The sequence below is a fragment of the Staurois parvus genome, unplaced genomic scaffold, assembly GCF_062004578.1.
Source record: "Staurois parvus isolate SC_StPar_1 unplaced genomic scaffold, SC_StPar_1.0 ptg000957l, whole genome shotgun sequence".
In the NCBI taxonomy this organism is placed as follows: Eukaryota; Metazoa; Chordata; class Amphibia; order Anura; family Ranidae; genus Staurois; species Staurois parvus.
The window spans coordinates 173,942-318,120 of record NW_028318753.1 but is presented as its reverse complement, the minus strand read 5'-3'; the positions used below and the strand labels follow the sequence as shown (position 1 = coordinate 318,120).

Genomic DNA, 144,179 nt, shown 5'->3' with positions numbered 1-144,179 from the left:
TAGCCACATACAGGAGCCTGAAATCCAATGACCACTTTGAAAGCCTAAAGGTGCGTAACTTCTTCATTTCACTTCTTCACTACCTATCACAGTGCAAATTTTTGGTTAAGGTGATTTGCGAGGGGCTGAATTTGTGGAGCCGGTCAATTTCAGGGTCAACCCGAGGATGACCGAGTCTAATGTCGTTGAAATGCATAAAACACATTATACTCTCATATCTATGCCTGGCCATGGCAGCAGAGAACACGGCATATGATGAATCGGGTCTGCGGACCAATACAACCGCAATTCATTTATTTTCATAATGCCCATGTTGAGGGTTAGGCCCCCAAAAAAATGTAAATTCGGAAACCGTAATGAGTTTCCATGCAACTGGTCTGACAAGGTTTGTATCTGGATTGACGGCGATAAATTGTTGTGCATATAAATTGCTTTGATCCACAATCAACGCATACAGATATCCCAGATATCCCGTGAAAAACAGCTCCAAAAATCAAGTGGAGGAGTTAGATTTGCTGTTTCCACCTGAATTCCAAGTTGGGCAGCAGTGAATGGGGGAAGTACTGGTGCTGATTTTGCGAACACTATGGTTTGTGTGTAATGTATCAAGTGACAGTAACCTACTGACACTGCACTTGCTGGGGGAGGGGGGGGGTAAGCGTAGGGGCTAAATGCAGGTGTTGGCAGGTGCCGGGGCTGAGTTTTTGGGGACGCTATACTAATGTGAACGCTGGTATAGTGCTGATCTGATCAAAGATATTGATCCGTTCAGACACTATACTAGCAATGGAGGTTTATTGTGTATGAGCATGTTCCTGGCCAGGGGCGGACTGACAACTCATGGGGCCCCCGGGCAATAGGGGATCATGGGGCCCCTGTGTCCTTGCCCAAACTCAAAAAAGCCTATGAAAAAGGTACCAGGGGCATCTCACGGGGCCCCCTACTGACCCCAGGCCCTCGGGCAGTGCCCGAGTTTCCGAATGGTCAGTCCACTCCTGTTTCTTGCAATCAAGGGGTTAAATGTGATTACTGGTGTACTGATGGGCAATTTGACGCTATCTGGGAGGGGCGTGAAAACCACGGGAGCGCGAATCACGTATATATACGTGATTTTGCGTATCTGTGCCACCCTGTAGCAGTATTTCCGCTATAGGGCGGTCAGGAAGCGGTTACAGAAGCGGTGTGCTATATGGTGCTGCGTTACTTTGACAATTGCGCGGTCATGAAACGCAGCACCCAAATGAAATTTACGTCCTTTTTTCCCCACAAATTGAGCTTTCTTTCAGTTGTATTTGATTGCCTGTGCGTTTTTTATTTTGTGCGCTATAAAGAAAAAAGGCCAACACTTTTGAGAAAAAAAGCTATATTTTGGACTTTTTGCTATTTAACATATCCAGTAAAAAAAATAAAAAATCTAATTTCATCATAAATTTAGGCCAAAATGTATTCTGCTCCATGTCTTTGCTAAACAAATATCCCAATACTTGTAAATTAATTGTTTTACGTGAAAGTTATAGCGTTTACAAATGGCGGTATATATACTGGGATTTTTTTTATACTAATAATGGCAGCGACCAGTGACTTATAGAGGTACTGTGAGAATGCAGTGGGCATTCTGACACTGGGGAGGGGGGGGGGGGGGAACTGACTTGGTGTCACTGACATCCCCAGTGATACCAATACAGTAATCAGTGCAAAAAAAAGCATTGACACTGTACTAATGGCACTGTGCAGGAATAGGTTAACATTTGGGAGCAATCAAAGGGTTAACTGTGTGATGGGAGTCTTTCTCTGATCAGTGTGCCCAAACAATGCAGCCCTCCTCCCTGTCTGTGTCTGTAGTCACCGAGCTCTAGTGGGTAATCATGCGCCCCCCTACCCGAAAATGCAAAACCACTTACAGTCATGGCCGAAATTGTTGGCACCCTTGATATTTCTCCAGGAAATCATGTATTTCTCACGAAACGTATTGCATTAACACATGTTTTGCTATACACATGTTTATTCCCTTTGTGTGTATTGGGACAAAACAAAAAAAGGGAGGAAAGAAAGCAAATTCGACATAATGTCACACAAACCTCCAAAAATGGGCTGGACAAAAGTATTGGCACCCTTTCACAACTGCGGATAAATAAGAATGTTACAAGCATGTGATGCTCCTGTAAACTCACCTGGGGCAAGTAACAGGTGTGGGCAATATAGAAATCACACCTGAAAGCAGATAAAAAGGAGAGACGTTCACTTAACCTTTGCATTGTGTGTCTGTCTGTGCCACACTAAGCATGGACAACAGAAAGAGGAGACGAGAACTGTCTGAGGACCTGAGAACCAAAATTGTGGCAAAATATCAACAATCTCAAGGTTACAAGTCCATCTCCAGAGAACTAGATTTGCCTTTGTCCACAGTGCGCAACATTATCAAGAAGTTTGCAACCCATGGCACTGTAGCTAATCTCCCTGGTCGTGGACGGATGAGGAAAATTGATGAAAGATTGCAACGCAGAATAGTCCGGATGGTGGATAAGCAGCCCCAAACATGTTCCAAAGACATTCAAGCTGTCCTGCAGGCTCAGGGAGCATCAGTGTCAGCGCGAACTATCCGTCGACATTTAAATGAAATGAAACGCTATGGCAGGAGACCCAGGAGGACCCCACTGCTGACACAGAGACATAAAAAAGCAAGACTACAGTTTGCCAAAATGTACTTGAGTAAGCCAAAAGCCTTCTGGGAAAACGTCTTGTGGACAGATGAGACCAAGATAGAGCTTTTCGGTAAAGCACATCATTCTACTGTTTACCGAAAACGGAATGAGGCCTACAAAGAACAAAACACAGTACCTACGGTAAAATATGGTGGAGGTTCAATGATGTTTTGGGGTTGTTTTGCTGCCTCTGGCACTGGGTGCCTTGACTGTGTGCAAGGCATCATGAAATCTGAGGATTACCAAAGGATTTTGGGTCGCACTGTAGGGCCCAGTGTCAGAAAGCTGGGTTTGCGTCCAAGATCCTGGGTCTTCCAGCAGGACAATGACCCCAAACATACGTCAAAAAGCACTCAGAAATGGATGGCAAAGAAGCGCTGGAGAGTTCTGAAGTGGCCAGCAATGAGCCCAGATCTAAATCCCATTGAACACCTGTGGAGAGATCTTAAAATTGCTGTTGGGAAAAGGTGTCCTTCCAATAAGAGAGACCTGGAGCTGTTTGCAAAGGAAGAGTGGTCCAAAATTCCGGGTGAGAGGTGTCAGAAGCTTATTGATGGTTATAGGAAGCGACTGATTTCAGTTATGTTTTCCAAAGGGTGTGCAACCAAATATTAAGTTAAGGGTGCCAATACTTTTGTCCAGCCCATTTTTGGGGTTTTGTGTGACATTATGTCATATTTGCTTTTCTGCCTCTGTTTTATATTTGTTCCAATACATACAAAGGGAATAAACATGTGTATAGCAAAACATGTGTTAATGCAATACCTTTTTTGTGTGAAATACTTGATTTTCATGAAAAATATCAAGGGTGCCAACAATTTCGGCCATGACTGTATATATACGTGATTTTGCTGTGAGGAATACAGCACCGGCACCTGGAGGGAAGAGCCGGCGGAAGGATCTATAGGACGCCATGAATGATAGAGAGAGAGAGAGACCAGCAGGCCCTTTAGTGGTGCCTGCTCTAAAGGGTCTGTTGGCTGAAAAGTGATATCTAGTTGTAGGTGGAGCCAGGTGCAGTGAGTCCACACTGGCTTCTTATTTATCCTACAGACACCAATAGCACGATTGTTAACAAACAAGAGAAAATGTCCAATCGTTTTTTTTTTATTATGGAAAGAAGCATAGACACCACTGGACAGATTCAGGTTTCTAATCTGATGGTTATATATATTTTTTTTAACTACTTAAGAGTTTTTTTTTTAAATTAAAGTGTTACTAAACCCACAACAGTACAATCAGTCTGTAGATGCAGTAAAGCATGCTTGTTATACTCACTGTGGAAACTAAGGGGTTAATCCTCTGCATTGTGTGAAACAGCTTTTTGATTCTGCCTTCTCTGATCCTCCTCTTCTTCTACTGTCCCCAATCCATCTGCTGATAGTACAGAGCTCTAAGAGTCACTCTGCGCTTGTTTAGTTCAGAGAGTGTAGCACCCTCCTAGTTAGCTAGGGGGAGCTGGCTGATTAATTTCTAGATAGAAGGCTGAATAGCAGCCTGGGTGATAGTCATCAGGGTCAAAGCTGAGAGGCTCTGCAGGTAAGTTCCCTGATACCTCCTTCTGCTCTAGAATCATGGAGAAGATTCTAGAAGCAGTGGGTGGGGGTGAGGAGGGGCTGGTATCCACACTTAAAGGACCCTGGCCAATCCCCAAGCAGGAGGTTTTGTATGGGGCTAGGGCAGCCTTTAAGTGTGGCTGAGCCCAGGAGGGAACCCAGTGGGAAGGGGCCTAAATACAGGCTGGGACCTGGAAAGCCTCACCAGGAGGGATGACTACCTATGAAAGCAAGAAAAAAGCCAGCCCAGCAGAAGACCTAAAGGTAGCCACCTACCTGAACAAGCTCACAGGAAAGAGACTGAGTGAATAATTCTACACCCCCTGAGCCAGTTAAAGAGAAAAGAGCATTATGGTGGGAAACCTGACCTTACCTGGGACTGTTTAACTTAAAGTGGCAGGCACTGGATGTCCTTGCCCAGGGATTCCTCCCGACAGCTCGGTAAAGAAGAGGATTTATCTGGGGTCTGAGGTGGAACACCAGGAGAGGCTGGAGAGCTCTCCCCGAAGATTTTGGCTTGTATATAGTTGCCAGGAAGTTGTCCTCAGTTTACTGTTCCTTGGGCATCCCATGCATCCCGCAACCCCATCCAGGTTTATTACCCTGATAAATTCCAAAAAAACAAGTTCAAAAACTGTTTACTGTCTCTGGAATTCAAGTCTGTGGAAAATGCGTGTTGCCTGGCAGGACTATAGGAGGACCCAAATCTCTAGCAACTCCTAAGGGGATAGTGCTACAAGTGTATTGCTGGGGAGTTGTTTTTTTTTTTATTTGGGAGGTTGCATGTGATCAGCACAGGGCCAATCAGCACTGTCTGTACAGAGGGTCAGGGGTCATGCATCATCATAGGACATCATAGGAGGAGAATGAGAATTCCTCCTACAAGCTTTAACCAGTGCTCTGCTGGACACTGATAGAAGTCACAAGACTGCTATATACTGCTGATGAGAAAAGGTATTTAGCAGTTTATATTTACTACAATAATTGAATTTCCATGTTGTGTGTACTGTGGGAGACCGGATATAGTGAATGCAGGGTCCAGGGAGACCAGATATAGTGAATGCAGGGTCCAGGGAGAGCGGATATAGTGAATGCAGGGTCCGGGGAGAGCGGATATAGTGAATGCAGGGTCCGGGGAGACCGGATATAGTGAATGCAGGGTCCGGGGAGAGCGGATATAGTGAATGCAGGGTCCAGGGAGACCAGATATAGTGATTGCAGGGTCCAGGGAGACCAGATATAGTGAATGCAGGGTCCTGGGAGACCGGATATAGTGAATGCAGGGTCCAGGGAGACCAGATATAGTGATTGCAGGGTCCAGGGAGACCAGATATAGTGAATGCAGGGTCCAGGGAGACCAGATATAGTGATTGCAGGGTCCAGGGAGACCAGATATAGTGAATGCAGGGTCCAGGGAGACCGGATATAGCGAATGCAGGGTCCGGGGAGACCGGATATAGTGAATGCAGGGTCCGGGGAGAGCGGATATAGCGAATGCAGGGTCCGGGGAGACCAGATATAGTGAATGCAGGGTCCGGGGAGACCAGATATAGTGAATGCAGGGTCCGGGGAGAGCAGATATAGTGAATGCAGGGTCCGGGGAGACAGATATAGTGAATGCAGGGTCTGGGGAGACAGATATAGTGAATGCAGGGTCTGGGGAGACAGATATAGTGAATGCAGGGTCCGGGGAGACAGATATAGTGAATGTCGGGTCCAGGCAGACTAGATATAGTGAATGCAGGGTCCGGGGAGACAGATATAGTGAATGTCGGGTCCAGGCAGACTAGATATAGTGAATGCAGGGACCGGGGAGACCACATATAGTGAATGCAGGGTCCTGGGTTTAGTTACACTTAAATAGAAAAAAAAAAAAAAGGAGGTTTGCTTTAACTGACACATCCTTAATCTGTGATCAAGGGATCATTTACACTTGCAGTTGGGGGGTTGGGGTGGTAAAAACACTCTAAGCTTTTACCGACCCCCTCAAACTGCAAAGGCAGCTGTACACATGCTGAAAAAATGATCCCCCCTAGTCAAGTGAATGGTGCTGTGCCACAATCACTCTATAACCACAAGGTGGGTCAACATTTTGAAGGTTTAAACAGGTGGTGAGGAGTCAACAGCCTCTGAAAAGCAATTCACCACAGGGTTGCTTTTCAGAAGAGTGGAAGGCTCTGCTGCTAGTGTAAACCTTATGTGTAAAGCCTACGTGAAATGGAGGAAGTGCCATTTAACAATAATGTTGGTACTGAATGAAGCTGCTGAACAGTGTCTTGAAAAATCAGAAGCTCCAATTTAGACGGCACAGTCTGCAGCCACTGCTGTGGTAAGAAGCAAGGCCCAGCTTTCATTTTACCTGCTAGGAATTGCTGGTAAGAGCTGCAGACAGCAGTGCTGGAAGAGGAGAAGGATGGCCTTTAGGGCCAAGAAGGTCCCCTAGGAAGCCTGGTGGGCAAATCTGGTCTACAAAATAACCATCGACTCCGAATAGGAAATTCCTCGATAATGCCTTCCAAAACATAAACTCAAAGTCAGAAAATGTGACTTGTCATGAAGTGGAAGGTGAACACTGGGCATCGAATAAACGGATTAGGACACTCAGACGTTGTGTTTTGTTAAAGATACATTTTAATGTGTGGATGGTCTTGGGTGACATTACAGCATCTTTGTCACATGTGTAGACAGAATGTTGGAAGTGGGTAGAAATTGAAGTTACAAAGTAGGTTTTGAAAAATTCCTTTAGGCTCTCCAGTTCTATATCTAAAATATCCACGGGGTCGCCAGCAGCTGACACAACTCTTTGCAGTCACACTCGTAATTCGTTTATTACAGAATGAAATCAACATGAGCATTCATAGGCTCAAACCTGCCGAATGTATTCCTTTTTATTTATGGGAATGTTCTTTAAATGTTCAGCCTGAAATATTTAATATTTTGTGGTGGGCGGACTGACAACTCATGGGGCCCCCGGGCAATAAGGGATCATGGGGCCCCTGTGTCCTTACCCAAACTCAAAAAAGCCTATGAAAAAGGTACCAGGGGCATCTCATGGGGCCCCCTACTGACCCCGGGCCCTCGGGCAGTGCCCGAGTTTCCAAATGGTCAGTCCACCCCTGGATATTACCTATTGCTTGAAAACAATTTTTAAATCTGATAACTTTCCTCTCCCCATGTACTCTCCTCGCTTTGATTTAATTTTCCTGCTTCTCCCCCACTGTCAGTAACATCTACAGGGATCTTTGCCCTAGCAAGCCCATGACTCTCCTCTGAAGGTTGGAAAGGTGCAATGTCCTCTTCTGACTCTTCGCTGGAGTCGCTGGTCTCATGCGGCTGGAAGGGATGCCATTTTCTTTCTTCCACACTGAAATAAAATGGAGGAATATGTGACTTTTTTTTACAAATATAACATAAGAGGACCATTTTTGTTGTGTTGCATTATATTTCAGTGCAGAATCCTCCTCCCATCTTCTCCATAACACAGGAGGGGGTACTGTAGTCCATGTAGAGAAGTAGAAACAGTGTAACTGATAAGAGTGCAGCAAAAGCAAAGAGTATGAGGAGTGATCTGCTGACAAGATTTCTGGCAGGATCAACTGGTAATTTTTTTATTGTGCACTTTTGATGGTATATTTAAAAATAAAAACAAAACGGTTTCAGCTGTGAGCTTTAACAGGTGGTTAAGGACTTATCTCTTCTATGGGGCCCTCAAAGTGCACCATTTCCTGAACCCCCCCGATCTCTCTTGTGACTAACGACCCCAGAAGCAAAGTGTATTACATCATTGCAGGGTCACAGCTGCCATTCCTTGGCTAGTGTAGCCAAGGATGCAGCTATTCAAGCATGACCTGTGTTTGAATAGCTGCAATGGAGGGCAGGGGAGACAAAGGGAGTCTAATAGATCTTCAATGTCTCCATAAAGAAGACCTGTAACCAGGGGCGGACTGATCATTTGGAAACTTGGGCACTGCCCGAGGGCCCGGGGTCAGTAGAGGGCCCCATGAGATGCCCCTGGTACCTTTTTCATAGGCTTTTTTGAGTTTGGGCAAGGACACAGGGGCCCCAATATCCCCTATTGCCTGGGGGCCCCATGAGTTGTCAGTCCGCCCCTGCCTGTAACCTGTCTGTGCTATCACATCGGGGGCTTGTTAGCCCCCTTGTGATATCAATAAAGTTAAAAAAAATTGATAAAAATAATTTAAAAACATTTTTAAATTCCATCACCTGCATACACACCCCATATCAAAAGATCAACATAGGGCGAGCATTTGTATGTAAACATCAATTGCACCACACATGTGAGGTATCATTGCGAACATCACAGTGAGAACAATTGTTCTAGGACCATAGTAAACAGCTAGCTTTAAACTGATGACCATGTAGTCTGTGGAGACTTTTGTGTACTGTAGATCTTTGCGATTTCACAGCAAAGTGCAATTTTAAGGCTTCACATATTTGGTATCTACAATATTTACTTAACACAACCCCATCTTTTATATTCTACCATAAATTGGGTATGTTAATGTGTTTATTTGCACTAAAATCAAGCAGCTGCTGTACTTGCAGTGTTCTATGAGGAAAGTGGCAGGGTCTGCATCCCTTTAGATGGGATTTCCCTTTGAGAGTATCTCACCAAAAAGTTTTTTTTGCAGGGGATGCCCAAAATCTGACTTGTATCGTAGAGCAGACTTTTGGATAAATCAGTGAGCCAATCACACAAGCAGGAAATTACATTTCTGGGGAGCGTTCTGTACACCATCTGTGTACAGAATGTCTCCAGTTAGCCATGGCATTTTACAAAAAATTGCAGCGCTGCAGATTGTAAAGAAAAGATAGTTTTTAATAACATTCAGTCACAATATGACTTTTATAGCTATTTTACATGCTTTTTTTTATTTTCTATTTTTTCCCACAAAAGTGGAATTGCCATTTAACCTAGCTCCTAAAGCTGGCCATAGATGGTTAGAAAATCAAATTAGTTAGGAAATCGTTTGAAAATAGAAGCAGATTCACCTATCACTGTACCGAAAAAAGTCCACCTATATTTTAGATTATTTTCAGCATTAAAGCATCATTTCTTGTTTGATCCAGGCTAAACGTTTGACAGCCTTATGTGTGTCACGCTTTGAACTTTTTTCAATCAATTTTACTTACACTTAGAAAATTGTTTGTTTGAAAAAAATTATCTTATTTTTTATAACGAATTGGATATTGATAGTAAAACTGAGCGCACTAACCATTAGAAAATCTAACGATTGTTCGGTTCTCTGATTTTGTGCTCTATGGTCTTCCCATTTATGGCTGGCTTAACACTTATCCATGCTGACATTGTAGATAGTTCATGCTCTCTGGGTTGAGATTAACTGAATAGACAGACAAATGAGATAGATAGATAGATAGATAGATAGATAGATAGATAGATAGATAGATAGATAGATAGATAGATAGATAAACTAGAGATAGATAGATAGATAGATAGATAGATAGATAGATAATAGATAGATAGATAGATAGATAGATAGATAGATAGATAGATAGATAGATAGATAGAAAGATAGATAGATAGATAGATAGATAGATAGAGATAGATAAATAGATAGATAGATAGATAGATAGATAGATAGATAGATAGATGATAGATAGATAGATAGATAGATAGATAGATAGATAGATAGATAATAGATAGATAGATAGATAGATAGATAGATAGAAAGATAGATAGATGTCCCCTTTTATTTTACTGGAATCATATATGTACTATAACCAAGGTTCATATGGGCAGGGCTTTTTTTCCTCAAAAAATAGGTGCAGGAACTCCCCCCTTCTGAGTCACTTTATGTTTTTGCCCCCTACTCAGCTCCCAGTATGGCTCCTTTTAGAGACTACAGACCCATGTATTATTTTGTGGTGCTTAATATTTTGTAAGGAATTTGTTATTGATAACCAGAAAAACAGATCCCCTGCCACCAGCAACAATTGGCCCCCCAAGCAACAATAGATTCTTCCAGCAAAAATGGACCCCAAAACAGAACACCACCCCATCAACAATAGACCCCCAAAAGCTACACCAGATCTCCCGTCAGCCAACATCAGCAGACTCTACAGCGGCCAGCAACAATAGACCCCTCCCTCAGCAGTAGATCCCTTCCAGCAATAATTGACCCATCCCAACAATAGATCCCCCACCAGCAACAATAGACCGCCCCAGGAGCAATAGGCCACCACACAAAAAGAGATCCCCTTCAGTGACAATAGATCCCCAGCAGCCAGCAAAATAGATCCTACAGCACCCCTTGCCGTTATATACGTTCAGTGCTGGAGGTGCCGAAACTGCATTCATCCACGTTCCTACTGAAAAAAAGCCCTGCATATGGGTGTTTCCATCAGGGGCGTATTTACCACAGGGCAAACAAGGCATTTGCCTAGGGCGGCATTTTTCAGGGGGGCAGCGCCGCCCCCCTGAAAGAAGGAATGGAATAAGGGACACATGCAGCATGGGGACCTGGTGGGATCTGAGAGAGGCTGCGGGCTGCTTGATGGTGTATGCAGAGCCTGACTCTTATTTCCGGGGATGTCCGGAGCTGTGAAGGTGAGTGTGTTATCTCTCGCCGGGGTGGGTGGAGATTGCCACTGTATAGGGGCACTGGTAGTGGAAGGCTCTCTCGAGTGGGTGTGTGTGTGTGTGGGGGGGGGGATTTTTGTGTTGCCTAGGGCAGCATGAAACCTAAATACACCATTGGTTTCCATTTAGGGGTTTCAGTTGAATTAAATACATACATTAGGTAATGTCTTCCCTCCAAGTCTTGTTCATTCATTCTTGAGCCAAAGCACCAACGTTTTGGGAACTTCCGCTCCATTCTTAGAGTTGTTTCGTTGATCTAAAAATGGAAAACATTAAGGACAAGTTTCTGAGGTGCAGTTGGTTGAACTCAATGGACTTGTGTCTTTTTACAACCTCGCTAACCCTATGTAACTGATATGCAACTGTTGGCTGAATTCAATGGAGTTGGATGGTTTTTCAACCTGACTAACTATATGGAACTCTGACAGACATTATTGAATAATAATTTTTAAAAAAAGACAAAAAAAACCCTAAAAAAACCAGAGGACAGGAAAACGTACGACCATCTGTCCGCCAACTGAAGCTCCGCAGAGGATGGGTGATGCAACAGGACAATGACCCAAAGCATACAAGTAATTCAACAAAACAATGGCTGCAACAGCACAGAATACACCTTCTGAAATGGCCCAGTCAAAGTCCTGACCTCAACCAGATTGAAATGCTGTGGCATGACCTTAAGAGAGCGATTCACACCAGACATCCCAAGAATATTGCTACACTGAAACAGTTTTGTAAAGAGGAGTGGTCCAAAATGACTCCAGATCGTTGTGCAGGTCTGATCTGCAACTACAGGAAACGTTTGGTTGAGGTTATTGCTGCCAAAGGAGGGTCAACCGGTTATTAAGTCCAAAGGTTCACATACTTTTTCCTCCCTGCACTGTGAATGTTTACATGTTATGTGCAATTAAACCATGGCAACATCTAATGTTTGTGTAGTATTATGTTCAGCAGACTGTGTTCTTCTATTGTTGTGACTTAGATGACGTTCAGAGCACATTTTATGCCCAATTCATGCAAAACTCCACATAATCCCAAGGGGTTCACATACTTTTTCTTGCAACTGTAGATAATGGAATTCACACAGCTTTTACTTTCTGACTGCTTATCATATTTCTTGAGGTGCTAAAATACCAGGATAGTACAGACATCCCCAAATGACCCCTTTTTGGAAAGTAGACACCCTAAGCTATTTGCTGAGAGGCATTTTGAGTCCATGGAAGATTTATTTTTTTTCCAGAAGTTTTTGGAAAATAAAAACATTCATGCAAAACTCCACGTAATCCCAAGGGGTTCCCATATTTTTTCTTGCAACTGTATATATATATATATATATATATATATATACTGTATATACATATACACATTATATATGACATAGAAGAGAACAATTTAGAAATGTAGGGCTGGAGTGCTGTCACTCAATTACTATACTTCCTCTACAATAGTATCAACTTCTCCTACGTTTGTTATTTTGATCCAATGTCTAATTCTTGACATTTAGAAATGACTTTGTGTTTTGCAAAAGGTACTCAGAGTCTGCCAAAGTGACCTTTGATCCAAGTTCAAGTTTCCCAATGACATGCCATCTAAGTCCTCATGCACATTTGATGTTTTGATAATGCTGGTAACGCTATGTAAAGTCATGTTAAAAATGGGAGTTTTTCGGCTTTTTTAACCATTTTTGCATTAGCGTTTAGCGACATTTTCTCACGTTTTTCCACGTTTGCGTTTTCTTAGCATTTTTCATCAAAAGATTTTTTTTTTTTTGGTCAAAAAAACATCCGAAATGCTGGTTTTCAGCGTTTTACCACATTTTGCAGCATTAGAGCATTTTTTACAGCTAAAAAACTCCCATTAGCTCTGGATTTTTTTTCCAGCCAAAAAACATCCCAGCCATAAAACTTTGATTACAGTCTATGTGTGTATGCACACATAGGGTAACATGCTGGGGGGCGTACTAACTGTAGAAAAAAATGTCAAAAGCCAAAAACAGTCGCTGTAAAAACGTCCAGTTTGCATGAGGACTAGCAGTGTGCATTGTTGAGAGTCACTCAAGCCGATGCCTCACCTGTGCCTTCCATAATTCCTCCTTCTCCTTCACCATGACTGCGTGTGTGGCTCCCATCATGGCAATGAGCAAGTTGAACATCAGAAGAAAGGCAATCACACAAAATGAGCCATACAGTAGAATGTACATTCCAGGGAGGTCCACAGCATAGTTGGCAGGGCCATTGAGGATGTTCATGAAGAGTTCATAGGTGCTTTCTAAGGAGATGGTGAATGGGTAGAAAGCGCCAAGAGCTGTTTGGTCTACTGGCAAAAATATGATGTACAGAGCTGGAGAAAGGGAAAAAAACTATTAGAAATCAAGGGAATTAATCCCTGTGCTACAGCAGAGATAGGGTGAGGCCAGAGAGCAAAAGAGCATGCTTAGAGTTGCTGTTGAAAATAGCCAGAAGATCAAAGGTTGAACACAGGGGCGGACTGACAACTCATGGGGCCCCTGGGCAATAGGGGATCATTGGGCCCCTGTGTCCTTGCCCAAACTCAAAAAAGCCTATGAAAAAGGTACCAGGGGCATCTCATGGGGCCCCCTACTGACCCCGGGCCCTCGGGCAGTGCCCGAGTTTCCAAATGGTCAGTCCGCCCCTGGTTGAACAGGATTTACTGAAATTGGAGGGGCACACAGAATTTCACGTTTGCTCTTTGTTCTATCATGCATGCTGAAATAGCAGATGTGGTAATGCACGTGGTCAGAATAGCACCAATTGCAGAGCTCCCGCTGTACACAGGACGATGTCTTTTGTCACACTGACTTATAAAGGTTGGTGTTCCCTGTGACTGTGTGTGCAGCCTTCTGCTGCCATCTGTTGGTGTGTTACAAAATTAGTCTCTAAACTTTTTGATACCACCATAGCCCCCTCCGTATTTCCATCACCCCTCCATACGACCCCTTCCCCCATCTCCATAACCCCCTATTATCCCAAAAACCCCTCCTTATCTCAATAACTCTTCATCATCTCCATAACTTCTACCCCTCTTCCCTTTCATCACTCCTCCTTCAGCAAAAGCAAAAAACACAGGAAGTTATCAGCTCACAAGTATTTGTTGAACAGATATAACAAAATACTTTCAATTGTATATTTAACAGACCAAAAGGAAGCAAATAAGAGAGTTTCTTTGATGGTATTTTTATGCTTTAGGGGGGACAGGCTCAACTGGTAATGACAGTGGTAACCAGGGCTGCTGTTTGAAACCATGGGGCCCCATACAGTCAATTTGACACCCCCCCCCAAAAAAAAACAAAAACAGTTTACTAGGCTTTGGTTATGAATGAACACAGTGAGTGATCTGTACTGAGCACTCATTGTGTTCATCCAGGAAAGAAAGGGGCTGGTAAAATGTGACATATTTACCAGACCTTTCCACCATTCTCCATTTTGAAGTATCCTATTGTGTGCTTGCAGCTGCTGGTAGGCAGGAGGGGCGGATAGCTGGCAGCACTGTAGGGGCACACAGGGGGCTTGAGCAGCATGGGGAAATGTATGATGCACAGGGAGGGTAATAAGGTGCGACAGGGGGGCAATTGCTGGAACCAATCCCCTGTATGGCTCTCTTTGCAGCAGCTGAAAGCCAGTGGGAGGGAGAGGAGAAGAAGCTGCTGCAGAGAGAGCTATACAGGGGATCGGTTCCAGTAGTTGCACCCCCACAGTGCCAATCACCCTCCCTGCCCACATCCGATTCACCCTGCTAGCCTGGGCCCCATACAGGAGTACTGCTGGTACCCCCTTATCCACGGCCCTGGTGGTAACCAGGGGCGGACTGACTGTTTGGAAACTCGGGTACTGCCCGAGGGCCCAGGGTCAGTAGGGGGCCCCATGAGATGCCCCTTGTACCTTTTTCATAGGCTTTTTTGAGTGTGGGCAAGGACACAGGGGCCCCATGATCCCCTATTGCCTGGGGGCCCCATGAGTTGTCAGTCCGCCCCTGGTGGTAACCATTCATGATACGGGTACATTCAGGATCCATCTAGCAAGCATTTACAAACATTTCATCTATAAAATGACGATGCTGAATTATTTCTTTTCTACATACCTGTGCTGTAACCAATCACCACTACAGCCATAAGCCAAATAAACTTCAAGACATCAGTTGAACCGATCTGTAATATTAAATAGAATATACAAATGTAGACAGTTAAAGTGGAACTAAATTTAAAAAAAAAAAACAAATTTGTTAGCAGAGATTTATTTTTGGCATTCCTAAAGATGTTGGAAAGGAGCCAGGCGCCAGGACGATCGATACAAGTCGGCCACAATTTGCATTGATGCTGTGCATACTTGATCCTATGGCAAATGCTTAAGAGAACCAATTGGCTTCAAAATGGGTCATTCCCCGTACCGAAGCAAATGCAAAAAAAAAAAGAGGTGGGATGCTTGCGACCTTAGATGCTTGGTTGTAACTAATGTTGTTTTTAACATTTTTTTCACTCAAACTTTATTTATGTAGCACCCTCCTAGGTAGGTTGCTAGGATGTATGTAGTCTAGTTTAGTATAGTGTGGTCTTCTGCTTAATAGGACGCTACAATTGTTAAGTGAGAGATCCTGTGTGGCTCACAGTGGTGCTGCTTCTGTGGTTGGTTCCTCTGTATCCTGGAGATTTTGGAAGGGAGTTCCAGCCAAGGAGCTCATGCTGCCCAGAGGCCGTGCGTGGGCGACCCAAGGGCCAGAATGCTTCAAAGAGGGGGATGTCCACAGATCCTGTCTGGTATCATGGAGGAAGGTGACCTGCAGTAAGGGCCTTCAGGATAGACTGTTCTATATGGATGCTGGGATGTGTGCTGTTTAAAGCCCTTTGGGACCTGCATACTCAGCTGCTGGGTATAAGCTATATAAGCTATATAACCGGCTGGTGTCCAGAAGAACAACTGTCCACTAATTCTGCATATCTAAAGAGGGACTTACTGTACAGTTCCACTTTGACAAAGCTGTCCTCATACTTGTTTCGAAGGCCATACCTTCTTCATCAGAGCTGGCCTTCGAAACGCGTCAGTTAAACTGAGTGTCTACCCCCACGATGGGACTCACGCTGGCTCCTTATCTTTGAAGTCCCTGTGAGGACGTACATGCCTGATTTTATTCGCTGTTTGTGAGTACTTTTTCTTATTAATAAATTTTTGTTTATTGAGGTAATGCGCAAGGTCTGTGCGCTTCTCATTTTTGTTTCGCTTTGTAGTGTTGGTCGGGCTTCCCCAGCCTTGTTTGGAGCTGCACAACCTTTGATGCACTGGTGGTCGCTTTTTTCAAGTTCTGGTTCCATCTATTTGCCACCCGCCTGGGTCCTAGAGCGCAGAAGAAATCGTGTTTGGTCCGATGTCTTTTGTCAACCTGACTTATGAAGGTTGGTACTCCCTGTGACTGTGTGTGCAGCCTTCTGCTGCCATCTGTTGGTGTGTTACAAAATTAGTCTCTAAACTTTTTGATACCACCACAGCCCCCTCCGTATTTCCAGCACCCTTCCATATGACCCCTTCCCCCATCTCCATAACCCCTTATTATCCCAAAATCCCCTCATCTCAATATCTTACTATATCCCTTCCCTATCCCAGTTAAAAAAAAACAAAACAAAAAAAAAAAAACTACAACCCCTTGACTGATCATTGGAGTAATGAGCGGAAGTTGTGTGTACCTGACTATAGGAAATGCAGTGTGCTTGGCTGTAGGGGAAAGCCTGGGCAAGATACAAACGGCTCCTAGGGGGGTAGCAGTACATGTATACCGCAAGTCCCCTATGTGATCAAAATGTTGTTGTGACAGGTTCTCTTAAATGAGATATCAGGGATCTTTTAGAGCTCTGATGTCTCGCCTGTCCTCCATTGAAGTCATTGAAGCACAGATTGTGCTCTATTAGCTTCTTCCCCAGAAGTGACAGCAGAAACCAGAAGTGATGTTATACAAATCACATCTGGGATCTTACTAAGTAGTGGAGATCAATGGATGTACTGTACATTCACTGGTCTCCCTCATCTCTACCAAGAGACACCCCACATGTGGGTCCTGTAAAAGTCATCCTTCCCCATTTTATCAAAGCTAAATAAAAAATAATAATAATTAGGCCTGGAGTAAGGCGTTATATGATCTGTAGAATCATTATTTCCATTTTACCTTTTGGATTATGATGGTGAATGGTCCCATCATCTGGAATCCGCGTGCAAAGTACATGAGATAGCACCAACCAAGCACCAGCGCCACAGACATAGGGACTACCTCGCCATCCATACTCGTCAGCCTCAAAATCAGCACCGCAAAGATCATACAAGAGAAGGAAATCCTGCAAATTCGACACAAAATATTATAAGTTGGGCCACATTCCATGTGCATGTGATAGTGAGGACTTTGTAACTAAACCTAAGGGCTAAAATATCATATATTGCAGCTTGCCTGTCCTTAGATGTGGTAGCCTCATTACTTTTTATTTTTTTTAAAACATATTTCCAAAAGGTTTAGCCATGGTTTTCATATTGGATTTAGCTGTGATTGCACAGCCTCTAGATATATGCTACAGTCCTGTATAAAAAAAGAGGCTGAAAACAAATAAAAACCCAACGTGGTCAAGAATGTCACACATTTCTAACCTCATCAGATGGAATGGATCCTTCCACAATATATGCCTGATGAAGCACATCACACCAAATTTCATAGCCTGTGAGATCTGAAAAGAGAGAAGACAAGAAAATCTCTGATTCATGTGGTTCGCCAAGAGCTCCCCACCCTATACTGAGCCTATATGTTTGTTTTGGCCCTTTCTTCTCCTTCCCCTCTAGCATTCCCTCTGTGCCATTTCCTCTACTTCCTCTCCAGTCTCCATGTGCCATTTCCTCTACTTCATCTCCAGTGTCCATGTGCCATTTCCTCTACTTCTTCTCTAGTGTCCATGTGCCATTTCCTCTACTTCCTTTCCAGTGCCCATGTGCCATTTCCTCTACTTCCTCTCCAGTGTCCATGTGCCATTTCATCTACTTCCTCACTAGTGTCCATGGGCCATTTCCTCTACTTCCTCTCCAGTCTCCATGTGCTATTTCCTCTACTTCCTCTCTAGTTTCCATGTGCCATTTCCTCGACTTCCTCTCCAGTCTCCATGTGCTATTTCCTCTACTTCCTCTCCAGTCTCCATGTGCTATTTCCTCTACTTCCTCTCCAGTGTCCATGTGCCATTTCCTCTACTTCCTCTCCAGTCTCCATGTGCTATTTCCTCTACTTCCTCTCCAGTCTCCATGTGCTATTTCCTCTACTTCCTCTCCAGTGTCCATGTGCCATTTCCTCTACTTCCTCTCCAGTCTCCATGTGCTATTTCCTCTACTTCCTCTCCAGTGTCCATGTGCCTATTCTTCCCCTCCATTATCCCGCCTGTACCATTGCCTCACCTTCCATTCCGGTGTCCCCTAAAAGCCATTGCATCTCCATCACCTCCAATACCCCCTCCTCCACCCCCCAGTACAATTGCCTTTCCTTTCCCACCAGCATTCTTCTGTATCTTTGCTTCTCCTTCCCATTCACCATCCCTCCTGCACCATTGCTTCTCCTTCCCATTCACCATCCCTCCTGCACCATTGCTTCTCCTCGACCTCCAGTGTTCCCACTGTATCATTGCCTTTTCTTCCCTTTCAAAACCCCCCCTGTACCATTGCTTCTCCTTCCATTCCAGGATCCCCACTGCCTTTGCCCCTCCTTCCTTCTGGTGCCCCCACCTGTATCATCACCTCTCCTAACTCTTTAGCATCCCCCTGTACCATTCCACTCCAGAATCCCTCTGTATCTTTTCTTTCCCCTCCAGTGCCCCACATACCATCACCTCTCCTTCCCCTCCAGTGCTCCCCCTGTACCTTCACCTCCCCTTCCACTCCCTTGTCCCCTCACTGTACCTCTCCTTACCATTATTACCATTTCTTATCACCTCTCCTTACCATCACCTCTTCTTTCACTCCAGAATCCCTCTATACCTTTGTCTCTCCTTCCCTTCCAGTTTTCCTTCTGCACCTTCACCTCTCCTTTCCCTCCAGCATTTCCCTGGCCTCCACCATTGTCTCTACTACCACTTCAACATCTTTCTATAATTTTCTTCTCCATTCCTTCAAGTGCCCCCCCCCCGCCCGGATTGCCCCTCCTTCTACACTTCCATCATCCCCCCGCACCATCATCTCTCCATCTCCTCCAATGCCTCTCCTTTACCATTACCTCTCCTTCCCCTCGAGTGCTCGAGTGAATTCTGAAATCTCACCTCAATCAGCAAAATGGCACATGCTCCAATCACTGATATGATCTCACCAACCAGCCTCAGGAAGTCTGCGGAGGTGATATAAGATTCCTGTGTTGTGCAAGAAAATTGGGTAATTGTAAGAAAAAGCAGCCGATGCAAGTAAGTGTATCTGTATTCAGCAATTCACAAGAATATAGTACAATCCAAGACCAACTTCAGGTGTGAATGAGCACTCATAGGTTGGATCAGCTACTGACTCTTGACCTTTCCATAGCTCCCTGTGTTTCTACTCTATTTCACAAGGCTGACCCAAAGGTGTCCTCATGTTGTAGCTGAACTTTGCAATGATACATCTATTCCAATTACGGAATTAGGACACCGTGATTTTGCTTTGACGTTCGGAGCAGAACTACAGCCAGTAGGGATGGATAAGGGTGACTGGTATTGCACTGGAGGAACTTTTATGGTAGCTTTGATAGTTGTTTTTAGAAATTAGTGAATCAGTTTGCATCAGGACCCAAGCAAATTGGCTTGTTTACTGTGCATCAATGTGTAGCACTACCCATTCAGGGGCCACTGGATTTGTTTTGGGTCCCCCCATGCTTTGCACAGCCAGGCAGCAGGTATTCTCCCCACTTTGCACACTTGGAATCAGTAAACAGTCCTTGAGCTTTTTTTGTTGTTGTTGTTTTTATTAAGGAGTTAAGAACTTGGATGGGGTCTAGGGGTATATGGGAAGCCAAAAGGAACTGTAAACTTGAGTACAAAATTCATAGCAACAAATTCTGTACAAAAATGTACACCGAAAATAGCAATAGACTCAGTTAAGGAGTTCTGAAGTCCCCTTGTTGTACCTCCTCAGACCCCAGATGATTCTTCCAGGTATCCCTGGGCATAGGGTCCCAAGTACTGTCAATTAAGCAGTCCCGGATGAGAAATAGTAAGGTAAGGACCTGGCCACCCTCTCCCCTTATCTGACCCAGGGATTTTAGGAGTATTCACACTGTCCTGTCTTGTTAGCTTGGTGGGTTGGTGGCTGCCTTCAGGCCTTATGATGGGCTGGCTCCTTCCCTGCTGCACAGGTTATCCTCCCAAGGAGACAATGGGTCAGAGGGGATCCTCCCTTCCAGTGACCTGTCTGTAGGTAAGCCCTCTCCCTGGGACCCCTCCCAGGCTCTACACTCCACCCTTCCTCTCAGTCCATCTTCCACCCGACACTGCCCCTTGCCCTCCAGGCTCTGTGATATTTAAGCGTTGTCTTTGGTCACCATAACCAGCCTCCTGCAAACGGATTGGCCAAGGTCCCTCAAACATGCAGATATGTGCCTCCTCCCCATCTTCACTCCTATTTGAGAAAGTTCTCAGTTTCTGGAAAGGTGGGAAGACTCCAGAAGCCCTTACCTGTAGAGTCCCCTAGCCTGTCATAAGGTGAATTCACTCTACCTCACTCCCAGGCTGAGTCATCCCAGGCTGCTACCCAGCCTCTATCTAAAAAAAGAAAACAACAAAGCCTATCTAGCTAACTTTACAAATGTGTTGATAAGGATGCATAATTTCCTTTAGGATCGCACCTAATAACGTAGCACAACACAGGGATTGGCCATTCATTGTCTGTAGTCCAGAATGTCACCCAAGGAGAACTAGACCATTCTCTCTTTGAGTCTGGACTTCCCCTCTAGGGGGAGCCCATTGTCACCCTACACTTAGTAGACTGCCTTGTGCTTCTATGGACCAACCTTGTAACACCCTATTAAAGTGTAGATAAACCACGGCAAAGTACTTCTCTTATTTGCTACCACTGGGATTCGTTATACCTTCAAGATATGTTCAAAAAGTGCAAAAAATACCTGTTAATCCTGCCTTAAATCCTTTTGGGCAGATACCTTTCTCTGGTGTACTGTTAGGCGACTACAGAACACCTTGCCATGTTATAAAAATAGGGAAAGAAGGGGATGTTCTGTATCCTTCCTAAGATGGCTATGCTGCTCCTTCAGAAATACAGTGAACATTGTCCCCTTAGAACATGAACTTTTACTGGAAGGTTCGCTAAGGGAAAGTACAGGAAAAAAATGTCAGAAAAAAGAAATAGAATGAAGCCACTACAAGAACTGGTAAACTGCATTATTTTACATTTGTGTCATTGGGTTTAGATACAGTACAAAACATTATAAACCTTCCTATCTGCACCTTGTGTTTTTCACCTTTATAATACGTGCATTGATCATGTAGTTTCATGGTGTCATTTGTTGCCCTGTACACACAGCCTATAGTAGAGTAAATCTTCACATTCCGGTGTCAGAAGTTTCTGCTTGTGTACAAGCATGAGACATGCAGCTTGGCACTGCACAGGTTAATGCATGACTTCTGTCTGTAGTGTGAAAACTGACATTTCCTGTGAAGAAACTACATATCCCACAATCCCTGGGTCTAATGCTCTGCAGGTTAGAGCTGTTCAGTAGTCAGCTCTGACACAAATACAAACAGGCAAATATTACAATGCAGTCTTTCATCATTTTATCAGTCCCACATTTGTGATGCAACATGGAAATGGCAAGGTATATACTGGACACTGTATTACCCGGAAGAAGAAGTTATCTGTTCTTTTGATGAATAAGGACAAGCTAGGTGAATGAATGCTTGGAGAGTTGATCAGCCATGACACCACAAATTGCAGTCACAATCAGGGGCGGACTGACAACTCAAACAGGCATCCAGCGGACAGGTGATTATAAAAGGGCGTTACTTAACCCCTTCACTCCTGAGGGTAAAACAAATCTAAATGCCTAAGCGCAATTCTGCAACTTTGACATGTGTTAGTAAAACCGTACATACCATCACAACCAGGGGCGGACTGACAACTCATGGGGCCCCCGGGCTATAGGGGATCATGGGGCCCCTGTGTCCTTGCCCAAACTCAAAAAAGCCTATGAAAAAGGTACCAGGGGAATCTCATGGGGCCCCCTACTGACCCCGGGCCCTCTGGCATTGCCCGAGTTTCCAAATGGTCAGTCCGCCCTTGGTCACAATATATTAGTGCATCATTACATTTTCCTAAACACCTCTATTTTTTTTCAGAATGATGTCAGCAGCATCTCCTGTATTTCAGTAATGGTTTTGTATAATGAATATTCACATTGCCCATCTATTTGATTGATTTTTGCTTTGTAGACAGAAAATGCAGACAGAATTATCTGACTTGTCTCACCTGTAGGGTTTTCTGGACAAACAGGGTGATGTCCATTGGATTGGTGTTGTTGTCTTCTCGTGGTTTGATAGGTCGGTTGGCGAAGCAGAGGGACACACAGATCATATATGTCAGATAAATTATGGCTAAGATCCATATATATGGGCGCCCGGTTCTCTGCCACTTCTTCTGTAACAGCTCTTTTATAGGGGAGATGTTTAATATTTTGTTAGCCTAGAAATGAAAACAGATTTCTTATAGGTTGGATCACTGCAAAAAATTGAGCTGTTGACTTATTGGTAAAAGGAGCCCAACCTGATCACGGGGCACAGTTGGACCAGGAGCCTCTCCTGTCTTTGCATCATCAAGCCATCATTTGCACTATGCAGGACCAAATGTATTAAAATATCATTTTTATTACTCACCTGGCTTTTTTTTGATGATGCAATCAACTCCAGTATGGATTGTCCTTCCCTTGTATCGATCTCCGACATGTCATACATCACGGTAGTAACTGGGCCAAATGTCCATTGGGTTTTTCGTTTCTTGTGAATCAGGTGCTGGAACATCTGCCAGAAAAATTGTATTGGCCATTAAAACCCAACTCCAGCAAGAGTCTCTGATTTTTTTGCTGTCTTCATGTATAATGGGAAGATTTACCCTCATGTACTATTAGGAGATCATTTTAATTTAGGGCTGAAGGCTAACAGCCTAAGACATCTGGTTGCCACCGTGTATCCCAAGTCTCCCAACCTGAAGGCACAAATCCATTGATGACATCTACATCAAGTCCATTCAACTCAAAAATGAAGATTTGCTATGTTATAGGGATATCTATAAATGTTAATTCTGTCTAAGCAGTGCCCTACAATATTGATGTTTTTTTCCCACCTCCTGAAAGACAGCAGCGCCCTTCTTGATGAGGGTGCCTAGGCTCTCCAGTGCCTACAACAATATATTTACATATCTGCTGTGTGAGAGCTAAGGCACTGCTGCCACTGAATGCTAGTCTCAATAGTTTGGAGTGATATTTGAAGATGTCACTGCTGTGCTGCTTCCTGTTCTCTTTGATGGAGAGGAAGCTGGACCTGACGGCCTGCAGTGCAAGGACCCCCCCTGCTCCTGCTTAATTTATTTTGTAAATTAGTGTTTCTTTACCCTTATGCTACTTCTTGAATATTCCCAAACTAGTCAATCATCAGATCAGCAATCATTAAGATGGGGCAACTCTGACACAAGGAAACAAAGCCCTGCCCATCTGCCAAAAGCCACCTACACACATCAACCCATTACAGAACAAGGCATAGTAAGAGAGTAATGGGGAAAGATCTAGTGCATGTAGTCCCTAGGCAATACTGGTGACTTTTCCCTCTCTCTGTCCTTTTTTGGGCACAACTTCCACAATACAGGTCCTCTTTAACTCTGTTTTACAACAGAGCATTTACCCACCACCACATTTCCTTCAACAGCGGCCAACTTCAGCGGGGTGAGTCCCTGTCTGTTGGTTATCTCATTCAGAGGCTTCTCATGAGGTTTGCGATCCTGGGACAACAGGAAGTCAAACATTTGGCATGAAAGACTTGCATTGGGTTGTAGAACGAGAATGTGCAGAACTGTGTTACCTGTTGATATCATAAACACAAAGGGTAAATGATTTAAACAAAAATAATATACGTTCATGAAATTATTTGCATGCGACCTGTTGAAACAAAAATCAAGTTCAAAAATGTTTTCTTGAATTTTTCTTAAATTTCTCTAGCAGGTCCATGTCACAAACTATGGAGGGTTGCTGGTCTTGAAGTTTGACTGAAGTGCTCTCCTCTCCGGAGGAGAGGTCCAAGTTTTGATAATGGGAGATAAGGATGGCACCAAGAGAGCCTGGAGATCCAGATCCTGTGAGTAGAACATGCCTCAAAATGAGCCCATGCTCCCAGAACGTTCAGGGATTTTTTTTGCCCCTTTTGATGCCATTGGAGTCCAGGGATAATGAACAAGTGCCGGAGTGTGAAGAGTGGGCTACTAGTGATATCTATGCTGGCTGATGTGCCCTGGAGGTTAGGAGCGAAGTCAGCGTCTGGCTATCTTACTCCACTTCTCACTAGCGCCCTCCCTTAATACATTTTTCAACAACTGAGGCATTCAAACCAGAAGACTGAGTAAATACTATGAATCAATGGTCATCATAACCCTAAGGAGGTGTCACCGTGGTGCAATCCATTCATATTGTATTGAGTTGTGTCATCACATCAACATTGCTCTCTGTATAGGATCGCCCCTGGGTAAGAGAAGAGTCAAGGAGGAAGAAGACCCAGCGCAACACATGATTGGCCTATATACATTTGAAAAAGATGTATAAAATAGAATATATATGCTGAGGGCTTTAACACAGGGAGTGTGATGAGTAGGACGTGATCCTAGTCCAAACCCATGAGAGCGAGCCCTCCTGGAAGCTGTCACCTGTGCTGGATACAAGGGTTGTCTATACATTCGGCTGTGGGGCAAGGAATTCCTCGGCTGCAAATGATTGGTCCAGTACAGTGAGGGCATCCTAGAAGGCTCGCTCACAGTGAGGGCATCCTAGAAGGCTCGCTCACATGGGTTTGGACTAGGATCCAAACACGTCCTAGCTCATCACTGGTGATGAGTGACTCATAAAGCATAGACTGAGGAAATAACAGCACAAGGGTCAAGAAGTAAATTTGCAGTGACCTTGTGAGATGTTTTCTGAATTCTTACTGCAGTTGATTACACAATACATGAATTATGGCAAATTGAATTCACTTTCTGATGTTAATGAAGTTGCAGTTTGCTGGATGGTATCTCAGTGATTATCCAACATGTTATCGTCCAGTAGGTTTGTTAAAGCTCCGGGGTCCCCCCACCTGTGATCTCTTTTCCCGTCCTGGAGCCCCCCTTTTTGTATATGTTAACATTTTTTTTTATGTATCTTGTTTGGATAGCTCCAGCCTAGTTAAGAGGCACACTGACTTCTTCCTCTTCGGATCTTCATACAGCAGTGGATGGTCCTCAGTGAAGCAGAAAGCAGCACCCAAGTGATGGATTCAGCACAGCTCTCTGCATAAACACACAGTGAGTGCAGACCATCGTGGTCATGACTCCTCAGGGGCGGGTCCCTGATGCCCCGCAATCACAGTATACCCTGCATTATGCTGCATGTCACTCAACCCAGAAGACTGAGGACATCTTGTGGTGCAGAAGCTTTACTGCAAGGGCCAGCACCAGAAAAGAGTGTTGCAGCTGGGATTTTTCTTAATATTGTTAGAATACCATAATATATGAAAATAGCCCAGAGATGAGCTTTAAAAACAATATACTCACCCCAACAATCCTGGGCCCGCATATCAGCTCCATTATCTAGAAGTAGTTTGACAATTTCCACATCACCTACACAAGCAGCAAAGGTCAGGATATGTTCACCTGAAAACCACATTAGACAAAAATTATAATTCAGCAGTTTTTGGCTGCCCAATGGACCAACTGATCACACATTTGACAAAAATTTTAATTTTTATGCTTCCTTTTGGTCTATTAATTATACCATTGATAAAGTTTTGTTATATCTCTTCGATACAAAAAATACCCATTGATCCTGTTAGAAATCCAGAGAGCATAGCTTTATATGCACATTGAAGTGATATCATAAGTAACGGTAGCATCCTTGCCCAGTTCATCTCTATGTAATTATGTATGTAATGGAGATAAGGGGGGGGAGTTCTGTAATTCTAATACTTCCTGTCCACTGCTGCTCCATAGACACAGTACAGTGAGCGAGTGTCATCACGCTAGGACAGGAAATCTGCTACTGGCAGGATCACCATGTAATAAGAAAGCATTGCAAGCCTAATCCAGCCACCAACTTCATAGCAATAGTAAGCTGCAATAAATGATTTTTGCTTTTGGGTTTAGATACACTTTAAAATGAAATCACAGGTTTGTTGAGGAAAGTAAATGTAAACCCTAAATGGATGATATTTCATTTCCTAAAGCACTGTGTATCATAAACAATTGCTATTCCTTTTAATAAAATATCATCTCAGTGCTGATCTCCTCCAGTCCCTCTCAGTCACTTCCTCTCTACATGCACTTGCTCCAGCCACCCCCTGAACCCCATTGCCCAGGACCAGTTTCCTACTTGGAACCAATGCCAGAACACATCTGCGCAATGTGTGTCCTCATGGTTGATTGTAGCCTCCGGTAGGGTCATATGTGTGAGAGTGACAACGCAGGAGCACAATTGACAGACAGGTTTGGAAAGTAGTCATTCCTTAGCAGGAAGTGCCCGGGCAAGGACTGTCATGGTGGGATCATCAGGTATTCTTATACTGAAAGCTTCTGATTTTCCAAAGATTGAAAGTGACTTATAAAATTAAATCTACCTACTCTACGTACTGTTATGTATATACAGTATATACTGTATTTATATATATATATATATATATATATATATACATATACATATACATACATACACACACACACACTGAAGATACACTCACTGGCCACCTTATTAGATGCACCTTGCTAGTGCCAAAAAAAGATCTCCCACACCATTACACCACCACCACCAGCCTGAACCGTTGATACAAGGCAGGATGGATCCACCACACCATGATACCACCACCACCAGCCTGAACCGTTGATACAAGGAAGGATGGATCCACCACACCATGACACCACCACCACCAGCCTGAACCGTTGATACAAGGCAGGATGGATCCACCACACCATGACACCACCAACCTGAACTGTTGATACAAGGCAGGATGGATCCACCACACTATGACACCACCACCACCAGCCTGAACCGTTGATACAAGGCAGGATGGATCCACCACACCATGATACCACCACCACTAGCCTGAACCATTGATACTTGGCAGAATGGATCCACCACACTATGATACCACCACCACCAGCCTGAACCGTTGATACAAGGCTGGATGGATCCACCACACCATGACACCACCACTACCAGCCTGAACCGTTGATACAAGGCAGGATGGATCCACCACACCATGACACCACCACTACCAGCCTGAACCGTTGATACAAGGCAGGATGGTTCCACCACACCATGACACCACCAGCCTGAACTGTTGATACAAGGCAGGATGGTTCCACCACACCATGACACCATCAGCCTGAACCGTTGATACAAGGCAGGATGGTTCCACCACACCATGACACCACCACCACCAGCTTGAACCATTGATACAAGGCAGGATGGACCCATGCTTTCATGAATGACGCCAAATTCTGACCCTCCCATCTGAATATCGCAGCTAAAATCGATTGCCCATTCTCCTCTGACCTCTGACATTTTCCTCCACACAACTGCCGCTCACTGGATATTTTCTCTTTTTTTGACCATTCTCTGTAAACTCTAGAGATGGTTGTGCTTGAAAATCCCAGTAGATCAGCAGTTTTTGAAATACTCAGACCAGCCCGTCTGGCAACGACAACCAAGCCACGTTCTATGCCACTTACATCCCCTTTCTTCCCCATTCTGATGCTCGGTTTGAACTTCAGCAAGCCGTCTTTACCAAGTCTAGATGCCTAAATGTATTGAGTTGCTGCCATGTGATTGGCTGATTAGCAATTTGTGTTACCAAGAAATTTAACATTTGTACCTAATAAAGTAAGTGTATATAAAAGTTTGAAAACAGCTGTAGTAAAGAGTTACCCTTTAAAGGTGAGTACTGAAAATATTTGATCACCTGATGAGAAACCCACCAAAATAAAACAGGTTTTTAGGGTTCAGCGCAAAGAAACTTCCGGTAGCTTTTGGAAATCTGACATCTGCGCCTCTGTGGATCAGAGCCCTAACTAGGTGCATATTTTGGTTGACGGCAGCGATGTGTAAGGCAGTCTGACCTGAAGAGGAAATTGAAGAAATCAAGCATTAATACTAAAAATAACAATAATAATGTGTACTATTAATAAAAATGATGATTATAACATATATACACGATATTGCCTAAAGTATTGGGCTGCCTGCTTTTACACACAAACTTTAATGTCCTCCCAGTCTTAGTCCGTAGGGTTCAATATTGAGTTGGCCCCGCCCTTTGCAGCTATAACAGCTTCAACTCTTCTGGGAAGGCCGTCCACAAGGTTTAGGAGGGTGTCTATGGGAAGGTTGGACCATTCTTCCAGAAGCACATTTGTCAGGTCAGGCACTGATGTCGGGGGAGGAGGCCTGGCTCGCAGTCTCCTCTCTAATTCATCCCAAAGGTGTTCTATGGGGTTGAGGTCAGGACTCTGTGCAGGCCAGACAAGTTCCTCCACCCCAGACTGGCTCCTCCATGTCTTTATGGACCTTGCTTTGTGCACTGGTGTGCAGTCAGTTTGGAACAGGAAGGGGTCATCCCCAAACTCTTCCCACAAAGTTGGGACCATGAAATTGTCCTGAATGTCTTGGTATGCTGACGCCTTAAGAGTTCCCTTCACTGGAACTAGGGGGCCAAGCCCAACCCCTGAAAAACGACCCCACACCATGATCCCTCCTCCACCAAACTTTACACTTGGAAAATTCAGTCAGGCAAGTACCGTTCTCCTGGCCACCCCCAATCCCAGACACGTCCATCGGATTGCCAGACAGAGAAGCGTGATTGGTCACTCCAGAGAACACGTCTCCACTGCTCTAGAGTCCAGTGGCGGCATGCTTTACACAACTGAATCAGACGCTTTGCATTGCACTTGGTGATGTACGGATTGGATGCAGCTGCTCGGCCACGGAAACCAGTTCCATGAAGCTCTCTATGCACTGTTGTTGTGCTCATGTGAATCATGGGCATCTGGAGTGTGTGTTACTGCTGCTGCACCCACCCACATACATCTACAGGACCAGTCTACAGAATCTTATTTAACCACAAGACCAGGTCTCCCACCAGTTGGCTTACCGCGATAAAAGTCAGATGTCATAGGCTGGTTAATCAGTTCAGGCGCCTCGTCTAGCAGAACCTCCACAGCCTCCAGGTTCTCGTACTGGATGGCCACATGTAGAGCCGTCTCTCCCTTGGCACCTGTGTGAGAAAATCGATATACTCATATATTCTGAAATATACATAACCAGGATTCTTTAAAGGAGAAGAACAGCCAAAGCTCTTTGGGCTGTACTTCTCCTGTGGATCCCAGGAGTGCAGTTTGTTCTGCACTCCTGTGACCCGTTTTAAGCCGATCACAGCTGGGGCCCATTGTCGGCTGACGTCACTCAGCTGGACCAGGCTGGAGAAAGATCATGACTTCAGAGCCTGAGCCAGCTGCTCTCTCCCCCTCCACAGCCCAGCGCTCCATTGAGCGAGGGGGGGGGGGCGGAGCAGAGCAGACGGAGCGCCGGGGGGGGGCATGGCAGACTTTTTGTTTAGAGTGACTGTGAGAACTCAGATCAGTGGTCATGTGTCAGTGACCATGAAAATGCTCCATTTGCTTTCATCTCCGTAAAGATGCAGCCATCTTTGTTCAGACATCACCCAAGGTCGCCTTTACTTCTTGGACTGGGATAGTGGCTCAGAGAGGTGACGCAATCATGTAAATCCTAGTGTCTGCCAATTCTTGCTTGTGTTTACAAAGGTCTGACACAGATCAGCCCCTGCTGTAGCTTCTCACCTTTTGACTTCCTTTAAGCTGGGGGAGAGGAGACTGAGAAAATGCTTCCTCCTGCCTGCAGCACAGGGGTGATATCATCTCTGCCTAGTTAAAGCCATTAAATGCTTTGGCATCAATGGAAGTATACAATGCTTCATACTTAGATTGTAAGCTCCAAGGAGCAGGGCCCTCCTAACCCTCTGGTATTGAACTGTATTGTTGCTGTATTGTTTCCCATTATATTGTAAAGCGCTGAGCAAACTGTTGGCGCGATATAAATCCTGTATTATAATAATAATTATTGAGAGGGAGAAATAGTGCCAATTGTTGGTATCAGGGGAAGCAATATTTCTTTAGCACTGGTGTCATTGGGAGGAATGGTGCTCCATTGTTGGTGTCAGTCTGAGGAATAGCCCCTTGTAGCAGAAGGAGGAATAGTGCCAATCGATATCAGGGGAAACGAATAGTACCCCATCATTGGTGTCAGAAGGAATGGTGCCTGATTGTTGGTGTCCAACCCACATGGAAGAAAATATATTTGAAATATATTTGAAATATTCTTCCCAAATATATTGACATATATTTGAAATACTACAATTTTGGCCATATTCAATATATTTAAAAATATACTTCAGTAAATATACAGTATATATACTGTATGTTGAAATGTGTTTTTATTACAAAATATATGAAAAATATTTTTAAAAATACATTTTCAAATATACTGTATGTCTTTAAAAATACAAATCTACATTTTTCTGGAATGCATTTACAAATATATATATATATATATATATATATATATATATACTGCATGTTGAAATGTGTTTTTTATATGTTACAAAATATATGAAAAACATTTTTAAAAATATATATTTTTAACTATATTGTTCAGATTTTTATTTTACATATAAAAAAAGTAATTTTAACATATATTTTTACATATATTTGTAAATGCATTCCAAAAATGTAGATTTGTATTTTTAAAGACATACAGTATATTTCAAATGTATTTTTAAAAATATTTTTTACATATATTTTGAAATATAAAGGCATTTCAACATACATTATATATATATATATATATATATATATGTATTTAATATGCCCAAAATTGTAGTATCTCAAATATATGTCAATATATTTGGGAAGAATATTTTTAAAATATATTTCAAATATATTTTTCTTCCATATGGGTAGAAACAGATAAAAGTGAGCAAAGGGCCGCATCTGGCCCTTGGGCTGCAGTTTGGAGACCACTGGTCTAGGGGAAAACAAAGATATACTTACCTAATCCACCAATCCTTCGAGTGCAAAACTGGTCTCCGCCGCTCCTGCCTCCGCCCCCTCTTGCACGCTTGTGAATGGGCTGTTTCTGACGTTATCACGCCCATAGACCAGCTCTGGATGTGAGGACTGCAAGAACAGTCCACTGCTGGGTGTGGGGGAGCGCTGTTTTCCAGAGGATCAGAGAATTGGGTAAGTACAGCGTTTCCCTGGGCCCCTGGACAAAATGAACACTTAAAACATACAGCATTGGTACAGCCCCACTGCATTGTGAAATAAAAGTTTTGACCGAAGTTCTTCTTTAACTCAATGTTTATGTGTCTGGAGTTCAGCGTTAAGCCAAGCCTCCTATGTCATCTGCTCTGTATGAACGTATCACTCACCCCTTTGGAATGGGTCACACTTTTCATCTTCCAGAAGCTCTTTCAGTTGTTGGATATCATTTTCTTTTGCGGCCCGAAGAAGTGGAATGTCATGAATCCTAAACAAAAAAGTACCAAAAAAAAAAACAACCACAAAGTACTTCTAAAGTGTGATTTTGGGTTCTATATATAATATGAAATATAAGAGGTTTTTATATATTAAATAAATATATATAAACATTTTGGGGTTTATCAGAACATACAGGGGTTGGACAAAAGTGACATGTTTGGTGTTGAAAGTGGAAGTGATGTAATGTTCTTTTGCTTTTGCTGTGCGATGAGACACCCAACTAAGAGGTAGGAAGCCTCACTTTCGTCATTCACTGCGTGAGCTGCTAGTGATACGGAGTCATGTGTCAGAGCTTACTGAGCTTCAAAGATGGAAAAATTGTTGGGGCCGCTTAGCTGGTGCCTCTGTGACTGACGTTGACAATTTATCAGCCATGTCGCCAGGTACAGAATCAAAGGTGATGACGGCAGATATAGTTTCCGAGAAAACGTCGTCTGCATAAGCGTAAGCGCGGTCCACATGGTCAACTGACCGAAAGAGACAAAAGGACATTGCGCAGGATTGTGACCCGAGATATGGAAACAACTGCTGCAAAATTGACTGCAGAGCTCAATCTCAGTCTTCACAACACTGTCTTCATGAGACGAAGATTGAGCTCTGCAGCACCACCCCATGCATGCACCCCTGCTGTGTATTCCGGGCTGCATGAGCCCATTGTTGAACCCTGGTCCAGAGCATGGCGGGTGCCATGGGTTGAGGGGAGGAAGATCAACATCTGTTTGCTGGTCTGCTCTTACTGCTAAGAACCTGAAAGCGGCCAGTATGGCTGGGGAAGAAGTTAATGGAGCTTGATCAGCACTCTATTTGTTTCAATGGAGGGCAGGAGAGACATCAAGGGTCTTTTAAACCCCTGATGTCTCTGAACGAGAACCAGTCACCAAAAAAAGAATCACATAACAAAGGTTAGTAACAAAAAAAAAAAGTAAAAAAAAAAAAGTGTAAAAATGTAAAGTTACATCCAAGCACTTAAAGTAGTTGTAAATCTCAGACATGAAATATTACCAAAGCATTTCCCTCTATAGGTGTGTGCTTGTCTCAGTCCAGAACATTAAGTGTCATTTCTGTCTGCTGCCTCATTCCTCTGCTATCAGCATAAGTCACTTCTGATGCATTTTCCTGACACCAAGAGAAAAAAAGGTGACAGGAGAGGGCATAGCCTGTGATTGACATCCTCCTCTGTGTTCCTTTGTGCTGTGTGAAGAGGGTGTGTCCCTTTCCTCCAATCAGCTATCAGAGCTCTGTTCACTTATGTAACTTCAGCTCCCCGCCCCCTGCTTTTCAGAGCTACATCCAAGCACTTAAAGTGGTTGTAAATCTCAGACATGAAATATTAACAAAGCATTTCCCTCTATAGGTGTGTGCTTGTCTCAGTCCAGAACACTAAGTGGCATTTTTGTCTGCTGCCTCATTCCTCTGCTATCAGCATGAGTCACTTCTGATGCATTTTCCTGACACCAAGAGAAAAAAAGGTGACAGGAGAGGGCATAGCCTGTGATTGACATGCTCTGCTGTGTTCCTGTGTGAAGGAGGTGTGTGTCCCTTTCCTCCAATCAGCTCTCAGAGCTTATGTAACCTCAGCTCCCCGCTCCCTGCTTTTCAGAGCTACATCCAAGCGCTTAAAGTGGTTGTAAATCTCAGACATGAAATATTAACAAAGCATTTCCCTCTATAGGTGTGTGCTTGTCTCAGTCCAGAACACTAAGTGGCATTTTTATCTGCTGCCTCTTTCCTCTGCTATCAGCATGAGTCACTTCTGATGCATTTTCCTGACACCAAGAGAAAAAAAGGTGACAGGAGAGGGCATAGCCTGTGATTGACATCCTCCACTGTTTTCCTGTGTTCTGTGTGAAGGAGGGGTGTGTCCCTTTCCTCCAATCAGCTCTCAGAGCTCTCCTCGCTTATGTAACCTCAGCTCCCCGCTCCCTGCTTTTCACAGCTGAGAGATCCTGTGTAAATTCTGTACTTTGAACGGATAAAATATGGAAGTAAATAAACAGGTACAACTTATGTAGGAGGATTTGTTTCATCTCTGTATATCACCTGAGGCCAGTCACTTCACTGGGTTACATATACCTGTTTACATCCACCTTAAGATCTCCCCCCAAATTTTTGGCCCCTCATACCCATATACACACATGTATGAAAGTAAATGCATGCTCCGTGGACGTCTACGCATGAAAACATCTATAGTGCTACACATGTTCCATTTCGCCGCACACAGAGAGCAATAAATCTAGGCCCATTATACACAGTTAAAACTGATGATCTGTAGAGGCTTTTAAAGTGTGGAAAATATAGGGTACCAGAGTTTTGCATTGGCACATGTAATTTCAAGGTTTGACATGTGTGGGCATCTGTATACTCGTCGCAACCTCATTGTTTATATTTTATCAAAAAATTGGATAATAGATGGCATTTATGTGCCCTGGCAGCGAAAGGGTCAAAGTGACAGTGTCCTCTGATAGCCCCTCCCGCTCACTAATAAGTGTTCCTAACTGCTGCAAGAGCCCACCTTGGGTAAGGTCCCGTGTGGAAGCTTACCCAATTTGATGACTGCACTGCCTCCTTCCAACATCATAGTATCATGACCTGGCAATTGGCCACTCCAGACTGAGCACTCTCACATGGTGGGTAGTCCACATGCTCCACCATACGTGGAAGCCCTGCTAGGTAAGGGCAGTAATTCAGCTTGGAAGCAGTGAGGGTCTTGAGATTTGTCAGTAGACCTTGCTTGGTCTGAATGGGCAAAGTGACAATTTCCCTGTAGGCATGACAAGTAGAATGGTACGATACAGATCTTGCTGGGAAAATCCACTCCAAAATCAAACCTCTCCTGGATGTCAGCTCAAATCTAAAACCTCTCCCCCGTAATTCAAGCCAAACCTTATACTGATACAGTATTATATAGGAAGTTGAGTCTTCTATGGTGAGCCTGGGAATATTCCCATAACCGTACCTCTTCCATTGGACCAGCTCTGTTTTCTCCTCATCCAACTGAAGACGGTTGATAGTCCATGTCCTGATGTCCTGCGTGATCCTACGTAGCATCTCCAATGTTTCATCCGGTGTAGACCATTTGAAGCGGCATTATATGTTGGCATCTAGAGAAATAAATAGCAAAAGACATGGAAACAGACGTTCAAGCTGTTTACTCCTTGTACCTGTCCGACATCTCACCTGAATATCTCCAGCCCCCAGCCTCACCAGACCAGTTCCTCTGCTGAGATTCAACCTAGCCTCAACCGGGTCATGTTTTGAAGCCTCAACCTTTCCTGTGTCTGGAATGTAAACCACAGTGCATTCTATTCAACTGTAAAACAAAGATAAGGATCTAAAATGGAATTGAAGAACTATTTGCATCTTAAAGGGAAACTAAATGATATCTTTATGGTCCACAAATAATCCATACACATCCACTACCTAAAGCAGAAGTCCATGCTTTCCCAAACTAAGCTTAGACCTGCTCCCACCTCCCTAATAACTCATTTTCTAACTACATTGTGCATGGAAGATGTCCGTACTTACCTATTCTGAGGACTCTCTGGTCTGGTCATATGAATGTCTCTCAGCAATGGCTTCAGGGGAGAGGAGGGACAACTGACAATGGATGTCCCATAGTAAGAAAAGGTGTTGGAAGTATTATGGGAGCAGGTTTAAAATGGTCGTAAACCTCAGACACTCTAATCTTCTTTGCAATCTGTCAATAACAGGACAAGGAAACCATATATAAAAATAGCCTGCTAGGTCCAGGAAAGTGTAGAGCTTGAGTCAGAAAATTTTACAGATTTGAAAAAGTGAGCAATACCACAACAAAATGATTTTGTAGCATGTGTCTTGGTTTTTAATAACACCACATTATCAATAGAGATGGGCTAATTGTTTAGCCCAAACCTAGGTTCAGACCAAACTGTTTGCCCAGTCAGTCCCCTGTTCGGCAGAAGTCGAACATCATATATAGAAGCAGTATTTCTACTGCTATCATATTTGAAAACTTTCTGCTGTCAATGGTTGCTAAGGAAGTTGCAGGTGCTGGCACCCATTGTGTCCCTAGCAACCAATGATGTCATCAAGTCCATTAACTTACATGGCCAGGATTCCCTGGGGGTGGGAACAGCAGTGACAATGCTGCCGAAATATGGTCACGGATGACGTTTGGTCGATGATGTCACCACTAACCCTGCTTCTTCCTTTTATATAGCTGATGACAACTCAGGGAAATGTCATTCAGCAAGCAGTAGCATCGGGTTTGGTCGTGTGCACTGCGACCAATGGATGTTTTCATTTCATGGGCAGTTTGATGATGGACTTACATTGTGGCACTTTTGGGATTTTTATTTTAAAATAAATAACTTGTCAAACATTTAAGTTTTTTTTCTTCTAGATTAATTTGTTTGCTTTGTGAATGAGTAGAAGCACTACATTCCCCCTACTGATTCACATTGAAAAGGCAGTATCTCTATAAATTGGTAATCCCCAAATGATATAGACAGTGTTACATATACAATAATAAGGGGGAGTCACACTGAATAACAAAATAATAATTAAAAATATATATAATAAAAACTTACATAATAAAAAAATAATAATTGTGAGAAAGTCAGAATTAGGGAGTTAAAACACTAACCCTATATAAATTACTAATCCCCGAATGATATAAGTATTACATATACTAATAAATGGGGGGGGGGGTCGTGCTTAATAACAAAATAATAATAATATTAATAAAATAAAAATCTTAAATAATCATTTAAAAAATAAAATTAATAAATATATAATAAATATATTTAAATAAACAATACATTTAAATTAATAAAAACAAAATGAATAAATAATGAAAACATTTTATTTTTTTATTTTTTTGTTATTCAGCATGACCCCCTTTATTTATTAGTATATATAATACTATCAATATCATTTTGGATTAGTCATTTACATATATTAGAGAGGTATTTTATTCTTCAAGCTTTTTTTGACATTTCTGACATCCTGTTTTCGGTTATATAAGCCGCAGTGCCTTTGATTGGAATATGAGTAAATACTTTGATATCAATACAATTAGTCATTATAAGAAATAATCTTATAGTTTATTGTACATTGAGAGAGAGTTACCTTGTCATTTACAACCTGCAGCAGATGGCCAGTGGCGGAACCTGTGCTTCTTGCTGGACTATTCCAGTAAATCTAATTAGCTGACCTAGCATCAGGCTACATTTAACTACACTGCTGAAAGCAATTAAAATAACAGTTTGAAAACCCATCAGATCTCAATGGAGACAAATCTCCTGCTATGTCTCTGTAGAGATATGGACGGGGTAATGTGTTAGGAATGTGTTAGGAACGTAAGGATGCCCCATCGTTTGATGGAAATGAAAATGATCGACCTACAGAGGACTGAATACAACGACACCCTGAAAATCAAACTGAAAAAATGATGCAGCAGGCGAGTCCATTTTGCTGAAATGTCATTGCAGCAACTCAGAATGGTCCTCAGTAGTTTGTATGGCCCCCACGTGCTTGTATGCATGCCTGACAATGTCGGGGGAGGCTCCTAATGAGATGACAGATGGTGTCCTAGGGGATTTCCTCCCAGATCTGGACCAGGGCATCACTGAGCTCCTGGACAGTCTAAGGTGCAACCTGGTGGTGTCGGATGGACCGAAACATGATATCCCAGAGGTGTTCTATTGAATTTAGGTCAGGCGAGCCTGGGGGCCATTCAATGGTATCAATTCCTTCATCCTCCAGGAACTGCCAGCAAACTCTCGCCACATGATGCCAGGCACTGTTGTGCACCAGGAGGAACCCAGGACCCACTGCACCAGTGTAGGGTCTGACAGTGGGTCCAAGAATTTCATCCCAATACCTAATTGCAGTCAAGGTGCCATTGTCTAGCCTGTAGAGGTCTGTTCGTCCCTCCATGGATATGCATCCCCAACCATCACTAACCCACCATCAAAACTGTCATGCTGAACGATGTTACACGCAGCATAACATTCTCCACGCCTTCTCCAGACCCTTTCACGTCTGTCACATGTGCTCAGGGTGAACCTGCTCTCATCTGTGAAAAGCACAGGGCGCCAGTGGTGGACCTGCCAGTTCTGGTGTTCAATGGCATATGTCAATCGAGCTCTATGGTGCTGGGCAGTGAGCACAGGGCCCACTAGAGGATGTTGGGCCTTCAGGCCACCCTCATGAAGTCTGTGTCTGATTATTTGGTCAGAGACATTCACACCAGTGGCCTGCTGGAGGTCATTTTGTAGGGCTCTGGCAGTGCTCATCCTGTTCCTCCTTGCACAACGGAGCAGATACAGGTCCTGCTGATGGGTTAAGGACCTTCTACGGCCCTGTCCAGCTCTCCTAGAGTGTCTCTTGGAATCTCCTCCATGTTCCTGAGACTGTGCTGGGAGACACAGCAAACCTTCTGGCAATGGCATGTATTGATGTGCCATCCTGGAGGAGTTGAATTGCCTATGCAACCTCTGTAGAGTTCAGATATCGCCTCATGCTTCCAGTAGTGACATTGACCCTAGCTGAATGCAAAAAACAGTGAAAAAAAGTCATAAAACATGAGTAGCGAAAAAAATGTCAGTGGCCTCCACCTGTAAATCCCTTCCTGTTTTGGGGGTCATCTCATTGTTGCCCATCTAGTGCACCTGTTAATTTCATTAACACCAAAGAGGCTGAAACTAATTAACAACCCCCTCTGCTACTTAATTGGCCAGATCAATATCCCAGGAGTTTCATTGACTTGATACTATACTCTGATTAAAAAGTGTTCCTTTAATTTTTTTGAGCAGTGTAGTTTAACCTGACAGGTGTTGGGCAATCCTTAGTTTTATTGTTTTTTTTGTCTGTGAGAAAAGTGATTTTTTTTTTTGCAAAACAAGAGGTTGGTTTTATGTAGTTGAAATAAAGATTATTGGGTTCAAAAACACTTGTCTGAGCAGTCCATATACCAGGTGAAATGATTAAAAAGATACAAGTACACTGCTTCAAGTTGGTCCATCTATAATCTAGCCCCCAAATCTACTCAGGAAGGTGCTAGTCTGCACCTGCAAGATACTTCAAAAAGGAAGGTGGGTGACCGCATTCTGATGTATGGAGAATCCAAAATGTTTCTTAGAACTAATCCATCAATGAAAATACATCACAGTAAATGTAATTCCTCGCCTTGAGAGTCTGTGATGTATTTTTATTGATGGATTGCTTCTTCCAATAGTTTTTATTAAGGATGTTTTGAGACAAGAAACAAAATGCAAAAACATACAGACGAATATCACATGGTAATGCATTATCAAACAATGTCAAGAACCAGCTTGTCCCAGTCACATAAAACGTAGGCAACATGTAAGTGAAAATCCACAACAAAATAGGCAAATAGAGCATTAGCCATCAAAAAGTATAGAGAGCAAAGGTTAAAAGTATCTGAATGCAAAAGACAATGTAGTATTAAGATGTCACAACATAGTATTGTAAATCTACTTCAGATATGATATTCCAAAAAGACAATAGGGTTGGGTACGACAGGACCATATGGTATTGCGTATACCCAAAAGTGAGGTACCATGCTCCCATATATGATCATGGCTAGGGAGGGCCCTAGAACCAGCACTTAGGCATCCACATGAGAGATATGACAAAAGGTGAAGATAATGAGAAGAAGAGAAGAGAGGAAAAGAGTAGAGAAAGAAAAAATGATAAAAGAACGGGTCCCACAGGTCAGTAAATAACACTGCCTTAGCATTTTTGGGTGTATTCGTCCCCATTATTGAGTAGTGAAGGTTAAATATCCTGATCCAGAATCGTTGGACCTTCGGACAGGACCACCAGGCATGAAGCATATTTCCCTCCTGCCTGCATCCATGAAAACATAGGGGGCGAGGCACCAGGGTAGATTTTAGCTACCCTTGCTGGTTCAAGGTGCCATCAGGACAACACTTTGCAGTTTGCCTCCACCAAAGAAGTATTAAGAATTCCCATGTGCACCATGGTCAACCAGGGATTCCACTCATCCTAGTTTGCCTCCACCAAAGAAGTGTTAAGAATTCCCATGTGCACCATGGTCAACCAGGGATTCCACACATCCTAGTTTGTCTCCACCAAAGAAGTGTTAATAATTCTCATGTGCACCATGGTCAACCAGGGATTCCACTCATCCTAGTTTGCCTCCACCAAAGAAGTGTTAAGAATTCTCATGTGCACCATGGTCAACCAGTGATTCCACTCATCCTAGTTTGCCTCCACCAAAGAAGTGTTAAGAATTCTCATGTGCTCCATGGTCAACCAGTGATTCCACTCATCCTAGTTTGCCTCCACCAAAGAAGTGTTAAGAATTCTCATGTGCACCATGGTCAACCAGTGATTCCACTCATCCTCCTTTATAACCTCACTCAAGTCCATCTCCCAAGCTGTCTGATAGGAGAGTTTGTTACCTGGGTTCGAGGATAGGGAGTATAACTCTGAAGTACCGCCTCGTGTCCCAGGACCCCAAAGACACTTATCTTCATAGAAAGTCCTAGTAGCTGTATCCAGTTTTATTCTGTGTATCCAAGAAAGAATCCAGGACTTTTTTTTATAGCAATCCACTGAGCTGGCCAGAACCAACTCTTGAGGGAGTCTATTCCACATTTTCACAGCTCTTACTATGAAGAAACCTTTCCGTGTTTGGAGATTACATTTATTTTCCTCCAGACTTAAAGAGTGCCCAAATGTAATTCATCTTACTACGCTATGAGGATTCTTTTTGCATTTTGAATGGGGTTGTCCTCCACAAGGATAATTCTTTTAAGTGGTTAAACCCAAAAACATGAATGACACAGTTTCTGAGGCTAATTTAATGCAGATAAGGCACTCTGTGAGTTTAATTACCACCTTAATAAACCACAGGACCTGTGTAATTAATATGTGTTCAGTTTTAAAGGGATGAGGTGGCAACCCTAGGGATGAGGGGGGGGGTGAGAGAGAGGGGGGGATGAGAAAGAAAGATAGTGATAGAGGGATGAGAGAGAGGGTTGATCAGGGCCGTGAATAAGGGGGTACCACCAGTCCTCCTGTAGAGGGCCCAGGCGAGCAGGGGGGCCAGGCGGCTGGGTGAATCAGATGTAGGCAGGGAGGGTGAACGGAACAGCGGAGGTGTGATTACTGGAACCGATCCCCTGTACAGCTCTTTCTGCAGCAGCTGAAAGCTGGCTTGTTCTCTTCTCCCTCCCGTCAGCTTTCAGCTGCTGCAGAGAGAGCCATACAGGGGATCGGTTCCAGTAATTGCCCCCCTGCTGCACCCATCACCCTCCTTGTGCACCATATGTTTACCTCAGCTGCCCTGGCCCCCCCCTGTGTGCCCCCACCCCCACAGTGCTGCTGGCTACCCTCCTTTCCTTCCTTCCAACTGGCAGCTACAGGCAATAGGACAATAGGATCCTTCAGGATGCAGAGTGGGGGAAGGTTCCAGTATATATGTCACATTTACCAGCCCCTTCCTTTCCTGAATGAACACAGTGAGCGATCAGTATCGATCACTCACTGTGTTTGTTCATAACTGAAGTATAGTAAACTGGGGGGGGGGGGAAGCCTGTCAGGTTGGCTATATGAGGCCCCGTGGTTTCTAGCAGCAGCCCTGGGGATGAGTAAGAGAGAGGGGGGGGGGTGAGAGAGAAGGGATGAGAAAGAGAGAGGGGACGAGAAAGAGAGAGGGGGGGATGGGACAGAAGGAGGGGGGGGGAATGAGAGAGAAAAAGAGGGGATGAGAAAGACATGAGGGGAAATCACTGCCACTGTGTGATTTCTGCACCGCCCAAGCCCACTGCACCCTTCTCACAGAGTGATATGCTCTACCACCTTGTGTGGAGAAGATTCACTTCTCCGGGTTTCTTTTACCAGGTCAATCAACCCTCATGGTCTCCAACTCAAACAGAGAAAACCCGGAAGAGGATTGAGATACCTCTCTGCTGGCAAACAAACACCAAGAGTAAGCAGTCCTAATCTTGTCCATCTTTTTTTACCATCCTTTTGATCATAGACTTTAAGGTGTTGATTTACTAAAACTGGAGCCCTCAGAATCTGTTGCAGCTTCACATGGTAACCAATCAGCTTCTCACTTCAGCTTATTCAATTAAGCTTTGGCAATAAAACCTGTAAGCTGATTGGTTTCTGTGCAGAGCTGCACCAGATTTTTCACTCTCCAGTTTTAGTAAATCAACCCCCAAGGTTCTATTGCAGCCTTTCTCAACCAGGGTTCCCATGCACCCTGGGGTGCCTTAAGGTTTCTTCAAGGGTGCCTTGGCAAAATGTGCAGAGATTGCCCAAAACATGTCTAAATGCCAGCGGGTGGAACAAGCCGGCCTTTTAGTTACACAAAGTCACAGGTTTTCATTGTGCACCATTACGACCTTCTAGCCGCCGGCGTCCTGACAACCAATGACATCATCAGTTGATAAGGAGGATGTCAGCTGTCTGCACAGAATCCTAGTTTGACCCTCCCCCGCCCCTCTCCATCAGTTCTGGGGTCACATTAGCTCAGTGATGGAAAAAAACTGAGGGAGAGGAGAAACACTGGAATACTAGTCAGTACCAGTGTGCAAAAGTGTAATTGCTTTGGAAGAATAAATCACCTCTAATGTTGGGTGTCCTACGTGTGTGGATGTTGCTGCGTTCTTTAAAACCTAGAATGGTTTTTCACATTTTAGAATGGGGTGCCTCAAGACTATCTAAAATTTTAAAGGGTGCCTTGACTGAAAAAAGGTTGAGAAACACTGTTCTATTGAACCTTTTTGGCCAACCCATCCGTCTGTGGGTGATATACCAAGCCCTAACACAGGTCTTCTGTTATATCTCATCGTGATTCTAACAACATCTACTGCACAAGTCCTGAAGAAGGAGGAGGCCTTTCCCCCCAAATCCATTGGTTGTATTTGATGCTCTTAACCAATAAATGTTTCCAAAAGACCAGCCACACATGAATCAAGGTTTTCCTACTGAACCAACTGAACTTTGATCCATCTTTGGCCAGCTTTAGGCTTTAATGAGAATTTTGAAGGGTGGCTAAGGGATTTAGAACATCACTGATATGCATCAACTCTCAACAAGTGTAATGAAAACATATATATAAAGTTTTTTAGATGACCAATAGCTTGTCTTGGTCACTTGGTCATCCTTTCTCTGCATGTCATCAAGGAACGGAGACAGGAAGGGGTTAAAAGGCAGATAACTGGATCCATTGATAAAAGTGTGAAGATAATTAGTGAGGGGGAAACCCTTTATTTGAAGTCTCCCCCTCTAGTGCATTGTGTTTGTGGTTACACTTGAACATTCCTCCCAAAGTAACTCGTCTGGCAGGTTTCAATCTATTCTCTCTGTAAAAAAATGCTTGCAGGAAAAACAGGGTCTGGCCAAGTCATATACAAGGGGCAGGGGAAAAAAGTCACAGCAAGATTTCTGCCAAAAACTAGGGGAAAAGGATTGCATTTAAGTCACGGGATGGCAACAAAAAGTTGCAAAATGTTGACCGCCAACAGGACCAACAAGGTAGGTGAATCTCTTAATTTCCTCTCTGTTCTTGAAATGAACCGTCTTGTGTCATAAGGTATCTGATTGCTTGTCAGAGTATTTCCGATTTAATTCCAGTTCATGGAATAATAACTAAAAAAAAGAAAAAATCCTTTTGCAGTTTAATGAAATGCATATCCAAAATCAATCAACGATCTGCTGATTATTAACAAGTAACGTAAGGAAGTACCTTTGAGTAGATGTTTAATGTACTTGAGTTTACCGAAATCACAAGAAGGGGTGAGCATTGACTGGGGGAAAGGGCAGCCCAGAGCCAACCCACAAACTATTGACATGCTTAGGCAAGTTTATGGTGTCAGGTGATGATATAATGTCATGTTGTGACTTGCTACAGTTTTAATTGCATGCTAGAAACCGAATGAACTTTTAGTTTTTTTAGTTTTGGATACAGTGGATATACAAATCATGGGAAATCATGGGACCCCATAGCAAAACTCAAATGGGGCCCCCCCAACTAAAGCTGGCCGATTTGCATCCAAGAATTTTCAGTTCAAGAATATTTGTTTGATTTTCTAATCATTAGTGGGGTCAAATCAATGTTCATTTGTGACAGCGGGAAAATTCGAAGGGGCAGGAAGGAAAACTTTTCTTGATCAAACAAATTTTCAGCCAGGGTATGTGGCGATCGTTTAAAAATTGCATTCATTTTAAAATCAAATGTTAAAAGCAAAAGACAATTTTCTAATGACATTCATCCATTCATGGAATGTGCAAAGAATTTTCATATGACTTTTCTTACAAATATTCTTGTCCGAAAACCTACACGAGTATGGCCAGCTTAAGAACCGATTCACATGTGCGGTGTGGATCGAAGCTCAGGTTTCACAGATAATTGATACAGTAGTTGTTCAGCCGTTCAGGTCAGGTTTACATCAGGTTCAGGACAGGTTCAGGTCAGGAGTTTAACCTGTTCACACATGTGCAGTTTAGAAACAGTTCCCATAGAAGTCAATAGCCTGTAATCCGCACCTGAACCGGACCACACTGCTTAAAAATCGGACAGGACTCTTTTTCAATCCTCACTGAATCCGCACTGCCAGTGCACTGGACATATGTGAACAGGCACCATAGGAAGCAATGTTATTTCACGTCATGCAGATTGGAAGCAGCTCAAACCGCCTCCAATCCACTTATATGTGAATCGGCACTCAGACAACTGTCACAGAACAGGTGTCTCCATTGGAAGATTGACCATCACCTCTTGCTCTGGTGACACCTCTAACATTTTAGATTTCCCCTCACTCTTTGTCTCGGTGAAAATGGTTATAATGGTCACAAGGACAAATAAAAGAGAAAAGGAGAGAAGCGCCTCTAAGTGCAATAAGTCTTTTTATTCAAGTCTAAATGTAGAAACACTCACATGTGTGAAGTAATCAGAAGCTTAAAAACCGTGGTTAACAATAGTTAACGGTGGGGTGGTAACCCGGGTGAAGAGCCGCCATCTTACTGCGATGTGGGGAGGTCAGCTCTCGGCTGGAACAGCGTGGTGGCTGGAGGGGAACAGCGGTGAGGCCGGCCGGCGTGCACGTCCTCCCTCAGAGCCGGATGGAAAGCACGCTGCAATGCAGCGGCGGCGTGGCCGTGATGACGTCAGATCCCAGGGTGCACTGCGACACGTTTCGGAGCATGCGCTGGCCGTGGAAGGCGGAACTGCGCTCCTTTTTCAAGCAGGGGGAGGTGGATGAACAGGGGTGAATATATAGGGAACGTGAGTCTAATTGATCAATTAACCAATTAACCAGTGATTGACCATTGCTGTAAGGTGAATAGTGTAAAGTCATGGATGTTAAATGGGGGGGGGTCAAGGAAACCAAATGGAAAAAAAGAGAGGATGTAATAAATAAGAAAAAAGAAAGAAAAATGATGAAATTAAAAAAATTATGAAAAAAATGAAAAAAAAGAAAGAAAAAAATGAAAAAAATGAATGAAATGAAAAATGACATTAATAAAAGATTTTTGAACAGTTGAAAATCGAAGAAGCTATGTGAAAAAAGTTGATGGGAGTAATAAGAATACAGAATAAAAAAATACAGAATAATAGTGTTTGCGCTGTTACAACCCTTCCTCATTTTTTCTGAACCAGGACAAATAAAAGCAGGCGCCCGTGTGCACCTGAGCTTTGGATCGATTTTGACAATCACCCACTGTGGCGGGATTTCATTGATCACTTCCAATAAAACAAATATCCAAAAGTGTGACAGAGAACTAAGCAAAATTCAGATTGATTAAATGACTGCTTTTAATTGATTGTTTACCATTTTAATTGATAGATCACTTTTTCAATATTTTTAGTCAATTGCTAAATGTTGCTTAAGCTGGCCATAGAAGGGTCACTTTTTTCCCTCAACCGGTGGGTTGAACAAAAAACACAATCAGGTTCCTAACCCCTGTACCTCGCTTTACTATTTTGTCCCATTGAGACTTCCCTTGGTTTCCTGTCCTATAGCCATAAGAAGAAATCCTCCCAAAGCGAGCAAAATCTCTGTTGCCACCACGGTTAGCACAACTATCTTCCCAATTGTAAGATTTGTCCTCTATTCCTGTTCTGGTGACAACTTAAAATTTTGGATTTTCTATCATTTGGTGCTATTGGTCACCAGGGAAAATATAGAGTGTGAATTGCGCTAACGAGGACACAGACAGCAATAAAAACCAGACATAGGTTTTACTTCCTCTCTAGTCTATCCAAAAACTTAAAAATGTTGGCTTTATTTCTACATTAAGATGGAAAGGGCTGCCTCTCTAGGTGAGCCTGCTCTCTGCTTGTACATTGCTATATATGTTACCCATAGTTGGGAGGTCAAATAGAGTAAAGCTGGGCAGACATGATTAGATTTCTGTTCAAACACTCCTACAGAAATGTTCATCAGTACATTTTTTTTTGTTATCGAATCAGCTAGTTTTGTTGAAAAGTCTTTTAAACTTCATCCAAACTTGCAACAGTATTTGAATGGAATCCTTGACGTATTAACAGGTTTCGTTACAATACATAAGATTTTTCCCTGAGGAAAACCTTAGTTTAAGAAAAAAATTCCATCAAAATATTCTTGTCACTACAGTTGATTTGACCCCACCATCGAATCGAACCCACTAACCATTAGAAAATCTAACAAACTTTCCATATTCTACTGGTGTGGCCAGCTTTAGGGACCACCTTTATCAAAGGTTCCTTGATGCGCTAGTGTAGTTATCACATGTATTTGCAAATGTAAGCATCTAAAACCTCAGTTTTTAACCTCAGTAGCTGGAAAAGACAGGTTTGATCGTGTCCTGGTGATTCCTTTTGTATTACTTTATGTATTGCCCTGTCCATGTCTACCTTTCCCTTTATGCTGTCTAGATTGGCTGCCATTTTTGCTTTGTTAATTGGTGGCTACATTAAGTAGAAAGCATTTTGGTTACATTGTCTTATTTTCCTAGTCCTTCAGCAACTGGCTCAATGTTCTAACCCAACAGGTGGCTCTCTACATTCATTAAAAGGAATCCAAAGAAAAGCCCAGAAGCCAAGAGGACAGACATTGATTCAAAAAGTCTCCAGGAATTAGTCTACTGTACATTTCTTAGTGGAACCTCTTCCCGCAGCCTACAGGGTGAGAGGGGAGGTGTGTAAGGTGCCCATCGTCTCCAAGGTGGACTCTTTGTTCTCTTCGTTGGATGGAGCACAGTGTCAATGCATCTATGGGATTGAACTGTTCAAAGATTAAAAAGGATTTTGGGTCTTGAGAGTCAAGATGGTCTTATGTTGGGAAGAGAGGCAAGAGGAAAGCCCATGTGGGATCAATTTACGGCAGCGAAAAAGGTATTTATTTATTCAATTAAAGTGGAATTCCAGGCTTTTCTTAAAACTATTCTCACCCCTTTTCATACTGAGTACACTGTGAAAGAAAAATGTGTATACTTACTTATTCTCAGGTCACCCTGGTCTGGTCACGTGATTGGCTTCCCAGTGCTTCAGAGGAGAGGGTGAGTACTGACAATGGATGACCATTGGGTGATGTCACTACTCAGGCATTCCAGCCATTGTTGGAGAGCTTTCTCCTCTCCCCTGTTGCTGGCACTGGCTGACATGGAGAGATTGCATGACTGGATTGAAGCTGCCTTAGAATAGATTGTTATATGCATCTTTCTTCCACAAGGTAGTTAGTATCGGTGTTATAAGTGTAGTGGGAGCCTGGAATTCCTCTTTACTGTAACATAAGATTCCTTCCACTTTGTCATTAGAAAAATGTCTAGGCTATATTGCTTCCCCTTTACTCTAGAAATACAAGTTCCTCGTCTGTCATTCTGACCATCAGGTGCATACCTGGGCTATTGGATGCTTGAAACAACATTTTATTCTGCCCTTCCCCCCCAAAAAAACATTTAAAAACTAGTTCAATCTCTGCTAAGTCAGGCAAAAGCCAGTTCCTCCTGAGATTGCTAGGAGTTCCTTGAACAATGATCCATGACAAATTGATTTCCCAGCTACACTGGCCACCAAAGTTAAGGGTCAATTTTTGGAAAAATAAACCTTTATTGCCACTGTCCTAACAGTTCCAAGCCTAATGTTCACTTCATCAGTGTCCAATCTGAAAGGTCTTCCCTAGGGACAATTTTCCACTGACCACCAGTGTAAGGGCTTACATCTACACTACCTCAAAGCACTTATTACTCCACTTTCTCGGCACATGCCACTTCCCAGTGGACTGTCCTTTTGCATCCTCATCTCCAATGCAGGGCTATGCACTGGTCTTGATGATAACAGGACCTTAGACCACCAGAACATTGTAGTGCAGTGTTTCTCAACCTTCTTTCAGTCAAGGCACCCTTTAAAATTATGGCTAGTCCCGAGGCACCCTTTAAGATAATGAATAGTCTTGAGGCACCCTTTAAAGGGTGCATCGAGACTGTCCATAATTTTAAAGGGTGCCTCAAGACTATCCATTATCTTAAAGGGTGCATCGGGACTGTCCATAATTTTAAGATAATGGATAGTCTTGAGGCACCCTTTAATATAATGGACAGTCTTGAGGCATCCTTTAAGATAATGGACAGTCTTGAGGCACCCTTTAAAATTATGAACAGTCCCAAGGCACCCTTTAAGATAATGGACAGTCTTGAGGCACCCTTTAAGATAATGGACAGTCTTGAGGCACCCTTTAAGATAATGGACAGTCTTGAGGCACCCTTTAAAATTATGGACAGTCCCGATGCACCCTTTAAAATAATGGCACACAATTCTAAAATGTGAAAAACTATTCTAACAGCTTTATATAACGCAGCAACATCCACACATGTAGAACACCCACCATTAGAGGTGATTTATTCTTCCAAAGCAAATACACGTTTGCACACTGGTACTGACTAGTATTCCGATGTTTCTCCTCTCCCTCAGTTTTTCTCCATCACTGAGCTAATGTGACCCCAGCACTGATGGAGAGGGGCAGGGGAGGGTCAAACTAGGATACTGTGCAGGCAGCTCAAATTGGATCTGGTTAGGGTTGCCACCTCATCCCTTTAAAACCGAACACATATTAATTACACAGGTTCCGGGGCAAATTTAATGAGGATAAGGCACTAGGTGAGTTTAATTAGCACCGTAATCAGCCCCAGAACCTGTGTAATGACTATGTGTTCAGTTTTAAAGGGATGAGGTGGCAACCCTAGATCTGGTACCCTCCCACAGTAGCTTTTATTTCTAGACACTAAGGTAAGGGAGGTAATTTCCCACTGAACACCAATGCTAGGGGGCAGTTTTACAATGACCACCAATATAAGGGGTTACATCTACAGTGACCACTAAAGCAACAGGACAATTTTCCACTGGCCACCAATGCTAGGAGGCAATTTTCCACTGGCCACCAATGCTAGGAGGCAATTTTCCACTGGCCACCAATGGTAGGAGGCAATTTTCCACTGGCCACCAATGCTAGGAGGCAATTTTCCACTGGCCACCAATGCTAAGAGGCAATTTTCCACTGGCCACCAATGCTAGGAGGCAACTTTACAATGACCACCAATGTAAGTGGTCAATTCTATACTGACCACTAATGTTAGGATATACCACATTTTTTACTGTTTGCATTTCTTTTTATGTTACATATACTCATTTCTAAACGCGTACTGAAAATATTTTGTTGTACATATCCGGGAGGACTGTTTAACAGATCTGCCTGGGGTGTCCAATACTGTCTAGATGGACCACATTCTTTAGTTTTCTGTTTAACACCTCAAGCCAGACTTTGAAATCGTGTGACTTACAGTGAAGTCGCACAATTTCAAAGTCGGGGGACATGCCGATTTGAGGTGCGATTTGCATAGACATATGTGTCAGATGTTTATGCAAATCGCACCTCAAATCGGCATGTCCCCCGACTTTGTAATCGCACCAAAAGTAGTGCATGCAGTTGCACAATTTCAAAGTTGGGGGACACACCGATTTCGAGGGCGGTTTGCAAGACATCTGACACAGGTGTCTATGCAAATCGCACCAAAATGATGTATGCACTACTTTAGAGATCGGTGTGGCTCCAACCAAGTTGGAGGGGGGGGTCTGGTGTTGGTCAGTGTCTGGCTCTCTCCATGGGTGGGGGGGGGTCTAGTGTTGGTCGGTGTCAGGCTGTCTTTGCCGGAGAGGGGTGGGGCATCCAATTTCCGTGTTGCCTAGGGCAGTACAAAACCTAAATACGCCACTGGTCATATGGCATGCAAATTGCATGCCAAGTTGCACCCGATGTGACCGTGGTGTTAGGCTACATGTACACGACCCTGACCGCAGGCCGTGGGAAATCACAAATAGCGGCAATCGGGGTACTGCGATTTTGCCGCGTTTTGCCTTTTCCCATGGATGGCGGTCATAACGTTCCTATCCTGAACACGATTCTTCTGCGTTCAGGAGAGGGAGGTAAACCTCACAAACATGGCAGCACCCTTCTAAAAGCCTGTGTACATGGACACCTAGGCTTTTATGGAGTTGAGTTTAGGAGGTTTGGCAAAAAAATGCCAAAAGCTCCTAAACTGGAGTTTAGCAGCTGCTCGTGTACATGAGCCCTAAAACTTCCTACAACTTACAGATCATGACAATGTATCATAAGTTCCAATTAAATAAAAAAAATGTTTAGCTGGGTTTCACCAAGACCCGAGAATTCTGCACACGGGACATTTGGAAAACTCTTCTGAACGATGGAAACTGACTGCTGGAAAACGTAGGTTAAAAAAACATCAGTTTAGCCGCGTTTGCATACCGTGTTTATTTGCGTTTAGAAGCGTTTTTAAAAGATAACCTCAGGAGACCTTCCAAAATGTCCAGAATGAACTGAGAAACAGTAACAAATGAACAATTTCAGACATTTTTAGAGAAATAGAGAGAGCAGAAGCAGAGAGAGCAGTATGTGTTGAGATGACCTGTCTTTTCTGGTTGTATTCACAATGGATCCCATCATGAGCATAATGCATCGCGTTCTGCCATTTTTTCCTTCACGCGAAACCTGGAACTGACTGCGCTGGTGTACCGGGTCCATTTGAATACATGGAAAACGCTTTGCATGCCTTTCTGATGATGAAAAAAGGCTCTGGACAGCATCTGGACATGGAACAGTTAAAACGCTTCTAAACGCAAATGCGTATAAACACGGTTAACCGCATTTACACGCATTTACAAGTGTTTGAAATGCCGGTAAAATCTACTCCTGAACACAAGTTTAGTGCGTTCAAAAATGTCTGTAAACTCAACTGCCTGTAAAGGACGATGTGTACATGGACACATAGGAGAACATTAGGGAGAGTTCAGGGGCTGCTGAAAAAAACAGCACGTTCTACCATTTTTTCCTTCACGCGAAACCTGGAACTGACTGCGCTGGTGTACCGGGTCCATTTGAATACAGGAAAAACGCTTTGCATGTATTTCTGATGATGAAAAAAGGCTCCGGACAGCATCTGGATATGGAACAGTTAAAAAACGCTTATAAACGCAAACGCGTATAAACACGGTTAACTGCGTTTACAAGCGTTTGCCATTTGAAACGCCAGTAAAATCTACTCCTGAACGCAATTTTGGTGCGTTCAAAAAAACAGCTGTAAACTCAACTGCCTGTAAATGAAGATGTGTACATGGACACAGAAAAACATTAGGGAGAGTTCAGGGGCTGCTGAAAAAAATGCTCAACCGCTCCTGAGCGTCAGTTTAGCAGCTGCAGTGTACAAGAGCCCTAAGGCTTCATGCACACGGGGCTTTTTAATAACGCTGGTAACGTTAGCTGTGTAAAGTTGCGTTAAAAACCTGAGTTTTTCAGCGTTTTTGCATTAGCGTTTAGCTGCGTTTTGCAGCATTTTTTAGCATTCATGTTATTTAGCTTTTTTACCGCGGTTTACCGCGTTTTGCCATGTTTTTCAGCATTAGAGCGTTTTTACAGCTAAAAAACTCCTCTAGAAACCCACTAGTCCTGGGGTTTTTTTCCAGCTAAAGAACGTCCCTGCCAAAAAACGTTGATTCCAGTCTATGTGTGTATGGACACATAGGATAACATGCCGGGGATGGACACATAGGATAACATGCTGGGGATGGGCATATAGGATAACATGCCGGGGATGGACACATAGGATAACATGCCGGGGATGGACACATAGGAGAACATGCCGGGGATGGACACATAGGATAACATGCCGGGGATGGACACATAGGATGACATGCCGGGGATGGACACGTAGGATGACATGCCGGGGATGGACACATATGATAACATGCCGGGGATGGACACGTAGGATAACATGCCGGGGATGGACACGTAGGATAACATGCTGGGGATGGACACGTAGGATAACACGCCGGGGATGGACACGTAGAATAACACGCCGGGGATGGACACATAGGATAACATGCCGGGGATGGACACATAGGATAACACGCCGGGGATGGACACGTAGGATAACACGCCGGGGATGGACACATAGGATAACATGCCGGGGATGGACACATAGGATAACATGCTGGGGATGGACACGTAGGATAACACGCCGGGGATGGACACGTTACCTGTGTAAAGTTGCGTTAAAAACCTGAGTTTTTCAGCGTTTTTGCATTAGCGTTTAGCTGCGTTTTGCAGCATTTTTTGGCATTCACGTTATTTAGCTTTTTTACCGCGGTTTACCGTGTTTTGCCATGTTTTTCAGCATTAGAGCATTTTTACAGCTAAAAAACTCCTCTAGAAACCCACTAGTCCTGGGGTTTTTTTCCAGCTAAAGAACGTCCCTGCCAAAAAACGTTGATTCCAGTCTATGTGTGTATGGACACATAGGATAACATGCCGGGGATGGACACATAGGAGAACATGCTGGGGATGGACACGTAGGATAACACGCCGGGGATGGACACGTAGGATAACACGCCGGGGATGGACACATAGGATAACACGCCGGGGATGGACACATAGGATAACACGCCGGGGATGGACACGTAGGATAACATGCCGGGGATGGGCACATAGGATAACATGCTGGGGATGGACACGTAGGATAACACGCCGGGGATGGACACATAGGATAACATGCTGGGGATGGACACATAGGATAACACGCCGGGGATGGACACGTAGGATAACACGCCGGGGATGGACACATAGGATAACACGCCGGGGATGGACACGTAGGATAACATTGCCGGGGATGGACACATAGGATAACACGCCGGGGATGGACACGTAGGATAACACGCCGGGGATGGGCACATAGGATAACATGCCGGGGATGGACACATAGGATAACACGCCGGGGATGGGCACATAGGATAACATGCCGGGGATGGACACATAGGATAACATGCTGGGGATGGGCATATAGGATAACATGCCGGGGATGGACACATAGGATAACATGCCGGGGATGGACACATAGGATAACATGCCGGGGATGGACACATAGGATAACATGCCGGGGATGGACACATAGGATAACATGCCGGGGATGGACACATAGGATAACATGCCGGGGATGGACACATAGGAGAACATGCCGGGGATGGACACATAGGAGAACATGCCGGGGATGGACACATAGGATAACATGCCGGGGATGGACACATAGGATGACATGCCGGGGATGGACACATAGGATGACATGCTGGGGGGTTTGCTGGCTGTAGAAAAAAAATGTCAAAAGCCAAAAACAGCCGCTGTAAAAACGTCCCGTGTGGTTCCTCGGGGGTAAACAAACATTGAGAGACTAAAATGTTTAAAATATTATAACCCAATAAGAAAGTTGACTGCTACTGCGGACATTTCCTTTCTATACTTTTTACTATTATTATTATTTCAGGTACTTATATAGCGCCGTCAATTTACGCAGCACTTTGCTATACTAATGACCCTTTAGCGATCATAGGTATCCTGTGCATACATATAACACTCTCTGTTCTTGTAGGATTCAGGAGCTGCCCCTCCTTAAATATGCGCAGAAGAATCAGACACGGGCTCTAAAGAAACTGCTGGCTTTGGAGACCACCGACCCACTAATACGAGGTAAGTACTTCACTCTGGTTATTTAGTAAGACCACAAAAGTTGCACCCATAGCAATCTACTAAGAGCAATAATTCACAGCTAGGTGTATTATTATATTATTATTATTATTATACAGGATTTATATAACGCCAACAGTTTGCACTTTACAATATAACGGAAGACAATACAGCAACAATACAGATCAATACAAGAGGGATAGGAGGGTCCTGATTATTATTATTATACAGTATTTATAAAGCGCCAATAGTTCGCTCAGCGCTGTACATTACAAAGGGGGACAGAACATGTGACAGAACAATACCAATACAATGCAAAACATGAGGGGATCGAGGGCCCTGCTCCTTGGAGCTTACAATCTAGGAGGGAGGGGATGGTGGCACAGGAGGAGATAGCTGTGGGGGATGGAGTGGTAGGACGAGTGGAGGAGGTCGGCAAGTTAGCAGGGGGTGGGGTAGGCTTCCCTGAAGAGATGGGTTTTCAGGGTGCGCCTAAAGGTAGAGTAGAGTAGGTGATAATCTGATGGGTTGGGGCAGGGAGTTCCAGAGGATGGGTGACACCCTGGAGAAGTCCTGGAGGCGGGCATGGGAGGAGGAGACCAGGGAACTAGAGATCCTGGGAGCTTACAATCTAGGAGTACAGTATGTGTGTGATCACATCAGTGAAAACGGATTTCAAAGGCTGAGTTTACACTTACCCATTCTCTGAAATGCGATCTGCAGTGTACAACTTACCCACATGGAAGAAAAATATATTTTAAAATATATTATAAAAATATTATTCTTCCCAAATATATTGACAAATATTTGAAATACTACAATTTTGGCCATATTCAATATATTTAAAAACATATTTCAATAAATATATATATACTGTATGTTGAATGCATTTTTATTACTAAATATATGAAACATATTTTTAAAAATACATTTTATATTGATTGTATGTCTTTGAAGATACATTCAATCTACAATTTTGGAATGCAGTTACAAATATATGTAAAAATATATGTTAAAATGACTTTTTTATATGTTAAAAACAATCTGAAGAATATATTTAAAAAAAAATATATATTCTTTTAAAATATTGTTCATATATTTTGTAATAAATTAAAAAATCACATTTCAAAATGCAGTATATATATATATATATATATATATATATATATATATATATATATATATAAACATATATTTAGAAATATTTAAAAATATATACATATATTTTTATATGTATATATTTTTATATTTTATATTGTATATTTGTATATTTTAATATAAATATATTTTTATATATTTTAAACTTATTTTTTTAAATATTTTTCATATATTTAGTAATAAAAACGCATTTCAACATACAGTATTTATATATCTATCTATCTATGTATATATATATATATATTTTTTTTTTTTTTTTTTTTTTTAAATATATTGAATATGGCCAAAGTTGTAGTATTTCAAATATATGACAATGTGTGGCAAATGCAGCAAAATGCGCCTATAAATATTGCACTAGCCTTGCCACCCAAAAAGGAACAGGGCGACCAAAGCACATAGATTAGCCCCTTGAAGTGAATGGGCTGCCCTATGCCTGACACGAAAAATCACATGATAATCGCTCAACAAAAATTTTGAGTATGAACGCTTGTTCCCTCTACATGATATGGGAATAGGACCTCATGTATTGAAAATTAAAGATTGGTTGCCATACATAGCTTTTCCAGGTTCTGTCTCCTCCAGACTTGATACAGTATGTTTCCCTCACTGCCTCACAATGATGGACTTTCTTTTAGGTGCCCTTGGAGAGACTGCGCTACATCTCGCCGCACTCCACAATAACCTGGAGTCTGTGAAGATTCTGCTGGAACACACGCCAGGACTCGTCAACCAGCCCATGACTTCCGACCTCTACAAAGGTAATTAAAGGAACCGTTACAGGTACATTTAAGTCAGAATTTAAAAATTAAAACCTTGAACTGAACACTTGAAGCATTCCCTACTGGAACTGTAGCTGTCTTTTTTTTATCCCGACATTGCTGTACTGCACAGGTTGACTATGCTGCCTTTTTGCCTGTAGTTTGGTGATCCTGGAACATGCCTGCTGGGGATGATGGATCACCATCATCATTGTTGCCTCTTATCCACAGTCTGATGTTAAAAACATGAGGTGTGTGTTTATTATGCAAGGGACTATACAAGATTTTAAATAATGACCCTATCATGGTTTTACATAGAATTCTTTCTTTATTATGGTTAGAACAAACAAAAGCTGTACTGTACAGATTTTTTACATTTTTTTTTACAATCAATTCAAAATTGCACATTGTTATTATTTAGTCTTCTATTTAAAAAGTAGTGGTAACTTTACTCCTTAACTACTGCTGCAAAAAGCATAATGGTTAAAGGATCACTCCACTTTTGTAAAAAAACATAAAAAAATAGCAAATTAAAAAAAAAAGTGTATTATATTATACTTTTAAAAACATTAAAGAGACACTTTTTAATCAGAGTATAGCATCAAGTCATTGAAACTCCTTGGATATTGATCTGGTCAGGTAAGTAGCAGAGGGGGTTGTTAATCAGTTTCAGCTACTATTGGGTCAATGAAAATAACAACAGGTGCACTAGATGGGCAACAATGAGACGACCCCCAAAACAGGAATTGTTTTACAGGTGGAGGTCAGTGACATTTTTTTCCCTACTCGTCTTTTATGCCTAGTTTTGCATTTGCTAGGGTCAGTGTTACTACTGGTAGCATGAGGCGATACGTGGACTCTACAGAGGTTGCACAGGCAGTCCAACTCCTCCAGAATGGCACATCAATACGTGCCATTGCCAGAAGGTTTGCTGTGTCTCCCAGCACAGTCTCAAGAGCATGGAGGAGATTCCAGGAGACAGGCAGTTACTCTAGGAGAGCTGGACAGGGCCGTAGAAGGTCCTTAACCCATCAGCAGGACCGGTATCTGCTCCTTTGTGCAAGGAGGAACAGGATGAGCACTGCCAGAGCCCTACAAAATGACCTCCAGCAGGCCACTGGTGTGAATGTCTCTGACCAAACAATCAGAAACAGATTTCATGAGGGTGGCCTGAGGGCCCGACGTCCTCTAGTGGGCCCTGTGCTCACTGCCCGGCACCATAGAGCTCGATTGGCATTTGCCATTGAACACCAGAATTGGCAGGTCCACCACTGGCTCCCTGTGCTTTTCACAGATGAGAACAGGTTCACCCTGAGCACATGTGACAGATGTGAAAGGGTCTGGAGAAGGCGTGGAGAACGTTCTGCTGCCTGTAACATGGTTCAGCATGACCGTTTTGGTGGTGGGTCAGTGATGGTCTGGGGAGGCATATCCATGGAGGGACGCACAGACCTCTACAGGCTAGACAATGGCACCCTGACTGCCATTAGGTATCGGGATGAAATCCTTGGACCCATTGTCAGACCCTACACTGGTGCAGTGGGTCCTGGGTTCCTCCTGGTGCATGACAATGCCTGGCCTCATGTGGGGAGAGTATGCAGGCAGTTCCTGGAGGATGAAGGAATTGATACCATTGAATGGCCCCCACGCTCCCCTGAACTAAATCCAATAGAACCCCTCTGGGATGTCATTTTTCGGTCCATCCGACGCTGCCAGGTTACACCTCAGACTGTCCAGGAGCTCTGTGAGGCCCTGGTCCAGATCTGAGAGGAAATCCCCCAGGACACCATCCGTCGTCTCATTACGAGCCCCCCCCCCCGACGTTGTCAGGCATGCATACAAGCACATGGGGGCCACACAAACTACTGAGGACCATTCTGAGTTGCTGCAATGACATTTCAGCCAAATGGACTCGCCTGCTGCATCATTTTTTCACTTTGATTTTCGGGGTGTCTTTGAATTCAGTCCTCTGTAGGTCGATCATTTTCATTTCCATCAAACGATGGGCCGTCCTTACATTCCTCACACATTACCCCGTCCATGTCAGTATAGAGATACAGCATTATATTTCCCATTGAGATCTGATGTGTTTTCAAAGTGTCCCTTTAATGTTTTGAGCAGTATATATATACACACACACACCATATATGCATAGCGTATACAATTGCTACATAAGCTATATTGTAGTTGAATGCTATTAAAAATTTCCTTTCCTTTTCAATCTGCAATGCTTTAAAATTCAATAAAATCCAATACAACCACCTCCATGAATGTCATTTCCTGCTTGTGTGATTGGCTCACTGATTTTCCCAGAAGTCTTCAAATTTTAGACCCCCTGCAATAGGAATTTCAGTTTTGGTGATACCCCCTAGAGGTTAAATACTTCTAAAGAGATGCAGACCCTGCAACTTTCCTCACTGAGCGTGCACCAAGTGGTCATACAGAACAAGACCCTCCCATTCAAAATCAGTCTTACAAGAACATAGTGGAAAAAACAGCTTTTATTCAGAACAGTAAAAATTAGGAATCTGCTACAAAGTTTGTTGAAATTCCTTCAATGTACTGTTTATTGATCACCTAGAATAGATTTTTTTTTTTTCAACAAAAGTGAAGTTATTGCCCAGGGGGGCAGGATATTATGCCCAGGGGGGCAAGAAGGTCTGCCTAATCATGTGACCACAGTGACTGCTTTTAGGCCCAATTGGGAGTTCCAGGACCAGCATCCTTAACACCTTCCCACCCAGCCTATAGCAGATTGATGGCCGGGTGTGACACTCGCCATTGTGCCTGAATGAGCTGCTCAAATGGCTGCGGGGCTGCGCAGCGCACAATCTGTCACTGGATCTGTCCACGGGACACAGCCAATGACATATCACTACACGTTACCAGTGTCATCAATCACAGCAGATCACATGTCGATTGTATATAATGGATGGCTTCCCGTCCTGCCATCCATTGTATACAATTATGTTGTTAGCTGTGACTGGTCAAGGCAGTCACATGATACAGGCAGGGCCAATCAAAGCCCATCCGTATCATGTGATCAGCTTTGCCCAATCACAGCTAATCACAACAAAAGACTGAATGAATCAGTTTCATTCAGTAACAATGATTGCAAATATCAATGAAATACATTGGTATTAGCAATCATCATGTGTTAAAAAAAAATCCTGATCACTTGCCCAGAGCAGTTCAATGTTACTATGAGAAAATTGTATTGCTTTGGTCACAGTGGGCTGAAAAATAAAATAGTAAAAAAAAGAAAACATTTAATAATTAAAAAAAAAATAGAAACATTTGAAAAAAAATACAAATTAAATTATTATTATTATTATTATCATTATTTTCACCAAAGAAATGTAGCAGAATCAGGGGCGGACTGACCATTTGGAAACTCGGGCACTGCCCGAGGGCCCGGCGTCAGTAGGGGGCCCCATGAGATGCCCCTGGTACCTTTTTCATAGGCTTTCTGGAGTTTGGGCAAGGACACAGGGGCCCCATGATCCCCTATTGCCCGGGGGCCCCATGACTTGTCAGTCCGCCCCTGAGCAGAATACATTTTGACCTAAATTTATGAAATGTTATTTATTTGCAAAATTTTATAACAGAAACGAAGAAAAGTGCGTTTTTTATTTCAAAAGTTTCAGGTGTTTTTTGTTTTATTTAGCAAAAAATAAAAAACTCAGTGGTGATTAACCACTTCATGTCCGGACACTTTTACCCCCTTCCTGTCCAGGCCAATTTTCAGCTTTCAGTGCTGTCACACTTTGAATGACAATTGCGCGGTCATGCAACACTTTTCCCATATGAATTTTTTAGCATTTGTTTGAGACAGATAAAACTTTATTTTAAGTAGACTACTGTATAGGGGCTTTCCCACCTCAAGGGAATGCTGTGACTCTTTCACCTTAATGGGGTTAGCCAGGAATGTAAAGTGCTGTAAAAGAGAAAACCTGGGAGTGGGAACTGTACCCAACTGTACATGTCTGATTGGACCATGAAGTAATGGACTACAATGCCTTGTGTACAAGTAAAGAACAATTCCAAAAAGAAGCAGACTGATCCTTCATTCCAGTGCCCTATACCTGGGGGAACAAGAAGAAGAAGAACTTAGGCAGGAAACTATCAATGGTGGGAAGAAGGAGTGGCAGTGGTGACGGGTCTTCTGTCTGAATCATATGGGTAGTCAGCCTCCGACAGACCTGGCCTGGAACCACTGCACTGGGGCACCCTCACCTGTATTGAATTCATGTAGACCCTTGCTAAAGACCTTCTGGCCATACAGCCAAAGCCCAGGGAAGGTTTCCAGTCTACATGTTCCTTGATTTAGGCATCCTTAATGTTAAGATCAAAGACTGTGGGGAGGTCACTGGGGTGTCCCATCAACCGTTTGCTATGGGGCCCCACGATCTGCAGTTATGCCTCTGTACCTAACATATTTCTGGGACAGGACATGAAGGAAAATTTCTCTAATGGGGAACACAGATAGCACAATGAAGCTAAGTTTTAAGCCTTCCCCGGTTCTCCAAAATTAGGGAAAAAAGTGTTGGCTGACGATTTTAATTAATTATCCTGCAAGGTAGTCCACCAAACTTTCACTGACAGATCTGATGAATATGTTATCAGTCCTTTTTTTTGACAGCTTTCCCCTTTCTTGTACCTTGGCAGGTCAGACAGCACTGCACATCGCTGTAATGCGTCAGAATGTGGCAGTTGCACAAGAGTTGATACGGAATGGTGCCAACGTGTCCTTGCACCGGGCAGTTGGAACGTACTTCCAGCTCAAACCCAACTCCTTCTACTATGGTAAGTAAGTGCTTGCTTTCCTGTTTTCTGCTCCAAATTGATATTTTATATACATGTAAGTCCTAACAATGAACTCCTTTTAATTGCTCCCTTTTGATCTATTAAATATGACAATTAACAAGTTGCAGACTTTGGGCGTGCTACACATGCTCAACAAAACTTGCCCATTGTACACAGGGCATGTGTAGCACACCCAGTCTCTCTGCCCTGTTTCTGGAAACCCCCCTCCAATAGCCAGCATTACAGTATACTGAAAGGAAAAAGTCGGCAGCTTTAGCTGTCAAAAAAGTAGTATGAATCAGTGTTAAACAACCTATCTTCAGACTGCAATTATACAAAGATACCCAAAAACGTACTGTTACATTTGTATCTTTCTGTACCAGGGGCGGACTGACAACTCATGGGGCCCCCGGGCAATAGGGGATCATGGGGCCCCTGTGTCCTTGCCCAAACTCAAAAAAGCCTATGAAAAAGGTACCAGGGGCATCTCATGGGGCCCACTACTGACCCGGGGCCCTCGGGCAGTGCCCGAGTTTCCAAATGGTCAGTCCGCCCCTGTTTTGTACATTCATCTGCAATCCAAAGGGATGAATTTAGATCTGCAAATGATGTCATTAAAAGCTACCTGACAAGTAGAAAAAAGTTTTTTTTTTTTAAATAAAATATTCCTCTGTTTAACCCCTTATTAACCCTTAGTTTACGCTAATGAGCCTTAATTAACTCCTTAGTCTCCTTCTCTCTTCAACTATTATTTTCCTGCTGATTTTTTGTTTCTATTTTATTAACTATTAATATTTAAACTTTTTTGCCTGTGTTTTGTTCATAAATATTTGTACATATTAAAAATATATTTTAAAAAAGCACAAAATTGAAAAAGAAAACCTAATTTAATTTGTAAATAACTTTGCACTGTTTTGTAGCAGAATCATAATTTTTTTTCATTTGAAAGAGGACAAATTACAGATAACAACGCACAGTAGTACTATTTATTTGGCACTGGACCCAAAATTTTTAACTGGTTTTTAAAAGGTGGACAACGTCATTACTCGAGCCTGGGGGCTTGGTCTTAGCAGTTCACCCCAAAGCAGGGACCCCATAAGAGAGGGGGTTCAACTGAATTGAGCAATCCAAGTGTCAATAAAAGTGGCAAATGGAAATTATAAGTCCAGCATCTTTAACTGGTTGATGACAAGAAAAGCAAAGGACAGCCAATGTGTTTTAGGGTCACAAAATGTCCCTTCATCAGGGTTTTGTAGAACAGCAGAATATTATATGAACTCAGAGGTGCTCCAATGTAGATCAAGGCCCCTTTTCCATTTTGGTTTGAACATGGCTACTGATTGTCTTGCCTACTATCCCATGCCTGGCAACCAATCTGCATAGGAGCACTTTCAGGTCCATATAATATTGTGCTGTTCTACATTTCCCCCAAAAAGAGGAATTTTGTGACCTCCAAAACATGTCCTTTGCTTTTCTTGCTATCATTAGTAGAACAGTTAAAGATTTTGGACTCTCCAGATATCCATTAGTTTCTTTCATTGACTGACTACCCTTGGATCTAAAGAATTCCAGGTATGGATATTTTTTATGTAGGACCTTCATATACTGTATAGGCATAGCTACGTTGGACCTTCATGGAACTACATAGCTATGTATATACCATACCTGGCTGATCCCCTGGAAGCTTGAAATCTCTGTAGCAGTCGCCACTACTCCAGTGATCTCCAATAGGTTCCATGCCCTGCTGCATTGTGAACACGGGACATGAGGTTGCTTGCTCAGCACTGGCACCATTCACAAAATGCTTTTTTTGCCAATGAATGCAAAAATTCTCTGATTGGGTAAGGTGGAGGTCAATAAATGCTTTGCAATTATTAAGATGCAAAGCATTCTCTGAATGACACTCATGCGATCTCCTGTGTTCTCCAGGCAGTCGTTTGGTACAAGACCCAGAATCCAGTGGAGATAATTGGAGTAGGGGTGCCTACTACAGTGATTTCCAGCTTCTAGAAGGCTGGAACTGGCCAGGGAATATACCATACATGATTACATTTTCCAAGCTGGATGAATGTAACTGTAAAAATATCATACTTGGATTTCACCTTTAACAAAAAAAAAAAAAACCTGACAGAGTTTGTGACCCTTCTCCATCCAGATGAAAAATGAATTTTGACTCTACGTGTAACTCAATCTCGTTAGCAACTTGCTGAATAAAGCAATGCATTGGCCTATATCTGAGGCTTTTGAACTGGTAATGAGTCGGCATATTTTGTATGATAAAAATAAGACAAAAATATTTTACAGAGAGAGAGATATGAGTCAGCAGTATAGCGATTGCTGATTTGGCGGAGTCACAGAATATTTAAGATTCCATTCTGGTTCTGCATATTGTTGAAGCATGCGACATTCTATGATGTATTAATCAGTGGAAATGCAGGGGAACGCAGTTCCAGCACCTCTAGCACAGAATGTATGTACTGTGAAAAGGGGGTCAGGGTGTGCTGGAGGGTCTATTGATGCTGGCTACTTAGGATCTATTGTAGCTGGGGGGGTCTATTGTTGCTTGGGTTATCTATTGTTGCTCTGGGGATCTTATGTTGTTGGGGGGGGGTCTACTGGTTAGGGGGAGGGTCTATTGATGCAGGCTGCTGGGGAATCAGTTGTTGCCAGCAGGGGTCTATTGTTCCTGGGGGTGAATTTTGTTCCTGGGAGGAGGCTGTATTATTGCTGGGAAGGATCCATTGTTGCTGAGGGGATCTGTTGCTGCAGGGGAAGTCTGTTATCCTGACCATTTGGAAACTCGGGCACTGCCCAAGGGCCTGAGGTCAGTAGGGGGAAACACAGGGGCGGACTGACAACTCATGGGGCCCCCGGGCAATAGGGGATCATGGGGCCCCTGTGTCCTTGCCCAAACTCAAAAAAGCCTATGAAAAAGGTACAAGGGGCATCTCATGGGGCCCCCTACTGACCCCAAGCAGTGCCTGAGTTTCCAAATGGTCAGTCCGCCCCTGGGGCCCCATGAGATGCCCCTGGTACCTTTTTCATAGGCTTTTTTTAGTTTGGGCAAGGACACAGGGGCCCCATGATCCCCTATTGCCCGGGGGCCCCATGAGTTGTCAGTCCACCCCTGCTGTTATCATTAACCAATTCCATACAAATGATTTAAAACCACAAAATAGCTTTGTATTCTCTAAAAAGAGGCAGTACTAGGGGGTGGATATGGGGAAGAGACAAGGGATGGTGCTCAGAGGATTGGGGACGGAGGGTGACTCAGGGGCAGGGGCGGACTGACAACTCATGGGGTCCTCGGGCAATAAGAGGTCATGGGGCCCCTGTGTCCTTGCCCACACTCAAACCACACCCAAAAAAAGCCTATGAAAGATACCAGTGGCATCTAATGGGGCCCCCTACTGACCCCACGTCCTCGGACAGTGCCCGAGTGCCTGAATAGTCAGTCCGCCCCTGCTCAGGGGAAGGGGGAGTACCTGCACCTATTCTCTAAGAAAAAAAGCCCTGGTATCAATAATTTTGGAAATTTAGAAAACAAAATAGGCTATAAAAGCTGCTCAGCCATCAGAAAGTGTAGCCACCATCTAGAAAAAAACCTGAAAAATGAACAATGTGGGCAGATTTCATTGTATGGGGTTATTTTCCAAATAAACTCGCTTCTACTGCACTGAAATCTTTAGCTATAGTGGCTGCATTAGTGTAAAACATAAGAAGTTAATTAAAACAGATAAAAATTAAAAACAGATAAAAATTAAAATTGGAGTTGGTACCGCTCCCTGTCCTTTTTACATGTTTCTGTGTTGTAAATGTAATGGTATATATGGGGAGAAAATTGTTTCTGTATCTAAACCCAACAACAAAAATGTAATACATTGCAGCTTACCATTCCTTAGATGCGATGGTTGAATTATTTTTCTTCTTTCAGGCTTTTTTTCCTTAAAATGTTCACCTGGTAATCCTGCCAGTAACAAACTTCCTGTTTTAGGGTGATAACATTGCCAACGAACTGTATCTATGGAGGAGCAGCGTTGTCACCCTAAAATATATCCGCTCACAAGATTTCTGGCAGGACCAACTGTGTTGTTTTTTGGGGGTATTTTTGCACTTACGAAACAATAGCAAAACACTTTCAATAGATAGACTAAATAAGAGGATAAAATTGAAGTTTATTTTTAGGGTTTACATACTCTTTAACCCCCTCAAGTCCGGACACTTTCACCCCCTTCCTGCCCAGGCCAATTTTCAGCTTTCAGCGCTATCACAGTTTGAATGACAATTGCGCGGTCATGCAACACTGTACCCATATGAATTTTTTAGCATTTTTTATTTGAGACAGATAAAACTTTATTTTGGTGGTATTTATTCACCGCTGGGATTTTTACTTTTTTGCTACATAAATGAAAAAGTCCAAGAATTTAAAAAAAAAAAAAAGTTTTTTTCTTATACAATTTTGCAAATAAATAATCTTTCTTCATAAAGCTTGGCCAAAATTTATTCAGTTATCTTTTTAGTAAAAAAAAAAATAACCCAAGTTTATAACCAAAAATTATAATTTTTCTAAATTTAATTTTTTTTTATATTATTATTTGTTTTTTTTTACATATTGTCGCCCTAGCAGTACAGTGTCACCATGGTGACACTGTGCTACTTTTGGGGGGTTATGAAGATTTTTTTTTCTGTACACTGATTGCTTTTACACCCATAAAGGCTGTAAAAGCAATCATTTCTCCTTCTCTCTGGCTGCATTCTTGCAGCCATTGAGAAATACTGTGTGAGCTGTGATTGGTCACAGCTTGTCACATGGTACAAGGCTGTTGTGAATAGCGTTGTAACATGTGACCTCTGTGATTATTCACAGATTTCACACGTAGTAAGCAATGTCAGAAGTGACATCTTGCTTACTACTCTTCATGTGATCACTGACTGGCCAATCAGTGATCACATGATCGGGACCTCGCACAGAGGTCCCGTAAAATGATCGGTGTTCCACTGTGTCCGGAGGACACAGTGGGCACAGGATCGCGGTGCTGCACACTCTCAGGGAGCGCGCGCAAGAAGGGGGCGGGGAGGCCGTTTATAAACGGCCACCCGCTCCTGCACTGCTCCCGCCTGGCCGTTTATATACATGGGCCAGACGGGAAGTGGTTAAAAGATGTGGCAATTTAATTCCGGGAACACCCACAGCATAGCACTATGATAGTCACACAGCCATTTGCACTTGAGCCTGTTCTGACACGCACTCGCCTGGGTCGCAGACCAGTTGACTCAGTCTTTACAGAGTAGTAGAAAAAATAACACGTGTGTGCGTTGTGTTTGTATGACAGGAAACTGGAACAGCGGATTAACATCACATTTTGAGTAAAAATTGGTAAAAGTGCAAGAGAGACTTTAGCTGTTATAACAGGCTAATATTGAACATTCTATGAAGAAATCAAGTGTTTTTGAATGGCATAGGTTGTATAAAGAGGGGTGGGAAGAAGTCCACGTTGACTCAAGAAGTTGGAAGCCAAAAACGCAAAGGGCGGATGCAATTGTGGACAGAGTGCAAACCCTTGTATGCTCAGATCGAATGAGTGCGTGAATGATGGCAGAAGAATTGAACATGAACAGGGAAACAGTGCGGCAGATTCTAACAGAGGATTTGGGAATGAGAAAGATATCTGCAAAGATGGTGCCTCGAATCTTGACAGAAGATAAGAAAGAACGTTGTCTTCAAAGTTCATCTGATCTTGAAGAATGCAGAGGTGTTTGGTAGGGTTATTTCCTGTGATAAAACCAGGTGTTTCCAGTATGATCCAGAAATAAAATGCCAGAACATCCAGTCGAAAACAAAGAATTCACCTCACCTGAAGAAATCACACGTTTCATTCTCAGTACAAAACCATGCTGGTGTGTTTTTTAGATCACAAGGGGATAGTTCACTACAAGTTCATAGAACATGGTACAATGGTCAACCAATATTATCACTTGGAAATTCTAAAAAGGTTACAGGAATATATTTTGAGGAAAAAAACAGAATTCTGGCCTGACAAGTGGATTCTCCACCACGACAATGCTCCTGCACATGGTGAGTTAAGTGTTTGTAAGTTCCTGGCAAAAGAATCATTCCACAACTTGACCAACCTATGTATTCCCCTGACTTAGCACCCTGCAACTTTTGGCTGTTTCCAAGGGGCCTTAAGAAGACACAGATTTGATGACATTTCGAACATCCAACATGCCACGACATAGATACTGGAAAACAAATTCCAGGAATGTTTCTGGTAGTAGCACAGTCGTCTAGAAAATCTTCACAAGGGGACTACTTTGAAGGTGACAACAGCCGCTAGTGTATAGATATACAAACATTTTTTCTTTCTTTACACAGTCCATTCCATGAATTAAATTGTCAGACCTCATAAATCGAACCTGATCAAACCTAAAATATTTTAAGGTAACTAAAGTAAACTAGTACAAGCACCTTACCGTTACCTATGCTAGTTTTAAATTCATGTGTAGTTCCATCCGATACTAGGCCCAGGCATTATGTGGGACCTGCACAAGTCAAGGTGTAGCCTATACTGTTGCCTGCACACAAATTAAGGCTTAGCCTATACATGGAACCTGCATAAGTGTCAGGACCAGGACCTGAACCAACAACCTTTGCTTCCTCTGGCAGTGGCTCTCCTTGCTGATCCACCTGAGATGCTGGACAGCTCCCTGTGTGATCCTTTGGCCTTGTCTTCTGTTTCTGGTGAACCTTGAACTCTTTGCTCCTCCCATGAACTTCCTGATTTAAGTCATGTCTCTGCACTTCCTGTTTGCCAGATTATTGTACCCTCTCCAGATGGTATCTTGCTCCTTTGTGCACCTGCAGCAGCACTTATCTCCACTATCACTGATTACCAACCCAAACCAAGCTGCAACAACTTAACTTGTTATTGACCTTTGCCTTGTTTACTGACTATGCTTCTACTTAATGGCAACCTGCTATATCTGCTACTGGACTCCAGCTTTCTCCCCTCTTGTTAGGGCAATCCTAAGGACCACAACCCGGTGATAACAGGCAGCAAAACCCATCTCCATCATCAGAAGCTCTGGTGAATACTGGTTAGTGCTTAGACACCACACCTTGGGTGAGCACACGTCATTCGCCAGGGTGACCTGCTTGCTTTCTTTTCCTGCTGATCATTTGGGAGCCTTTCTACTGCTATAGTTACTGGTCACAGAGCATGACACCTAACCATGATAATAAGTCAAGGTTTATCAATACATGTGGGGTCTGTACAAGTCAACGTTTAGACTCTACATGGGTTGCACAAGTCAAGGTTTATCCTATACATGGAGCATGCACAAGTCAAGGTTTAGCCTATACATGGAGCATGCACAAGTCAAGGTTTAGCCTATACATGGAGAATGCACAAGTCAAGGTTTAGCCTATACATGGAGCTTGCACAAGTCAAGGTTTAGCCTATACATGGAGCATGCACAAGTCAAAGTTTAGCCTATACATGGAGCATGCACAAGTCAAAGTTTAGCCTATACATGGAGCATGCACAAGTCAAGGATTACCCTATATATGAAGCTTGAACAAGTCAAAGTTTAGCCTATACATGGGGCTTGCACAAGTCACGGTTTATCCTACACATGGAGCATGCACAAGTCAAGGTTTACCCTATACATGAAGCTTGCAAAAGTCAAGGTTTACCCTATACATGAAGCTTGCAGAAGTCAAGGTTTACCCTATACATGAAGCTTGCAGAAGTCAAGGTTTACCCTATACATAAAGCTTGCACAAGTCAAAGTTTAGCCTACACATGGGGCCTACACAAGTCAAAGTTTAGCCTATACATGGAGCCTACACAAGTCTAGGTTCATCCTCTACATGGGGCATGTAAAAGTCAACATTTGGCCTATACATGGGGCATGTACAAGTCAACATTTGGCCTATACATGGGGCATGTACAAGTCAAAGTTTGGCCTATACACAGAGCCTGCAGACAAGTCAACATTTAGCCTATAAATGGAACTGGAACAACTCAAGGTTTAGCCAAGCACTTCCTAACACTAAGCCATACTCCTGTCATTTAACTGTCAACTACCAGATTCTGTGCTGCCCACCAAAGCGCTGACATTTCACAGTTGAACAGCAAGGGAGAGACTTGGTGTCACTAAAGTACAGGGTTGGACCAATATAGTTGTGTATTCATTAAAAAAAGTTAAGTTAGATGTAAACCCTGTTTTAATAACTTATTTTGCTACAACACTTTTATTAAAATACTGATTTCACCTCAATTTATCCTTTGTAACATCTCAAGTGCTGCTTCTTCTTTCCAGCCACTTCATGCATCTCAGTGATGGCCGCATGACATTTCTCAGGGCAGGTTTCCTAGTGGTGCCAACAGTGGATCATACCTGTGTAATGTGTGTCGAAACTGCCACACAGACTTTCAGTGGAGACTAATAGGGACAATGCAGGAAGAAAATTAGAAAACTGGAGCACAGTGCTATCACCCTATGGCATGAAGGACCCGAACAAGGACCTTCATGGCAGGAGCAATTATTATTTTCATGAAATCAGCACAATTAACATTTGTATTAAAAAATTTGAAATATCAAAAATATTTCAGAATTTCCATTAATTTAGTAAAACCTATATGAGATGTTTGTGTTTGGGTTTACCTCTACCCAGGGGTGGACTGACCATTTGGAAACTCGGGGCACTGCCCAAGGGCCCGGGGTCAGTAGGGGGCCCCATGAGATGCCCCTGGTACCTTTTTCATAGGCTTTTTTGAGTTTGGGCAAGGACACAGGGGCCCCATGATCCCCTATTGCCCGGGGCCCCATGAGTTGTCAGTCCGCCCCTGCCTCTACCCTAACAAACCCAGCAATATTATAAAGTGTGAAAAGTAAAGAGTTCTTTATTATTATATGACAGGAGAACACGTTCTTTCCTTTGCTGCCTGTGTGGGGAATACAGATCTGGTCCGAGTCTTACTGCAACATGGAGCCGATGCAGAGGCCAAAGATTCCCATGGTGAGGTTACTCTGCTGTACAAATTATTTTATTCTGTAATTACCAATACATCTTTCTGTTCTTGGGTCCTTAAAGCAGAACCAGTACCATCGATTTAACAGTTTCCTAAAACAGTTCCATTTAAGGCATGCCGTGAATGAGAACTGTCACCGCTGCTTTTGCTGTCAACCAAACTGTCGAGCCATCAAATGGTTGGTGTCATAACTGGTTACATGTGCAGCACCATCAAACATAGGCTAAGATGGCAGCTTCCTTGGCTGTAAATTATGGAGGGTGTAACGTAACCGGACCCGGACTGCACTTGGGTATTTCCGTTAGACTCCCCCTTCCCTGTCCGAACACAGATCCACGGACACCACCGCTGGTCATACAAGACGAGACAGCACCAGACTTGTATGAAAAACAGGAAATAGACTGCTTTATTTTAACACAGATACAAGATATATACACAGGGCGGGGAAATACACACCCAGACAGGAAACACATCAGCAGGCTGTCCCATCAGGGGGAAGGGCTGCCGGAAACATTACATCCCATAATACTTTGCTCTCAAGCAAGACACACAATAGAATAAAGGGATGCACCACTTGGCAGTGAACAATGACCAATACACAAACATTACATCCCATAATAGTTTGCTAGAACAATGGGATGCAGCCGCATGGCAGAGAACAATGAACAACCCCCACACCAATATTAGAACATTTCACCCTGTACCCCTAACAGGCACAGGGTAACTTACACATAATGGGATATGGAGAGCTGAGACAGGGGTCTCCCCACCTCTCTAAAGGGGGCTGTGTTCCATGGGCCCCCCACCCATAGTCACTCCCGTCACAGAACCAGAAATCAGCGGTACTCTCAGTTGCCAGCTGGAGTGCAGGCTAGAACTGACTATCCTCGGGAATGGATCAGATTCTGGGTTTATGATCTTGCTACAAAGCACCCCATACAAGCACTTGTAGCAGATCAATATACTGAAAAAAGCAATGCTTTATCATGTCCTTATATTAAAAAGTGACATTGTGAGTGATCTCATGACGTTTCCTCTGTTGCAGCTCTGTCCAGGCTCTCCTTGCAGCAGTAGATCCCTGCTATAGGGATCTATTGCTGGCTGATTGCAGCTGCACACAGGGTCCAGACAAGGTCCCCAGTATCAAGATCAAGTAAATATACAGCATACATGTATATATTTGAGAAGGGGGGTCCCATTGAAAAATTGTATTCCTTCACCAGATTAATCCCAACAATGATGATGGATAACATGGATAACATCTACGGTTACTGCTTGAAACACTCATGTACAATAAATAAATGTCATTAGGAGTTTTAGCAATCACAATCCTGTGAAAAAGACACACCTCTTTTACAATTTAGCCACACCCAGTTTTTGCTACTTTTTTTCCATCACCCTATGACCTGTTCTTCCAGGTTGACAATAAATTATTAGTTTATCTTTTCTAGACAGCTTGGAAAGGATTCATCGCTTTTCTTTTTTAATTTTTTTTTATCAAGCGAGAAAAAGATAAATAACTACTAAAGCAGGAAATGTGGGAAACCTAAAGATAAACTTCAAGATTGTTTAGTTATGCTCCCTCCCCCCCCGTTCGGCACCACCATCTTTGTTATTCTGGAGAGCACACAGATGTGTCAAAGGGCTTTGCCTGGCCTTCAGGTTCTAGTGGAGCCCTGCAGCACGTCCGTGCACGAGTGGGAGACATGCCCAGCTTTGGGACTTTCATAAGAGCCCCATCTTTGCCCATGTGCGGGAAACTCACATGTGTGAAGATATGCTGCAAGGCCCTGTTGGGACGTGAAGCCCTGCGGCACATCTGCACAGGCGTAGGTAACTCCAAGCTTTGGGACTCCCATACAAGTCCCAACCTGCACATGCACAGATGTGCTGCAGGGGTCTGCCTGGATCCAAAGCCTGCATTATTATTATTATTATAATACAGTATTTATATAGCGCCAAAGGGTTTGCTCAGCGCTGTACAGTAGCAAGAGGAACAGAACATGAGAAAAGACAGAAACAATACAATACACGAGGGGTTCGAGGGCCCTGCTCTTTCGAGCTTACAGTCTAGGAGGGAGGGGAAGGTGGTACAGGAGGAGATTGCTGTGGGGATTGGAGTGGTGGGAGGAGTGGAGGAGGTTAGTTGTTAGGTGAGGTCAGGTGTTAGGTGAGGTTGGGGTAGGCTTCCCTGAAGAGGAGGGTTTTCAGGGTGCACCTGAAGGTGAGGAGGGTAGGTGACAGTCTGATGGATTGGGGTAGGGAGTTCCAGAGGATGGGGGAAGTCCTAGAGAAGTCCTGCAATCGGGTGTGGGAGGAGGAGACCAGGGAGCTCGTAGGAGGTCTTGTGAGGAGCGGAGGGCACGGGTAGGGTAGTATTTGGGTATCAGGTCGGTTATGTGTAGTTTGGGGCATTGTGAATGGCTTTGTAGGTCCAGAGTTAGCAGTTTGAATTTGATGTGTTGGGCAATCGGGAGCCAGTGAAGGGATTGGCAGAGGGGGGAGGTGGATGTGGAGCGGTTGGTGAGGTGGATGAGTCTGGCCGCTGAGTTCAGGATCGATGCGGGCGGAGAGTAAGGTGGTGGAGAGGTAAATTTGGGTGTTGTCAGCATAGAGGTGGTAATTGAAGCCGTAGGAGTGAATACGTTTGCCAAGGGAGGAGGTATAGATGGAGAAGAGGAGGGGCCCGAGGACAGAGCCTTGGGGGACCCCGACAGAGAGGGGGAGGGAGGGGGAGGTGGCAGTGTTGTAGGTGACGCTGAAGGAGCGTTGGGAAAGGTAGGAGGAGAACAAGGAGAGAGCAGCGTCCCTGATACCAAGGGAGTGCAGTTTGGCAAGGAGGAGAGGGTGGTCAACAGTGTCGAGGGCTGCGGAGAGGTCAAGGAGCAGGAGGATAGAATAGTGGCCATTACATCTGCAGTGAATCCAATGGGGGGGATAGTTAACATGAACGTCATTCTCACAAGAAGACAAATAGAAAACAAATATTAGGTTAAAAAAAAATAAAATAATGTTAATTTAGGGCAAATATTTGTACCATTCATTATCCAATCCTAGTTTTCTGATTTTTATCCCTCTCTTGCAGGGAACACCATCCTCCATATTCTGGCCTTGCAGTCCAACAAAATGTCTGCTTGTCAGATGTATGACTTCATCTTGGGCCATCACAAGGAGAAGTTTGGACCCGGCTTAGAAGAGATCACCAACAATGATGGGCTGACCCCCCTGAAGATGGCGGCAGTGGAAGGTAACACCGTGGTACGTGTATGGAAGATTCCTGCATTGCGGAGACATTCATTGTTATTGTATTATAGGGTTGCCGAAATGATAGAGTGAATGCATGGCCAACAGCAAAGTATATCCCTTATGGGGGAGGCTTGTAGAAGACCTCTGTCATTAAAAAGTATTTATACTACACAAGAGCAGTAGTGTTTTTGGTTTTGTGCTGCCCTAGGCAAAGATAAAAATCGGGTGCCCCATCATCTAAATTTTTCCCACCCCCTCCTGTTTAAGATCCACCCCTTTAGGACAGGACAGGAGGGGGCCAGGAGACAGAAGAGGGGCAGCATGACAGATGAGGCAGCAGGACTTGGGGGGCAGCGTTACAGAAGGGGGGCAGCATGACAGGAGGGGGGCAGCATGATGGGGGCCACAGGAGGGGTAGGTGGGACGCAGTGTGTTGCAGCGGGACAGGTGGGGGGGGTAGTGGAAAAAAAGGGGAGCAACAGGACAGGAGGTGACAACATGAAGGGAGACAGCAGAACAGGTGGGGGGCAACGTGATGGGGGGGCAGCAAGACAGGAGTGGGGAAGCACCATGGTGTCAGGATCTAAGCAGTAGCTAAGCCCATCTCCACCAGCTGCTAAGCCCATCTCCACCCTACCCTCATCCTCTTCTTCCTCCTCCTCCACAGGCCCTCTGCTGGCACCCCCTGGCCTCCCCACCCCACACAGTCCGGCACACACTGCAGATCCTAACCGGAGCCTGCCTGACAGCAGGCCCTGGCCCCCGACCACACCCTGTGCACATCAGGGATCCTCCCACCACTCCGCCCTCCTCGGCAGCCAGTCCACTTACTTGTGTGTAAGCTGTTCCCCCTGATGGCGGCCCTGCCGCTCACACCCATATGTGTCCCTTCTGCATTGGTGCGTCGCCTTCTGATGCAAAATGATGCAAATGCAAACGCCTTGTTTGCCACGCGGTACATATGCCCCTGCGCAAGAGGTGGATATAATCACAAATGTAAATATAGTAATGAGCTGCACAGCATATTTTATGGCGGCCTGCTTATATTTCACATCACTGGGCATGGAGATACCATTCGTAGTTGGAAGAAAAGAGCTTACCCCCATAATGTGAGAAGAAATCGTAATAAAAAAAAAATCTTACAGTTATAAAATATTGCTATTTTAAGGATTTATCCAAAAAACAAAAGTCCTTTGGGTTTTTTTTTTTCAAATAAAGTTGACCTCCAGCCTTCCCCTACAGAATGAAGCCTGACCCTGACCAATTCTTAACTGTGTGTATTTTCACTTATGAAAATCTGTCTCCTCTACAGCAATAAATCTGATGTAGTTGGTGACCAAGGATTATAGGAGGTTTCAAGTACACAGAAAAAAACCCTTTCCATAGACTGTGCATTGTGAGAGGCAGCATAATTGGGGCTAAGGCTATTTGCACACAGGACGCCTAGCCCCTGTGCATCCTATGCTGGAATTTCAATGAGCTTGGGAGGCAGGGCTGTGGATAATGGGTACCACCAGTCCTCCTGTAGGGGGCCCAGGCCAGCAGGAGGGCCCAGGCAGCTGGGTGAATCAAATATTGGCAGAAAGGGTGATTGGCACAGGATGAGGGGGGGGGGCAATTGCTGGAACCGATCCCCTGTATGGCTCTCTTGTCCCCCCCTCCCCCCCCCACAGCACCCATCACCCTCCCTGTGCACCATACATTTCCCCCTGTTGCCCAGGTCCCCCTGTGAGCCCCCACCCCCCAGAGAGCTGCTGGATTCCCCCCTTTCCTTCCCACCGGCAGCTGCAAGCACACAATGGGATCCTTCAGGATAGAGATTGGGGGAAGGGTCCAGTAAATATTTCACATTAACCATCCCCGTCCTTTCCTAAATGAACACTATGGGTGATCAGTACCGTTTACTCGCTGTGTTCATTCATAAATGAAGCCTAGTAAACTGTGGGGTTTTTTTTAGGGGAAGAGGGTCCTGTCAGGTTGGTTGTATGGGGTCCCATGGTTTCTAACAGCAGCCCTGTCAGGAGGCATAGGTTTAGCGTCTTGCCCCACTACCTGCATCCTGCCAAAGTCTAGACAGTCTAAAATATGCTTCAGGTGGACAGGGCTGAATGCTGTACTAAGTGTTACTTGGTTTTAGTGCTGTATTCGTTCAGTCTCTGAAACATATCTGCATTCCAGGCAGGGGCGTATTTACCACAAGGCAAACAAGGCATTTGCCTAGGGTGGTATTTATTAGGGGGGCAGCGCTGCCCCCCAGAAGAAGGGACATATGCGGCATGGGGACCAGGTGGGAACCGAGAGAGGCTGTGGGCTGCTTGATGGTGGATGCAGAGGCCGGCTGTCGTTCCTGGGAATGTTCAGAGCTGTGAAGGTGAGTGTCTTTCTCTCTGTCGCTGGCGGGGGAGTGGGTATTAGTGGAAAGCTCTCTCGGGTGTGAGTGGGGATGGGGCAGGGATGTTGTTGGCCACTGTCAGGCTCTCTCCATGGGAAGGGGTCTGGTGTTGGTCAATGTCAGGCTCTCTCTGGTGGGTAGGGGGCATCCAATTTTTGTGTTGCCTAGGGCAACACAAAACCTAAATACACCATGGATTCCAGGCATAAATTCCTGAATGCATAGGGCCCCAAACATGAGTACTACTTGGCAGTGTCGGGACAAGGTCATTCATTGTCAAGGGCAAAGATGGGTAATGATGGGGCTAAGGGAGGTGTGTGCAAAATGTTTTGTGGTCCATGCACATTAATAGTATCAATAGCTGTAGTTCAGCAAACTGAGTTTATATACGGGTGGCACAGTGGCAAATTGGTTAGCACGTCTGCCTAGCAGTACTCGGGTCGCCGGTTCAAATCCCAACCACGGCACTACCTGCCTGGAGTTTGCATGTTCTCCCTGAGCCTGCGTGGGTTTCCTCTGGGTACTCCAGTTTCCTTCCACACTCCAAAGACATGCTGGTAGGTATATTGGATCCTGTCTAAATTGGCCCTAGTATGTGTATGTATGAATGTGAGTTAGGGACCTTAGATTGTACGCCCCTTGAGGGTTAGGGACCGATGTGAATGTACAATATATATATATATATGTAAAGCGCTGAGTAAATTGATGGCGCTATATAAGTACCTGAAATAATAATATATATATATATGGTGCTAACAGTGGGGAAAGAAAAAATGTCCCTGATTTGTTGGTGTCACTGGAAGGAAAAAAGCACCTGCATCAGTGGTGTCACTGAAAGGGAAAAATGTCCCTACATCTATGGTGTCACTTGAAGGAAAAATATCCCTGCATCTGTGCTGTCACTGAAAGAAACAAATGTGTGTCAGTGTGAGGAGGACTGCTTTGGCAACTTTATCAGTGGGATAAAGGGGCTAAGGGGAAATGGGCGCATGGAACTAATGGAATGTGGGGGACTCTGAGGGAGAAAGGGGGGCTGAAGGGTTCTGAGGGAGGAGACTAAGGAGGTCGGGGGGGGGGTTCTTATCAACACTGCAACCAGGGCATGTGCTCCTAATGCACCCCCCTTGTCCCAGCTCTGCCTTTTAGAACATGTGCTCTTTGTTTTCAGTAAAAAAAAAAAACCTTTAAGCGGTTTGACTATAGCAAGGCTAAGTGTGACTGGATGAGTGGCTTCATTTTGTACATTCAATGCTTTTTGCGTTGCTTTACTGAAAAAGCCTAACTTAATATTGGTCTCCTTAGATGTTCCAGCACATTGTACAGAAGAGGAGACAACTGCAATGGACATTTGGTCCCATTAGCTGCTATCTGTATGACCTGACAGAGATCGATGTATGGGGGGATCCTACGTCTGTTCTGGATCTGGTGGTCTCTTCAAAAAAAAGAGAGGTGTGTATGGATAGATTTGTGTGTTCATGAGCGATCCCTTTTCATCACTGCAAAATTCACACAGCATCATAACCACTTGCCCGCCTGAGGATTTACCCCCCTTCATGACCAAGCCATTACCCCCCTGCATTACAGCGCTGCTTTACTTTAACTGACAATTGCGTGGTCGTGCAACTCAGCACCCAAATTAAATTTACATCCTTTTTTTCCCACAAATTGAGCTTTCTTTCGGTGGTATTTGATTGCCTGTTTTTTTCATATTTTTTGCGCTATAAGGAAAAAAAGACTGACAATTTTGAGAAAAAAAAACAATATTTTAGACTTTTTGCTATAAAACATGTCCAGTAAAAAAAAATGTAAAAAATCTAATTTTGTCATAAATTTAGGCCAAAATGTATTCTGCTCCGTGTCTTTGCTAAAAAAAAAAATCCCAATTCATGTACATTAATTGGTTTACATGAAAAGTAATGAACAAATGTAGGATGCGGCGCTAAGAGAAGTCACATAAATGAATGTTGTATAATTCTAGCATCAGGAGAATAAGTCCTTAAGAAAAACCTATACGGTGCAGCGTGACAATGGTGATGAATAAAGCATGAAGATTGTGACTTTCGTGGCTGTCGTGGCTTATGGAAAATGAATGTACATTGCACTAACCAGATAGCACAAGTATTGTGCGTTGGAATAAATAAGACCTACTCCACGGTGCTCAGGATTTGGGAACTCTGTATAGGGATGACGTCATCATGCAGGGATTAACCACCAGGTGTCATCCATCCAGGACAGGTTACCACTCTCCAATATCACCACATCAGGCAGACCAGGTATAGCAGTATCCAGCAGTATCAGTCTTGGCCACCAGAGGGATCCCACAATCAAGCATGGATCCAATGTGACAGAGCACCTTAGGGAAAGGGGGCTCAAAAGTGCCAATAATGAGCCCAAAAAGAAAAAATGCTCCAATAGTGTAGTATTTTAATATTCAAAATGAGGTAATAGCAGAAAAAAATATAAATAAACAAGTCATCAGGCAGGGATTAAAATGATAAAAAATACACTTACATGCCAAAAATCCAATATGGTTGCCTAAGCATACATAGTGACATGCGGTAGGTGCTGAACGACCATCGGGCAATGAGGTGCTGAACCTTCACTCTTCAAAGTGGATATGCTCTTCTGGACAACCAGAAAGAAGTATTGTGACACACCAGCTGAAGAAGCCCTCCCAAGGTGAGGGAAAGGAATCAGCTGTAGGAAATCTGAATTAACAAAGGCCTGTGGCATTAGGATGATCCTCTAGATGCAGGGTAGAAAATATTGTCAGTCAGGTTTGAAACAACCCCTTGTAAATCTGTGTAATTTGCAGGTGATTCAAAAATAACCTCTCCAGTGAGACTGATAGGACATTAAATCTGATCTCATAACAGTACCCTCAGACTTGTTTTGAATTTGGGACTCAGAGTCATAGGCAGACTCTGCCAAAGATGAGGCTAGGACACGTTTAGAGCATCTTCAGTTAGATTGCTGTAACTGTTGGGCGCAGTCAGCTAGGAAGTCCATAGTGGACAAAGAGGTCCTTGTGGACATGAGGAGGCCCCTGCCCACCCTATGGAGCTGCACAAGATGCAGTTGATGATTCTACAACAATAAGGGTCTCAGGCTCTCTATTACAGGCATCAATCCCCTGTGGTGACACTAGATAAACGTTCAAAGGACCTTTGGAAGAATTTTCTTTGAGGTCACCCATGGCAGTGGAACTGTTCTCTGTACATACACATTGCACCACACAGTGATAAGCAACTAGGCTCAATGTGATTCAAGATGTCAAGTACTCACAAACCCAGATCATGCTTTAGAAGCAGAAGCATCAGTGGGATGATGCTTCCCCTGGGCTTAATGGCAGAAAAGAGAGTGCAGAGCGCATGCGCAGCTCTCCACCTGACAGTTAATGGCATCATGGTCCTCATACTTAACCCTTACCATGGTACAACTGACAGTGGTGAGAATGTTGAAATAGGTGCTCAGTGATGCAGTAGTAATATAGCTCCTGATGCTTTAGTACAAAGCAGCCTTATTTTCTGAGTCTTCAGAGACAGGGTCCTATCAGAGCTTGCTATTCAGCTCTTTACTCAAAGAGAACTCTGCGGTTAACCAACACAGTAAACTGTCTGGGAAAACCCCACCATGCAAAGCCCAGTGCTCAAAAGGGGAAAGTTTCAGGCTAGGGTCCAGGCCCCAAAGCTGATGCTACGGATATGCCAATCCTGATAGCCGCGATGTAGAGACCAGCTCAAACAACGGAGCAACAAGGGATCTTTACAGTTATAGAAAACAGACAAAATTTGAGTAGTGTATCACAGCACCTTGATTGAAGTTGTCAAGAAAAAAATACACAAAGAAGGGCTAGCAAAATTAAGTTGTCTTTTGTTCAGGGGAGGTGATGAAAAGATGGCCTGCCTTCTAGGACACTAGCAAAAACTGAGGTGTGCTGGGCGGAGGAGGGGTAATATGGGGGCTGGCCTACAACTTTTAATGTTTGCCAGTGTCCCAAGCAACCATGGACAGCAGTATAACCTCACTGCAGGGGCGGACTGACCATTTGGAAACTCGGGCACTGCCCGAGGGCCCGGGGTCAGTAGGGGGCCCCATGAGATGCCCATGGTACCTTTTTCATAGGCTTTTTTGAGTTTGGGCAAGGACACAGGGGCCCCATGATCCCCTATTGCTCAGGGGCCCCATGAGTTGTCAGTCCGCCCCTGCCTCACTGTTAAGTTTTAAAACTGTCCCTTAATATTGAGCCTAATCAAATTCCTCATTGTCTCTATTACTGATTTAGTTTGTGGGAGCCAATATTTCAGGTCTTATTGACTGAATACTTCATTTTATCTTAGGCTCGTCGGATCTTGGATCTCTCTCCAGTCCAGGAGTTAGTCAACAGAAAATGGCAGAGGTTTGGTCGGCCATATTTCTGGACATTGGCCTTTATCTACGTCCTTTACATGATCTGTGTCTCTCTTTGCTGTGCCAACCGCCCCCTTAAACCAAGACCGGACAACATAACTAATCCAAGAGACATCACCTTGCTGGTCCAAAGATCTCTAAATGTAAGAACCTTAACCACTTTTCTAATGGGACAATTTTTATTTTTTTGTTTTTGCACACACATGTTGTACTTGATGTGTCTGCACAGATCCCCATATGGGGACAGGTCCAGCACGTTTCGAACTATGGCTTCTTCAAGGGTAGATACTGTATACCCCTAACACATGAAGAAGACATAGGAGGAGATTTACTAAAGTTGGTTCACTCAGAATCTGGTGCAGCTGTACATGGGAGCCAAGCAGTTCTAACCTCAGCTTGTTAAATTAGGCTTTGGCAATAAAACCTGGAAGCGGATTGGTTATTATGCAGAAGTGAGCCTGATTTTGCACTCTCCAGTTTTAATAAATAAACCCCCATAGTTTGAAATGGACCTTTCCCGATATGGGGATCTGTGCAGGCACATCAAGTACAATGAATTTTATGTATGATCTTTCCCGGTATAGCATAGGTATACTGCAAATTGTATGAAGAATGGATTTCTTCTAATGTACATGTTAACTGCTATATGATTTTATGTGATGCTCTATTTCAGGGATCCTCAAACTACGGCCCGCGGCCCACCGAGGCCATTTATCTGGCCCGCCGGCAGGGGTGTATTTGCCGCGAGGAAGGGGACACTAAGTACAGGGGCGGGCAGGGGGCTGCTGTAACTTACCTGGCTCTGGTCCCAGTCCCACGACGATCCAGTCCAGGAAGCGCTGCTCCTTCATTCACTCCGGCCACTCCCTCACTCCATGTTCGTGCTGCCGCTCGGCTCCGCCTCCTCACCGGTGATTGGGCGCCAGAACTGTAGCTCAGGAAAGGCACACAGGCGTCCAATCACCTGCGAGGAGGCGGAGCCAAGCGGCCCCACGAACATCGAGTGAGGGAGAGGCCGGAGTGAAGAAGGACAGCTGACAGGTAAGTGTGCCGTGCAGATGGTGCTGCTGCAACCAGGTATGCTGGAACAGGGGTCAGCAAGTTAAGTGTCATTGGTGTCAGTGGGAGGAATAGTGCCTCATCATTGGTGTCACTGATACTAATGATGGGGCATTATTCCTCCCACTGACACCAATTATGGGGCACTATTCCTCCCACTAACACCAATTATGGGGCACTATTCCTCCCACTAACACCAATTATGGGGCACTATTCCTCCTATTGACACCAACAATGGGGCACTATTCCTCCCCCCCACTGACACCAACGATGGGGCACTATTCCTCCCCCCCACTGACACCAACAATGGGGCACTATTCCTTCCCCCACTGACACCAATGATGGGGTACTATTCCTCCTACTGACACCAATGTTGGGACACTATACCCCCCACTGACACCAATGACGGGGCACTATTCCCCCCCACTGACACCAATGACGTACTATTCCTCCCACTGACACCAAAGATGGGGCACTATTCCTCCCACTAATACCAATGATGTTACACTATTCCTCCCACTGACACCAATGATGGGGTACTATTCCTCCCACTGACACCAATGTTGGGACACTATACCCCCCACTGACACCAATGACAGGGCACTATTCCCCCCCACTGACACCAATGACGTACTATTCCTCCCACTGACACCAAAGATGGGGCACTATTCCTCCCACTAATACCAATGATGGGACACTATTCCTCCCACTGACACCAATGTTGGGACACTATCCCCTTCCCCCACTGACACCAATAACGGGGCACTATTCCCCCCCCCACACTGACACCAATGATGGGGCACTATTCCTTCAACCACTATCACCAACAATGGGGCACTATTCCTCCCACTGACACCAATGATGGGGCACGATTCTTTCCAATGACACCAATGATGGGGCACGATTCTTTCCAATGACACCAATGATGGGGCACTATTCCTCCCACTGACACCAATGATAGGGCACGTTTCTTCCCACTGACACACATGATGGGGCACTATTCCTCCCACTGATACCAATGATGAGGCACTATTCCTCCCACTGATACCAATGATGGGGCACTATTCCTCCCACTGACACCAATGATGGGGCACTATTCCTCCCACTGATACCAATGATGGGGCACTATTCCTCCCACTGATACCAATGATGGGGCACTATTCCTCCCACTGATACCAATGATGGGGCACTATTCCTCCCACTGTCACCAATGATGGGGCGCTATTCCTCCCACTGACACCAATGATGGGGCACTATTCCTCCCACTGATACCAATGATGGGGCACTATTCCTCCCACTGATACCAATGATGGGGCACTATTCCTCCCACTGACACCAATGATGGGGCACTATTCCTCCCACTGATACCAATGATGGGGCACTATTCCTCCCACTGATACCAATGATGGGGCACTATTCCTCCCACTGACACCAATGATGGGGCACTATTCCTCCCACTGATACCAATGATGGGGCACTATTCATCCCACTGACACCAATGATGGGGCACTATTCCTCCCACTGACACCAATGATGGGGCGCTATTCCTCCCACTGACACCAATGATGGGGCACTATTTCGCTCCATAAGACACACTTGGGGGGGAAATGTCTGTGCATCTTATGGAGCGGCCGGCCCAGTATTCCCGCCGCCGTTGTATGTCCGCAGTCTCTGGTCATCTCCTGTACTATGTCCGCATTTGTTCATATTTTTTTTTTTTTAAACTATAGTCCGGCCCTCTAACAGTGAACTGGCCCCCTGTTTAAAAAGTTTGAGGACCCCTGCTCTATTTTATGATGTAAAAAATAAAAATACATGTTTTATGAAATATACTTGGTTGTTCATTTGCCCTCGAAATCCCAATGGATAGAGAATCTAGTGTTTGGTACATGAAGGGATGTTGGTACGTTTCAGTCCCGTCACTCCTACCTTCTCAATATTTTCTTCTTCATCTCACCAGGAATCATACCTCACTTCTGAAGACCACCTCCGCCTGGCAGGAGAGATCATCAGTGTCATCGGGGCAATTGTACTTTTACTTCTCAAGGTAAACATAGAATTTAAAGTGAACGTCAAGCCACTTTTTTCTAGTTTTGGAAAGAGTGGGGAAGTATAACAACTCCTGACTGGTCTTTACTTCTGTCTGGGGCACTTTTAGCAAGACCTACCCTCACTTCTTGTTCTGCTGACAACGGTTTTACCAGACAGGAAGCAAGGGAACTTCCGCAACGGAGACACAGACACAAATAAAAATCTGAAAGGGGATCTATCCTTCTATACGATAATAAATTAAAACATTTTTATCACAATCTGGGTTACCATTGAAGAGTTCCCCTCACTTCCTGTCTGGTAAACGACAGCTCAACCACCTGGTTTTACCATCCCCTAGTTGCACATGTGAGTGAAGTCTAACAATAACCTTCTCTCATTTGCTAATTTTTTTTCTGTAAAATAAACCATCGAAAGTGGCTTGTTATACCTACTCACTAGGAATATACCTGTAGTGCCCACTAGGTGGTGCTAGTATAAGGTAAATTTATTATTGGCTCATGGTAGTGAGTGAGCCCGTATTTCTGAGGGTTCAGTGTGAGGCCAGGCTGGATGACTCACCAGGTTGAGACGCTATCGCCTCCACCTGGTTCTGGAGGTCTATGGAAGCCTCCAGAAGCCAGTAGGCGGAAGAGTGGAGACTTCAATCTGCATATTCATGGGAGTCTGAACAATCCCAGGCTAAGAGGCCTGGGTAGTGTGGTAGATTAGCCCGTAAATATGGGGGAGCCATACCAGCAGGAGAGTTGTGTGGAAGATGGATTGTTTAGATGTGTTGCTGTGTGACCTGGCAGGGAGCCCCAGAGAAGGGGGTGGGGTTCTGCTTGAAGGCTGGAAGCTGAAGGGAAGCTGAAAAACGGAGCTCCATTGCCCTGCTGTCCACCGGGGAAGGACAGCCTGCAAAGCTTGAAGAGGAACCAGCCCAGCTAGAAGGCCTGAAAGTAGTTCAATCAACAGTTTCAGGACAAGGACAGTGTGAGTACCTTTACACCCTGGGGCCTAGAAGGGAAACGTCTGCTGGGTGCTATTTCTGGCAAGTCTTCAGGGGACAGTTCATAGATAACCCAATCCCTTGTTCTGGGTTCAGATACTGTAGCCAGGTGGGCTGGTATTCTGTGCCCCCAGTGGACCAAAAGCTCCTACACGTTGTCACATTACTAGAAATCCACTCAGGGGACACCAAGCTCCTTGAAGGGGGTCACTTTGCTACACCTCATGGAAAAAATAAGCATGCAATTTTGGATACTTTATTAAGGTCCCAAGGTAGTCCATTAAAGAATAGTTACTAAGGAACGTTTTCCAACTGCTGAGAAGCAGTGGGTGCACACATCAGAGGACTGCAAACTACCTGTGGTAGACCCTCCATTTGATGAAAAATGAGATTAGATGGGAATTTATTATGTAGTTATGTTTTTCTACTCTCCAAACCATTCTGTTTATTTCTCTAACCTCTTCAGATTCCGGACCTGTTTCAGACAAGAGATCCAAGGTACTTCACGCAAGCTGTTAATGGAGGACCATTCACACTTATCATGTAAGAACCACGGGGAAGAATTTTATGTGAGCTAGCCAAAGATATGAGATGGTGATCAGATAATCTGTCTGTAAGGAGGACCTATATTAGCTGGCTATTAGCACCATGTGGATCCACCCTGCTTCTTCTTTGATGGGACAGTCCTGATAGTCACCTGCTTGTTGTTTTACAGAAACTCCACCATATTGTGTCACCTTATTCTGGCCTGAAGCCCATATGCACTCATATTCTCGGCCCAAGGCCTGTTACCTGCAAAAATTAGACGTCCACTCAAGATGCATTTTAACTGCTTTACTGCACAAATGTCACTCCAGAACAGTTCTTAAGCTATAGGCGCTTTGAAACACAACAGTACGGACTCACCGATAACAGTTCACAGAGAAGAACACTCTACTCTTTCCCAGAACTTGCTATGCAGTGGTCATATAAGTGCAGAACCAGGGGCGGACAGACAACTCATGTGGGGAATAGGGGATCATGGGGCCCCTGTGTCCTTGCCCAAACTCAAAAAAGCCTATGAAAAAGGTACCATGGGCATCTCATGGGGCCCCCTACTGACCCCAGGCTCTCGGGCAGTGCCCGAGTTTCCAAATGGTCAGTCCGCCCCTGTGCAGAACACATCAAAGTCTTCCAGAAAAGTAAAGCCATTGTAACACCTTCCTAGGTAGGTGTTAGGATTAGTATAGTTTCAGGATAAGTATAGCTGTGTTTCCTTGCTTAACAAAGAGACTGTTGTGGATTAGTCAGGTCTGCTCATGATACTCTGGTGCTGCTGAGTTTGCCTTGAGTTCTGCTCGCCTTCAAGGAGCTATGAGAGCCTTCCAGAACACGGGTATGGGTAGGCAAATGAGCAGCATGAATATGGATACAGCCCTGGCCAATTGCAGGGGAGGGTGGCCCCATTGCTTGCTGGGAATGGTATGTATGTTCTGTGAGCACATGGGTTCAGCATCTTTCCCCAGAGAAGATTGCACCAAGCAAGGCTGGAGGCAGACTTGCCTCAACTGGTACTTGCTGCCATGCGGGCCGTGAGTGAGTGATTTGAGGGCCTGAAGTTGTAGAGAGTGACCCTGGTTCTATTGTGGGCTCACTGAGGGGAGACATCTGCCAAAGATCTGCCTGTTGTCACTAGAGAGAAAGTCACTTGGAAGATTGGAAGGAGGTTGCCATTCTGTCCTTGGACTTGTGAGTACTGACATTGAGAGATCTTGGGGACTTTGTGGGCTTTGCTACCCCTTTGATGGTTAATAGTCAGTGTGGGTCTGAGAAAAGGCAACACTGGCTGGGGTTCCGCAGAGCTTGTCCAACTGTTATGGACTGTCGCAGTCGGTCGTAACAGGCCTACACCTGAGGAGCTCAGCCCTGCAGCTACTACTACTGCTAAAAGGGACTTTGCACACCCCTGAACTCTTTGTTACTACAAATCAAAGACAGGTCTGCTATCTGCTTTCAGCCAGGACTTCACTAGTGCTCAACTAACAGATCAGCTAGATGTCCTCAGTGTGAATAGTTCTAAATTTGGAGTATCCTACTGAATTCCCCATCCCTATCACCAGTTCTACATTAAAACTCCAAAAACAAACATCCCGTCGACTGGCCATTGAAGACAACAAGTGAAGGTGTGGGTGTACCTGGCTGTGGAAAATGCGTTGTGCCTGACTGTGGGGCAAAGAAAGGGGGAAACCTGGGCAAAAATACAAGTGGCTCCTCCAGGGGTAGCGCTACATAATATTCTCTAGAGTCACTTTAGCAATAGGTGTTACTAACACAGGATGTTCCTTCCATTCACACAAAGGAGATCCAGGGGCCAATCTAACCCAAGCCACGGGACCCACTTGGTAAGGGTTAGGGGTGTCCAGGTTTCTCTATCTGCTCCTAAGTATCCTCACTCCTCACCCTGTCAGGGCCCTTTTGCTCAGCTCCAGCATAACACTGCATCTCTGCAGATCAGAGGTGTTCTGTTCCCATACCCCAAATGCACTGTGCCCCACCCACAGCTGCCATATAAAGGGGCACTATTTCCACCCATTGCATCACTACAGTGGGGATAAAATGAAAGGGGCACTAACAACTGCCAACATACTTGCTGAAGATCTATCCATAAACGTGTATGATTGGCTATACCAGCCATTCTCAACCAGGGTTCCATGGGACCCTAGGGTTCCTCCAGACGTTCCTTGAGCTGTAGCCTATTGACCTCCCATCTGATGGTGCCTGCATAGTTTCAGGGCCAACACCACTGGCAGAGCCAGCGGCATTACACCAATGTTACAAACCCCCCGCTGTGAGGATTGTACTCTTCCTCCTGAAAACCAATGTGATGAGCATTTTCCAATTTGACTCTGATACATTGGATTAGTAAGGGTTCCCCGAGACCTGAAAATTATTTTAGGGGTTCCTCTGGGATACAAAAGTTGAGAGAGGTTGGGTTAGACTGAACATGCATGGTAATGCACCAAGAAAACACTGTTGGCACCATCCGTATCTCAAACAAACAATAGCCATTGTTCAGAATACAAAACAGACCAACCATTTATATGCCAATGTTTCTATTTCTATTTCTATTTCCTAAAGTGCATGGTCAGAATATTTTGCAACGATGGATACAGTTAGACTATAATGATCCATGTGGCTGCCACTGCTATGCCTTTGAAAAGCAATCCATTGCTTTTCAAAGGCATTTGACATGCTGTGAAGAGGTGATATGTTGCTACCTTACTGTCTGTTTTACCCTGTAAATGCCACACCATCAAACCTCCACCAGGTGCATTGCACACAGTTGTGGTGTGGCCCCATTCATATCAGTAGGTCATGTACTGGTACTTTGGATCTCATTTCAGAGGCATTCGACAGGCATAGGTGTTATGTCTCCTCCCCATTGCTTGTTTAAACCTTGCAAATGCCAAAAGGCCAGTTGCAGTGTGTTCCCATTCACTTGAACAGGCCATGTTCAGTAGTGGTACTGCCCACCAAAAGGAGGGATAACTTCTGCCAAATCTACATCATGTGTACACCCGTTCTCTGCCTTTGTAGCTTAGAGGGGGAAATGGTTGGGGCAGTAAAAACATGGCTCCATTCCGTGCTTTTGCCATCCCCTAACCTCTAGTGTAAACAAGCCCGTCAAGTGGAATTCCAGCTAAAAATGAATATCGCCCTTTCATATTATGCAGCTGTGCTTCAGCTGTCCAATTGGCCTTGCCAGGTCACAGTTAGCAAGACCCTTTCTAAAGGGTCAGAACCACTCAAAACCACTCTAAAGGGTCAGAACCACTCAAAGCCACTCTAAAGGGTCAGAACCACTCAAAATCACTCTAAAAGGGTCAGAACCACTCAAAACAGCTTTAAAAATGACTACATTACAGGGTGGATACAAATCAATGATTTTTTTTAATTTAATAAATCATATATTTTTTTTAATTTAAATCGGATTGTTTTGATTTTTATCAAATTTTATTTTAATAAAATTCTTTTGGAGTATAAATCTATCTAAAGATAGTTTTCTATTTAGGATACATTAATAATTGAGTTTATTCAGCATGAAAGGGATCTTAGTTATGTAGCATGAGGCGGAATATTCTGCAATGCTTACATTTTTAGTAAACTCATTCAATGAATCCAAGCTCTGCAAGCTGAGATCACATGCACTGCATTGATGCCTTCACACAATTTCACAGCAATCAGGAGAAAAAACATGAAATAAAAGAATGAGTCGTTCTCCAGCTACGTGTGATTTAACCTAAAATCGGTTCTGATATCGCTGTTTTACTAACCTGACAGCTTATTATTCTAAAAAGGAAACCTTCATTTGGTTTGCAGATATTAAAGATTCTAACTACCAGTAAGAAGGAGTCGGATTCCTTACATTTAAAGAGCACCTGTCATTTCAGATCCATCATGGCAGCACTTATTAGCGGGCATCCACTCACCTGCTGCCGCCACGTCCCTCACCTTGTTGTGTCCCTGCCGCATCACCAGCCATCCCATTAAAGTGAATGGGACTGTTGATGAGTCAACAGCGGGTGAGAGGAGGTGCCACTACGGGACAGAGATGACAGATGCGCTTTAAAAATTATGATTTAAATCGAGCCTTTTCACTAGCGATTTAAATCAAATCCACCCTGCTACATTAATTGCCATTATTGAATTGCAGTTCTGGTTAGCATGATTGGTCATTTAAATGCATATGCATGATGTTTGCTGCCTGTTGGAAGCTTCCTCTGTTCATCCACATGGAAGGTCCAACAGTGCAACTCTGGACCGGACCTGTAGCCCCTCTCATCCTCTCAGCCTCACTATGCCTGCATGCCCACTGTCCATCCTCAGTACTACCCTGAGGTACATATGACCACAATTAAGGTATATAAAAAATCAAGCATATCAAAAAGGTATTTATTCGGGGGATTTTCTATAAATATTCTTTATATATACTGTATATTGTGCTTAGCCTTTCCAACTACGTTAAATAACATAAAGGTAAATTTTTTCATGTTTTTTTGGTTTTGATATTTCTCTTGTCTATATGAGCAAAGCAACTAAAATATTGTCTGCCAACAGAATCGCCTTCCCTTGTTTTGTGCTTGCGACCCTCGTTCTCCGACTGACAAACACGGATGGAGAGGTGGTGACGATGTGCATATTGCTTGTGCTGGGCTGGTGCTACGTCATGTATTTTGCACGTGGATTCCAAATGCTGGGACCGTTCACCATCATGATCCATAAAGTATGTTGACTTGAGAATGGGCTGGACATGCACAACCTGATAGGACCAAGCCATGTGAATGATTTCTGAAGTGCTGTTTTCTGAATTGATGAGATGTTGGGAAAGTTCTTGCCAAAAGAAAATTGTTCCCTTTTCTGTAGAGCATGGTTTCTCAACCACGGTTCTTTTGACCCACAGGTTTCCTTTTGAGGTTGCTAGGGGTTCTTTGAGCAATTTCTCCCTCTCAGATAAGTTCCCACTGACATTAATTTTTATTTTATTGAGGCGCTTACAACTTAACCTCCATATCTCACATGCATAGTTACACATACTAGGGTCAAGCTAGACAGGAACCTGTTAACCTACCAGCATGTCTTTGGAATGTGGGAAGAAACCAGAGGAACCCCACGCAAGACCAGGGAGAATATATGAACTCCATGCAGATAGTTTTCTAGCTGGGATTCAAACCAAGAACCACTGTTGCAAAGCATGCCCTGGTTGGGATTCAAACTGAGGACCACTGCTGCAAGGCAGTTTTCAGTTGTGGGTATATATATCTACCATTCACCCTAGCAGTATTCAATAGCAGAGTTAGGGTCTGTGTCAATTGGCTTTGGGCTTTGATTGATGGCATCAGTTCAAGATACTTCTGAAAATGACTCAGAAAGCATTGTTGGGTGCATTTGACTTACAGTCGACTTCCCTCTGACTTGCATTTGACCTGCAAGTTTTCAATTCCCATTGACTTGTATGGGACGGCAAAACCCGTCTGATGCAAATAAAAGCTCATCAACTCAGATCCTCATAATGGGGATTGGATTATTCTTAACTGTGGGGCTCTGCTGAAATTGTTATGAACACTCAGGAACTGGAAAACATGGAATGTGTGTTATCCACCGTATTTTCCGGCGTATAAGACGACCCCCTACTTTTCCTGTTAAAATATAGGGTTTGAGCTATACTCGCCGTATAAGACTACCCCTCTTCCAACGCACACCAAATAAAAATGAAAAAACATCAGATTTGATTTCAATATGGTATGCTATTTCAGTATGGTATTCCAATGATGGGGTGCTATTCCTCCCACTGACACCAATGATGGGGCACGATTCCTCGCTCTGACACCAATGATGGGGCACTATTCCTCCCACTGATACCAATGATGAGGCACTACTCCTCCCACTGACACCAATGATGGGGCACTATTCCTCCCATTGACACCAATGATGGGGCACTATTCCTCCCACTGATACCAATGATGGGACACTATTCCTCCCATCTCTTCAGGGAAGCCTACCCTACCCCCTGCTAACTTGACCGACCTCCTCCACTCTTCCTACCACTCCATCCCCCACAGCTATCTCCTCCTGTACCACTATCCCCTCCCTCCTAGATTGTAAGCTCCAAAGAGCAGGGCCCTCGATCCCCTCATGTTTTGCATTGTATTGTATTGTTCTGTCACATGTTCTGTCCCCCTTTGTAATGTACAGCGCTGAGCGAACTATTGGCGCTTTATAAATACTGTATAATAATAATAATAATCATTGGTGTCAGTGGGAGGAATAGCGCCCCATCATTGGTGTCAGTGGGAGGAATAGCGCCCCATCATTGGTATCAGTGGCAGGAATTGCGCCCCATCATTGGTGTTAGTGGGAAGAATAGCGCCCCATCATTGGTGTCAGTGGAAGGAATAGTGCCCCATCGTTGGTATCAGTGGCGGGAAAAGTGCCCCATCATTGGTATCAGTGGGGGGGGGGGGTAGTGCCCCATCGTTGGTGTCAGTGGGGGAGGAACAGTGCCTCATCGCTGGTGTCAGTGGGGGAGGAACAGTGCCTCATCGTTGGTGTCAGTGTGGAGGAGGAATAGTGCCTCATCGTTGGTGTCAGTGGGGGAAGAACAGTGCCTCATCGTTGGTGTCAGTGGGGGAGGAATAGTGCCTCATCGTTGGTGTCAGTGTGGAGGAGGAATAGTGCCTCATCGTTGGTGTGAGTGGGGGAGGAATAGTGCCCCATCATTGGTGTCATTGGGAAGGAGGAATAGTGCCCCATCATTGGTGTCATTGGGAAGGAGGAATAGTGCCCCATCGTTGGTGTCAGTGGGGGAGGAACAGTGCCTCATCGTTGGTGTCAGTGTGGAGGAGGAATAGTGCCCCATCGTTAGTGTCAGTGGGGGAGAGGAATAGTGCCAAGAGTGTCACAGCATGGTGCTGCTGCACACTTACTGGCCGCTCCCTCACTCGATTTTCACGGGGCCGCTCGGCTCCGCCTCCTCGCTGGTGATTGGTTGCCTGTGTGCCTTTCCAGTGCTGGCGCCCAATCACCGTTGAGGAGGTGGAGCCGAGCAGCCGCGCGACCATCGAGTGGCCGAACTGAAAGAAGGAGCAGCCGCGCTTCCTGGACCGGATCGTCGTGGGACCGGGACTGGAGCCAGGTAAGGTACAGCAGCCCCCTGCCTGCCCCTGTACTCAGTGTCCCTAAAGTGCCGCCCTGACACCGGCTCGCTGCATACCGGCGTATAAGACGACCCCCGACTTTTCAGAAGATTTTCATGGGTTAAAAAGTCGTCTTATACGCCGGAAAATACGTCAGTGTGAGCCTTGAGATTAGGCACACACTGACAAGGCAGAACTCTTAGACCTTAAGGGGTATCGAAGACAAATGATGGGTTTGCTTTATATTACGATGAAATGAAGGAACTGAACAAAAAAGTAAAAAAACAGGCCAAATCCACACAACAGGGAAGGAGAATTACATTTGATTTTGGTATTTATAAGAAATCCAATGTGTGTCCAATATATTGGGTGTGTGAAAAAAATCCTACTATCTTGGTTTCTGCAGATGATCTTTGGAGACTTACTACGGTTTTGCTGGCTGATGATTGTTGTAATTTTTGGATATACAACTGGTAAGTAAAGAGTTCTGAAGATGAATTGGAATTATGCAGTAGATATTAAAGCTTAAATGATCTGTACACTCAATAATTTTACTTTATCTTTAGGCAGAGTCTGGTGAGTCAGCCCCTTAATGGTTCTTATAAGTCTTGAATATTTCAAAAGAGAGACCTCCCTACTATTTTTGCGTGTTTCGGTTCCTCTTGTTACATTCTCCATAAAATAAAATAAAGAATCCGAAAGAGATGGTGTGAGCCCCTCATAATGGGCCCAGCAATTGTGCAGATCTGGGAACTCAAAGTGGAGAGCTCACCAATAAAGTCCCTGAGAAATAGAAGAGACTACCATGTGGTTGAACTCTTCAGCATCTACCAAATACTAAAATGTTACTTTTCGGTAGGCTTTGATTTTTTTTTTACAAATGTGGTTTGGGGGGTTTAGTGTTATGCACTGCTGTACTGCTAGAATCATCTCCGCTCCCTTTTTTCTATCATCAGGTGAGCCTGAACACAATTGTATATGATGGAACACCCTCCTTGCTGCTACACAAAAAGCCTGATTTAAAAAGTGCCAGTGGCAAGACATTTCTCAAGTCAAACCTGTCTTAGAAGTTTGAAAGTAATTGATGATACATGAAGTAGTTACACATTACAGAAGTACAGACAGGGTGGGATGGTGCTTTCTTGAAGAAACATTCATACAATTAGGGCTAGTTTACACTTGATTCAAAATGTGGCATTGAATATGCTTTTTTAAAGAGCTCTGAATGCCAATCAAAGGTCCTGTCACCAGAGAAAATGGTTATCATACAGTCCTGTTTGTACAGTTGTGTTTGCTTTGCTTAAAAAAAATTCTACCCCATGTCAACTCCTTGGTGCTTCAAAGCATCTTCAAAGCCTCCATAGAAGTCTATGACAAAGTTCTCTAACAGCACGTGCAACTTTGAGGGGCTTTTATTTAGAGATAGCTCTACTTTGTTTTGGAGGTATTGCAGATTTAAGATATCCTGATATGCACTGGGAACCAACAAGTGAAATGGAAAGACGTCATCAGCAGTCACTTCCAGTTCATGTCTATATATTCTGGGAGTGTCTGGTGCAGATGTTACATCTGACGTGGAGTAACAGTAAGGGGACCCAAGTTCACACTGGAGTGGAGCAGCTACTATACGGTACATGTGGTGTGCAACATGAAAAGGCTATAGCGGAAGGTGAGCTGGGACCGAAGAGAGAGGGTACTGAGAAGCAGATGTTCACTAGAGCTGGGGGACCGAAGCAGGAGAAACTAGCAGACGTCACACTTGGTGCACAGCATGGGAGCAATACAGTGGAAGGTGAGCAGGGACCACAAAGAGAGAAGGATAAGCAAACCAGAGTATCAGCAGAGCTGGGAGTTACTACTGAGTGAGGGATTATCTGGGAGTTACTACTGAGTGGGGGATCAGAAGAGCTGGAGGTTACTACTGAGTGGGGAATAAGCAGAACTGAGTATTACTACTGAGTGGGAGATCAGCAGAGCTGGGGATAACTACTGGGCGGGGGATCAGCAGAGCCAGAGGTATAACTACTGGGTGGGGGATCAGCAGAGCCAGGGGTTAATACTGAGAGGGGGATCAGCAGAGCTGGGGGTTACTACAGGGTGGGGGATCAGCAGAGCCGGGGACACTACTGAGCAAGGGATTTGCTGAACAAGGGTACTAATGAGCGAGGGATCTGCTGTGTGGGGGTAGTACTAAGCCAGGGTTCTATTGAACCCCATTCAACACACACACAGGGCATTTGCCAAGCTTCATTAAAGCTTCAAAGAAGCATTACATAAGTTAAAAAACACATAAAAAAGCTTATTGAAGCAGTAGGCTTTTTAATGTGTGTTACAGTATTCTTAGTAAAGGTATTCTCTCTACTTACATTGGCCCAATGACCCCTCTTCTTTCTAACCCCAAATTGCTTCCAGCACTACATTCTCAATTCTTTTTAACTTGGTTTAGAACATGTAGGCAGGTGCGGTTTGTTTTCTCCCCATAGGTAGCGCTCAACTAAGTGGCACCGCAACCTGGAGAGGAAGTCCAAGGGAAACAATGTTTCTCTATGGATTTCTGGGTCAATGGAGCACCGTTCCAATTGGCTATGCTGCTACCATGTGACACTTGGTAGCCATCTTGGGTCATCAGGGTCTATTTATGTCCTTGCCCCCAGGTTTTGGCTTGTTTATTGTGTGTGGCTAGTGTAGGGAGAGAGACTGTGCTGGTTAAGCAAAGCTACTAGCAGTAGGGAAAGATTCCTGACGAGGAGGGATAGATTAGGGACTCATCCTGGATAACAGCCTCCCTTTTGGCACTAGACTGGCCAGGCCACGCATCACCCTCTGCAACAGACACTGTTGGCATCTCTCCTCCTCTACATCTGACTGTATTGAACTGTGAGTTGTTTCCTTAGTGGTGCTCTCACGCCAGGGTGTTTGCAACATTGGCATTCTGTTTAATACAAACGCCAAGTTTTGCTGCAACCGGATTCTGTGTATTTACTACCCACACTACGCTGTAACTCCCCACAGACAATACTAGGACTGTGTAAACTGTGGTTAATGTTGACCTTCCCTCTCTACAATCCTTGCTTCCTGCTCTGGTACCCAGAAAATCTCTATGGTTGCATTGGCGTCATACATTTATTCACTCTCTTAAATTGATCTTTCCCATACGAAGTTCTTTTTTTGTTTTTTAGAGTATTCTTTTACAGCAACAAAGATGAATCCATGTACTATCTATATGTTATATAAAAAAAGGCTTCTTTAAGATCTTAACCCCTTGACGCTGATGTCACACAAATATGCGGCCTCACAGAACTGGACTTTTTTATCGTAAGGCAGCATATCTGCATACCTGTCTTTCTGCTGGGAGCACGCCACACAGCACACTCCATGCACAAAGACCGCGGTGTCACTGAGAGCCCTGACTCCCGTTCTAACGATCGGGACTCAGGACTCCTGATTGTGGATCACATGATCGCTGTGATAGCTTCTGAGTGGCAACACAGTGCTCAATCACTGTACAGCCCAGTCCCATTGTTTTTTTTTCTCTCTCTATGAATGGTGGAGAGAGATAAATTGTATCTCTCTAACTCCTGGCACAGAGGGGGAAAAAAAAGTTTGTTGAGAAAAAAAAAAAAAGGTAAATAAATAAATATTAAAAAATAAAAGAAAAAATACCTAGATCAAGGTTTGATCTAGTTCAGTGCCAGGGTAAATGTTTGGGTCAAGGTCAGGGTCAAAGTTCAAGATCAAAAGGTCAGGGTCAAAGGTCAGGATTTTAAAAAAAAATTTGGTATTAGTGTCAGTGTGTTTTAGGTAAACAAAATGCGCACTATTGTTTCTGGGCTGTACTACGGGTACAAAGAACATACACATATATGGTATCGCTGCGATCATCAAGAGCTGGAAAATTTATTTTGGGTTGTTCTTTGGTGGTAGGTTATGATAGTAACAAGAAACACACGGCTAAATTAAAGAAACATAATTTTTTACTATTTTGGGCCAGTTTTCCTTGGATACATCCTGATTTTTTTTTTATTATCAATTACCATTTACCACCAAATGAAATCCCAATTTGTCCTGAAAAAAACACAATATAATCCACCTGGATGTACAAAGTAGTTGTAATGATATGTACGATTTTACTAACACATGTCAACACTGCAAAATTGTGCTTAGGTATTAAGATTTGTTTTACCCTTAGGCATGAAGGGGTTAATCTCCAAGCCTTACACTTTCTATCTAAATTAGAAAAAGAGCTTGGGACATCCATTTCTCCATCGGATAAGAATTAATCCTTGCTCTTAAGTGATAAACTCTCAAGGTCTACTAGGCATCAAGAGTGGAATTACAAATTCATATCTTGATGGTATAAATGTCCTAATGATCTGCATGATTTTGATCCAAATATTTATGAAAAGTGCTGGCGGTGTTTATCAGCTAAGGGCACATTGTCCAATATTTGGAATAACTGCCCCCTTATCATCCCCTTTTGGAACAAAATTTTCCAAATCTATAATAAAATTATGGACACATCAGCCTCATGCCAACTCATGCATCGCCCTTGTATCGATCCTACTCGGATAATTTACATCTTTCTGGACAGACCTTTTACACCATATACTTTCTGCCGCCGATACCATCATTGCAAGATATTAGTAAACAATGGATACTCCCCCTATGACTGAATAGGTATGTGCAATGAATGGGATTAAATCCGTTGAAGAGATGATATGAAGAGAGGAACGAGACTCAGAATCATTTCCAGTGTCTTGGTTCTAATGGCACTATTTATGGACCTCTGACACATTTTCTAATTATTTATATTCTCATCATATATCTTTAATATGTCTTTGAGCCCCCTGGAACAATATCTTATCTTCTTTTCTCCTCCCCCTTTGTTTTTCTTTTTTCCTTTGGTATCTCTACATTTACTTTCATATGTGATATACTGCCGTATATAGTGACTGTAGAGTATTACCTACTAGGTATTCCTTCACCCTGTGGCAGAAAATCCTTCGCAACAATTCCTATGTCATTACTAGACATCATTTATACTTGTGTTGCACCCCTTTGTGTAGCGCCCCTTGTGGCAGGAGTCACTTTGGGTGGGGGGTCCATGGAACACAGCTCACTTTAGAGAGGTGGGGAGACCCCTGTCTCAGTTCCCCATATCCCTCTTATGTGTAAGTCACCCTGTGCCTGTTAGGGGTGCAGGGTGAAATGTACTGCTATTGTGTAGACATGTATAGGTGGGGGTTGTTCATTGTGTAAGGCCATGTGATTGTCCCATTGTTCTATTGTGTGCCTTGCTTGGGAGCAAAGTATTATGGAATGTATGTGTTTGTGTATTGGCTTGGTGGGGGGTGTCTGCTGTGTGTCTCTTGTTACTAAATGTATTGCCCCGCCCTGTGTATATATCTTCTGTCTGTATTAAAATAAAGCAGTCTATCTCCTGGTTTCCTTCAAGTCTGGTGCTGTCTCGCCTTGTATGGCCAGCGGTGGTGTCCCTGGATCTGTGTTCGGACAGGGAAGCGGGAGTCTAACGGAAATACCCTAGTGCAGTCGGGGTCCAGTTCCGTTACACCCCTTTTTCTCTTTTTTTAAAAGAATAACTTCCTTAGTACATATACAGTATATATAGTATATACAATATATATTGTGACTTATCTACTAACATTTATGTGATGGCAACCAAATACATTGCTCATGCTTACTGTAACTTGCTGTGTATTTTTTTGCATGTACCTTATTTTCTACTTTTTTGTAACTCTGAAAAGTCTTCTTAATATAAATAGATAATGCAGTATATACATTCTCTTCTACCAACAGACCCTATCTGCTGGCAAATTATTGTTTTGTTTTTTTTTAGGTGTTTTACCTGTGTTTTAAGCCAGATTGAATGAATTTGGCTTTGGTGGTGTTTGCTGGGTACTCTTAGCTGCTCAATGAACACTTCATATTCAAATTCAAATTATCTACTGCACTGATCCCAAGTCTGAAAAGGAAAAACATGCACCAGGGACATGGATCAAAGTCAAGCACTAGTTTAAGCAAATGATGGACATTTTATAGAACAGATACATACACCTCTAATTATATGTTTGCACCGATAAACATTCAAGGGAATTAGCAAGGTAGCAAGTTGAAGAGAAACCCATCTAGTCTTGCAGGAGCCTGGGCTTGGCTGTGACTGCTGAAACCCTTGTTCCCAATATGCAGCTCCTGTACATATATGTATCAGAATGCATGTCAATCCATATTTTAGAACCTTTTTATAAAAATTAAGTTTCTTCTTTTCTGTATATTAAAATGTAACTGATCATGTTCTTCGATCTCTTTGTTCTCTTTCTTCTGCCAGCATTTTACATCATCTTCCAGACAGAGGATCCCAACCAGTTTGGATGGTTCTATGACTACCTCATGTCTATCTACAGTACCTTTGAGTTGTTCCTCAATGTCATCAACTCCCCCAACAAATATGCCGTGAACGTTCCCAATATTTTCCACATTATATATTTTTCCTTCACCATCCTCACCAACCTCCTGATGCTGAATCTGCTGATAGCCATGGTGGGAGACACTCACTGGAGGGTGGCACAGGAGAGGGATGAGCTGTGGAGAGTTCAGGTATCGTAAGGGTTGATTCCTAAGAATGTTTGGACATATACTACAGTGCCTTGAAAAAAGTCTTCATACCCCTTGAAATTTTCCACATTTTGTCATGTTGCAACCAAAAACGTCAATGTATTTTATTGGGATTATGTGATAGACCAACACAAAGTGGCACATAATTGTGGAAGGAAAATGAGAAATTGTTTTCAGCATTGTTTACAAATAAATCTGTGAAAAGTATGGCGGCATTTGTATTCAGCCCCCCAGAGTCAACACTTTGTAGAACCCCCTTTCTCTGCAATTCCAGCTGCAAGTCTTTTTGGGGATGTCTCTACCAGCTTTGCACATCTAGAAAGGGACATTTTTGCCCATTTTTTTTTGCAAAATAGCTCAAGCTCTGTCATATTGGCTGAAGAGAGTCTGAACAGCAATTTTCAAGTCTTGCCACAGATTCTCAATTGGATTTAGGTCTGGACTTTGACTGGGCCATTCTAACACATGAATATGCTTTGATGTAAATCATTCCATTGTAGCTCTGGCTGGATGTTTCGGGTTATTGTCCTGCTGGTAGGGGAACCTCCACCCCAGTCTCAAGTCTTTTGCAGACTCTAACAGGTTTTCTTCTAAGATTGTCCTGTATTTGGCTCCATCCATCTTCCCATCAACTCTGACCAGCGTCCCTGTCCCTGCTGAAGAAAAGCACCCCCAAAACATGATGCTGCCACCACCATGTTTCACGGTGGGGATGGTGTGTTCAGGGTGATCTGCAGTGTTAGTTTTCCGCCACACATAGCGTTTTGCTTTTAGGCCAAAAGGTTCCATTTTGGTCTCATCTGACCAGAGCCCCTTCTTCCACATGTTTGCTGTGTCCCCCAAATGGCTTCTCGCAAACTGCAAATGGGACTTCTTTCAACAATGGCTTTCTTCTTGTCACTCTTCCATAAAGGTCAGATTTGTGGAGTGCACGACTAATAGTTGTCCTGTGGACAGATTCTCCCACCTGAGCTGTGGATCTCTGCAGCTCCTCCAGAGTTTCCATGGGCCTCTTGGCTGCTTCTCTGATTAATGCTCTCCTTGCCCGGCCTGTCAGTTTAGGTGGACGGCCATGTCTTAGTAGGCTTGCAGTTGTGCCATTCTCTTTCCATTTTCAGATGATGGACAGAACAGTGCTCCGTGAGATGTTCAAAGCTTGGGAAATTATTTATAAACTAACCCAACTTCTCTACAACTTTACCCCTGACCTGTATGATGTGTTCCTTAGCCTTCATGATGCTATTTGTTTACTAATGTTCTCTAACAAACATCCGAGGGCTTCACAGAACAACTGTATTTATACTGAGATTACATTACACACAGGTGGACTCTATTTACTAATTAGGGGACTTCTGAAGGCAATCGGTTCCACTAGATTTTAGTTAGGGGTATCAAAATACAAAACATCTGAATACAAAGGCATGCCACACTTTTCACTTATTTATTTGTAAAAAATGTTGAAAACTATCATTTTCCTTCCACTTCACAATGCTGTGCTACTTTGTGTTGGTCTGTCACATAAAATCCCAACAAAATATATTTACATTTTTGGTTGTAACATAACAAAATGTGGAAAATTTCAAGAGGGAGGAATACTTTTTCAAAGCACTGTATATACATATGAGTCCTGTTCTATTATTTTTTAAAATCTATTTGAACTGTATTGTACAATAGGTTATTTCACTGTCATAACAAAGACATACATGTAACTTTCCTCTCTTTTTATCAGGTTGCTGCAACCACAGTGATGTTAGAGCGAAAGCTCCCGCGATTTCTTTGGGCTCGATCAGGTTTTTGTGGTGCAAAATATGGATTAGGAGACCACTGGTACCTACGGTGAGTTGAACTGCTGTAGTTGACTTTTTTATTTTTAACTCTGGTTTGCATAGATTTCCAGTATCTGTTTTAACTCTTTTAATAGCATTGAATGTCATACTTATGTCATAGGTCGATGGTGGTGGGGGAAGGGTCTTACACACTCACCGCTGCTACAGAAGCCAGGAATGTGTGTAAATTTCACATGTTGACTGTTGGCTTTCAGGTGGAAGTGATTCAGCAGCCATCCTACCACTTGGCCTGGTGGGTGTAACCAGGCACAGGGGAGGGAGACCAGCGTATGTCCATTCGTTAATCTCCCGTAGATAGTAAAGACCCAGAAGCAATGAGGATTTCATCACTTCTGGTTTCTACTATCACTGTCCCAAACCGTTGTGGCCAGGGAAGGAGCAAATGGCATGCAGGGAAGACAATAGACCCCTGATGACTCAATAAAGAGATCCTATTAAAGTAAAAATGCTATCACATAGTGGGCTATTGGCCCCTATGTGATAGCAATAAAGATAGGTGTAAAAAATTAAAAGGTACACCCAAAAACGCAACCCCCCGTATAAATAAATTTGACCCTGGCCCACCCTCATGTATGTACTGTACGTATGTAAGAGCATCTATTGGAAAAAACTGTGAATTGCGCTACACATGTTACATATTTCCGCACACACTGGAGTGAGAGCAATAAATCTATACCCCTTATTCATGCTTAACTCTAAAATGATGACCCGTAAAAGTCATTTTAAAGGCTAAGTTCACCTTTTTTAAAAAAAAATTATATATGCACATCTTTTTACAGGTAAAAAAATGTGCATTTATTATTTTATTACTAGGAGCCTAGAAGGCATTGCACCAGTGATCAGCAGATGCAGGATCCAGGACTTCTGCAGACTTGTCAGTATATCTGTCTGCTCATATCTGTACGGGCAGGCAGATGCACATTGACAGGGAGATAGATTGAAATACCACAACGCTCAACAGTGCCATAGTAGTTCATTGAGAACTTCAACCTGACAGCCGCAAAGGTTATCAGTACTTGTACTTTTCCATTCACAGAACTCTGTGAATTAATGATGTGGCCAAGCGGAAGGAGCCCGGCACAGGCATTTTTTAAAAACATAGTGACAGCAATCATGGGGAGAAGATCCTCCACTTGCTGTCACTAGAGGTGGACAGGTGGGCAGCCATTGCAGGAGTTGGAAGCATGTTACATGTTCCACCCGTATTTAGGGTGGAACATATAACATGTTCCAACTCCTGCAATAGCTGCCCACCTGCCCGCCTCTAGTGACAGCAAGTGGAGGACCTTCTCCTCGTTCTTTTAAGAAAAGTTTCCAAAAGTGAGCTTGTCCTTTAAAGTGTCTAAGGAAAATTTGGGGTTTTGAAGTTCATCATTGTTTCATGGGTGCACCCAGTTTTAAAGATTGATATGTTGGGTGTCCATTTGCTAGGTTCAATTTATCTTTCATATTTTACAAAAACAAAACAATGTATTGTGTTTGTGTTCACTAAAGTTAAGGTTAGTATGTTTTTTTACTGAAAATTTGCACTTGATAAACCATGGGCGTAAAAAATTGATACTGCCACAATGTTGTCCTCCAGTTTCTTGGCTTTCTAAAAATATATACTGTTTGCGGATTTTAACTAACTTTCAGGTCTAAATAGTTTTTTTAAACGTGTGCAAAAAATGCAAAAATGGGTCTGGCAATGAAATTGTTAAGAGGACAAATCAGGTAATCTCAACATTTAGAGTCAGGGGTCAAGGGCCATATGAAATTCAAAAGTCGCTGCCAGATCAAAAACCCAATGTACAATCTACTAGGTACTAAGAAGGCATAACTGTATCAAATAACAGAACCCTGTATCTGTATTATAATATCAATGTTCAGCGCTAATAAAAATGTGTGTTATAATCAATGATGACCAGTGTTATTGTAAAAAAGAAAGGAAACATAAAATAGAAATAGGGAATACTGAATACTCCAATAAAGAAATAACATGGCCGGTATAACAAATAACAAATGAAAATAGTCCTCTAAATATCATAATAGTCCCAAAAATAGGGACCTCTAGGAGGAATCCTTTTCCTTGGTTCACCGTGGGCTGGAGATGGAGACTTGGCTACTCTACTTTTGATTGTTCAATTGGTGTATCACTGGCTGCTGGAGAGATCCCACCTTCAAGCGGGTCACCGGCAGAAGGAACAAGCAGGAACACCCCTTAACCTCCCTGGCGGTATTCCCGAGTGTAGCTCGGGGTTAACTTTCAGTACCACAAGCGGTAACCCCGAGCTACACTCAGGAATACCATGCGGCGCTGCTCTGGGATTCCTCAACTACTTACCTTGTCCTGCGCTCCCGCGATGTCCCTCCTGCAGTATCCCCTGTAATGTCCTCCAGCGGATGCCGGCATCTGTTATCTGGATGCCGTTCCCTGCGACGCCGGGACGTACGGGGGACGGAACTGGCAGGAAATTTAAAAATGTCAAAAAGTGGCATTCACTAAATACACTAAAATCACATAGTATAACATTACTGTATCAAACCCAGGGGCAGACTGACAACTCATGGGGCCCCAGGACAATAGGGGATTATGGGGCCCCTGTGTCCTTGCCTAAACTCAAAAAAAGCATATGAAAAAGGTACCAGGGGCATCCCATGGGGCCCCTTACTGACCCCGGGCCCTCGGGCAGTGCCCGAGTTTCCAAATGGTCAGTCCGCCCCTGATCAAACCATTTCACATACATTGTGTCCCGAGTGCTTTGTCCGGCGCCCTGCCTGCATTTTTACTGTTCTGTCTGGAAACTGAGGAACGTCCATGGCGTCCAAAAAGCGTCCCTTTAGGTCAAAAGCGGTTTTAGACCGACTAGAGAACAGCGATAGTAAATTAGAACCACTTGCAGATTTGAGTGATAATGCTTCGTGGGGAAATTAACACTGAAAACGATTCTGCGACTGAGTTCAGTGATGTGCGAACTTGGCGCTCTATTTCAAATTTCAGTGTTTTTGGTTTGATTATATTATTGAATTACATTTATTATTATATTATTATTTTTTATGATTTATTAAATTATAATTTATGATTTTGTGCTTAAAATTTTATCATACCCGGGATGTTTACTAGACTCTTGTTCGGACAGATTCCAGTGAGTTATTCCTAAAAATTACAGGCCTACAATAAAAAAATACATATTTCCATGCAAAAATAAAATGTACCGCTTTGAGCACAGAAATACTGACATAATCAGACCGCTAGGGAGGTTAATGTCATTCCACTCTGTGGAACTGTGGTTGGGGATTTTTTCCGTTTGTAAGATTACCATTACTCAGTCTAGTGGACATGCTCAGTTATGTCTATAGGTACAAGAAATACCCTTTTAATATTTGAGGGAGTATTTGATTGTGAAAGTTTTGGTTTGCTGAGGTATCAGGAGTTTCTGCACTCTCTACACCTAAACATACAGTACAGTACATTCAATACACCAGTAATTTAAAAATTATTGTTTGATAGGTATGGCTAGCTACATGCCACTGGTTTTAGAACCATACTCAGAAATGTTACCCATTTAGTTGCTTGTAGACAAGTTGACTATAAAACCTCCACTTTTGGATTAGTCCTCATGCACACTGGACGATTTCACAGCTGCTGTTTTTGGCTTTTGATGTTTTTTGACATTTTTGTTATCCTATGTGTCCATACACACATTGGCTGTAATCAACGTTTTTTGGCAGGGACGTTTTTTGGCTGGAAAAAAACCCAGGACTAGTGGGTTTCTAGAGGAGTTTTTAGCTATAAAAAACGCTCTAATGCTGAAAAACGCAACAAAATGCATTAAAACGCAGCAAAAATTGTATTTTTGGACTTTTTTGACCAAAAAAAACACTAAAAATGCAAAAACGCAGAAAAATGCAGGAGACCTCCACTAAACGCAAATGCAAAAATGCCAAAAAAAGAGGAAAAACTCATGTTTTTAATGTGACTTTACACAGCTAACGTTACCAGCCTTATCTAAACACCCCGTGTGCATGGAGCCTAAAGAAGATAGATAATTTAAGAGATGAAAATGATTAGTAGAACATAGTAGTTGTATAATTACTGAAACAAAACAAAATTTCCTCAAAACATAAGACCCTCTAACTTAATCTTTTGCTACTACAGGGTGGTGGTAAGAAAGGACCTTAATCAGCAGAAGATCCGTCGTTATGTTGAAGCCTTCCAAGGTCAAGAAGAAAACAATCACTCAGAGAAGGAAACGCAAAACGACTTTAAGGAAGACCAAACTGTAAAGCCAGATCTTCCCAAACTGATGGTGACTGAGGCAGATGAACAACCATGTACCTCATATGAGCAATTAAAGACTTCTCAAACACCAGGTGGTTTGCAACATGAAGACACAGCTAGGACACAAAGTGCTTCATATTTGGCTCACTTGGACATACCACAAGGAAGCATGGAATCTAGGTCCAGGTTTCAGTCTTTAGAACATGAAGTGCCAGTGGTTAGGAAGGCCAGTGGACGTGGCTGGAAAATCTTAAGGTCAATTCCCTTAGAACAATTACAAGTACAAACCTCTCAAGTCACCTGCAGTGTCGAGGAGGAGGAAATACACCATGTCTGATACAGTACTTGAATTTCATTGGTGTCATTTAATAGATACTTTACATCTAATGTGGGGGTTTCCCTCAAATGTCGTGCTTTTCATCAACTTTAGTGTAGCCAAGGAAGTACATTTTCAGGGCTTATGGCCCACTTTTATTTAAAAGTAAAGTTCAAAAGAACTCACAGAGTTACCTTTGCAGAAGTTTTTAGCATCACCACGACTGAACATGAATTTTCAGCTTTCTGGCTATTATAACTCTGCCCACCTTGGGCTTCACAGGCTCCTGCCTAGTTACACAAGTCTCCTAAAGTCACATTCAGGCGGTCCTCTCTAGGCTGTCCCCTTTTGGGGGTCCCTGTTTCATTGTCGGAGGGGACTTCAACATAGTTCTCTCTCCAGACCTGGACACTTCCGTGGGTAAATCTCTCTCCTTATCGGTCTTATCTCAAATTAAGTTGCGTTTGCATGAATTACATTTAGTGGACGTTTGGTGCATCCAACATCCTTCAGAGCGAGACTATAGTTTTTATTCTGCAGCTCATGCGTCATACAGTCGTATAGACTATTTCTTTGTTTCACAGTCATTTCTAGATTGTCCGACTTCATCCTCTCTCGGTCATTTCTTATAGTCAGACCACGCCCCAATCCATCTTACAATTCAGGACCGACCAACGTCTTTGTGTCGCTTTTTGTAGCCTTGAACATAACCCTACTCAAAGATTCTCCATGTATCGCAGAGGTCGCGAAGACTATCCAAGACTTTGTTTTTGACCACACACTGGACACTACCAATGGGAGACCCTCAAATGTGTTCATTGCGCATCTAGAATCTTACCACAAACATACGTTAGACTCGGTGCTCACGGTGGACTTATCTAACGCTCATAGAGACTTACTCCAACTTTTAGATTCTTCCTCCCTTGTTGCACGAGACAGAGCACGCAACACTCATTACTCCCTATCTAATAAATGTGGCCAACACCTGGCGCGTATATTCCCCCCTCGTCTGTCCTATTGTTCAATCCAGCATATCAAGGCGCCTGGCAATACTAAACTCTACCACAATAAAGGAATCTCTTCTGCGTGTGAGCATTATTATTCTCAACTTTATAATCTATCCTCGGCGAATCCTGATGCTCCTTCCGTTTCCTCCCTGCCAACTATGTCCCAATACATTGCGGAGACAGCGTTGCCTCTTCTAGATGCCCAAGATGCATTTGATCTAGAGGAGCCCTTCTCGATTATGGAAGTTCTTGGGCCAATTAAGGCCCTGAAAACTGGTAAGTGCCCAAGTCTGGATGGGTTTACCCCACGATTTTACAAAATATTTGCCACCCAACTGGCCCCACTCCTGGCCCAAGCTTTTAATGTTATCGACGATCTGAACGTGCCTTCATCAGCTTTTTTGTCCACAAATATTTTGGTTATCCCTAAGTAGGGTAAAGACCCTTCTCTTTCCGGTAGCTATCACCCAAATTTTTCTACTTAATCTGGACGTTAAACTTTTTGCTAAACTTCTCGCGAACCGCCTTTCCCCTTTTCTACCAACCTTGATCCACCACAATCAGGTTGGCTTTGTCCCTGGTCGGGAATCTAGGGATAATACTTCTATAACAATCCATCTTATATCAAGCAACACAGCTTAAAGACTTGCCTCCTTTCATTTGACGCTGAGAAGGCGTTCGATCGCGTTGACTGGCATTTTCTATGTCTTACCCTGGAACAGATAGGGTTGGGTTTGCGGTTCCTCGCTCAGATTATATATATTTATTGAAATATATTGAATATGGCCAAAATTGTAGCATTTCAAATATATGTCAATATGTTTGGGAAGAATATTTTTAAAATATATTTCAAATATATTTTTCTTCCATATGGGCACTTTTGGTTGTATAAGCCGTCTATACCACAACAATCAGTCATTATAACAAACAATCATTTATCATTTTTAATGTTTATCAGACATTGAGAGAGGGTTACCTTGTCATTTACAACCTGCAGCAGTTGGCCAGTGGCAGAACCTGCAGTTCTTGCTGGTCTATTCCAGTAAATCGAATTCATTTACCTAGCCTTCAGGCTACCTTTGATAACCAGTTTAAACCTGCCAGATATTGGGCAATCCTTCGTTTTATTGTTGTTGTTTTTCTGTGGGAAAAGTGAATGTTTTTACAAAGAAAAAAAAAAAAGGTTGGTTTCGTGTAGCTAAAATAAAGGTTGCTGGGTTCAAACTCACTTGTCTGCGCATTTCATACGCTATTGGAGTAAAGATGGTTAACCCCTTCCCAGCCAGTGTCATTAGTACAGTGACAGTGTATGTATAGTATTACTGGTGATGTCAGTCGCAGTTACTCAGTTCCCCCCAGTGTCAGTTAGTGTCCCTGCACAATCGCAGTCCATTATAGGCCGCCGATCGCTGCCATTAGATGTATAAAAAAATTAACAAATAACAATTCTAGTAAATATACTATAGTTTGTAGGTGCAATAGTTCCCACGCAAAGCAATCAATATACCGTATTTTTCGCTACATAAGACTACTTTTTCTCCCCCAAAAAAGCGGGGAAAATGTCAGTGCGTCTTATGGAGCGAATATAAAGCGGCCGGTCCGGTATTTCTGCTGCCACCATGTCAGAATACCGGGCCGGCCGCTCAGCTGTTCTCTCTTGCAGGGCCTTACCTGTTCCTTGCTCCAGCGCTGCACAGTCTTCCCGCGCTGCTTTGCTTTGTGAATGGTCCGGTGTCTTCTGGGACACATGACAGGTCCCAGAAGGCGCCGGGCCATTCACAAAGTGCAGCGCTTCTCGTGCATGCGCAGTGGGCACCCGGCTGTCACAGAAGCCAACGCGGGAAGAAGAGGGAAGGACAACTCCGCGAAAGTGGGAGCGGGTACCTGTCAAATTCCCCGCTCCCCCTCCCTCCCCAAAGGTCAGCAGTCTCTGGTCATCTCCTGCACTGTCTGCAGTCTCTGGTCATCTCCTGCACTGTCTGCAGTCTCTGGTCATCTCCTGCACTGTCTGCAGTCTCTGGTCATCTCCTGCACTGTCTGCAGTCTCTGGTCATCTCCTGCACTGTCTGCAGTCTCTGGTCATCTCCTGCACTGTCTGCAGTCTCTGGTCATCTCCTGCAGTGTCTGCAGTCTCTGGTCATCTCCTGCACTGTCTGCAGTTTCTGGTCATCTGTACTGTGTCCCTGGTATTTTCCCTGTACTGTGTCCGCAGTCTCTGGTCATCTCCTGTACTGTGTCCGCAGTCTCTGGTCATCTCCTGTACTGTGTCCGCAGTCTCTGGTCATCTCCTGTACTGTGTCCGCAGTCTCTGGTCATCTCCTGTACTGTGTCCGCAGTCTCTGGTCATCTCCTGTACTGTGTCCGCAGTCTCTGGTCATCTCCTGTACTGTGTCCGCAGTCTCTGGTCATCTCCTGTACTGTGTCCGCAGTCTCTGGTCATCTCCTGTACTGTGTCCGCAGTCTCTGGTCATCTCCTGTACTGTGTCCGCAGTCTCTGGTCATCTCCTGTACTGTGTCCGCAGTCTCTGGTCATCCCCTGTACTGTGTCCGCAGTCTCTGGTCATCCCCTGTACTGTGTCCGCAGTCTCTGGTCATCCCCTGTACTGTGTCCGCAGTCTCTGGTCATCCCCTGTACTGTGTCCGCAGTCTCTGGTCATCCCCTGTACGGTGTCCGCAGTCTCTGGTCATCTCCTGTACTGTGTCCGCAGTCTCTGGTCATCTCCTGTACTGTGTCCGCAGTCTCTGGTCATCTCCTGTACTGTGTCCGCAGTCTCTGGTCATCTCCTGTACTGTGTCCGCAGTCTCTGGTCATCTCCTGTACTGTGTCCGCAGTCTCTGGTCATCTCCTGTACTACGTCCGCAGTCTTTGGTCATCTCCTGTACTGTGTCCGCAGTCTCTGGTCATCTCCTGTACTATGTCTGCAGTCCATTGGTTCAGAATATTTTTTTTTCTTGTTTTTGCCTCTAAAACCCAGGGCTGTGGAGTCGGTAGATAAATGTTCCGACTCCAAAGTTTTTTATACTTCCAACTCCTCTGTATTAATATGCGAATGTATTTTATACATTCCTTGAAGGAAAGAAAGGCAACATACATGTCATTACCACAGGACTACTGGCTGGGAAGCCAACAGTCTACTGTATTGAACAGTTTAAGCAAAAGACAAACACAATGAAAACAACAAAGTTTTATTAATTTTTTTTTATTATTCAATCATGTGGCTGGATAGTAGCAGCAGGCATAAACATCAGGAACAGGAACTTTATCAGTCCAAAAATACAAACCACATTATTTGGTTGTTTTAGAACAAAAACAAAGCTTATCTATATGAACCAAAAACAAAATCTGTAAAACACTATGGAAAGTATAAGTATTGCCGCTCCTAATTGTGCGTTGCGTGCCATATAGTGAAGCACATGAAAAGCATGCTTCTTCCCGGTCACTTAACGTGTTCGTTTTGCGGTTACGTGAGACACTGCATGCATTGGTCTTTATTCTTACAGTAGAGAAGTCATTAATTATAACTTTTTGTGAATTGGGACATTTAAACTTGCTTTTTTTTTAATTCCAATCTAAATTTAAATCGGAGTCGGAGCATTGTTTGCCGACTCCAACTCAGACTCCAGGTACCCAAAATTTCCTCCGACTCCACGACTCCAACTCCACAGCCCTGCTAAAACCTAGGTGCGTCTTATGGTCAGGTGCGTCTTATGGAGTGAAAAATACTGTACTCTTATTAGGATTTTTTATCAAAAACGTAGCAGAACACATTTTGACCAAAAAATTTGTGAAATAATTTGATATTTTTTTATTGCATATGTTTTATAGCAAAAAATAATTTATTTTTTTTAAATGTTTGGTCTTTTTTCATTTATAAAACCTGTGGTGATCAAATACCACAAAAAGAAAGCTCTATTTGTGTGAAAAAAAAAATATAAAATTTAGTTTGTATACAGCACTGCATGACTGTGCAATTACCAGTTAAAGTAGCACAGTGCCATATAGCAAAAAAATGGCCTGTTCATAAAAACCTTCTGGAGCTGAAATGGTGAAATTGTATCTAAATCCCAATTTTTTTCTACCGTTTAAAAATTGACATATGAGGCTCAGAGGCAAGTTCAATAAAATATGGTCAGACTGGGTAAAACTCATCAAATACCCGTGATCAGCTTGTTAGCATGTGGGTTAGCGCCCCCTACTGACTGGAGGTCATCCTAACTTTCAGGGTCCCACAATGGATTGACATTTTTACTTTCCCTGCCAGTGACCACCTTGTCCTGGCACTGACTCGGAAACAATTCACTAGAGGCAGTGCGCTAACTAGCCCTTCTACCAGCTCTTAGCGACACTCGTTTCTTTGTAGCTTACGCCCAAAGGCCAGGAAGGGAGCCACTCTATTACATGTGCATAGCCTTTCTTCTATGTGGTTGGAGGTCAAGTCCCTAGGACCAATCCTGTGCCACAGCTGAGGACAATAAATTGTAGGCCAAGCACCCAGAGGTACATCCTAACCACCTGGACCACCCCAACTTTGGGACCCTCCATGACCCAACCACCACTGCTCTCATCCTGTGCTGGTCACTCTTCCTTCCTTACTGCACCTTCATATTACTTACAGGTTCTTTTTTTTTTTTTTTTGTTCATCCAACGAGCTGTTAGAAAAAAAAAAAATAACCCAATTCCCCCATCTACACAAGTCCAAGTTCTTTATGCTTATGATGGGTTCCTGCAAAGGGGTAACACAGTCCTTAAAGCTATCACATCCCCATTTCCGCAAAGCCCGGGCTTCACTCCACCCCGGCTACTCCTCTTATTATTTATAGCTCCCCATCTAGCAGGGAACAGGAAGCCATACCCACAAGTGTACAACAGCAGAAACTGTTAACTCCTTCTACTGCTTTTCTTGTAACTGGGGGATAACAGTAGAGATGAGCTTGGACTCCAAACTCTTCTAAAACTGAACTTTGACATCATGCGGTTTCCAAATCCAATCATTTGTGGGCCAGGTCATTCCCCATCCTGCAACACATATACACAAAGTGGTGGGATGCTTGTGACATCATTGCCCTTATATGGACACATGACCATAATTCATGTCTAGGTGTTTGTCCATATAAGGGGACTGACGATACCAAAGTCCTGCCCCATTGTGTGTGCTGCCATTTTGGAAATGATCCTCAGCTAACTGGAAACATGTAAGCGGGGCCTAAGTGGTTTACTAGACATATGGAGGAACTACTAGACACGGTGGTTTGGCGTGATTTATTTTATGGGGAAGAGATTAACAAATTCTATAGTCAATCTTAAGGCTCAACAGTCAATTATAGCCTTGGCACCAGAGAAGCTGTCAAGTATACGGTTTCCTTAGCTGTAGAATACTAGTATAGAGGTAGTCTTTACTTTCAAGTGATACATGTTTCACTTAAAATTTAGTGGTGGTTAGGTTAAATGTTGTTGGTTCCACCAAGCGGCTGTGGTATAGGAGGCCATAGGCAATCTGTACAGGAATGGTGCAGTGTTGACATCCTGGAAAGGAAATCTGCAAGTCCTTACTTGCCTGGAACCTCACCCTAGTCTGCACCTACACTGCCCCTACCCAGTGGAGACTTTCCCCTGCCTACTGCCTCATTATGGGCCGAATGATACCAGCCTCTTACAGGACTTTGGCATCCAACCGTACCACTGGCCTCCCCAAGATGACTGTTTGGTGCCCAAGATAGGAGACATTCCCTTTCCATTGGACTCCCACCAATCTAAAGGGTTGGCACAATGCCACCGTCAGGTTGGAGGACATACTGCAGCCTTCACCTGCCTTCAAGTACTAAGTGAAAGTTCAGCTAAAGGTAAGTTTGGAGGACATCTTTAACCTTTTAAGTGTCCCATTGGTGAAATACTAACTGACAACAGACATCATACAGTGATTACAGTATAAATACTTTTTATTGTTTGATAAGCAGACAAACTCACATATGACTAGGTAGGGCAACTATTTCATGTTCATATTTCTTATGTTAAAGCAGAAATAAAAGGTAAAACATTTTTTTTTTTGCATAGAGTACTGGAGAGTTATAACCCCTGTTGGACTTTTGTTTGCCGTCATTGTCCCCATAGCCACAAGAGGAAGTGAGAGGAAATTCCTCTAAAGTTAGGGAATCCTTGTTTGTCATCAGGACTAGCATCCCCACTGCAGGATTTTCCCTCAATTCCTGTTCTGGTAACAACCCAAACTTTGGGATTGTCTTTCACTTCACTCTTGGTCAGTGGTGGGCAACCTTTTTTTTCAACTGAGCCAAATCTCGCCAAAACCACGATTGAAATTTATTTTGAGAGCCACATTTTTAAAACTGAAAATACATAGGATGGTACACTGTTTTTAGTTTCAATAAGTTTTTATAGTAATTCATCCCCCATATAGTAATTCATCCCCCATAGTAATTCCTCCCCCATATAGTAATTCATCCCCCCTATAGTAATTCATCCCCCATAGTTATCCATCCCCCATATAGTAATTCATCCCCCCTATAGTAATTCATCCCCCCTATAGTAATTCATCCCCCCTATAGTAATTCATCCCCCCATAGTAATTCATCCCCCCCATAGTAATTCATCCCCCATATAGTAATTCATCCCCCATAGTAATTCATCCCCCATATAGTAATTCATCCCCCATATAGTAATTCATCCCCCATATAGTAATTCATCCCCCATATAGTAATTCTTCCCCCATATAGTAATTCATCCCCCCTATAGTAATTCATCCCCCATATAGTAATTCATCCCCCATATAGTAATTCATCCCCCATAGTAATTCCTCCCCCATATAGTAATTCATTCCCCATATAGTAATTCATCCCCCATAGTAATTCATCCCCCATATAGTAATTCATCCCCCCTATAGTAATTCATCCCCCATATAGTAATTCATCCCCCATAGTAATTCATCCCCCATATAGTAATTCATCCCCCATATAGTAATTCATCCCCCTATAGTAATTCATCCCCCCTATAGTAATTCATGCCCCATAGTAATTCCTCCCCCTTATAGTAATTCATCCCCCATATAGTAATTCATCCCCCATATAGTAATTCATCCCCCATATAGTAATTCATCCCCCATATAGTAATTCATCCCCCCTATAGTAATTCATCCCCCATATAGTAATTCATCCCCCATAGTAATTCATCCCCCATATAGTAATTCATCCCCCATATAGTAATTCATCCCCCATATTAATTCATCCCTCATATAGTAGTAGTAAGTAGCAAGTAGTAAGCCAAGTCCCTCCTGTGTCAATTCACTTACCTTTGCTCCGCGCGTTCCTCTCGCCGTGTTCCCCGCGCCGTTCCGGTCTTCAGGGCGGACTGTGAGAGGAGCCTAGCTCCCCTCACGTTCGTCACGCTGCCCCGCCTACACATATCCTGACAGCCAATCACTAGCTATCAGGATGTGAGTGGCAGCGAGACTGGCCAATCATTGCTGGGCTAGCTGCAGAGTCCTCGGCCGCCCGAGAGGAGGGAGGGGAGCGGGCGCCCGGCACACAGAAGAGCCGCATTAAAATGTGTAAAGAGCCGCATGTGGCTCGCGAGCCGCGGCTTGCCGACCACTGCTCTTGGTGAACTGAACAGATAGGGAGGTTGACTCTTCCTAATGGGAGCACAGTCAGAAATAAAAACCTAACAGGGGTTCCAATCCCACTCTATTTATTTATTTTTTAAGTTTTTCCGTTATTTATACTTTAAAGTATATCTCTGGGCAAAACAATTTCTTCAGATTTGGATAGAGTGTGGAAGGGATAGACCCTCTGGCAAAGTTTTATTGCTTTCCCTATTGGGAAGATTCGCCCTCTGTTGGTACTGGTCACTAAAGAAAGAAAGAAAGTGAAGGTCAATCCAACATTTTAGAGTTTTCCCCAAAACAAGAGGTGAGGGAAAATCTTCAATTGGAGTCACTTGTTCCGGTGACAAAATGATATTTTCCTTTATTTGGGAGATTTCCTGTATGTTCCTGTTACATTTCTGAGACAGGATTTAAAGGGAAATCTCCTCAATGGTACACAAGCAGCAAAAAAATAACCTGCCGAAGGTGTGACAGACCCAACAGGGGCTTTTGGGAGGGACTGCAGACTAGCCTCTTGCCTACTCACCATGGGCCCTGGCATCTGAGGGGGCTCTAGTCTTTGGGAAGTGTGTGCCTGGGAGGACCTTTGGAGTAGTTTTACTTCAGATTCAAATCCATGTCTCCCTGAAACACACAGACTCTGAGAACTGGAGAACCAGGATACATATTTGGGGTCTCTGTGCTGAAACCAGCATTGCCTGCTTCAACTCCCTCCAAGACTCAAAGCATTGTTAATATAATCAACAATCTGATCCTGCCGCCTCTTGCTGTAATCTGTTTATTAAGGTGTGATGTGTTTATTGTGTCTTTGTCCCATTGTTAATTGAGTTACTTGAGTCACCTATTGTTTCTGGCTGTTGGCTAGTCCTCCTGGAGGTTCCTACATGATGGGATTAGTCTTGTATCAACTTGACCTTGTTATCTATTCAGTATGGGATTGTTCATGTGGTGACTGCCCCTATTTTTGAAGTGTATAAAAACCTGTATGTATGTTCAATAAACAGTTCCAGTTGCACCTAAGCTAGTGAGTGGTCTTTATTACAGGAAAAGTCTCACGTTGGATTACTGCACAGATCTGGAAGAAATGCACAAAAACACACCAGAAAAAAAATAATCTCCCATTGGACTTTGACACCTTCCCATCTGGCCTATAGCAGATTGACACTCCTCCTTGTGACTGGCCGTCATATGATGTCCTGTCAAAACGAGCCGCTCACACGGCAGCGGGGCCTCGCAGCGGCGCAATCTGTCACCAGCTGTGTCTACGGGACACAGCCTGTGACATATCACTACACCGGCCCGTTGCCAGTGTCATGTGACCAATCACAGCAGATGACATGTCAATTGTATACAATGGATAGCTTCCTGTCATGCCATCCATTATATATAATTGTGTTGTTAGCTGTGATTGGTCAAAGCAGTCACATGGTACAGACAGAGCCAATCACAGTCCATCTGTATCATGTGATGAGCTTTGCCCAATCGCAGCTAATCACAACAAAAGACTGAATGAATCAGTTTCATTCAGTAACAATGATTGCAAATATCAATGAAATACATCGGTATTAGCAATCATAATGCGTACAAAAAAAAAAAATCCTGATCACTTGCCTAGAGTAGTTCAGTGTTACTATGGCAACATTGTATTGCTTTGGTCACAGTGTGCTGAAAAATAAAATAGTGAAAAAATAATGTAATAAAAAAATAGAAACATTTGAAAAAAAAAAAATTATTATTTTTACATACTGTCACCATTCAGTGTCCCTGATCACCGCCACAACAATTATATAATAACGCTGTACTGGACTGGTGACAATATGTAAAAAAAAAAAAAAAAAGGGGGTTTTTTTTTTCTTTATTTCTACAGTTTCTAAGAAATAGTAACAAAAAATTACAACCTCCAAAAAACTCACCATGCCTCTTACTAAATACCTTGGATTGTCTATTTTCCAAAAATGGGTGATTTGGGGGTTATTTGTACTATCCTGGCATTTTTGGGCCTCAAGATATGAGATGAGCCGTCAATATCAGGATTGATCGATTGTCAGATATATATACCATAGTTTGTGGACTCTAGAGCTTTCCTACAGACTAAATAATATGCACAAATTTATTTTCACCAAAGAAATGTAGCAGAATACATTTTGACCTAAATTTATGAAGAAATGTAATTTCTTTGCAAAATTTTATAACAGCAACAAAGAAAAATTCTTTTTTTTTTTCAAAAGTTTCAATTTTTATTTGTTTATTTAGCAACTGGATTTACGGATCCTTGGACATTTGGGCATAATTGGATTTACGGATCCTTGGACATTTGGGCATAATTGGATTTACGGATCCTTGGACATTTGGGCATAATTGGATTTACGGATCCTTGGACATTTGGGCATAATTGGATTTACGGATCCTTGGACATTTGGGCATAATTGGATTTACGGATCCTTGGACGTAAACATTTGGCTCATCTTCTGTTTCCGCTCATGCGTGATAGTGCTTGATAGATTTTTTTCGGACGACCGTCAAACAACCGCATAGAAAATCGGTCGTTCACATGCGAAATGACAACATTTTTCACTGTTGTTCAATCCGGATTTTTTCGTTCACAATATCGTTATCGGTCATAGCATCCTGTTCAACGGAGAGAAAATCAGTCGATCATTTGATCAACAAAAGTTTTCATACTATTTTCTTAACCGTGAATTCCTGGCTTTAGATTGTATGCCTCTTGAGGGTTATGGACTGATGTGAATGTACAATATCGGGGAAAGACTTGATTATTTTTATTTAATACAGATACTTCTATAGCTCCGTCAATTGACCTACATTTACATATGTAACTTTACATATGAAAAGCACTGCGTAAATTGATGGTGCTATATAAGTATCTGTAAAAGTCTTTTGCCGGCGCGTTTCAATTAAACTATAATCTTCGTCAGGGGGAATGTAAAAGGTACCTTTCATAGAAAGAAACAGCAAAGTAAGGTACCTTTTACATACCCCCTGATGAAGATTATATCTTATTTAATTGAAACGCGTCGGAGAAAGACATTACTATTTTTATTTATTACAGATGGTTTATTAGTAAGCTTAACAAGTGGCTATGTTGTCCATTGTTATTAACATTTATTATTACCATTATTTTCTTATTTTTTTAATGATGAATTTTGTTATTAACATTTTTTATTATTATTATTATTCTTTTCTTATTTTTTACTGATGAATTTTGTGCTAATAAAATATCTGAGTACTGCTTAGACCTTGAAGAAGGGGACACTCCCGAAAGCTTGTCCTCAAAATTGTATGTTAGCGCAAATAAAAAAAGTATCACGGACAGTACTCAATTGTTTCTGTTCTAATGAAAAAAAATTTTTTTTACACATTCATGTTGTCACGGCTACATTAAAGTGCCATGGGAGACGATTTTCTTTCTGATATAGTTCAGGGACTTAGCAGCCTTCGACTCACCCATCTCCTTTATTGTGCACAAAGCACACCAAGATTTAAAGATGAGAACTGCTGGTCTCGGGCACAGAGCTGGATCAGGATCAGGCTCAGGTAAGCATTAGGGAATGGGGGCTGTGGGAGGAGCTGCATACTGAAGGTTTTTTGCTTTTTTAGCTGCATGCATAGAATGCATAAAAGGTTGAAACCTTCAGCCTTTAGTGCATGTGTTTAAATTATTTTTATATATTTAATTACAATTTTTTTTTTTAACTTTTTCACAAGGAGGCTGACAAGCCCTCTATGTAAAATCTTGACCAGGACCGATCCTCTTTATAGAGACATCAGGGGTCTATTAGACCCCTAATGTCTCTCCTGTCCTCCTTTGCAGCTAATCAAGCTCAGATTGTACTTGATTAGTTGCACCCTTGGCTGCATTAGCCAGGGAATGACAGCTGTGAACTTGGATGTGATGAAATCTTTGTTGCTTCTGGGTTCGTTAGTGAAGTTTGGGGAATGGATGTTTTTGAGCTCCTTCTCCCATTCTCCTGCAGGCTGAGGTGGTCCTGGGTTTCTTGGAGGAATGGAAATGTTTGGGAACCACTGGGGACAGTGGTAGGTGGTGCTGGGGGGCCTTCTCACTATTGTAAAAGTGATCAGGTGGCTGTAGAGCCTCCCCGGATCACTTTTACTGAACAGCACTTCAAGCCGAGAATGTTTTGAAATGGCCTAAGGACACGAAGTGGTTAAATCATATGCATTTGTTGCTTGCAATGTAGGTACCTGAATTTGACTTGCATCAGCCCCTTGTAGTCTCAGACTGGTAGAGCAGTAGAGCTCAGACTGGTAGAAGCAACACAAGGAGCCAATTGTTCCCCTGAAGTGTTTTTGTGCTAGAAAGGAACCCGCTGATAGGAGGAGAGAGCAGAGTGACAGAGAGATGGGTTCATTAGTTTGCTGCTTCTCTTTTCACTGTCCAGTCACAGGCTGGGGGAGGGGCAAGACCTGTAAGTGTCAATGTGATGGCAGCATAGAAAGACCAGATCCCCTGCACTGCCAAACAGGACTGTATTGTGTGGAAGACCAGTGTAATTTTAAGGACTGGATGGATAAAATACAAATCTTTGTACAGGTACAGTCTAACAGCTTTCCCATATAATTAGACCATCTAGAATATTGAACAAAGGTGAAATGGGAGAGAAAGGAAACAGGCGTTTAACCATTTGCCGCCCGCCTTTTGGCCATATGGTGTCCTCCTGCACATGCGCAGATTGCGCTCCTGCAGAGCGGCGCAGCGGCGCGATCTGTCACCGGCCGTGTACCTCGGACACGGCCGATGACAGATCTGAGTATCGGCCCCGTTGCCGGTACCATGTGACCTGCTGTGACCAATCACAGCAGGTCACATGACAGTTGTATACAATGGATGGCTTCATTCATGCCATCCATTGTATACTAGTGTCTAGCTGTGACTGGTCACAGCTAATCACATGCACATGGCATGTGATTAGCTGTGGCCAAATCACAGCTAAGCACAAAAAAAAAAAAAAAAAAAACCCTGAATGAATCTGTCATTCAGGTAAATGCTTGCTTATAGCAAAGTAATTTTTTGCTATAAGCAAATTGTGTAAAAAAATAAATAAATACCGATCACTTCCCCAAAGTAGTACAATATTACTATGGTAACATTGTACTACTTTGGTCATAGTGAAATATGAAAAAACAATCTTAAAAAAAAAAAAAAATTTAATAAAAAATAAGAAAAAAAATAAGAAAAAAACAAAAACAAAAAAAATATATATTTTTTTTTTCATACTGTCACCAGTCAGTGTCCCTGATCACCGCCATGCCAGTTATATGATGACGCTGTACTGCACTGGTGACAGTATGTAAAAAAAAAATAGTGAAACTAATTTTTTTAATTTTTTAAATTTCCAAAAAATTATGACAAAAAAAAAAATAACTTCAAAAAACTCACCATGCCTCTTATGAAGTACGTCGGACTGTCTACTTTGCAAAAAGGGGTCATTTGGGGGATATCTGTACTGTTCTGATATTTGGGGGGATATCTGTACTGACATTTGGGGGATATCTGTACTGTCCTGACATTTGGGGGATATCTGTACTGTCCTGACATTTGGGGGATATCTGTACCGTCCTGACATTTGGGGGATATCTGTACTGACATTTGGGGGATATCTGTACTGACATTTGGGGGATATCTGTACTGACATTTGGGGGATATCTGTACCGACATTTGGGGGATATCTGTACTGTCCTGACATTTGGGGGATATCTGTACCGTTCTGACATTTGGGGGATATCTGTACTGTCCTGACATTTGGGGGATATCTGTACCGTTCTGACATTTGGGGGATATCTGTACCGTCCTGACATTTGGGGGATATCTGTACTGTCCTGACATTTGGGGGATATCTGTACTGTCCTGACATTTGGGGGATATCTGTACTGTCCTGACATTTGGGGGATATCTGTACTGTCCTGACATTTGGGGGATATCTGTACTGTCCTGACATTCTTGGACCTCAAGAAATTAGATTGGCTGTCAGTACTTCAGGATTGATCAATATTCAGATCTATACCATAGTTTGTGAACTCTTTAACTTTCCTACAAACTAAAAAATACATCCTAATTTGGGTTATTTTCACCAAAGACATGTAGCAGAATACATCTCGGCCTAAATTTATGAAGAACAATTATTTATTTGCAAACTTTTATAACAGAAACAAAGAAAAACTTTTTTTTCTTCAAACTTTTTGGTCTTTTTTTTGTTAATTTAGCAAAAAATAAAAACCCCAGCGGTGATTAAATACCACCAAAAGAAAGCTCTAGTTTTGTGAAGAAAATGATAACATTTTAGTTTGGGTACAATGTTGTATGACCGTGCAATTGTCATTCAAAGTGTGAGAGCGCTGAAACCTGAAAACTGGCCTGGGCAGGAAGGTGTAAAATTGCCCGGTACTGAAATGGTTAAACAGTTTATGACAACAAGACTTGAGTGCTAACAAGACATGAATGGTAAAAAGCAAAACAGGAGATAAGATGCCTTTATCAATGTTTTGTCATCAGATCAGCATAAACGATTTGATATTTCACCCATGCTGATTGTCAACTGACTAGCTGCCTGATCTGGTTTAGACGAGAGCAGCTGAATCTGTGCTTGACACAAGACAGCCTCGGGCCACATGCACTATTTTTGAATGTTTGCATTAAGTAATCCTTAAGAAAAGTTGTGTTTCAGAGAAAACTAAATCGGTAGATTCATGTATTGTCAGATCATTTCCTGGACAATGTGTCCGTGGTTTTGGGGCATAGCTGTATATACAGGGCCCTGCCGGAACATTCTTCCACTGGGAACTGTCTGTACGCAGAGGCCAGCAAACAGTGCCTGGTACAACTACATGCCACGACCTAAAGCAGAACTCCGGCCAAACTAGATAAATACACAGATAAATACATATATATTTATAAAGAAAGTCATACACTGCTAGAATGTCATTGGAATATTGCTCAAAATTCTTGAAAATCTGAGCATTGGATGATGTCAATACATCCTGATACAATTGCTACACAAGCCATGTTGTAATTTAACATGGAGGATCTTTAAATTGTAGGGGGGCTCTGGATGTGAAAGGGGAACCTCTGATGTGAAGGGGACCTGTGATATGAAAAGGAAATGTCTGACATGATGGGGGGAACCTCCAATGTGATTAGAGGACCTCTGATGTGATGGGTGAACATTTGATGTGATGGGAGACCTCTGATGTGAATGGAGAACCTCTTGTGTGATGGGGGGACCTTTGATGTGAAAAAGATACCTATGATGTGTAGGAGAACCTCTAATATGATTGGGAAATCTCTAATGTGATGGGTGACCTCTGATGGGAAAGGAGAACCTCTGATGTGAAGGGGGGGGGGGTCTCCGATATTAATAGAGAACCTCTGGTGTGATGGAGGAACCTCTGATGTGATGGATGAGCCTCTGATGTGATTGGGAAACCTTTAATTTAATGAAAAACCTCTGATGTCAATAGATAACCTCTAATGTGATAGGGGAACCTCTAATGTGATTGGGAATCGCTTATGTGAATAGAGAACATCTGATGTGATTGGGGGACCCTTGATGGGAACGGAGAACCTCTGATGTGATTGGGGGACCCTTGATGTAAAAGGAGAATCTCTGATGTGATTGGGAAACCTCTATTGTGATGAGGGAACCTCTGATGGAAACGGAGAACCTCTGATGTGATGGGGGACCTTTGATGTGATTAGGTGTCACGTACCTGATGGGAGACTGAAATGACGAGGTCGGCCTCACTTGTGTCACTAGCCCTGACCCCGCTGGAGTTGGAACAGAGGGAGTCTAGGACCCAGGGGAACAAGAGCGCCAGTAGTTGTTGTTTGCAGCTCTTACAGATGATGACCTTGGAAGGCTGATGATCCTCTGATTTTGGCACAGTAGTAGTAGGCAGAGCAGGTTTTGTAGATTGCCAGGCGTGCAACAGAGCAAGGCAGGTAGTGAGGACAAGAGACAGGAGCAATGTCATGGAACAGCCAGGGTCATCAACAGTCAGGCAGCATGGTACAGAATCAGAAGGAAAAGCCAGGGTCAGGAGCAGAGTCAAAGTCAGGAACCAGTATCAGGAGAGCAATCAGAGTCAGGTGAGGAAAAAGCCGGGTCAGCAAGAAAGGAATCACACAGGAACAAGCAGGACACAGGGGAGCTGAAGACCAGTCAGCACTGAACATGAGCAGAGGCACTCCTTAAATAGGCCGTCTGGCGCCAATCTTCGCTGTGCGTGTGCGCACATCCGGCAATTCTGTGGGAATTCCTATGCGCATTTCCAATCGTGATTCGTCTTGCTGAAAATCCCTTTCATTAGGTCTGATGGGAAGAGAGAACCTCTGATGTGATTGGGAAACCTCTAATGTGATGGGGGAACTTCTGATGGAAATGGAGAACCTCTGATGTAATGTGGGGGACCTTTGATGTGATTAGGTCTGATGGGAAGAGAGAACCTCTGATGTGATTGGGAAACCTCTAATGTGATGTGGGAACCTCTGATGGAAATGGAGAACCTCTGATGTGATGTGGGGGTCCTTTGATGTGATTAGGTCTGATGGGAAGAGCGAATCTCTGATGTGATGGGGGAACCTCTGATATGATGAGGTGTCTGATGGTAAGGAGGAACCTGTGATGGGATGGGGGGGCTTTGATTGGAAGGGAGAACCTTTGAGGTGATGGGGGGGACCTCTGATGGGATAGGAGCAATCAGAGGTGTAGCATGGGTGGGACTATAGGGGTAATTGCTTGGGGATCTAGATTTGTAAAAATATTGAACCCATGGGTTACGGGGAAAATACTTGCTTTGCCCTGGGAGCTGGAAACCTATGCGTCCACCAAGAAGCTGTCATATCTGACAGCCAATCATAGGCAGTTGAGGCATTCCTCATCCTGCAGCATACCCCTTGCATATGTGTGGCTGCAGGCCACCTATGATTCACTGTCAGCTTTGACAGCTTTCAGGTGGGATATCTTGGGTGGGTTTGGATTAATGTCTGAACATGCCTGAGTTCATCCCTACCTAGGAGTGCCCCCCCAGATACTGGCAACCTATGCTACGCCACTGGGAGGAACTCTGAAATGGTGGAAGACCCCTGATGTGAAATGAGGCCTCTAATGTGAAGGGGATTGTAGTGAATATACCACAAGAACAGTGCTCAGTGTGAAGGGTGGACCTCTGATTTGATGGCAAGACCTCTGATATGATGGGGGGACTCTGACGAGATGGGGGACCTGTAATCTGTTTGGGGGACCTCTGATGTGATAATAGGTGACCATACACAGGTAGATTTTTTTAACAAACTTGGCACTACAGTCAATGATGCCAACAGACATTTGACAAATGTCATTCGAGAATACTTTAGAATTTTGTTTGTTTTTACTGGATTTTAGCATGAATGGAATTCCCCAAACATAAACCCCATTCAGCCCGCGTTCACACTGATGCGGTCCGGAATTCGCAGCGTTTTCAGTGCGAATTCCGCACCGCATCACAATCGCACCCCGTTCATGTGAACCACTGCCGGTGTGTATGTTAACAACACCCTGAAAGCGGTCCGCAAAACGCAGTGCGATGTACAGAATCGGATCACTATAGATGTGAATACCCATGCCATCCAATTCTAGTGCGGACCCAAAAAAGGGTCCTGCACCTTTTTGGTGGGGGTGTGGTGCGAATACAGCCATACAAAATGTACGGCTCCAATCGCACAGCACACAAATCGCATGTGATATACCACACCACATATATGTGAACCCGGGCTAAATGGTAGAATTTTGTTTGTTCAAGAAAAAAAATTATTTTTGCTCCTTTGATTTTTCTCATCACTAAGATCCCAATAACCATTAGAAATTCAAATGAACAAAACTTTTCAAATTAAATATTAAGAGTTTGATTGGATAGTCAGTTGACAGTAATGAACAACAATAGATCACTTTTCAAAGGGTTGGCACAGTAGTGGCTGCCAGGTGTTTAGGGGGCGCTACTGCCACTTCTCGTCACCTGTTTTTTTTTTTTTTTTAAAAAGTAAACGAGTGTCCTGTAAAACGCTTTCAAATGAATTTTATAAAACAAATGTGATAATGTGATCAGGGGCGGACTAACCATTTGGAAACTTGGGCACTGCCCGAGGGACCGGGGTTAGTAGGGGGCCCCATGAGATGCCCCTGGTACCTTTTTTCCATAGGCTTTTTTGAGTTTGGGCAAGGACACAGGGGCCCCAAGATCCCCTATTGCCCGGGGGCCCCATGAGTTGTCAGTCCACCCCTGAATGTGATCAACATCTATTATATCAGGCTATTTGCAACTTAACCTCCCTAGCAGTCTGATTATGTCCATATTTCCGTGCTCAAAGCGGTACATTATTTTGCATGGAAATATGTAGTTTTTTATTGTAGGCTGTAATTTTTAGGAATAAGTCACTGAAATCTGTCCGAACAAGAGTCTAGTAAACATCCCGGGTAGGATAAAATTTGAAACACGAAATCATAAATTATAATTTAATAAATAATCATAAAAAATAATAATATAATAATAATAAATTTAATTCAATAATATAATAAAACCAAAAACACTGAAATATGAAATATTGCGCCAAGTTCGCACATCGCTGAGCAAAGTCGCAGAATCGTTTTCAGTGTCTGATGAGGAATTTCCCCCAGGAATCATTATCACTCAATTCTGCAAGTGGTTCTGATTTACTATCGCTGTTCTCTAGCCGGTCTAAACCCGCTTTTGACCTAAAGGGACGCTTTTTGAACGCCATGGACGTTTCTCAGTTTCCAGGCAGAAAGAACAGTAAAAATGCAGGCAGGGCGCCGGACAAAGCACTCGGGACAAAATGTATGTGAAATGGTTTGATCAGGGGCGGACTGACCATTTGGAAACTCGGGCACTGCCCGAGGGCACGGGGTCAGTAGGGGGCCCCATGGGATGCACCTGGTACCTTTTTCATACGCTTTTTTGAGTTTAGGCAAGGACACAGGGGCCCCATGATCCCCTATTGTCCTGGGGCCCCATGAGTTGTCAGTCCGCCCCTGGGTTTGATACAGGAATGTTATACTATGTGATTTTAGTGTATTTAGTGAATGCCACTTTTTGACATTTTTAAGTTTCCCGCCAGTTCTGTCCCCCGTACATCCTGACGCTCGCAGGGAACGGAACCCAGAAGACAGATGCCGGCATCGGCTGGAGGACATTGCCGGGGACACTGCAGGGGGGACATCGCGGGAGCGCAGGACAATGTAAGTGCAGAAGAGATCCCGGAGCAACGCTGCAGTGTATTCCCGAGTGTAGCTCGGGGTTACCGCTTGTGGTGCTGAAACTTTACCCCGAGCTACACTCGGGAATACCGCCAGGGGGGTTAAATGTGTAGGAGCTGCCACTATTTATAGACCAAAAAACTTTTTGAAATAAAAAACACCAAATGAATAAAGTGTTAAAAGTGGTGCTAAATAAATATAAGTACAAAACCATATAATAAAAACACACAAATGCCCATAAAATTCAATAATAATAACACAAATATGTGAAAAGTCCGTGATTACTGTAAAAAATAATTACAAACTAAAAAAGTGATAGTCCATGAAAAAAGTGTGAAAAAGTAATCAAAAGGCCATAAAAATTAATCTTCTATTTCACCATGTGCAGCAAACTGACAACACAGTGCTCCATAGGATCATTGTAATTATTTTTTACAGTAATCACAGACTTTTCACATATTTGTAATTTTATTATTATTATTGAATTGTATGGCTATTTATGTGTTTTTATTATATGGTTTTGTGCTTATATGTATTTAGCGCAACTTTTAACGCTTTCAAATGAATGCCTGGAGAGATTTGACAAATGCTGTTCGAAATTAATTTAAAATTTAGTTGGTTTTTAACTTTTTGACATTGGATTTTGGTATGAATGGAATTCCCTGAACTGAACCCGCATTCAATGTTAGAAAAAAAAATTTGTTCAGACAAAAATTTCATTCTGCTCCTTTGAATCTCCTTGTCACTAAGGTCAAAGATATTGCTGATCTGACCCCACATCAAAAAATTGAACAAACATTCTGAAAACTAAAGTTGTGAAACTAAATTCTTCTTTCAGACAGGTGGTAAATGCTTACAATCCATCAACATTCGGAGGAAGGATAACAGCGGCTGCCAGGCGTTCAGATGGCGTCACTTCCACCACCTGATTCCTGTTTTGTTTTTTTAAACTTTTTTCCAAAGTTAAGCAAAGTAAGTGTTACTAAACCCACAACAGTACAATCAGTCTGTAGATGCAGTAAAGCATGCTTGTTATACTCACTGTGGAATCTAAGGGGTTAATCCTCTACACTGTGTAAAAAAGCTGGTTGATCCTGACTTCTCTGATCCTCCCCTTTTTCAACTGTCCCCAATCCATATGCTGATAGAACCGAGGCCTAGGAGTCACTCTGCACATGTTCAGTTTGGTGTTTATTGCTAGAAAGTTTTTTTTTCTTTGGGAGGGGACATGTGATCAGCACAGGGCCAATCAGCACAGTGCGGACAGAGGGTCAGAGGTTATGCAGCCTCATAGGACAGTCAGAGAAGAATGAAAACTCCTCCTACAAGCTTTAATCAGTGCTCAGCTGGACACTGATAGAAGTCAAAAGACTGCTATATACTGCTGATGAGAAAAAGTATTTAGCAGTTTATATTTACTAAAATAATTGCATTTCCATGTTGTGTGTACTGTGGGAGACAAGATATAGTGAATGCAGGGTCCGGGGAGAGCGGATATAGTGAATGCAGGGTCCGGGGAGAGCGGATATAGCGAATGCAGGGTCCGGGGAGAACAGATAAAGTGAATGCAGGGTCCGGGGAGAGCGGATATAGTGAATGCAGGGTCCGGGGAGAGCGGATATAGTGAATGCAGGGTCCGGGGAGAGCGAATATAGTGAATGCAGGGTCCGGGGAGACCGGATATAGTGAATGCAGGATTCGGGGAGACCGGATATAGGGAATGCAGGGTCCGGGGAGACCAGATATAATGAATGCGGGGTCCGGGGAGACCAGATATAGTGAATGCAGGGTCCGGGGAGAGCGGATATAGTGAATGCAGTATCCGGGGTTTAGTAACACTTTATTAAGTTCTCATATTCAAACATTCACAAAGTACAAAAAGTACACTAGGTAAACAATGTACAGTTTGTGTACTTTGTGAGTGTGGGAATACAAGAACGGCCCTATATGAAATATGGTATGTATATATGCAGCATTTTCATTTTTGGCTACTGGGAGGCTGGTTGGATGTTTCTTAACTATTTCCCTACCAGGCCAGTTCTGACTTTTCTCTCCTACATGTAAAAATCCTCATTATTTTTTTTTGCTAGTAAAACTACTTAGAACCCCAAAACATTGTTTATAAAATTAAAAAAAAAGTTATAATCCTATACCCACAGTTGATCCAGAGGAAGGCAAAAAAACCCAGCAAAGCACGATCCAATTTGCTCCTGTGGGGGAAAAAAATCCTTCCTGATCCCCCGAGAGGCAATTGGATATTCCCTGGATCAACTTTACCTATAAATGTTATATCCAGTTATATTCTGTGTATCCAAGAAAGAATCCAGGACTTTCCTACAGCAATCCACTGAGCTGGCCACAACCAACTCTTGAGGGAGTCTATTCCACATTTTCACAGCTCTTACTGTGAAGATACCTTGTCCTGTGTGATGACCTCAGGGTGAATAGCTCTACACCGAGTTCACTATATGAACCAATTGATGTATTTATACATGGAGATCATATCCCCCCCTTATGTATTATACATGAAGATCATATCCCCCCTTATGTATTATACATGGAGATCATATCCCCCCTTATGTATTATACATGGAGATCATATCCCCCTTATGTATTATACATGGTGATCATATCCCCCCTTATGTATTATACATGGAGATCATATCCCCCCTTATGTATTATATATAGAGATCATATCCCCCCTTATGTATTATACATGGAGATCATATCCCCCCTTATGTATTATACATGGAGATCACATTCCCCCCTTATGTATTATACATGGAGATCACATCCCCCCCTTATGTATTATACATGGAGATCATATCCCCCTTATGTATTATACATGGAGATCATATCCCCCTTATGTATTATACATGGTGATCATATCCCCCCTTATGTATTATACATGGAGATCATATCCCCCCTTATGTATTATACATGGAGATCATATCCCCCCCTTATGTATTATACATGGAGATCATATCCCCCCTTATGTATTATACATGGAGATCATATCCCCCCTTATGTATTATACATGGAGATCATACCCCCCTTATGTATTATACATGGAGATCATATCCCCCCCTTATGTATTATACATGGAGATCATATCCCCCCCTTATGTATTATACATGGAGATCATATCCCCCCTTATGTATTATACATGGAGATCATATCCCCCCTTATGTATTATATATGGAGATCATATCCCCCCTTATGTATTATATATGGAGATCATATCCCCCCTTATGTATTATACATGGAGATCATATCCCCCCTTATGTATTATATATGGAGATCATATCCCCCCCTTATGTATTATACATGGAGATCATATCCCCCCTTATGTATTATACATGATGAGCATAGCCACCCTAAGGCCTCAGGCACACAGGGCAATTTTGAAGCTACTGTGTTTTTTTTTTTTTTTACTGCCTCTAAACTCCCCTGCATGTTCCCCTATGTGTCCATGCACATAAATGCTTTTAGCAGTGCTTTGTGGCAGGAAAAAAAACCCCACCGCCAGGGCGTCCTTAAGCAGTGGCATTTTGGCTGTAAAAACCCTTGACACATTTAAATGTGTGGAAATGCACCTAAACAGACCTAATCGCACGCTTGAGTGTTAATTTATTTCAATGGCCAGAATAAAATATTTATTCTGGCCAATGAAATTAATTAACGCCCAAACGTTTGATGCAGGTAAATGTGTGTAAACGCAGTACACACTTTTGCAAGCGTCTAGCCTTCTTTTGGCCAAAACGATGCTGCCTTATGGGTGGCAAGATTAAACATCAGTGTGCATGAGGCCTGAGACCGGAGGTGTCTGGTGACTGGGTAGACCATCAAGTGAAAAAAAAAGCTTAAAAAAGGTGAACAAATGCAGCCATCACATCTAAAGAATGCAGAGCTGTAAAAAAAAAAAAAAATCAGTTTAAAGGCTTTTAATTTGTTTTTTCTTATATACACTTTAAATCGCTCAGTAACATCCCTGAGGCTCCTAACAGTCCTTCAGTGACCGGTTCTTCCCCCCCCAGGGTCAGACTACAACATGTGACACCAGAAGACAATTAACCTACCAGTATGTTCTTCAACTGTTAGAACATCTAGAAACTCTGGGGAAAAATGCATGTGTGTAAAAATGTTCCCAATAATAACAAAAAACTATCTATCTATCTATCTATCTATCTATCTATCTATCTATCTATCTATCTATCTATCTATCTATCTATCTCTCTATCTCTCTATCTATCTATCTATCTATCTATCTATCTATCTATCTATCTATCTATCATACCTATGTGTATTAATGCTCCCTCTAAAAAAATGTCTGTCTATCTATATACACAGTATATATAATTTATATAATACCTATAATTATGTAAAAATGCTATCTCAAAAAAAGTCCTATCTATCGATCTGGGTAGCAGTGAGCATAACATGATTTCATTTATTGTTAGCTGTAAAAAACAAGCACATACGGGAAAAATAAAAAAAGCTCAATTTCAAGAGAGCTAATTTTCCAAGGCTGAGAGCTGCTCTCCAAGACTTAGACTGGGAGGGAATATTGACATCAATGAACACAACACAGAAATGGGAGTTCTTCAAAAAGTCTGTATGTGAACACACTGCAAAATATATTCTCATGGGCAACAAGTTTAAAAGGCTAAAAATCAAACCTATGTGGCTTACGGCCGAAGTTAAAAAAAAGCTATAGATAATAAGAAAAGAGCTTTTATTAGATATAAAAATGAACGCTATCATCGTTTAATCATTACAAAGAATATAACAGAATATGTAAAAAGGCAATAAAGGCCGCAAAAATTGAAAATTAATGACAGATTGCAAAAGATAGCAGGACCAACCCCAAAATATTCTTCAGGTATATTAATAGTAGAAAGTTCCGGTCCGGTCATGTAGGCCCTTTACAGAATAATCTAGAGTGGGTGACTGGGGACAAAGAGAAGGCAAATTTATGAAATCCCTTCTTCAGCTCTTTTGTATACAAAGGAGCATGAGGGAGCTCTTGTCCATAATGGGGGGTGGTACTGCCACAGCTCCAGATGATCCACATTGGCTGACAATTGATATGATCCAGAAATATTTAGACAGAATAAAGCCCCTGGACCGGATGGCACACACCCACGGGGCCTTAAAGAATTGAGCTCTGTCATTTCAAAGCCATTGTTTCTAATTTTTAGGGACTCTTTAATGACTGGCATAGTACCACTGGATTGGCTCAAGGAAAATGTGGGGCCAATATTTTAAAAAGGGGTCAAAATCTTTACCAAGTAATTATAGACCTGTTAGTGTAACTTCTATAGTTGAGAAGATACTGGAGAGTTTAACCATTTCCATACCGGGCACTTTTACCCCCTTCCTGCCCAGGCCATTTTTCAGGTTTCAGCGCTCTCACACTTTGAATGACAATTGCGCGGTCATACAACCTTGTACCCAGACTAAAATTTTATCATTTTCTTCACACAACTAGAGCTTTCTTTTGGTGGTATTTAATCACTGCCGGGGATATTATTTTTTGCTAAATTAGCAAAAAAGTCCGAACATTTTGAAAAAAAAACATGTTTTCTTTGTTTCTGTAATAAACGTTTGCAAATAAATAATTGTTCTTCATAAATTTAGGCCGAGATGTATTCTGCTACATGTCTTTGGTTAAAATAACCCAAATTAGGATGTATTTTTTAGTTTGTAGGAAAGTTATAGAGTTCACAAACTATGAGATAGATCTGAATATTTATCAGTCCTGAAGTACTGACGGCCAATCTAATTTCTTGAGGTCCAAGAATGTCAGAACAGGACAGATATCCCCCAAATGTCAGAACAGTACAGATATCCCCCAAATGTCAGAACAGTACAGATATCCCCCAAATGTCAGAACAGTACAGATATCCCCCAAATGTCAGAACAGTACAGATATCCCCCAAATGTCAGGACAGTACAGATATCCCCCAAATGTCAGAACAGTACAGATATCCCCCAAATGTCAGGACAGTACAGATAACCCCCAAATGTCAGGACAGGACAGATACCCCCCAAATGTCAGAACAGCACAGATACCCCCCAAATGTCAGAACAGTACAGATATCCCCCAAATGTCAGGACAGGACAGATACCCCCCAAATGTCAGGACAGATACCCCCCAAATGTCAGAACAGTACAGATATCCCCCAAATGTCAGAACAGTACAGATATCCCCCAAATGTCGGGACAGTACAGATATCCCCCAAATGTCGGGACAGTACAGATATCCCCCAAATGTCAGGACAGTACAGATATCCCCCAAATGTCAGAACAGCACAGATATCCCTCAAATGTCAGAACAGTACAGGTATCCCCCAAATGTCAGGACAGGACAGATATCCCCCAAATGTCAGGACAGGACAGATATCCCCCAAATGTCAGGACAGGACAGATACCCCCCAAATGTCAGGACAGGACAGATATCCCCCAAATGTCAGGACAGGACAGATATCCCCCAAATGTCAGGACAGGACAGATATCCCCCAAATGGCCCCTTTTTGCAAAGTAGACAGTCCGACGTACTTCATAAGAGGAATGGCGAGTTTTTTTGAAGTTGTATTTTTTTGTCATAATTTTTGGTAGAGCATAGTCACCCTTGGACAGCAGCATTATCAGTCTTGGGGGAAGGTAGTGTTAGATGGTCTAACAAATTTAGATGGACTTGAGAAAAAAATTATAAACAGCTACAGCAGTTTTTTTTTTTTGTTTTTTCTTTTTAACCTTTTGGGATAAGGTTCTACATATATACATAAAATTGATTATTGTAAGCACCCCTGTCAGTGGTAAATGGTTTGTCCTAACACTCTAACAGCAACTTTTGCTAGACAGCTTGGTCTGTTAAAATAAAAAAAGATTTACTGGTGGGATCAACAGGTAATCAAACAATTGAAAAATCTTGCGAGCCAGAAAGCAGACAAAAAACTCCTTATTTTACACTCTCCAGTGTTGGATCGCGAACCTCTAGCACACAACTACCAATGTGGTAAAACGCTAAATAAAAGTATATATAGTGTTGCGCTCCCAAACCTTCAATCAATATATTATTATTTAAATCACTTAATCAAAAAGCTTTTTTTCCAATAATTAAGAATGATGTGTATGAATAAACATAAATTCTAATATTCTTATACTCTGAATACACTCAAATAAACCATGTGCATAGAAAAATAAAAATAAAAATGGTGAACAGACAAATATAAAATGAAAAATAAATAAATAAAATATAAAAAAATAAAAGTAAAAATAAAATTAATGTCCCAAAAAAGTGACTTTGTGCTGAAAAATCTTCAATGATTATGAAATCGGTGACTGCTTGTGAATCCTCCCTCAAGTGAAGATGTGCGCTCACCTCATATGAAGCCTGCAATTAGGCTATATAAGCTTGCGGTTCACCTCCTTTGGAACCTGCTTGTTTGGAACTCCTGTTTTAAGATATCCATGGTATACGACATATGCTATGGAATGAATCTCCTCTCCAGAGTGTGCTATTCCTCTATATTTTCATCTCCATACGGTTCTCCACATACAAAAAAGATCTCAACATGGTGCTTTATCGTTTTTAAAAGGATTAACTTTATTTGCTTTAGGATATGACACTCACATGTGTACGGATAGTGGTAGTACAAATCCGATCCCAAACTGCCGCTGACTGCCGGAGCTGTGTACTCGTGGTCCGGCAAACGGACTGACTCCCTCCGAGTGACGCTAACAGTCCCACCCCTACGCGTTACGCCACTGGTCACGTGGCTTCATCAGGGGGATTTGAATCAAATCCCCCTGATGAAGCCACGTGACCAGTGGCGTAACGCGTAGGGGTGGGACTGTTAGCGTCACTCGGAGGGAGTCAGTCCGTTTGCCGGACCACGAGTACACAGCTCCGGCAGTCAGCGGCAGTTTGGGATCGGATTTGTACTACCACTATCCGTACACATGTGAGTGTCATATCCTAAAGCAAATAAAGTTAATCCTTTTAAAAACGATAAAGCACCATGTTGAGATCTTTTTTGTATGTGGAGAACCGTATGGAGATGAAAATATAGAGGAATAGCACACTCTGGAGAGGAGATTCATTCCATAGCATATGTCGTATACCATGGATATCTTAAAACAGGAGTTCCAAACAAGCAGGTTCCAAAGGAGGTGAACCGCAAGCTTATATAGCCTAATTGCAGGCTTCATATGAGGTGAGCGCACATCTTCACTTGAGGGAGGATTCACAAGCAGTCACCGATTTCATAATCATTGAAGATTTTTCAGCACAAAGTCACTTTTTTGGGACATTAATTTTATTTTTACTTTTATTTTTTATATTTTATTTATTTATTTTTCATTTTATATTTGTCTGTTCACCATTTTTATTTTTATTTTTCTATGCACATGGTTTATTTGAGTGTATTCAGAGTATAAGAATATTAGAATTTATGTTTATTCATATACATCATTCTTAATTATTGGAAAAAAAGCTTTTTGATTAAGTGATTTAAATAATAATATATTGATTGAAGGTTTGGGAGCGCAACACTATATATACTTTTATTTAGGTAATCAAACAATGTTACAGGAAGCCTGATAAAAACAAAGACTTACAGACTGGATTATATATTATTCTACTTCCATAAAATTACATTTTTCAGCAGCAAAGAGATTTAGAAAGCATAGACTTTAACAATGAACCACTCTCATTTGCTCCCTTTTGGTCTGTTGAATATACCAAAGTTTTATTTTTTAACAAGGCCAACAAAAAAAATCTGTTGGTCTTGCCACAAATCTTGTCAGCTGGCAATGACACCCAATGTTCTCTGAGTGCAAGGTGTCATGGACCCAGTGACGGGACAAAGTCATCCAGTGCTCAGGGCAAAGATGCCAAATTGCGCCCCCCCATTATGATATGCAAGCTTATCGTGTGCCCCCATCATTGCAAAAAGCCATTGCACCCAGGGCAGCTGCCCCTTCCGCCCACCCCTTGTCCCGTCCCTGTATGGACCCACCCCCAGAAGGTGTCACCATAAAGCCTTACCTTCACAGTATAATGATAGAGAGTACAGCACTGGCAAAAATGGCTTATATTTTATTTGCAACAAATTTGCCAAATTAATCAAAAAGTCTCTGAACTCAAATTTTGAGGGGAGTGAGGGGAGGGCCTTTGATTGTGACATAGAAAATATACATAGTTGCATAGTGAGTCTGGCTGAAAAAGACAGAAGCCCATCCAGTTCAAAAGCCCATAAAAAAAAGGTTATAATTCTATGCCCGCAGTTGATCCAGAAGAAGGTAAAAAAACCCAACAAAGTATGATGCAATTTGCTCCTGCAGGGGAAAAAATTACTTCCTGATCCCCCGAGAGGCAATCGGATATTCCCTGGATCAACTTTACCTATAAATGTTATATCCAGTTATATTCTGTGTATCCAAGAAAGAATCCAGGACTTTCCTACAGCAATCCACTGAGCTGGCCAGAACCAACTCTTGAGGGAGTCTATTCCACATTTTCACAGCTCTTACTGTGAAGAAACCTTTCCATGTTTGGAGATTATATTTCTTTTCCTCCAGACGAAAAGAGCGCCCCCTTGTCCTCTGTGATGACCTCAGGGTGACTAGCTCTACACCGAGTTCACTATATGAACCACTTATGTATTTATACATGGAGATCATATCCCCCCTTATGTATTATACATGGTGATCATATCCCCCCTTATGTATTATACATGGTGATCATATCCCCCCTTATGTATTATACATGGAGATCATATCCCCCCTTATGTATTATACATGGAGATCATATCCCCCCTAATGTATTATACATGGAGATCATATCCCCCCTTATGTATTATACATTGTGATCATATCCCCCTTATGTATTATACATGGTGATCATATCCCCCCCTTATGTATTATACATGGAGATCATATCCCCCCTTATGTATTATACATGGAGATCATATCCCCCCCTTATGTATTATACATGGAGATCATATCCCCCCTTATGTATTAAACATGGAGATCATATCCCCCCTTATGTATTATACATGGAGATCATATCCCCCTTATGTATTATACATGGAGATCATATCCCTCCATTTGTATTATACATGGAGATCATATCCCCCCTTATGTATTATACATGGAGATCATATCCCCCCCTTATGTATTATACATGGAGATCATATCCCCCCTTATGTATTATACATGGAGATCATATCCCCCTTATGTATTATACATGGAGATCATATCCCCCCTTATGTTTTATACATGGAGATTATATCCCCCTTATGTATTATACATGGTGATCATATCCCCCTTATGTATTATACATGGAGATCATATCCCCCCTTATGTATTATACATGGAGATCATATCCCCCCTTATGTATTATACATGGAGATTATATCCCCCTTATGTATTATACATGGAGATCATATCCCCCCTTATGTATTATACATGGAGATCATACCCCCCTTTATGTATTATACATGGAGATCATACCTCCCCTTATGTATTATACATGGAGATCATATCCCCCCCTTATGTATTATACATGGTGATCATATCCCCCTTATGTATTAATAATGGAGATCATATCCCCCTTATGTATTATACATGGTGATCATATCCCCCCTTATGTATTATACATGGAGATCATATCCCCCCTTATGTATTATACATGGAGATCATATCCCCCCTTATGTATTATACATGGAGATCATATCCCCCCTTATGTATTATACATGGAGATCATATCCCCCCCTTATGTATTATACACGGAGATCATATCCCCCCTTATGTATTATACACGGAGATCATATCCCCCCCTTATGTATTATACACGGAGATCATATCCCCCCCTTATGTATTATACACGGAGATCATATCCCCCTTATGTATTATACCCGGAGATCATATCCCCCTTATGTATTATACATGGAGATCATATCCCCCCTTATGTATTATACATGGAGATCATATCCCCCCTTATGTATTATACATGGAGATCATATCCCCCCTTATGTATTATACATGGAGATTATATCCCCCCTTATGTATTATACATGGTGATCATATCCCCCCTTATGTATTATACATGGTGATCATACCCCCCCTTATTCTCCTCTTCTCAAGAGAGAATAAATTCAGTTCCTTTAATCTTTCCTCATAGCTGAGCTCCTCCATGCCTTTGGTTGTCCTTCTCTGCGCTTTCTCAAATCCACAAATATACAAATCCTTCAGGCTCGGTTCATGCCTTAGTATATCAGAAATATTTCCGATATGTGCCAAAAATGCGTTAAAACACGCAACGCGTGTTTGGGTGCCATCCATTTTATTGGCACCCTAAGCATGCAAATGGAATGGGTATTTTGTCATGTTTCGAAATGCCCCAAATATTCTATAAAACATACAATTCAAAAACGCACCAAAGTAGCCTCCAAAAAAAGGTGCAGGAGATCCTTTTGCATGTATTGGAGTGTATAGCAGCCCATTCAAAGAAATGACGTGCCCTACATGTTGGTTACCATGCACAGCTGCACCAGATTTTGCACTCTCCAGTTTTAGCAAATCAACCCCGTAGGGAGGTGTCTTACTAATAGATGAGAGCTACAGCTTACAGGTACAGGCAGAGAAAAAAATGTCAGTGGTACAATTTTTCGATGGCTCAGTTTGTGAGCTCTGTCATCATTAACCATTAGCCGCCTGGCCTATAGCTGTTTGGCGGCCGCAAAAATGTATTAGCTTTCCGGGGTATACGCCATTTAGCGTCCTCCTGCACATGCGTAGTTCGCGCGGTTGCAGAGCCGCGCAGCGGCGCGATCTATCACCGGCCGTGTACCTCGGCCTCTGTTGCCGGTACCTGTAATTGGTCACAGCAGGTCACATGACAGTTGTATACAATGGATGGCTTCATTCATGCCATCCATTGTATACTAGTGTCTAGCTGTGAATGGTCACAGCAGGTCACATGCACATGTCATGTGATTAGCTGTGGCCAAATCACAGATAAGCACAAAAAAAAAAAAACCTGAATGAATCGATGTCATTCAGGTAAATGCTTGCTTATAGCAAAGTAATTCTTTGCTATAAGCAAATTGTGTAGAAAAAAAAAAAAAAAATACTGATCACTTCCCCAAAGTAGTACAATGTTACTATGGTAGTACATTGTACTACTCTGGTCATAGTACAATATGAAAAAAAAAATCTTAAAAAAAATAAAATAAAATAATACAAAATTAAAAATAATAAAAAAAATATATATTTTCTTTTTTCATACTGTCACCAGTCAGTGTCCCTGATCACTGCCATGCCAGTTATATGATGAGGCTGTACTGCACTGGTGACAGTATGTAAAAACAAAAATAGTGAAAATAATTTTTGTTAATTTTTTCATTTTCCGAAAAATTATGACAAAAAAAATACAACTTAAAAAAACTCGCCATGCCTCTTATGAAGTACGTCGGACTGTCTACTTTACAAGAAGGGGTCATTTGGGGGATATCTGTACTGTTCTGACATTTGGGGGATATCTGTACTATTCTGACATTTGGGGGATATCTGTACTGTCCTGACATTTGGGGGATATCTGTACTGTTCTGACATTTGGGGGATATCTGTACTGTTCTGACATTCTTGGACCTCAAGAAATTAGATTGGCTGTCAGTACTTCAGGATTGATCAATTTTCAGATCTATACCATAGTTTGTGAACTCTATAACTTTCCTACAAACCAAAAAATACATCCTAATTTGGGTTATTTTAACCAAAGACAAGTAGCAGAATACATCTCGGCCTAAATTTATGAAGAACAATTATTTATTTGTAAACTATTATAACAGAAACAAAAAAAAAAATTTTTTTTCAAAATTTTTGGTCTTTTTTTGTTAATTTAGCAAAAAATAAAAACCCCAGCGGTGATTAAATACCACCAAAAGAAAGCTTTAGTTGTGTGAAGAAAATGATAAAATTTTAGTTTGGGTACAATGTTGTATGACCGCGCAATTGTCATTCAAAGTGTGAGAGCGCTGAAACCTGAAAAATGGCCTGGGCGGGAAGGGGTAATATTGCCTGGTACTGAAATGGTTAAAAAAAGGATACAGAGCAGAGTCACACCACCCGCACCCTTCACCCATCCCCGGTTTCTAAATTTCTCAAAAAAATTAGACCTAAACCCTATAGGTTTGGCTGGCTATAAACTATCCTGTGACAACATAGTTTAATGGCAGTGCTAACAGGCCGAATCCAGAGATGCAAAGCACAGGCTGCCTTTTTTAAAATAAAAATTAGAGTAACAGCACCACATTTTGCCAACCAGAAATGTATCTTTTTATTTCTAATTTGGATACTGGGAATTCTTTAAAAATTCAAACAAAATCTGAATTTCATCCCTTTTCATCGACTCTCCCTGCATCATTGAATACCACCCAGTGCTGGAGACGAGGCAAAGAGGTGTAGCACTACCCCCAAAGGGGGCGCTATATTTTAACAGGTTCTCTCCCAAGCAATGCAGAGGCAGCCAGACATACAGCAACAGTCAATTCATTCTGATTCATTGCGGCCTTCGACACAGTTGACCACCCCCTCCTCCTCAAAATACTACACTCCCTCGGCCTCAGAGATTCTGCTCTCTCCTGGCTCTCATCCTACCTGTCACAATGCTCTTTCAGCGTTACCTATAATGCTACCACCTCCCCCTCACTCCCCCTCTCTGTTGGGGTCCCTCAAGGCTCTGTCCTTGGGCCCCTTCTCTTCTCCATCTACACCTCCTCCCTTGGCCAACTCATACACTCTCACGGCTTCAACTACCACCTCTATGCCGACGACACACAAATCTATCTCTCAACCCCCCACCTCACCCCCTCGGTCTCTGCCCAAATCACACACCTACTGAGCGACATATCAGATTGGATGTCACTCCACTTCCTTAAACTGAATCTCTCCAAAACCGAGCTCCTTGTCTTCCCCCCAGCCCGGATCCCACCCCCCATTGACTTCTACATCACATCCAACAACGCCAATATCAAACCCGCTCTGCAGGCCAGAGTACTTGGTGTCATTCTGGACTCCAACCTATCCTTCCAGCCCCAAGTCCAATCTTTAACAAACTCATGCAGACTCCACCTCCGCAACATCGCCAAAATCCGCACGTTCCTAACCCCAGAAACCACTAAACAGCTCATCCACTCCCTCATCATATCACGACTCGACTACTGCAACTCCCTCCTCACTGGCCTGCCTCGCCGCTGGCTATCCCCACTTCAGTCCATCCTGAATACGGCTGCCAGACTCATTCACCTTTCCAACCGCTCCATTTCCGCCACCCCCCTCTGCCAATCCCTCCACTGGCTTCCGATTGCGCAACGGATCAAATTTAAAATCCTAACACTGACGTACAAAGCTGTCCACCATACTGCCCCGAACTACGTCACCGACCTAATATCCAAGTACCGCCCAACACGCACACTCCGCTCCTCACAAGACCTCCTTCTCTCTAGTTCTCTGGTCTCCTCCTCCCATGCCCGCCTCCAGGACTTCTCCAGGGTGTCACCCATCCTCTGGAACTCCCTTCCCCAACCCATCAGATTATCACCTACTCTCCTCTCCTTTAGGCGTACCCTGAAAACCCATCTCTTCAGGGAAGCCTACCTCACCCCCTGCTAACTTGCTGACCTCCTCCACTCTTCCTACCACTCCATCCCCCACAGCTATCTCCTCCTGTACCACCATCCCCTCCCTCCTAGATTGTAAGCTCCAAAGAGCAGGGCCCTCGATCCCCTCATGTTTTGCATTGTATTGGTATTGTTCTGTCACATGTTCTGTCCCCCTTTGTAATGTACAGCGCTGAGTGAACTATTGGCGCTTTATAAATACTGTATAATAATAATAATAATAACAGTCTAGGGCATGTTGTTTTATTTTATTTGCTCATAGAAATGGTAACAGGAGAAGGCTTGGGGTGGTATTGGATACTCTAAAACATTATGTGTTGTTAGCAGAGGGCACTTCTCATTCAGTAACAGCAGCACAAGTAACAGGTAGGCTAGAACAGTCTGTAGGTTCACGGTCAGGGACCATGAAGTAGGTTTAAGCACAAGTTAATGTAGGCAGGAACAGCCTATAGGTTCACGGCTGGGGACCATGAAGCAGGTTTGAGTACAAGTAAAGGAGGCTCTACTCACAGAATCCTAGAACAGGATCAGTTCATAGGTGCATACTCTTGTAGAGTAGTCAAGCATTTAGCCAAAGGGGCTCCAGGGGCAAGCACCCCTCCCCCCCCATTCGGCTCCCAGATCCATTCCCTCAACAAGGAAAAAGACAATCTCCTCAGGACTCCAGGTTTTTTAACAGCATCCCAACCACCATCTTGGCATACCTCCCCAAGGACTGGCAAGGCCCTGCTCAATATTCAGACTGGCCATTTATATTCTTCTTCCCTAAATTCTAGAAACGTCTTCTAGAGGCAGGTGGAGGTAATGAAACACCCAGTCTGCGAAGCCCTGGACAGACCAGATCAAATAATTACTGTTCATCTGGTTACAGAAGGAACCAAAAAATACATTTACCTAGCAGCCTAACAAAGGGGGTGCTATAGAGAAAAGGTCACATGCCTGATGAAGGGGTCCTGCGAGACTCCGAAACATTGCCTTGCTGTAACTATGTGATCATTCAGAGTGGGAATGCACCTACAATGTGAATTTCTTTTCTGCTAACCACACACATTCCAATCTTCATTAAGCTGGCCCTAGACCAGTAGAATTTTCATTGGAATATTCATACAGAAATTCAGAAAAACTTTTTTTTCCAGAACATTTGATCTTGCCATCGTTGAGTCAGCCAATTTTGTTTGAAAGCCCTTAAAATTTGGTCCAGACCTGCTACTTTAATGGAATTGCAAAATTTAACAAATATTACAATATGTACGATTTTTCCCTGAAGGAAAACCACATTCTTAGCTAGAATTTCATGTGTTAGAGTAAAAATTTCCATCCTGCTCCTTCGTATATTCTAGTCACTGGTTGAGGACAATCATCGATTAAAAAGTCAAATGAATGCTCTGAAAACAAAAATGTTTAAATGGAATTCTGCTAATTTATGGACAATTTTAGACTGGCTAAGACCCAGGTAACTGCAAAGGCCTACATAGATAGAATTAACTGCTAATAGTAGTTTATCACATTCAACTTGACTTGTTCAGTGACCTGGATACAGCGGGAAAAATAATTATTTGATCCCCTGCAGATTTTGTATGTTTGTCCATTTACAAAGAAATGAAAGGTCTATAATGATAGAGACAGAATATCAACCAAAAATCCAGAAAAACCTGTGATACATATGTTATACCGTGAGGAACAGAAGTATTTGAACACCCTGCGATTTTGCAAGTTCTCCCACTTAGAAATCATGGAGGGGTCTGAAATTCACATTGTAGGTGCATTCCCACTCTGAGAGACAGAATTTTAAAAAAAGATTCAGGAAATCACATTGTATGATTTGTAAAGGATGTATTTGTCTTGCACTGCTGAACATAAGTATTTGAACACCTAAGAAACAGCAAGAATTCTGTCTCTCAAAGACCTGTTACTGCGCCTTTAAAAAGTCCACCTCTACTCCACTCATTAATCTAACTTAGTAGCACCTGTCTGAGCTCTTTAAAGACCCCTGTCCACCCCACAGTCAGTCAGACGCCAACTACTACCATGGGCAAGACCAAAGAGCTGTCAAAAGACACCAGAGACAAAATTATGGACCTCCACAAGGCTGGAAAGGGCTACGGGGCAATTGCCAAGCAGCTTGGTGAAAATAGATCAACTGTTGGAGCAATTGTTAGAAAATGGAAGAGGCTAAAGACGACTGTCAGTCTCCCTCGGACTGGGGCTCTATGCAAGATGTCACCTCGTGGGGTATCACTGATGATAAGAAAGGTGAGGAATCAGCCCAGAACTACAAGGGATAAGCTGGTCAATGACATGAAGAGAGCTGGGACCACAGTTTCAAAGGTCACTGTCGGTAGAACACCGTCATGGTTTCAAATCATGCATTGCACGGAAGGTTCCCCTGCTCAAGTCATCACATGTCCAGGCCCATCTGAAGTTTGCCAATGACCATCCGGATGATCCAGAGGAGGCATGGGAGAAAGTCATGTGGTCAGATGAGACCAAAGTAGAACTTTTTGGTCTAAACTTCACTCGTCGTGTTTGGAGGAAAAAGAATGAGTTGCATCCCAAGAACACCATCCCTACTGTGAAGCATGGGGGTGGTAACATCATGCTTTGGGGATGCTTTTCTGCGAAGGGGACGGGACGACTGCACTGTATTAAGGAGAGGATGAATGGGGCCATTTATTGTGAGATTTTCAGCAACAACCTCCTTCACTCAGTCAGAGCATTGAAGATGGGTCGTGGCTGGGTCTTCCAACATGACAACGACCCGAAGCACACAGCCAGGATAACCAAGGAGTGGCCCCGTAAGAAGCATATCAAGGTTCTGGAGTGGCCTAGCCAGTCTCCAGACCTAAATCCAATAGAACATCTTTGGAGGGAGATGAAACTCCGTGTTGCTCAGCGACAGCCCTGAAACCTGACAGATCAAGAGGAGATCTGTGTGGAGGAGTCGGCCAAAATCCCTGTTGCAGTGCAAACCTGGTCAAGGACTACAGGAAACGTTTGACCTCTGTAATTGCAAACAAAGGCTTCTGTACCAAATATTAACACGGATTTTCTCAGGTTTTCAAATACTTATGTTCAGCAGTGCAAGACAAATAAATTCTTTAAAAATCATACAATGTGATTTCCTGAATTTTTTTTTTCATTCTGTCTCTCAGAGTGGGAATGACACCTACAATGTGAATTTCAGACCCCTCCATGATTTCTAAGTGGGAAAACTTGCAAAATCTCAGGGTGTTCAAATACTTCTGTTCCTCACTGTAATTTGAGTTGCAGTTCAGTGAGTAAAACAAGTATTTGATCCCCAATCAAAACATGACTTAGTACTTGATGGAGAAACCCTTCTTGGCAAGCACAGAGGTAAGACATTTCTTGTATTTGGTTACCAGGTTTGCACACATCTCAGGTGGGATTTTGGTCCACTCTTCTTTACAGATCTTCTCTAAATTCTTAAAGTTTCTTGGCTGTTGCTTGACAGCTTAAAGTTTCATCTCCCTCCATAAATTTTCTATAGGATTAAGGTCTGTAGTCTGTAGACTGACTAGGCCACTCCATGACCTTAATATGCTTCTTCTTGAGCCACTCCTTTGTTGCCTTGGCGGTATGTTTTGGGTCATTGTCATGCTTGAAGACTCATCTACGACCCATCTTCAGTGTTCTGGCTAAGGGAAGAAGGTTCATATGCAAAATTTTACAATACATGGCCCCGTCTATTGGCCCCTCAATGTGGCAAAGTCGACCTGTACCTTTAGCAGAGAAACAGTCCCAAAGCATAATGTTTCCACCTCTGTGCTTGACTGTAGGGATGGTGTTCTTAGGGTCATAGTCAGCATTTTTCTTCCTCCAAACAAGGCGAGTCGAATTAATGCCAAAGAGCTTAATTTTTCTGACCACAGCACTTTCTCTCAATCCTTCTATGAATCACTTAAATGTTCATTGGCAAACTTCAGACAGACCTGTACATGTGCCTTCTTGAGGAGGGGGACCTTGCAGGATTTCAATCCATGGAGGCATATTGTATTACCAATGGTTTGTTTGGTGTCTGTGGTCCCAACTGCCTCGAGATCATTCACAAGATCCTCCCGTGTAGTTCTGTGCTGATCCTTCACTTTTTTTTCTAATCATCCTTACCCCATGTGGTGAAATCTTGCATGGAGCGTCAAATCAAGGGTGATTGCTGGTTATTTTGTACTTCTTCTATTTGCGAATAATCGCTCCAACAGTTGTCTCCTTCTCACCAACCTTCTTGCTGATGGTCCTGTAGCCCATTCCAGCCTTGTGCAGGTCTACAATCTTGTCCGTGATGTCCTTTGACAGCTGTTTGGTCTTGCCCATGTTGGTGCCCAAGAAAGAGATTCTGTGGACAGGTGTCTTTTATACACATGAAGAATTGTCGTTAGGAGCACTTTCTTAAATTGACAGGACTAATCTGTGTACCACAAGAGCACATAGCCAGTCTGTGGGAGCCAGAGTTATTGTTGGTTGGTAGGGGATCAAATACTTATTTTACCCACTGAATTGCAACTCAATTTATAACATTTGTACTGTGTTTTTTCTGGATTTTAGGTTTTATTCTGTCTCTGTCATTTAAAATACACCTATGATAAAAATGATAGACCTTTAATTTCTTTGTAAGTGGGCAAACTTACAAAATCTGCAGGGGAGCAAATAATTATTTACCCCACTGTAAATGAGAACCTTCATTGACATAGAATGGCTTATGTAAAACTCTCATTCTACACAGTTGTTGGCAAATTTAAACAAGAATTCACAGAGATCGTATAATCAGATTGATATGGGTGTGACCCATTGTAGACTATAAAGGGTTTATTTACTAAAACTGGAGAGTGCAAAATTTGAATCTGGTGCAGCTCTGTGTAGAAATCAATCAGCTTCCAGTTTTTTTTTTTTTTGGCAAAATTTATTTGAACAAGCTGATGTTAGAAGCTGATTGGCTATATTACACGGCTGCACCAGATTTTGCAGTCTCTAGTTTCAGTAAATCAACCCCTAATTATCCTCTTTCTTAACTCACAGAAAGTACATATATATGTGGCCTCTCGGGGGGGTGGACAAAGAGGCCACATATATGCATACCAAAATGTAAACACGGCTGTACTGAGAACAAGCACCCTATCTGCTCCCATCACAGTTATAAGCGGCTAGCAGAAAGCTTCTGATCAATACATA

General features: G+C 43.1%; 2 protein-coding genes across 4 annotated transcripts; one reads left to right on the top strand and one right to left on the bottom strand.

Moving 5' to 3' along the window:
- Positions 1 to 6,866: 6,866 nt before the first annotated feature.
- On the bottom strand, positions 6,867 to 35,019 carry LOC149441703 (transient receptor potential cation channel subfamily V member 6-like). Of its 3 annotated transcripts, XM_089657026.1 has the most exons (16): positions 34,886 to 35,019; positions 34,665 to 34,809; positions 31,600 to 31,697; positions 29,245 to 29,367; positions 28,076 to 28,216; positions 25,661 to 25,759; positions 23,771 to 23,943; positions 22,747 to 22,890; positions 22,343 to 22,555; positions 19,159 to 19,245; positions 17,516 to 17,592; positions 17,046 to 17,211; positions 14,976 to 15,042; positions 12,949 to 13,217; positions 11,036 to 11,136; positions 6,867 to 7,622 (listed from the first exon to the last, which is right to left on the bottom strand). In XM_089657026.1, the coding sequence occupies exons 2-16, from the start codon at positions 34,754 to 34,756 to the stop codon at positions 7,406 to 7,408; spliced, it is 2,067 nt and encodes a 688-aa protein (XP_089513152.1). In that variant the 5' UTR covers positions 34,757 to 34,809; positions 34,886 to 35,019; the 3' UTR covers positions 6,867 to 7,405. The 3 variants fall into 3 exon arrangements, with proteins under 3 accessions (XP_089513152.1, XP_089513151.1, XP_089513153.1); XM_089657025.1 differs by lacking the exon at positions 34,886 to 35,019 and having other exon boundaries at positions 34,665 to 34,870; XM_089657027.1 differs by lacking the exon at positions 34,886 to 35,019 and having other exon boundaries at positions 25,661 to 25,726; positions 34,665 to 34,870.
- Positions 35,020 to 47,001: 11,982 nt separating this feature from the next.
- On the top strand, positions 47,002 to 106,625 carry LOC149441702 (transient receptor potential cation channel subfamily V member 5-like). Its single transcript, XM_089657023.1, has 15 exons — positions 47,002 to 47,069; positions 53,663 to 53,760; positions 55,551 to 55,673; positions 60,342 to 60,479; positions 69,406 to 69,504; positions 72,603 to 72,775; positions 76,458 to 76,604; positions 79,496 to 79,708; positions 82,585 to 82,671; positions 84,131 to 84,207; positions 88,762 to 88,927; positions 91,744 to 91,810; positions 97,684 to 97,952; positions 99,700 to 99,806; positions 103,956 to 106,625. Exons 1-15 carry the CDS (start codon positions 47,002 to 47,004, stop codon positions 104,413 to 104,415), a joined length of 2,292 nt encoding a protein of 763 aa, XP_089513149.1. The 3' UTR covers positions 104,416 to 106,625.
- The last annotated feature ends 37,554 nt before the right edge of the window (positions 106,626 to 144,179 follow it).

Excerpts from the sequence above, each read along its gene's own strand:
- LOC149441703 (XM_089657026.1), bottom strand. The coding sequence starts at position 34,756 with ATGCTACGTAGGATCACGCAGGACATCAGGACATGGACTATCAACCGT. Across the intron at positions 22,556-22,746 it reads CATCATCAAAAAAAAGCCAG|GCTAACAAAATATTAAACAT; the intron begins GTGAGTAATAAA and ends TTTCATTTCTAG. Across the intron at positions 17,593-19,158 it reads GTGCCATTTTGCTGATTGAG|ATCTCACAGGCTATGAAATT; the intron begins GTGAGATTTCAG and ends CTCTCTTTTCAG.
- LOC149441702 (XM_089657023.1), top strand. The coding sequence starts at position 47,002 with ATGGTCTTATGTTGGGAAGAGAGGCAAGAGGAAAGCCCATGTGGGATC. Across the intron at positions 47,070-53,662 it reads AATTTACGGCAGCGAAAAAG|GATTCAGGAGCTGCCCCTCC; the intron begins GTATTTATTTAT and ends CTGTTCTTGTAG. Across the intron at positions 79,709-82,584 it reads TGGTCCAAAGATCTCTAAAT|GAATCATACCTCACTTCTGA; the intron begins GTAAGAACCTTA and ends TCATCTCACCAG.